General features: G+C 36.6%; 1 protein-coding gene and 1 pseudogene across 7 annotated transcripts; both read right to left on the reverse strand.

The window, feature by feature from the left end:
* Positions 1 to 9885: 9885 nt before the first annotated feature.
* LOC308414719 (spermine synthase-like) lies at positions 9886 to 11008 on the reverse strand (annotated as a pseudogene). The gene has a single exon. The product of its transcript is annotated as a spermine synthase-like (transcript).
* Positions 11009 to 19593: 8585 nt separating this feature from the next.
* Positions 19594 to 105486, reverse strand: LRCH2 (leucine rich repeats and calponin homology domain containing 2; the record flags this gene model as incomplete). Of its 6 annotated transcripts, XM_080909926.1 has the most annotated exons (22): positions 19594 to 19713; positions 24908 to 24985; positions 25142 to 25279; positions 25453 to 25565; positions 26302 to 26359; positions 28749 to 28799; positions 32447 to 32491; positions 36563 to 36679; positions 36761 to 36809; positions 41173 to 41238; positions 42672 to 42749; positions 49904 to 50008; positions 52211 to 52269; positions 52372 to 52469; positions 52656 to 52767; positions 53069 to 53156; positions 61993 to 62126; positions 67501 to 67637; positions 67722 to 67827; positions 72070 to 72196; positions 74988 to 75132; positions 105099 to 105486. In XM_080909926.1, the coding sequence occupies 22 exons, from the start codon at positions 105469 to 105471 to the stop codon at positions 19594 to 19596; spliced, it is 2397 nt and encodes a 798-aa protein (XP_080766052.1). The 6 variants fall into 6 exon arrangements, with proteins under 6 accessions (XP_080766052.1, XP_080766054.1, XP_080766053.1 ...); XM_080909928.1 differs by lacking the exon at positions 42672 to 42749 and having other exon boundaries at positions 105099 to 105471; XM_080909927.1 differs by lacking the exon at positions 28749 to 28799 and having other exon boundaries at positions 105099 to 105471.
* Between the last annotated feature and the right edge of the window lie 38693 nt (positions 105487 to 144179).

The raw sequence follows: 144179 nt of genomic DNA on the forward strand, positions 1-144179 counted from the left end.
TATATGTTAAACATACACCTTCCTGGATATATCCAACACTCTTTTCTTGGCTGTCATGGTGAAAACTAGCATCATCTGCAAAGTGATCACCAAAAACCAAGGCCCGATTAACCCGGGTAGCCTTGGGCAGAATAACTTGTGAGAGGGTAGCAGCAATGAAAGAAGTTAGGGAGAGAGACACAGTGATCACCCTTATGAACTTTATGAAGTACATTCCATGAAACCATTAAGAATTCATTTGTCAGTTAAAAATTAGTCCAGGCAGTAAGAGACTTTCAGAAGATTTCAAATGCCCTTTGGAGAGGGCAAAAAGGTTAGATGAGTTCTCTAGTCTGTCAGAGACAATAAGACTACAAAGCAGAACATCACTTAAGGGGTGGGGTTGGCGGAAAGCTCAGCATGAAGCTAAGAAAGGTTCTTGTGGGATGGTACAGGTTGAAGAACAAAAGGTCAAAAACTAAGATCTTGAGCAGGCTGTACTAGCACAAGCGTTTCTTCCTAAGTCTTGGGAAGACTTCTCAAAAGGATTGCAAATTAAATACTAGTTTCTCGACAAGTTGGCAAGATTCTGTTTGGGTTGTTTTTGCATGTTTGTTCGATTTTAAGAGGTTATGATTGGTATCACCTTGAACTTGATGAACTCAACATCCAGATTTGGATTTGTACCTTTGTTTCTTTCTTTCTTTTTGTTTCTTTGTTTCTCTTCCTCCCTTTCTTCCTTTATAATTTTTTGTTTACTTGCTTACTTTTTCTCTTTTTCAGCTTCTTTATAATATGCTTGCTACACATATTATAGATTCTTTGACTTCCATCTAGATCCAATGCTGACCCTTCAAATAAAAAGCTGCTAGCTGACTCTAAAATATAGAATCAGAATGACATATCTGGACATAAATATAAGACCTATGTAAGTGTAGAAAGACAAATTGTAAGCAAGGAATGTACAGGTAAAGATCTGTTATGTCTTTTCATGGTTTATACTTGTTTTATAACTAAAATACAGGTTCCAAATCTAAATTAGATTAGAGGCACTGTAGAACAGGAGGAAACAAGGAGGTAGTCTAAACGAGAACACACAAATGATAGCATCTAAGAAGTTTGGCTAGCAGCTCTGGCCTCTCCATCTTCTACACAATGGAAACAGACCATGTATTCTCTAAAGGAAAGAATTTATTTGTATTAAAAGGAAGCAGGACTTGAAACATGTGAACATTATAGAATATATATGAAGTTTTAAAGTATCATGAACCTAACAACTAGAAAAATTCAAATTCATCAACACGTTGTAGCTAAAACTTTGTCAACTTTCCTAGTAATAGGCAAGACGGACAGCTTTATGTGCTGTGACATGAATAGCCCTGGTTAAAAAATACAGATCTTCTTACTGATGTCTTCTCTAGGCTTGTTAAAATTCAACACAGATTGTATTATTCTTGGAAGGCACAGATTGTGACCATAATTAAGGAAATGTTCCTCAGAACCCAGAGTTTCCTTGGGTGTTGTTTATTAGAGTGTAGCCAGCTGTACATGCTGGTCTGTGTCATAGTGTTGGCTACTTTCTTTCTTTGTTCCTGATTATGTTTTTTTCTGCTACAGGATTTATTTTTAGAATCTATTGAAATTAGAGAGTTCAGTGGAATTGGCTATAATAAATATAAACAGCTTTGACATGGAAACAAAGAAATTTTTTAAAAAGAAAATTCTTGATTTGTTGTTATTGGAACTACTATAATAAATGTTAGTTTCTACAGAAAGACAAACGTCCTACCTAATTAGCCCTTGTAAATCTTTACAATTGTGAAAGTAACCAGGGGGTAAATTGTATTTATTTGATTGAGAAATTAAGTAGGCCAACTTGGCACCTAACATGTAAGAAGAATGCATAGAAAAGTTGAATTAGAACAGATCTTCCATCTAAGTTCTACAAAATTTTGATCAGAGATTTCAAAAACATACTGTCAAACTATTGTTCTGGAAATGACTGGTTATGGCTGACAGTTAGATTACAATATTTTTCTGTCACCCTCATCTGGAGTTTGTGGGTTGCTCATAGCACTCTACTTTACTACCTTTGATTCAAGAAAAGCTATATAAAAAATAGTACATGAGACTTTTTCTTCAGTTACTAATCAGCATCATCTTAATGCAGTTAAAACAAAATACTTTCCCTTCTATTGAAAATTGATTTTTTTCTCATATAATATATGAGTCTCTTCTCCTCTTCTTTTCATTTTCTCCACATATCCTCTCTTACCTAGATTCAACTAAACACTTTCTGTCTTTCATTAAATCACAAATAGCCTTTTAAGGCATAATAATAAAATGAAATAAAATATACTATGACAGGAACCACCACATCAGAACAAGGGAATGGAAAAGTAGCCAAGGAAAATGCAGAAGATACCAATATAGTTACAGAGACCCACTCATTCATATGCTTATTAATTCCATAAAACACAGATCTGGAAGTCATCATATATATACACATTACCTGTGTGATAAAAGAGAAAGATGGATGTGTGTGTGTGTGTGTGTGTGTATGTGAAATATCTATATTTAAATGAGTAAAACAAAAACACTGATACAACTTTATGAGAGAAGAAACCTCCAAGTTGAGTTTATCTTCTGTTGCCCATCTATGCCTAGGCATGAAGCCAACACTTAAAGTAGTTTCCTGAGACTCCCTCAGAGATAGCTTCTGGGTTAGAGATGAGGGCAACAGCTTGGGTTGTTTGGGGATTCCCATGGGACTCCTCTGGCCAACAACTCAATTAGATTTAGCCTAATCCCAGTAGTGAAAGCATCATGTGTGACAAGAAGTTTTAATTATTTGGCAATTTCACTTAGATCTCATCCATATATGTATATATTATAGGAAGCTTCTATTGTGTGGATTTATGACTAGGAATTCAATTTGATTCCATTGGTCAACATGTCTGTTTTCTGTGCCAATACCATGCTATTTTATTACTGCATAGTTCTATGGTACCATTTGAAGTCAGGGATGGTGATATCTTCAGCAGTTCTTTTGATATTCAAGATTATTTTAACTATTCTGTTCTCTCTCTCTCTCCCTCCTTCTCTCCCTCCCTCCCTCCCTCCCTCCCCCACTCCCTCTCCCTATGTCTCTCTCTCTCTCTCTCTCTCTCTCTCTCTCTCTCTCTCTCTCTCTCTCTCTCTCTCTCTCTCATTTTATATGTATGTATTTCTATATGATGCTCAAAATTTTTCTTTCAAGATCTGTGAAGAATTGGGGTGGATGTTTAATGAGGGTTGCATTAAAAATGTAGATTGCTTTTGTTAGGATTACCATTTAACTCTGTTAATCCTTCCTATCCATGAGCATGGACACTCTTTCTATCTTCTTACATATTCTTCAAATATTTTTCAATGCCCTAAAATTTTAATCATATAAGTATTCTATTAGCTTCATTAGAATTATTCCAAGAAATTTTATACTATTTAAGATTATTATAGAAAATGTTTCCCTGATTTCTTTCTGTCATTTGTATATAGAAGAGTTATCCAGTTTGTGAGTTTATCTCCAGCTGCTGTGCTGAAACTGTTTATTAGCTAAAGGAGATGCATGGTGAAATGCTTATAATCAATTATGTATACTATCATTGTCATCTGCAATGAAAGAAACATTGAAGTCTTCCTTTCCAATTGGTATCCCCTTGATTACCTTTGGTTTCCTTCTTGCTCTAGCTTAAATTTCAATTACTACATTGATTAGGCATAGAGAGAGTAGCAATCTTCTCTTGTTCTTTATTTGAGCAGAATTGTTTTGGGTTTCTTTTCATTGAAGACAATATTGGCTATAGGTTTGCTGTAAACAGCCTTTAATATGTTGAGATATGTGCATTCTCTCACTAATAACTCTAAGAATTTTTTATGAAGAGGTGTTATATTTTGTAAAAGGTATTTTCAGCATGGAATGAAGGATAATGTATGGGTTTTATTTTTCAGTTTGTTTACGTGCTGGATTATGTATAGATTGATGTATGTTACACCATCCCAGCATCTCTGGGATAAATCATGCTTGATTATTATGAATGATATTTTTTTGTTCTTGTTGTTGTTGTTGCCTTTTTTGAGGTTGTCTTAGATTTGGTTTCGGAGGATTTTATTAAAAATTTTAACCATAAGTAAAATTGTTCTGAAATTCTCTTTCATTTTTTTAATTGAACAACTTTATTTTAAAAAAAAAAAAACGGAGATAAATTTACAGATTTTAAAAGCATTTTGCATGAAAGTATATGAATACATTTTGTAAGTACTTGTTTTTTAAAGGTTTGATAGTGTGCATTAAAATCTTACTGGTTACAATGAGCATAAAGTACACGTAAAACAAGATGTAACCTGGAAATAGTCAAAGTTTTTTTGGTGTATAAAAATTAAGCATAATGATTTTTCTTTTCTTTTTTTTGGCCTAAGTTTCTCTTGAACTTAATATAGTCTGTGAGTTGTTTCTGGGGAGTTCAGAGATTTCTGAGGTTTGTATCAAATTATCAGCCACTGCATATTCTATTGTGACTGGGTTACTGCACTCAGGATGACATTCTCTAGATGCATCCATTTTCTTAAAAATTTCATAAAGTCATTGTTTCTGATAGCTGAGCAGTACACTATTGTGTAAATATACCACAATTTTTGTATCCATTCATCTACTGAAGAACATCTAGGTTCTTTCCAGCTTCTGGCTATTATAAATAGGTCTGTTATGAACGTTGTGGTGCACATGTCTTTGTTGTATGTTGGAGCTTCTCTGGGATAAATGACCAGAACTGAAATAACTGGGTATTCAGGTAGTACTATGTCCAATATTCTGAGGAATCACCAGACTGATTTCTAGAGTGGTTGTACAAGTTTACAACCCCACCAACAGTGGAGAAGTGTTCTTCTTTCTCCACATACAAGCCAGCATCTGCTGTCATCTGAATTTTTTATTCTTAGCCATTCTGACTGGTGTGAGGTAGAATCTCATGATTGTTTTGATTTGCATTTCATTGATGACTAATGATGTTGAGCACTTCCTTAGGTGCTTCTCAGCAATTCAATATTCCTCAATTAAGAACATTTTGTTTAGCTCTGTACACCATTTTTTAATAAGATTGTTTGATTCTCTGGTGTCTAACTTCTTGAGTTCTTTGTATAACATGAATATTAGACCTCTATCAGATGTGGGGTTGATAAAGATCTTTCCCAGTCTGTTGGCTGCCATTTTGTTTTCTTGGCAGTGTCCTTAGCATTAAAGAAAATTTGCAATCTCATTAAGTCCCATTTGTCAATATTTGACCTTAGAGCATGAGCCCTTGGTGTTCTGTTCAGGAAATTTCCCCCCATGCCTATGTGTTCTAAGGTTTTCCCTACTTTCTCTTCTAATAGTTTCAGTGTATCTGGTTTAATAGGGATATTTTGGATCAACTTGCACTTGAGCTTTGTACAAGGAGATAAGAAAGGGTCTATTTTCATTCTTCTTCATGCTGAGTGCAAGTTGGACCAACGCCATTTGTTGAATAGGCTGTCCTTTTCCCATTGAATATTTACAGATCCTTTGTCAAAAATCAGGTGACCATATATGTGAGAGCTCATTTCTGGATCTTCTATTCTATTCCATTGACCCACAAGCCTATTTCTGTACCAGTATCATGCAGTTTTTAGCACAATTACCTTGTAATATAGCTTGAGGTCAGGGACAGTGATTCCCTTAGATATTTTCTTGTTGTTAAGAATGGATTTCACTATTCTAGGTCTATTGTCATTCCTAATAAAATTGCACATTGCTCTTTCCAACTATGTGAAGAATTGGGTTGGAATTTTCATGGGGATTGCATTGATTCTGTAGATTGCTTTTGGTAAGATGACTATTTTACAATGTTAATCCTTCCAATCTGTGAGCATGGGATATATTTACATTTTCTGAGATCCTCCTCGATTTCCTTCTTTAGAGATTTGAAGTTCTTGTCATACAGGTCCTTCACTTGCTTAGTTAGTCACACCAAGGTATTTCATATTGTTTGTGAATATTGTGAAGGGTATTTTTTCCCTAATTTCTTTCTCCACATGTTTGTTCTTTGAGTAGAGGAAGGCTACTGATTTGTTTGAGTTAATTTTATATCAAGCAACTTTGCCGAACTTGTTTATCAGATGTAGAAGTTCTCTGGTGGAAGTTTTGGGGTCACTTACATGCACTATCATGTCATATGCAAACAGTGATGTTTTTACTTCTTCCAACTGGTATCCATTTCATTTCCTATTGCTGTCTAAATGCTCCAGCCAGGACTTCCAGTAATGTGTTGAATAGGTAGGCGAGAGTGGGCACCCTTGTCTAGTCCCTGATTTTAGTGGGATTGCTTCAAGTTTCTCATCATTAAATTTGATGTTGGCTATAGGATTGATGTATATTGCTTTTATGATGTTTAGGTATGGACTTTGGATTCCTGTATATTCCAAGACTTTTAACATGAAGGGGTTGAATTTTGTCAAATTCTTTCTCAGCATCTAGTGAGATGACCAAGTGTTTTCTTTTTTTCCTTTGAGTTTGTTTATATGGTGGATTATGATGATGGATTTCCATACATCAAACCATCCTGCATCCCAAGGATGTAGTCTACTTGATCATGGTGAATGATCATTTTGATGTGTTCTTGGATTCAGTTTGCAAGGATTTTTTTGAGTATTTTTGCATCAGTGTTCATAAGTGAGATTGGTTTGAAGTTCTCTTTCCTTGTAGGGTCTTTGTGTGGTTTAGGAACAAGGATTATTGTGGCTTCGAAAAGTCAGTTAGGTAGTGTTCCATCTGACTCTATTTTGTGGAATAGTTTGGAGAGTATTGGTATTAGGTCATCAATAAATATCTGATAAAGTTATGCACTGAACCCATCTGAACCTGGGCTTTTTTTTTTGGTTGGGAGGCTTTGGATGACTGCTTCTATTTCTTTAGGTGTTTTGAGATTATTTAGATGGTTTACCTGGTCCTGGTTTAACTTTAGTATCTGGTATCTGTCTAGAAATTCCTCCATTTTCTCCAGATTTTCCAGCTTTGTTGAGTATAGGCTTTTATAGTAGGATCTGATGATTTCTTGCATTTTCTCAGTTTCAGTCGTTATTTCTCCACCTTTCTTTCTGATTTTTGTTAATTTGGATACTCTCTCTTTGCCCTCTAGTTAGTCTGGCTAAGGGTTTATCAATCTTGTTAATTTTATCAAAGAACCAGCTCTTGGTTTTGTTGATTCTTTGAATGGTTCTTTTTGTTTCTATTTGGTCTATTTCTGCTGAGTTTGATTATTTCTTTCTGTCTACTCCTCTTGGGTGTATCTGCTTCCTTTTGTTCTAGAGCTTTCAACTGTGCTGTCAAGTTGCTGATGTAAGCTCTCTTCAGTTTCTTTTTGGCAGCACTCAGAGCTATGAGTTTTCCTCCTAGTGCTGCTTTCATTGCATCCCATAGGTTTGGGTATGTTGTGTTTTTGTTTTTATTAAATTCTAGAAAATCCTTAATTTTTTCTTTATTTCTTCTTTGACCCTGCTATTGTTTAGTATAGCATTGTTCAGCTTCCAAGTGTATATGGGATTTTTTTTGTCTTTGTTGTTTTTAAAGACCAGCCTTAGTCCATGGTGATCTGATGGGATGCATGGGAGTATTCCAATCTTCTTATATCTATTGAGGCTTGTTTTGTGACAGATTATATGGTCAATTTTGGAGAAGGTGCCATGAGGTGCTGAGAAGAAGGATTCTTTTGATTTAGGATGCAATGTTCTGTAGGTGTCTATTAATTCCAATTGGTTCATAACCTCTGTTAGTTTCACTGTGTCCTTGTTTAGTTTTTGTTTCCAGGATCTGTCCATTGATGAGAGTGGGGTGTTGAGGTCTCCCACTATTATTGTGTAGAGTGCAATGTATTTTTTGAGCTTTAGTAGTGTATCATTTATAAATATGTGTGCTCTTGAATTTGATGCATATATGTTAAGGATTGAGAGTTCCTCCTAACAGATTTCCCCTGTAATGTGTAAAAAGTGTCCTTCCTTATCTTTTTTGAAAACTTTTGGTTGAAAATCTACTTTATTCAATATTAGAATGACTACTCCAGGTTGTTTCCTGGGGCTGCTTGCTTGGAAGCTTTTATCCAAACCTTTTACTCTGAGATAGTGTCTGTCTTTGTCTCTGAGATGAGTTTCCTGTATGCAGCAAAATGCTGGATTCCGTTTATGTATCCAGTTTCATAAACTATATCTTTTTATTGGGGAATTGAGTCCAGTTATGTTAACAGATATTAAGGAAAAGTGGTTGCTGTTTCCTGCTATTTTTGCTTTTAGAGGTAGAATTGTGCCTGAGGGTCTTGCTTCTTTTAGTTTTCTTGCTTAGTTATTTTCTTGTTTTTACTAGGATGTAGTTTTCCTCCTTGTATTGGGTTTTCCACCTATAATTCGTTGTAGTGCTGGGTTTGAGTTCAGATATTGTATAAATTTAGTTTTTTCCTGGAATATCTTGGTCTCTCCATCTATGGTGATTGAGAGTTTTGCTGTGTATAGCAGCTTGGGCTGACACTGGTATTGTCTTAGGGTCTGCATGATGTCTGTCCTGGATCTTCTAGCTTTCATAGTCTCTTTTGAGAAGTCAGGTGTGATTCTGATTGTTCTACCTTTATATGTTACATGACCTATTTCCCTTACTGCTTTAAGTATTCTTACTTTGCTTTGAGCACTTGGCTTTTTGACTATTATGTGTCGGGAGGTATTTCTTTTCTGGTCCAACCTATTTGGAGTTCTGGAGGCTTCTTTTATGCTCGTGGTCATCTCATTCTTAAGGGTAGGGAAGTTTTCTTCTATGATTTTGTTGAAAATATTTACTTTGCCTCTTAGTTGATATTCTTTGCCTTCTTCTATTCCTATTATCCTTAGGTTTGGTCTTCTCATTGTGTGCCAGATCTCCTGGACATTTTGGTTTAGTAGCTTTTGGGCTTTTGCATCTTCTCTGACTGTTTTCTCTATGTTTTCAGTGTTGTCTTTAGCCCCTGAGATTCTCTCTTCCATATCTTGTAGTCTGTTGGAGTTGCTTGCATCTGTGACTCCTAATTACTCTTTTAGGTTTTCTACCACCAGGGTTGTCTCTTTTAGTGTTTTCTTTATTGTTTCGATTTCCATTTTCAATTCCTTCTTCTATTCCTTCATCTCTTTGGTTCTGTTTTCCTCTAGTTTTTCTATTTCTTGGAGTGTTTTTCATGTTTTCTCTTTAAAAGCTTCTATTTCTCTATGCTTTTCCTCCTGTTCTTGTTTAAAGATCTCCATCATCATCTTGAGGTATGATTTCAGGTCTGAGTCTTCTTTTTCTGGAGTGTTTGGTGTGATGGGAGTGCTGAGTTCTGATATTGCCAGGTTGTCTTGGTTTCTTTTTTTTTTTTTTTTTTTTGCCTTTGTCATTTTAATTGGAGCACTGCTAATCACTCTAACACTTTCAACGGACTAGATTTTAAAAACTAAGTCAATTTGGGGGTGAGAGGGAGAAACACTATTGGGAACTTCTCTCCAGAACAAAACAATGATGTTTGTTCCTCCACATGTCCAAATTAAAGGTCTACAGAAACCAAAAACCCAAACACCATACAGAGAAAAAGGATAGTGAAATCACATTCTAGGGAGTCAGTGCATTCCACAGTCTTTGCTGGGCTGTCTAACTGTCCTTCGGCTGACTTTTAAAAATTAACACCCTAACTCATCAAAATATACATTTTTACCTTTGGTTTCTTTAAATTAATAATAATAATTAAAAATGAAAACCACTTGAAGGATTTCCTGGACAGTTGCCTGACTCATGTGATGGCATATGCGGAATATGGAGGTCAGGAAGGTGGCTTGTAGGACACGTCATTCAGGGGATGCTCATCTTTAAGGCTTAGCTTTCTTCCACACAGTCTAAAATGCCCACAATTCCAAGTATGAAGGAACACAGACAATCTCTTTTGAGAATTCCACAGAACAATACAGGCGCCCCAGCTGCTCTTCATAGAGCGACAGGGCTTCAGTCAAGTTGACGCAGCTTCCCTGCGTGAAATGTTTTCCATCCTGTTTCAGACCTTCATTGACAGGTCGAGAATCAGTTTGAGAAACTTCCATGTAGAATCTTCTTCTGGAGATGTAGAGATAGGGACAGCTGTCAAATCATTAATCACATAATCAAACTCTCTCCCTTCTTTGGTGTACCCCTTCAGTACTGGGATACAGTCTTCTATAAGAACCTGATAGCAGTCTCCTTTAAGATTGTCTAAGACATCTCCACAAGTTTTCCTGATGTATTTCTTACATCCATCAATTACCATTTGGTCAATCTCTACCATAGTGACCATCTTTGGTTTCAGTTTTCCAATTTCACATAATATCCCTCCATCACTGCCTCCCAGAATCAGTACATCTTTGCCAGTGTCGTCTTCTTTACCATTGCCCATGATGGTCCAGGTATATGCTAAATCACTCTGCCAGATTAACATCCCCACTGAGAATGGGAATATTCCCAAACTGTTTTGAGTGTAGGATTTTAATGTTCTGATAAGGTGAATCTTCATCATACACCACTTCATCTATGTCCTACTTAGCCAGGGGCCCATCAGCAGTCGGCCAGTTTCTGTCAACAGCCCCTCCTCGAACTATGGGTGGTAATCGCTTCACCTGCCCTGTACCGTCTTGATTCAATTCTTTCATTTTTTTCTTCTATTTTGTTCAAAAGGCTGTCAGTTTCCTGTTTGCCTTGCACATCACTTTCATAACTCTGAAGGTCCAGCAACACCAGTCCATGTAGGTAAATTCTCATATTGGCAAAGCTGCCATTCTTGTTCGTGTAAGTTGCCAAATATCGATGGTCCTGCCAGGTGTGCACTAATTCTGTCATCCCCTCCTCCTGAAAAATTCACTGAAGGCCTTTCAGAATGGCCTCGCCATCAGCTTTGGTGCAGAGCGTGAAGTTCATCGTGCTGTGCCTTGCTGCTGCCATAGTGTGGCGAGGCCTTGTGCCATGCCTGGGGAGGCGACCGCGGGAGACTGGGGGACTGCGAGGCGTGTCAGGCTGCAGGCAGGCCAGGAGTGCGCTGGGGGGGGGGGCAGTTCGTTGTCTTGGTTTCCATTGGGTAAGTTATTTCACTTTCCTCTTGCCATCTTGTTGTCTGTGACTATACATGGACTTGTTATCAGTGATTGGTTACCGTCTCTCCCATGTACCTGGCCTGTGTCCCTGTTTTAGGTGGCAAATGGCTTGAGCATTTGGTCTGAACACAAGGGCCTTCCGGGTGGAAACTGAGTCCAAATGGCAGAGTTCCTGCTCCCCTGAACCAAGCAGGGGTGGGGGGGCGCTTTCCACCCGCCAGGCCTAGCCCTCTTTGTGCACTGGCTACTCCCACCACTGTCTCACCAGGCCTGTGTTTCTGGATCTCTGCTGTTCCCGGTGGCCTCTTTTTTTTTTTTTAAAGTCCTATTGTGGTTTGGGTATCAGGGTAACTTTGGCTTCAAAAAATTGATTCAGCAATGTTCTTTGTTTTTGGGTGAGTGTTGGCATTAACTCTTTTTTTTTAATTAGTTAGAATTCTGCACTAAAATCATTGGTCCAGGGTTTTTTTGGTGGTAGCCTTTTAATGACTGTTTTTATTTGACTTGGAGCTATAGGTCTGTTTAAATTGCTTATTTGGTATTAATTTCACCGTGGTAAATGTATGTATTGAGAACATCATTCATTTCTTTTAGATTTTCCAATTTGTTGAATTGCAGGTTTTAAAAGTATGTCCTTATGATTCTCTGGGTTTTCTCAGTGTTTGCTTTTATGTTCCTATTTTCATCTCCAGTTTTTAAAATTTGAATCTTCTCTTTTGCCTTTTATTCAATTTGGATGTGATTGTATCAATACTATCATTTTTCTCAAATAATCTAGTTTTTGTTTTACTTATTGTTTATGCTGGCTTGTTTCAATTATATTGATTTCAGCCTTGAGTTTATTTCTTGCCATTCACTTGTTTAGATATGATTGCTTTATTTGGTTCTAGAGTTTTCATTTATCAATATGAGATCTCCCCAGTTTGTTTTTCATATAGACACTTGTGCTATGAAGTTCCCTCTTAGAATTGCCCTTATCATGTCCGTAAGTTTGTATATGCTATGTTTGTATTCCTTCAATTTTACAGTTTTTAATTCTTAATTTGTTTCTTGACCCACTCTTGATTCAGAAAGAGTTGATCAGTTTCCATGAGTTGGTAACTTTTCTGTTGTTTCTGTTATTGTTGATTTTGAGTCTCCCACTAACATTGTATGTCAATATATAATAGTGTTTCTTTTATGAACTGAAATGCACTTTGTATTTCGTACATAAATGTTAGGAATTGTAATGCCCTCTTGGACTTTTCTTTTGATGAGTATATAGTGTCTTTTCCTGTTTCTTCTGATTAGTTTTGTTTTAATGTTTACATATGCTAGATATTAAAATGTGTGCACGATCTTGTTTCTTAGGTCCATTTGCTTGGAATATCTTTTTATCCTGAGATGATGTCTTCCCTTGATGTTAAGGTGTGTTTCTTGGATGTGTGAGCAGAATGCATCTTGTTTTTACATTATTCTATTAGTCTGTATCTGTATTTAGGAAAAATGAGGACATTGATTTTGAGATTTTTCAGTTAGCAATGTTTGTTGTTCCTATTTATTTTGTTGTTGCTTTGGGTTTCTCTGTCTCTCTGTCTCTCTCTGCACTGTGTGTGTGTGGATTTCCTTCTTTTCATTTCTTTGTGTTTTCTTGGGTGTGGTTAATCTCTTCTGTAAAACATGAGTAAGAGGACATTTTTTATGTCTCTTCTAAATCCTATCTATAAAGATCTTTGATTATTACTTTCAAAAGTTTCCCACTCTAATGTTTCACCTCATAATTCATTGCCAAAATCTCTGAGTTAGTCACTCAGATTTTCTTTGCTTTTCCTATTTAAACCTGTCTACCACACTACTATCTACTTATCTACATGAAAGAAAGCACAATCTACATTGATCACCACTTTGAATCGTCCATTGCCATTTATTATGCACAAAATTATAGCTAAACTTATTAGTGTGTCATTCAAAGTTTTATAACCTAAATCTAGCCTATATTTCCTACCTCATCTTTAGCCACCTACTTTCACTTCTAGCTTAGTATCAAAGCTTTGCATGGCTGAAGACTACTGATTGTCTGCTTGATTGCTTGCTTGTTTTCTCCTCATGCTTTTCCTTTAACTCAGGCTTAAGATACAACACATGTCACCTTTGACCCTCAGTTTTCTCTGACCACCTCCAACTTTACACCAGGTACACTGAAATAACAGTTGCTTCATGTTATAAATAACAGTATCAGAGGCCCTTTGCATCCTTGATTTATTCCAAGGTATCTTTTGAGGCTATTGTGAAGGAGATTGTTGGTATGATTTCTTTCTTATTAAAAATATATTTTATTTTTTTATTATTAAGTCTTAGATATTTAATGAAACACAATGTGAGAACAACTGATACAAAAAATAACTGTAAGTATGTTTAAAGCAAAGAATAAAGGCAAAGATAGAGAACATATTTTTTTTACTCTACAATCTGTAAGTTATTTTTGTGGTTCTATTATTTATTTTTTATTTAAACAACTTTATTTTTTAAAAGAGATAAATGTACGGATTTTAAAAAGCAGTTTTGCATAAAACTATAAGAATATATTTTTGTCAGTTTCTTTTAAAGTATGGTTTTCATCAGTGTATTGGGAGGCCATTGGTTTTATGCAAGTGTTTTAGCCTGCCAAGTTGCACAAGTTGTCTACAGAATGAGATACTTTGAATACTTCCTTTCCCATTTAGTTTTCATTTCTCTTTCATTTTTCTTCTCTTACTGCCCTTGATGTAATATATTAAATGTAGAAAGTATCAACTTCATCTTTTTCCTTTTTGAAGTGAAAAGACTTCAACTTCTTCTCCATTTAATATCTATCATATTGGCCATAGGTTTGTTTGCCGTATATAACCTTTATGGTGAGACAAGTTTCTTCTATTTTGAGTTCAATGACTTAATGAAATCCTTAAGAAAATGGATGCATCTAGAGAATATCATCCTGAGTGAGATAACCCAGTCACAAAAGAACAGACATAATATGCAGTCACTGATAATTGGATACTGACCCCAGAAAGCTCTGAGCACTCTAGAAACAACTCACAGACTATATGAAGTTCAAGAAAAGGAAAGAAAAAAGAAAAGAAAAAACCATTATGCTTAATCCTTACACACCAAGAAAACTTTGACTAATTCCAGGTTACATCCTGTTTTACATGTACTTTATGCTTATTGTAACTAGAGCATACTATCAAACCTTTAAAAAAAAAACAAGCATTGACAAAAATGGATTTGTATACTTTTATGCAAAAAATGCTTAAAATTTGTACATTTATCCTTGTTTTTTTAAATAAAGTTGTTTAAAATAGACTGTTAAATATTTATTTGTTAAATTGCATATAGCAGTGTTTGTGTTGTGGAGGTACATGTAATTAGAGAAGCCTTCAGAAGTTAAGAGATGTCAGATCCTCCTGAAAATGGAGTTAGAGACAATTGGGAGCTGCGTAATGTGAGTGCCAGGAATTGAACCTGGGTCCTTTGGAAAGGCAGTATGTGCACTTAATTGGATTGTTTCCTGATATTCAGGGATTTGAGTCTGTTGTTGTTGTTCTTTGTATGGTCTACAAAACAAAAGTATCCGATGCCTGTTTCCCATTCTGTGTGCATGTTCTTTGGTTGGTGGCTTAGTCTCTGGGAGCTCCCAGGGTGGCTGCACTGGTGGTATCCTGTTTAGACAGTCCTTTCCTGTTTCAGTGAACTCTAGTTTGTTCTCTACTTTCTCCTTGATAAGTTCCAGAGTGTTGGGTCTTATATAAATATGCTTCATCCATTTGGAGTTCTGCTTTGTGCACCGTGAGTGATGAAAATTTGGTTACATTGTTCTTATATATAGTTTCCAGCTTAGCTAGCACCACTCATTGAAGATAATTGTCCAATAGGTACTGCTTGCATCTTTGTCAATAATCATTGGCTGGCTGTTAATGTGTTGGCTTAATTACAATATTGAAGCTAAATGGATAGAGGAATCATTGTGAGTGAAGAAACCCTGACTCAGACACACAATTGTCACATGATTTCTCATTTGTTGTAAATGTTTGCTGTTAATCCTTAGATATGCTTCATTTAGATACTCATAGAGGTCAACTGGTTAGTAAAGTACCACATGGGGCACTTAAAATTGATTGTGATAGAACATAATGGTAAAAGTTTAAATCGAAATAATGGATCAGAAAGGGAATGAATTGGAGTAGAGTATACTCAGCAGGGTAGAAGGGAAAGTGGAGAGGCCAGTAACAGTAAGGCCTTAAAAAACACTCATATGGAAAGCTAATACTGCAAAAGCTTCCTAAAATATATGCATCCACATGTATGAAAAAAGAATTTAAACAGAATTACCCTATAACAGGGTGGCATTGCCCCTACTAGAACACAAGCCAACAAATAAACACCCCAAACACACATTCATATGGAACACTGTTGTAAGGTATAACTTTAATTATTTTATCATAAATTATAATGAATTAGTTTGCATTGTTTACATAAGAAATTTATGAGTGGTCTGAGTAAAGACTTTAACCAAATTCCCTTTAAGATTGAAAAAAAATGCTCATTTATTTGCATATTTAAAATCATATTTACTAACTACTTTTGTAGACATATAACTAATGCGTATCATTAGAACACAATGAAAATAAATGAATGTTCCTACCATCCAGTGGCAGAGTAATCAGATTTATATGAAGGACAAATATTATGGATCAACTTAATATTTGAAAAATAATCACTTTTTAATGAATCCATTTTCATTTTAGTAATTTTCAAATTTCTATACTTACTTACTTTTGTTAGACTACCCATAACTTATAAACTGTTCATATTGAAATTCTCATTCTAAACTCTAGACTTTTTTTCCAAAACAGCAAGACTTTATTATGCTACAAAACTTTGACCCTGGGCCTTACATTAAACACCTAGGTATACACTCTATTGTTCAAAAAGCTAAGCTATCTAAAATCATAAGTAAAATAGTGACTTTTCTGTTTAAAATACAGAAAAAGAAGATTATACCTTAAAACACATGGCTCTGATATTTTTCATTTTATCAATTATAGCAGCTATCTGGGCATTTACACATCAAACTTAAGTAGAATAACCTTCTAAACAATAACATGTGTCCATGGGAGTTTTCCAAACACTGACATAGATGCTTGAGTATTTATCCTAGGAAAACTCAATGTAGAATATATGAAGGCACTAAAAAGTACAGTAAAATTATCACATACTGGCCTACTCTAGATGTAGTTTTAAATGAAGTTTTCTCTTATATTTGTCATACAGAGAGCTTACTTACATCATACATTGATAACCTGTTTGTAATGGTAACTTAGTTTAACAACATTTAAACAAAATTTAATACTTACAAAACAAAATTAAAAATATATTATAAAGAGAATCAGGACTCCGACCAATCTACTTGAGCATTTGTTGAGTTTGATTCTGTTGTCATTTAGTTGTTCTGATGTAATCTCATTGTCTGTCAGGCGATCCTTAAACTGACAAGTTCAAGAGCTGCTCTCACTTCTGACTCCCTAAGAGGCTAGGTTCTAGTTATGCCACCATGCACAACTAAAACAGTTACTATGAATATCTTACCACATTTTTTCTCTCTTTTTTTAACTCATTTATTTTGTGTGTGGTGATAGTGTGCCAGCATGCACTTGTGGAGCAGAACTACTAAAGTATCCACAAATCTCAGGACCATTTGCAGAAATCAGTTCTCTTCTGCCACCATGTGGGTCTTGGGAATGGTTGCTAGGCTCTAAGACAAGCACCTTTCCTCACTAAGCATCACTGCCAGCACCCAAGGTTTAACTATTCTTCCACAGTGGGACAACAGAAGTAAACAATCAAGGAGTAACGGCAATAGTGAGAGAGGTGATAGAATGAAGAAAATAAAATCCAGACTTAGATTTTTTTTCATTCAATTTTATCCACAGTTTGCATCGGTAATATACATTTAGTGTTCCATTTATTTTTAAACGCATCAGAAAATCAATTATGATAAATCTGTGACTAATACAAACATTTCTGAATTCTTCAAAAAATTCAGTTAGAAAAGTCATTAAACTAGCATTCTATAAAGATAATTATTAAGCAAATGGTTATGCATTTTTACTCATTTCAATTCAAACATATCCAACATCATTTCTTTCTTGTGCCATATGGTCATAAAGTTTAACAGAAGTAGCTATCTAATGGTATTTTGGGCCCAATAAAATATTCTTTGATTATCCAATCCTCAAAGCACCAAACCATCCAAATAATAATGATGCTTAAATCAATAATATTTAGCATAAATTTACACTTAAAAACTACTAACAGAAATATGTCAGGGTCTTGGTATAAGTTTGTCATAGTGGACTATGCTGAAAATCTGCCTTAGAAGTGATATTGTTATTGCCTTTCAGCACAATGGTAGTTGAACTGCTGTGTTACGGACCTCAAGGGGACCCATTTTGAAAACAATTTGTATTCACTATAAAGAAGGAGCACCGAAATTCTGGTGTGCTTTCTCTTTAAGGTAATAGTTTACTGATAAGTGAAATGTAGTAAAAGAATTGTCTAAAAAAATCACAACTATTTCAATAATAACAAAGCACAAAACTACTTGGAAAATAATACAGGATTAAGTAATAAGAGCAATTCTATAGCACAATAACCATGAGAGAAGTATGAATGATTGTTTTGGTTGTTAAAATTTTTAAATTTGTAATGCTCTCAAATGTCAAGGTTAAAAATTCATTGACTAAGGTACTTACTAAGTTACCTATATTATCCAAATTTTCACTAAGGATATTCATTATGTTATTGGGGATATTTTCAGATCCAACTATTTAGTCATAACTAATTTAATCGAATACTTAAATAATAAATTATTAATAATTTAATTCTTAAAATTTACAGTATAAAAAGCTTGACTCTTTAATAGTTCAAATTTGACTTCTTGGGAATGTAACAACATATCTGTATTCGGAAGCCAAGACTGAAACGTCTGGCTTCATAATGACTGACCAAAAAAAGTAGATTTATCCCTAAAACCAATTCTTACCATAGTATTTGGCACATGACATTTTACATTTTATAAATGCCCTTTGAAATATCCTAGACCAACGTTTTTACTAAGTTGCATCCATATTAAGAGGTAATAAGTGCAAATAACCACACAGGTAAGAAATGATACTTGCTTGGTAACTACAAAATTGAATATAAAGGCTCCTCTCTAGGAAGCTGAGTTGGTCGTCACAGTAATGTTTTGGAAAAATTCCTGCACTAGTATCACCATAAGTTTATCCTTCTCCAAATCAGGCAAGGACAGTATTGAACATACTATTCCAAGAACCAGACTGTGTTTAATTCAACATCAAGTTACTTGAAGATCATAAGGTCTACATGCTCCAGAAAGGGCCAGATTTTGAATCAAAACCTGTTTCTTAACAGCCGCTTTCAAAGTATGCAAGGCAGCACTGATTTACTGCATATTCCAGTAAACTGAGGTGCAAAGCCCATCGTAAGAGTTGTATCCAAATGTCCTTGACAATTAGTACTTCCCTAGCTTTCCAAAGCCTTACTGCTTTGTGTAACGTGCTCAAAGCAGAAATAAAACAATCTTCAGATAAAATGATTTAAACGATGATTACGGTTTTGCAAAATTAAATAGCATAAATTAGCATATTAACACTTTTGACAACATGAAATAACCAATTTAAGGGAAACTGCAACGAATTAACTAACAAACCACCAATGTGAGGCACGTTTAAATCCTCACATATTACTGACCGTACAAAACCTAGCAAAATATTTAAAAATTCCATTGATTCTATTAATACATAAAAAGAAATTGCAAAAATGCTTAAGACTATTTAAGATTCATCGATTCCACAGGCACTTCACATGTAAACAACCTACAGCATAACTGAAAATATTTTGGCACCAACTGATTATACTAAAAGAATTGAATAATGCCAGGGTTCTGATTTTCTATTCATTTCTGCTAGGAAACAAAGACAAAATATTGAAGAGATTGTGTATAAGCTAGAAGTATATGAAATAACTCAAATATAGAATCGGTTTCCTAAAATATGATTACTTTACCCAGATGCTCACTAGTATACAGTGATGTAAACAATATTCAACTTAATGTGATTGTTAAATTGAAAGTATGTTTTCGACTTCGTATCAATTTGTATTCTGAAAATTCATCAAGGTTACTAAGTTACTAAAATAATAGGAGAATTATAATTTTATCAAAAACTCTTATCCAATTTCCCTCCAAAAACTGTTTTGACAACTCAGAGTTTATATCTGACATCTTACTGGAATTTAAAAAAAAAAAAGAAAAAAAGAAACCTAAGGCAAACTGTTTTTACTGGACATTCTTCCTGATTTTGAGATATCTGAAATCATTTCAAATACATAAAATTATACACGTAGAATGCTTTTAATGTCATATCAAGCCATAGAAAGCTGAGATGCCTTTGTAGTAGGTAATTCAAGGAGGGCCTGAACTGTGACACCAACTTTCACAAGACCGCGTTCTTCCAAAATATGGTGAGGCAAGCAGAGTCTCTCCTGGGCAAAGAGAAAACATATTGGAATGTTCATGTTTTTTAGCAGTTGAATAAAATGTTAAGTCAGAAACAAATTTTAAGATTATTTAATGTTTAAATTATTTCTTTCACTTTGAGATTACTGCACTTTCCCCATTCTCATTCCTCCTTTCAAACTCATTCATATACCCCCCCTCTTTACCCAAACACAAAGGATCTGGTTGATAAGAATTATTTATTTATTTATACATGAATTTTATGTATATAAATGTTTTTGTCTGTGTGTACACCTGCACAGTAAAAGATGGCATCAGATCCCAGGGAACTACAATTAGAAATGGTTGTGAGCTGCTGCCATGCGAATGCTGGAATTGAACCCAAGACCTCTGGAAAAGAAGCCAGTGTTATTAACTAAGCCGTCTCTGTAGCCCCAGGAACCAGATCTTTTCAATATGCTTTCTCTTCAAACTCAAGTAAATAACACATTGATTCTGCATTTTTCTTTTTAAATATTACAACATTAGATATGGTTAGAATCAAACCTTATGGTAAGAAAGTGATTATAGAGAATAGCTTGGTCATTAATTCCATCGATTTTCACACAAACATCTTTCTATACTCAGAGTTATTGGTCAGCATTATCCAGTCTACTGTCTTATGAGTGCCTCTCATGTATCCTCCCACTGAAGTTGGTCTGGTCAAATGGTGCACATACATATTTGACTACTATGCCCCATCAATCTTTAAACAGTGCTTTAATGGAAACCTTCTACGTGGTTTTTTTTTTTTTTTTTTTTTTTTGGATATTCTCTGTATTTACATTTTAGATGTTATCCCCTTTCCCCAATTCCATACCCCTCCCCCTCCCATAGCCTCCATGAAGATACTCCCTCTCCCAACCACCCTCTCCCACCTCAGCACATAGGCATTTCCCTACATTGGGAAAATGAGCCTTCACTGAACCAAAGTCCTCTCCTCTCTTTGATGCAAGACAATGCCATCCTCTGCTGCATATGCACCTGGGGCCGTGGGTCTCTCCATGAGAACTCACTGGTTGATGGTTTATTCCCAAGCAGCTGCGGTGGGTTTGGTTCATTGATGATGTTATTCTTCCCAAGGGGTTGCAGACCCTTTCAGCTCATTCATTCCTTTCTCAAGCTCCTTCATTGGGATCCCCATGTTCAGTTTGATGGTTAGTTGCAAGCATCGTCTTCTGTATCAGTATGGCTCTAGCAGAGCCTCTGAGGAGGCATCCATATCAGGTTGTTGGCAGTAAGCACTGTTTGGCATCAGCAATAGTGTGTGGGTTTAGTGTCTGCATATGAACTGGATCCCCAGGTGAGGCAGTCTCTGGATGGTCATTTCTCCAATCCCTGTTCCTTTATTTGTCCCATTATTTCCTCCCATGAGTGTTTTGTTCTCCCTTCAAAAAAAGGACTAAGGCATTATTCTCTTTGAGCTTCATAATTTCTGTGAATTGTTTCTTGGTTATTCCTATCATTTTGGGCTAGTATCTGCTTATCAGTGAGTATGTACTATGAGTGTTCTTTTGTGACTGGGTTACCTCACTCAGGATAAACGCTTCAAGTTCCATCCATTTGCCTAGGAATTTCATGAAGTCATTGTTTTCAATAGCTGTGTAATACTCTGTTGTGTAAATGTACCAAAATGTATATATCAATTCCTCTGCTGCAGGGCATCTGGGTTCTTTCAAATTTCTGGCTATTATAAATAAGGCTGCTATGAACAAGGCAGAACATGTGTCATTGTTACATGTTGGAACTTCTTTTGGGTATATGTCCAGGAGTGGTATAGAGGGGTCCTCAAGTAGTACTATGTCCAATTTTCTGAGGAACCACCAGACTGATTTCCAGAGTTGTTATACTAGCTTACAACCCCAGCAACAGGGGAGAAGTGTTCCTTTCTCTACATCCTTGCCAGCATCTTCTGTCACCTGGGTTTTTTATCTTAGCCATTCTGACTGGTGTGAGGTGGAATATCAGGGTTTCTTTGATTTGCATTTCCTTGATCACTGGGGATATTGAGCATTTCCTTAGGTGCTTCTCAGCTATTCAATATTCCTCAGTTGAGAATTCTTTGTTTATCCCCATTTTTAATAGGATTTTTTGATTCTCTGGAGTCTAACTTTTTGAGTTCTTTTAAATATTGGATACTAGCCCTCTATCTGATGTAGGATTGGTAAAGATCTTTTCCCATTCTGTTGGTTGCTGTTTTGTCTTTTTGACAGTGTCCTTGTCCTTACAGAAGCCTTGCAATTTCATGGGGTCCCGTTTTAGATTCTTGATGTTGGAACATAATCCATTGGTGTTCTGTTTAGGAAATTTTCTCCTGTGTCTATGTGTTCTAAGGTTTTCCCTACTTTCTCTTCTAATAGTTTCAGTGTACCTGGTTAAAAGTAAAGATCTTTGATCCACTTACACTTGAGCTTTGTACAAGGAGATAAGAAAGGGTCTATTTTTATTCTTCTGCATGCTGACTGCCAGTTGGACCAGCACCATTTGTTGAAGAGTCCTTTTTCCATTGAATGTTTTCTATGATACAAATCTGTTCAGTTCTTCAACCTAAGCTACAGCAAGTGGACTTTCAATTGCAGTAGACAGTATCAAACCTCTTCTAATATCTGAAATATTTCCAAGAATACTACTTATTTTTCTCTTTTTTTTTTAACTACAGTACTCCTCAGTATTGTCTGTGATCATTTTAACTCTCACTTTCACCCCCAATCCCAAGTCTTTATTTCCACTACGAGCCTATCAGGCAATTTCCAATGAGTTATGGCCAAACATAAGCACTACGGACACATCGAAATCAACATGTTCATGACAGAATGGCTTTTATAAGTAAACTTGAACTTTTGGATTTTGTACCTCAGTCATTTCTCAAACTACATTGATACAAAAATTGGAAAGTCCAATAGCCTTTGTCTTCTTTACTTCTGTAACCAAGTTAGTATTCACTGAATAATACTGAAGATACCTAAAAAGCATCCTTAAAATGACTTTTGCATCTCAGTATTCATTGCTACATTTGGTGCTCCTGAAGTATTTTACTCAAACATTTCACTAACTGATTAATTTGGTATAGTTTCAAAGTATGGACAACACTTCTCTCCTCAGAAACTACAAATATGATGCAGATAGATGTACAGCTTGGTCTTCATGTAGGTCGCCAACAACAGTAGTAGGTGTTCTCTCTGACTCTGATACATGCCTGTGGATCCTGTTCTCCTAAATGAGCTGCCTTCTCTGGGCTCGTTGGGAGAGCATGTGCCTAATCCTGCTATGACTTAATGTATCAGGGTGGAATGATGGGGGGGGGGGTAGGGACAGTCCCTCTTCTAGGAGGAGGTAGGGGAGGAGCTATGTATCTTAGTGGGAACTGGGATAAGAGGGAATGCTGTAATCGAGATGTTAATCAATGGAAGAAAATGGCCATACTAAGTGAGAACTGGGAATGAGAGGATATTGTCTCATGCCATTTACACGAATCCTTAGGGAATGTGAAGTAGACAATACTGATAGAAAGCATGGATTCTAGAAATACATGAGGACAGTTCGGGAATCTAAATTGTGCTGATGATTTCAATGTTGCATAGTTAGGGCTGGAGATGAAGGCCAGTGGGAAAGTATTTGGCTACCAGAAATGGAGCATTGAGTTAGAATTTTTAAAAAGGCATAAAAGTATCAAATTTCATGTTTTCACTTATACGTAGCTTATTATGTATTGATATTACCCCAATAAAGTTGTTGAAAAATCAGGAAACGTCCTAGAGCAAAGAAGTAGTAAAATAATTACATATTATATCTTCCAAGTTCAGGATAATAGTAAATGGAAACTAAATATAAAACTCTTAGATTCTTAAAACAAAAAAATTAAATCATGTAATATCATGTAATAATAACAGCTAGGGAAAATTTCAAAAGTAAACATTTTAGAAAATAAACTTTTAAGGAATTATTTATTTATTTATGTATGTGAGTACACTGTGGCTGTCTTCAGACACACCAGAAGAGGGCATCAGATCCCATTATAGATGGTTGTGAGCCACCATGTGGTGGCTCGCAATTGAACTCAGATCCTCTGCAAAAAGCAGTCACTTCCCCTAACCATGAGAAAGCATGCAATTAGCAAAGTATGCATAAATTAATTGTTTCTTTTTTAAAAAAATCGTGTCGATCTAGTTGAGGTAAAGTCTGATCTGATTACAAGCCAATGATATCACCATTTAAAAGAGAGCTGAACAAAAGTAATTGCGATCTTAGATTGTCACTTTCCTCATTAGTCATGTTAACATTAGGTTTATGAAGTCCTCAAGATGGACAACATTTTTGTCATACATTTTAATCTATTAACAATACTGATTTGATCGTGTAATATTGCAATTATCCTGGAAAATACAAGCCAATTCATACTCATTTCAAAGCTTCTCCATTACAGATATTATATATGCTATACATATATGTATATATACATATGTATATATATATATATATATATATATATATATATATATATATATATATATATATATAGTAAAGTTTTACAAGCAATGGTATTTTGCGTACATGCATGTCTGTGTGACAGTGTTGTGAGATCCCCCAGAACTATAGTTACAGACTGATGTGAGCTGGCATATGGGTGCTGAGAACTGAATTCAGGACTCCAGGAAGAGCAACTAGTGCTCTTGAGCACTGAGCCATTTCTCTAGCCCTGTACCAAAATTTTTAATTTGACAGTTTCATTTAAAACCGTTATACTAATGTATAATAGACAGAATTCAGAATTTCTTTATGAAGTTGAAGAGCTGCCGTGTATGTCAGTGGTAGAATGTGTGCTTTGCATGTAGGAGACCTTGGGTTCATTCTCCACCATAACACTAAAGAACAACAAGGGGTCTAACAGCAGAACAACACCAATTAAATAACAATAGCAGTGGTATAAGAATTAAACATCAGTTCTCACAACTACATTCTGTTTACTCAGTGATAGATGAGGGAGCATTTTACATATAGGTAGATGCTTTATAAAGGCCTTTAAATTTTTTTAAAACACTGTAATTACATATATGTGCATGATAGAGAGACAAAAAGATACTCAAATTTATGTTCAGAAAATGTTCTTCATCTCTCACTATGAATTTAATCCTACTTTCCTTGTAGCAGATTAACAGTTAAATGATAACATCCGAAAATTACCTGTGAAACACCCAACTTTTTGCAAGCATCCAGAAAATTTTCAACATTTCTTCGACATTTCGCCATGCTCAGCTTGGGCTGTGAAGCGGGAGAAGAAAGACACACACTGTAAGTACCCTTCTAAAAGAACTTGGTTGATGCCGAAAACTGTATTTGTTTAGGGCATTATTTAAAGATAGTTTTAAGAATTTGTATTTTTCTTTGGAAAACCAGCAATCTGTTGACATTACTCACCACTGCTGGTGATGGTACATGGATACTAGCTACAGAGCGTGGCCTTATGTGATTGGCCAAATGGCAAAGAACAACTCCATCCATCAGTGCAGCTCCTATGTCATCAGGCAAAATGACTTTTAATCTGGATTCAAGATTCTATAAAGAAACGAAGATAAACTGGAGATGTCCTATGTAAGCATGGCATGCATTTATTAATTATGCAATCAAAAATCAAAAGAGCATTGAGAATAAAATCCAAATATTTTATCAATTTGCTGAAGTAAAACCCACTTCTGTAAAAGGAGAGGTGCAAGCTCAATGTGACTCACATTGCGAAGCTGCCTTATCTGTTCACGCTCTTCCCGTAAATGTTCCATCTTTCTTCTCATTGTAAATCCTGGATCTGCTGCCCCATATTCTTGACGAGATGTACGACTAAAGGCTGTATACAAAGAGAAATTCCCTAACTTTTTATAAAGGTATTACAAAGGCCGGCCTTCCATGGAGAAAGAGGGTTGATCAACAGCACGAGTAGAGAATTACAAAAGATGTTACTAAGAGTGCAGTCAGATATTTTAATTATATGTAAATGATCTTTAGCTACATAGTACAAAATCAACAGGCAACAAAAGTGCAGTGACTTCTTACCACTTCCATAGGTTCTTATTTAATCACATATTATGAGAACCTTATAACCCAGGTTAAAAGGGATGATTCTACCTCGAAAAACAAACATAAAATTATTCTGGAAGGTCAACATGGTTATTTGGGAATAAAACCATAATTTAATACCTTGTCAAATAAAATGGATTGATTTTCTTTTGGGCATGACCAATGTAAAAGATCCCAGTGTTGAAGCACAATATAATAGAGTGCTATAATTTCAAAGAGTGTTTTGTCTGCTGGCAGAAGGCTCATTCTAATAGCAGTCACAGTAGAAGAGAAATACGACTGCAGTATGCCTAAGTCAGAAAGGAGGTTACAGGAGCCTGGAGAAAATGAGAAAGAAATGACGATGGGAATTGTAAAGGCAAAGAAGATCAAGAGAAAAGTGCTTTTTGAAGAGAGAAAAGAAGCTTTGAGTTCACAAAATTATGTACTGCAACGCATTTAGGCTGGGAATCTCTAGATTCAACATTGACAACAAATTTTATTTAAAGACTATACTACATATTTACCTGATCTAGGCTTCAAGCCAAAGGGACCATGTGAAAAGCCATCAGACCTGTCATATTCCTAAACAAAACAGAAAACAAAAAGAGAAAAACCTTTGTTTCAAGGCCATCAAGGTACTTATCCATATTTATCCATATTTCCAATCTTTACATGAATAATCTTGATTTCAATTCAAGCTGGTATGTCGACTTTTTAAAAAGTCAATAAATAGTGCTAATGTACTTGGGTACAGATTTTTAATTTTCCTTTAATTAAAAAAATAAGTTGTGTGTGGGGGTGTGTGTGTGAGTGCGATGGGGCAGGAGTTGGGAGAGAGGGACATAGGAGGTCAGAAGACAACTGGGGTAGTCACTTCTCTCCTGCATTCATCCATGTGTCCTTGTAACCAAACTGAGTTGGTCCAGTTTGGTGGCAAAAGCTGTTACCCCCTGAGGTAGCTCACCAGCCTAGAGTCTTATAGAAAGAAAAAAAGCAAAAAATAAAAAAAAGAAAAGAAAAAGAAAAGGAAGACCATTAACAGGGTGTGAAAGATTTTTTTGAAAGAAGAATCCAATTAGTCTCTAAAATGATAAAGCACACTTGGGTTAAAAGGACGTTATCAGCATGGACTCTGTGTCTACACTGACTTGACACTTAGCAGTGGAAATCGTGAGGCCAGTCCTCATATTTATAAGAGCAGGGTTTTCAGAATATATGGTCGTAAATTACTATGTCTTCCATCTGAAAGCACGTGATTTCAAAGTGCTTCTGCAAGCTGTGAGGGGCTATGGAAAGACCAATGTAAACAATTGGTAATTGGAGTGAAAAGCTTGAGGTGTTGCTGTGGAAACATTTCATTTTAATGTGGTTAATCCCATGCTATACAAGTGAGATTGTTGTAAAAATTAAATAAGATTGAAAGTGCTTTAGTCTTTTTATAATTTATAAAATAAAACAGAACACTGAGCAACAACTCTGGGAAGCAGGTAGGGCCAACTCTGTCATTTACTGACTACGATAACTGGGAAAGCCACTGATCACATGATAAAAGCACACAAAAAAGGGCCTATATTTATGTTCAAATGAAACATAGGAACTGTGTTAACGTGGTATACAAACAGACTTTACCATTTCCTTTTTATATGAAATGGAAGCAGTCAGAATTCTACAGGGTGTCTGAATCTTCTCTAAACGTGCTAGACAGCTCAGTGTGAGTATCAGCAGAGCTACAATACACATGGTCAGCATCCTATCCACCTACCGCCCTATGTGCTGTCCACATCCGCTTGGTGAAATATTAGAACCTTCTCAAGAAGAATCCCATTAAAGCAAGCACAAGCAAAAATTATAAAACCAACATAACTTATCTAGAAAATGATATTAATACACCACAAGGTAGAATTAGTCCATGATATCATAAATCAACTATGCGAACCCAGTGGCAGTCATGTATACCTCGACATTTGTCATAACTTACAACGAGGGGATCTACAAAAGCATGCAAGTATGACTAATTTTAGGATATCTTAATTTAAATTAATCCCTAATGACATGTGTATCATTTTACTTTCCATATCATTTAGAAATGTGTTTATTAAGTGCATGCTCATAGCTATATAAAGCTTTTAGAATACAAATCACGCAAACTAATACAGAATGAATCCCAGCTTTCTAAAACTGTAAACCCACTTACATATAGTGAGATAAAACATGCAGAATCAAATTTATACAATGAATTCAGATCAAACAGTTTAAGACCTAAACTCAACAAATTAATAGTCATTTTCTTGCTAATGGAGATGAACTGTAAAATGTTAAATACATTGAGATACTACCTAAAATGTCTTAAATTGGTTGTTGCAAAGCAATAGGTTAAACTAAATTAAAAGAACTCGTCATTCAAACCATCAGAGCATTTAAAGAAAATGTAATAAATTATGATTTTCATATACCAGCTCTCCCCATGTTCTTTAGATTTGATATGCCAGCAAAAGTGTAACCTCCTGTCGATAGGAACAACCCACCGCAGGATTGTTTCTCGTGGAAAAAGGACATTTCTCTTGCATTGTTTTCAGACCTAATTGGTTACAAGGAAAACCAAAGGCCATTGCACAATGCTTAAGGGAAATTTTCACATTAAAATTCTAAGGCCATTGTTAATATCTACCACTTATTTTAAAATGTAGAGGGATAAGAAAGCATATATCTCATAGAGTGACTTACATTCTGTGGTGTCGACTAATGTTCCACAGAAAGCTACAAATTAGTGCAATTTACTAGGACTATTCATACAAAGAAATGGTATTCAAAATTTTTTACAGACAAGACTTGTACAAAATAATCAAACAGATTTTTTAAAGTGAATAAATTACTTCATAAAAATTAAAAATAAGATTTTTTTGAGAAAGGGAGCAAGGAAGACCTCTTTGTAAAACACAAAAAAGTTAGAAATCATTAAAACAACGTGTACCTCAGATGATACCGGAGACTGTGGTGACATATGAGCATTGTCACTCTCTTGCTAAAATATAAAAATAAAAACATGAAAGATGGAATTAAAATACACAATGATGACTTTAACGTAGAAAATGACAATGGAAAATCGTTCCTATAAAATGTCCAAGGAGAAATTTTATAGGAATGCTCCTCTAAAATGTCCGAACAGTGTATAACCTAGAACCTTGCCACTTAAATGCACAAGTATTCTCTGGGAATTTGTTAGACATGAATAATCTCTGGCTCCAACTAACAATGAATCAGATTCTATATAAGAAACCCTAGTGATTTATAAGTATTTTATAGAATCAGAACTACAATCTAGACCCAGTAGATAAGATGTATAATCCTTTAAGACCCATCAATGAAAGCTGGCATGGGGTCATCATAATTAATAAGAAACTATCTGGATGATAATGTGTATTTGTGTAAGTAGAGAAATATTTACAAAGAATCTAACTGAAATAAAATAAGGGGTTCATGGTTTTTTGAATAAATATTCTCATGATAAACCAAAGCAAAAAAAAAAAAAAATCTTGACATTTGACCTGGAAGATGAATACCACATAAAACAAATACTCATTTGACAAGTGATAACTGGCCCCCCCACTCTGTCAGATAATATTCTACACACTAAGAATAAGGAAATTTGGTAAAATATCATCCTTAGAGAAAGTCTCAGTTTAGAGGGAAGAAAGATTCCTGTGAGCAATTATTAGAACATTCCAAGTCTATGCATGGAGTAAAGAAAGGGATGCTGAAAAAAAAAGTAATACATTTGAGAAAATAATAAGTCAGCAAAAGCTAGGTAACGCAAAGAGATAACAAAGACACAGAGCAATAGATTTTACAGAGATGATTGTAAAGGAACTCTGTGTTCCTGCAGGTGACAAAGCTGAAAGGAAGGCCGGCATTGAGCTTCTACTGCTATGGCTACCTGGGCCTTTATTTAAAAATGAGAAAAAATTACTTTTAAGGAGTGGGTGAAACTGGAGGTTTCTAAACAAAGGAATGGCCTTCTTGTATTTTTGTGTAGTTGCAATCTTAAGCCATGATGAGTGGGCTAAGGGAAGAAAGGTGCTGGGAGAAATGTTTGCAGTACAAGCACAGGGACATGAGTTGGGACACTCACTACCCACTTGCAGTGGTGAGACTGATGGCATGTCCCAGGAATGAGAGGGCAGAGAGAAGGGAATCTTTGGTCTCACAGACCAGCGAGCCTACCTGAGTCGGGGAGATTAAGATTTAGTAACATACACAGTCTCAAAAAAGGAGATTGAAAGGAACTAATGAATACAGTGGAAGTTGACAAAGCATACACACAACAGATGGGTGGGCGGGTAGGGGGATGGGTGATGGATAGATGGATGGACAGACGGACAGACAGATGGACAGATAGACAGAAAAGCAAGGAAGCTACTGTAGGAAAAAAGCAAAACTGACCAAAGATCTATGCCAAGGAAGCAAAATGGGAAAGAAGGTGGAGTGTGTAGACAAGATATTTCAGGTCCTAAAAATGAGAGAATTAGTAGGAGAAAAGTGACTGGGAGAAGGCAGAGAGGACAGCCAAGGTGAACCTTTACCTTGGACTTCACAGAATGTTTTTTGTGGAAAGCTAGATAGTAAACATTTTAGTAGATTTTGTGGTAACTGCCTAACTACCATTAGACTAGAAAAGCATCTATCGGCAAATGGTTGCAGATCTTCTGTATTTAAATTTCAATTACAAGTATAGCAAGTGGGCTTTTTTGACTCTAGGTCACCTTGCCAACTTCTGCTATGTCTTGAAAGGAGATACTGATTTCATAATGTAGTTATCAACTTTGCCTGAAGTGAACTCAAATGAAAAATTCTTGAACTTGTCAACATACACACACACACACACACACACACACACACCACACCCCCACACACACCACACACACACACCCCACACACACATACACACCCCACACACACACCCCACACACACCCCCACATACACACCACACACACACATACACACCCCCCACACACACCCCCCACACCCTCCAAATACACACCACACACATGCACATACCACAAACACACACACACACACACACTCACACACACACATACACACACACATACCACAACACCATACACACACACCCAACACACACCAAACACACCACACACACATGAATCCACCACACAAACATACACACAGGCACCACACACACACACTCACACACACACACACACACACACACATGTGCTCACCCACAGACACACATGCACACCCCAATTCAATCTGAACATCTGATAGTAAGATCCAGACATCAGTATTCTTTAAAAGCTTATCAGGGCTTCCATTGTGCAACCTAGGTTAAAAACGACTGCATCAATTTAAAAAGAAACTTGTTTGAAGCAAATGTGAGGGAGAAAGATGTATGTATTGAACCTTAGGTGAGAAACTTAGATTTTTAAGGAACTCTGTAGAAGAACACATTATTGCAAAAGCCTAAGGGCTCAGTGATAAAGTATGGACGAGATACAGAAAGTAGGTGTCATCAGGTACACTGGCGTTAGTCATCAAATCTCTGAGCACTGATCACAGAACTCTAGAGTGCACACAGTGCACTATGACATAGGGAGGAATAAGATGTTAGGGTCAAATAGATATTGTAAAGTTTAATGGAAAGCCAGCATTAGGTATATAGGAACTGACTGACATGAGCAGCAACATACTCAGAAACATACCTACACACACACACACACACAGACACACACACACACACACACACAAAACTGCCTTCAGAAAATCACAAATACTAACGCTGAGATAGATAGATAGATAATGGGAAGCTTGGGAAACAACTTTTTTCTGTCTCCATAAATACTATTTGCTAGGACATCAGGATAAATAGTTTTTGTGTTTTAATTAGGTAGACGTAATTCATATAAACCTTTTGCCCAGTGTAATTTTATTTCCGGAAAAATAAATTTTAGATGCCCTGCCAAGTACTAAGCATCAAATTGACTACCAATTTCCCCAACCAAATGTACTCAAAACTTGGGGATTTTGGTTATAAAATATTGTTTCAGCAGTGGTACGGCAGAAACTGTACACGAATGTGAAGTGTATAAAAACAATTTTAAAATTTAAAATATCTGAACAGAGTTTGCTTAAAAAGTTCTTTTAAAATATTAGACAGATCCAATCTGTCAAAGGGTAAAAGTGCCTTCTTCCAAAAACTGACAACATGACTTCAAGTTCAATATCTAGAATCCAAAGGGAAAGGAGAGAACAGACTCCTAAAAATTGTCCTCTGACATCCAGATACAAGCTCTGGAACAGACACAGCCACACTTGTACCTACACATCATACACACACATGCACATTTTTGAAACAGATGAAGTCTCTCAACTGACTAACATGCCATTTAGGAAAGGAGACCAGGAAAGACGACAAACAGAAACGGAAGGGTGACAGTGACCATAAAGCTCTAAAACTGGTTAAAAAATTGTTACACAAGTAACAAAATGATTAAACAAGGAACCATATGAAAGTGCTTAGAAATTATCATTATAGTAGGAAACGCACGATTTAAATCAATAGCAAAGCAGTTGACAGCTGGAATCCACTATCACTGAGCCAACTAAATATGAAAGGAAATCTTTCAAATCAATACCACCCTTTGTCTCACCTCCTCATTCTCATTGCCACTTGAATTCTTCCTTGTTGATTTGTACTGAAAAACAATTCAAATGCATGGTTTATTTTTCCTTGAACATGTAGAAATTTTGTTTATAATGATACTTAAGGCTTATTGTTACATTGGCGCTTTTATTAACTTATCTGTACTTAACCATATGGGCACAGTCGGTTTAAACAGTCTTTCTATTCGAACATAAAATGCTGAGAGTGACATTGTTCCAAGGCCTCAAAACGACATAAAGTAGGGTTTCCTTTCTAAGCCAAACCCATTTCCCATTTTTCAGGTTTGCAGTCTCCGGGCTATCTTAGAATAGCAGTTGTCAACCTGTGAATCCTGAAGGGCTTGGAGGTGACATAGACTATGTCCTGCATATCAGGTATTTATGTTACAATTGATAACAGCAGCAAAATTAGTTATGAAGTAGCAACAAAATAATGTTATGGTTGGTGTCACAGCAGCATGAAGAACTGTATTAAAGTGTCGCAGCATTAGGAAACTTGTAGAGTCTTACTTTTGCTAAGTTCCCTGTGTTCAACACGTCATCAAGTCAACTTTTTTACTAAGTTCTTAGAATCTCTGACGCGGTTTGTAATTTCTAAATTCACTAAAACATGAGCAATTGTTTTAACAATTTGGGCTAGAGATGTGGTTCCTACTATCTCTGAAACTCTGGGTTCAATCCTCGGCACAACAAAAGAAGTAATCTACTGATTTGAGGATTAAATGCATATGCCGACTTCCCGATGATGGTAATAGTGCTAAGATCTAACATTTAGAACAATTTCTTACTATACATAAGTAGTGACTGCATTATATGTATTAAGAAGTCTAATCTTTATAACAATTTCATACGGTATACATGCTATTGTGAAATATAGAGACAGATTGTTCAACATAAATTATCTATGTGACAGTGATGCTTAGAATCAAAATCAAAGTGTCTCAATCATTAGCTTCCTTATTTTCTGATTCATTACCAAAATGCATTGAATTCTGTAAGTCAGCAGTAGAATCAGAAGCTCATAGAAGTTCCAGCTTCCAAAGAACCCAGATGTCCTTCAGTAGATGAATGGATACAGAAATTGTGGTACATTTACACAATGGAGAACTGCTCAGCTATCAGAAACAATGGCTTAACGAGATTCTTAAGAAAATGGATGCATCTAGAGAATATCATCCTGAGTGAGGTCACAAAAGAACAGACATAATATGCAGTCACTGATAATTGGATACTAACCCCAGAAAGCCCTGAACACCCCAGAAACAACACACAGGTTATATGAAGCTAAAAAAAAACAAGGCCCAAAACTGAAAGCCTCAGTCCTTCGTGGTACACCTAGACCTTAAATCATTAATAATTCAAGAGCTAGGAATAGAGCCTTGTGGAAATTTTTGGTATTCAAAGATCATTATGCTTAATCTATACATTCCAAAAAAAAAAAAACTGTTTCCATGTTAGGTTTTGTTCTACATGTACTTTATGCTTATGATAACTAGCAAGATTTCAATGCATATTATCAAACCTTTAAAAGAATCAAGTACTGACAAAAATATATTCATATAGTGATAAACCAAAATGCTCTTAAACATCTGTACATGTGTCTCTTTTTATTAAAGTTGTAAGGGAAAAAAAGAAGTTCCAGCTTCACAATATTAACTCTCAGATCATGGTCCAAAGGTTTTTGCCTAATATTCAGGATTCTACTTAAAGTGCCTGTTATGTAACTCTGTCTTTAACATCCCTTGGAAAAAATATATGACTCACCTAATATTTCAGTCCCAACTAGGGTGTATTAGGAATTACAAATAGGAGATATGTTCCTCTAATGTATTACAGCTATGATCAATAATGGACCATAAGCTCTATGTTATATATTTCTTTTTGTCTTCATGCTGAAGGTTCCGCGTATAACCTTGAGCGAACTAAGCAAGTTATCAATGAGTTACGCTCAGAGCACTATGCAATTTTTTATTTTCCTGACAACAGAATAATTTGTTGACAGTTAATTTTTTATGCAATGTTCTAACACTGACATCTTCTGACAATTGAGAAGAACTACACATGCCCTTAAATCATTTCTCAGTGACTGAAGATTATGTTTACACTCACTTTATTGCATATGAAAGAAATGAACATTTACTTAGTGATGGTTCTATGGTGGTTATTTCAAATATTATCCTACTTTATCCCTTAGCAACATTAAAATATAATTGATACAGTGGAAGAAATGTGTCAGCCATAAAACTAAAATATTTAATGAACAAATGATGCCTCTAAAGCAAGAAACACTTAGCTGTGATAAAGACTTACCAACCTCTCTATTAACTTTCATTGTACAAAATATTTTTAAAACACTGAAGCAGTTTAAGTATTAGTGTTTGTTCATTTTATATCAAGTTCCCCACTACACAATAGCAGCAGCATTGTAATGGCTTTGAACTCTAATCTCAACTGTATGATCAACAAACTACTTGAATTTCTGGGCCGTAAAGTCCCTGTATGAAAAATAGAAATGAAAACTTCACTTATGTTACTGAAGTTTTCTAAAGGCCAAATTGGCAAATATGTGTAAATATTCATGACAGTGCTTGGCATGTGATAATTTTGATACAAGTGTTTGGATAAATATTATCAACATGGTTTTGTTATACGGGGATTAAAGAAATCAAAGAAATGTCAAGTATTGCTCAGAAGTAAAACATCAAAAATAATTCCTCAAGATTTACCTACAAACATTTTTATTCAGTGCTTTGGCTTTAGGTTTTATGAATTAAAAAGGGGATCTAAGATAAATACCAGGATGTAAACCCAACTGCAGAGCTTCAAATGGTTCTGATAAAAAATGTTCTCACTGGGATGACCTGACCATTACCCTCCTATGTCTTTTTCATGTGTGATTATCCCTCATATTGTCCACTGAACCAAAAAACAAGGCTTAGAAATAATCAATAATTATTTGTTCAAAGTTTAATGTACTTTAAGGTATTTGCTGAAGAATACATTTTTATTTTGATAATATGCTAATTTTATGCACATGTTGCTTTCGAACATATGGAAAGCCATTAAGATAATGGAAGTACCAAATTCTACCAAGCCTAATAATATAAAATAAATCCTATTTATTAGTGGTATGACCTTGAAATAATGTGTAACTTTGCTTAGTACTATATGTTTGGATAAAATGGTTGGTATTTGGTGAAAAGAGTGTTTAGGCAGGCACAGGACAACACAGTTTGCGATTTGGGTGCAGGACCAAGTTTGTACTGCAGATATGAGTCAATTCCAAGAGTAAATGTTCACTTAAATTAAAAATTATTTTAAATCCTCATGACTGACATTAACAAATATACCAGAGTTAAAATACAAATAAATACTTAAGCAATAGAAATCTGGGGTAATTCATGTGCCGTAGTATTTTCATTTATCTTTACTGAAAGATCATCTTAAGAAATCTACTGCATCAAATGTAGTGTGCTCCCAGCACTTGGGAGGCAGAAGCATGTGGATCTCGGAGAGTTTGAAGCCACCATGGTCTGCATAGAGAAGTCCAGGAAAATCAGGACCAGATGCCTCAAGTCCAAGACAGAGGGACCCTGTCTCAAAAAAAAATCTTCAACTACTTATTTATACAGACATGGTTAAAATCTAACTGAAAATACTTCTGAACCACTTATTGAAACAAATGCAGTGAAAGTCTTTTTTGTTAGCCAGGCTTAGTGGTTCACTTCTAGAATACCAAGATATAAGAAACAGATGTGGGAGAACACTGATTTGAGGCTACATTGTGAAAATCTACCACAAAAGAAAAAAAAAGAAAAAGAAACATAAAATTAATTGCCACAATTAGTAGTGTAACACACAAACATTCATCTTTTTTAAACTATTTGAAAATAATCCCAGTGTATATCAATATTTGGAATTACTAAAATTTCCTAGGTATATTTACATAGCATATGTCTATCCAATATACAAGGGGACTCAGCACAAACACAGTTGTGATATTTACCTGGAGAGTTAAGTATTATTAATCTAAAGCAACAGCGTCAAAAGTAAAAAGTAGTTAAGTATGAAACAAAAACAAAATTTTAAACTGATGAGTTTACCTTGAAATATTCTTTTCTGATCTGCTTGCTTCGTCTCCTCTCTTCATTTTGCCAGATTATAGGCTGAGATTCTGGCCACTGTTGATCAACTATTTGATCCTTCTGATTTTCTAATGGCTATAATGAGAAAGGTCCATTTTTTAATTCAACAAATGACAATGAAATAATCCATGTGATATTAATTTTATTTCCACTTACCTGCCATGCAAGAGGTGATAATGGTGAATTCCCATCATCTGCTGAGACACTAAAAAAATAAAGATGCTTTGATATTTCTTAAGGTATTTTTGAAATCATTTTACATACATACTTTATAAACAACAAATTTGTCTTCTCGTTGCTTTAAGGCAGCAACATAAACACTATCCATACCTATGTTTTATTTTGTTGTGTTGTGTTGTGTTGTGTTGTATTGTGTTGTGCTATGTTGAGATCAGATCTTGCTATATAGGTCTGGATGGCCTGGTACTCAATATTGTAGCCCGAGCTAGCCAAGCGGTTATGGTAATACTCCTGCTTCAGCCTTCCAAGGACTGGAATGAGGGGTAGTAACTTCCACATGGGTTAGAAATATGATATAAATTGAAGTTGATGAAACCAACCAATTGTAAACGCATAACTATTGTTCCAAGAGAAACATCAAAATGGGTTTATTGTATATTAACCTTATACATAGACCAACTTATTTTGTAGAGTAAAAATTGAGTATAATATATACAAACATACAGTAAGTACACAGAATATTACTAAAGACACATTACGTTTTTTAAATTCAAGTAATAGGATCAGTGAGGTGAGTGGGCAGACAACCTGAGTTAAGAGAACCCTGGGTTCCAGATAGTAGAAGAAGAGATGTAACGTCTTGAATCTTTGAAATCCTCTGACCTCCACACCTGTGCCATAACACACATACACATATATACACATGTACACACACGTATTAAATAAAGACATGAATAAATCCGTGCCTAAATGCCAAAGAATTAAGATTGACTGGCTACTAAATCACAGATGATGTGCTTCATCCATGACACAACAGGGGATATGGAGGACCTGTTTCAGCTTCAAGGGATCCAATATCCTCTTCTGGCCTCCAGGGGCACCCATACACATGTGGCATATATTCACACAGAGTCAGAGACATACAGATACAGACATAGATACACACAAACCCAAGCAAAAACTTTAAAATTCTAAAGGAAACATGGTAAAGCTGGGCATGGTGCTTCATAGTGGTCATCAGAGCATTCACATGGCTGAGGTATCACTATGAGTTGGAGACCATCCTACACCACAAAGTAAGCATTGGCTACATAGTAAGAACTTGTTTCAAACAGAAAGAGAATGAAGAGAAGAAGGAACAGATGAAGGAAGAATAAGAAGTGAGAAGATAATAAAAAATTTTTAATAAGAGTACAAGGGGCATCTCCATCCCTAGGGAGTGATAAAATATATACAAATATGAAAATACTATAATTCCATAATTTATAGATTTTTCCCAGTGAGAAATAAAGTACAAAATGTTAAATACAGTAACTTTAAGTAAAACTGAGATTCAAATTTATAGGAACCATACAATATGTACCAAAAATATGTAAGCAAATGGACGAGTATTTGTAAAATACCCTAGACTTCTTACCTCTTATCAAATACAGAAATCTATCAACTATACAAACTTATTTTAAATTATAAATAAAGAATCCTAGAAATGAATAACAAGGGATGAATATCATGCTTGGCCCAGGTTGCTACACAGAGAACATTTCCACTCCACGGAGCAGGGAGAAAGAAGCAAGGTAGAGAGAGTCCAGACAGTCCCCACATTTAAGAGTCAAAGAGAAAGGGGCGCATATAGCCCACAGGACTATATAATAATGAGGCAAGCAGGGACTTAGAATGGCACACACATAGACACAGACACAGACACAGACACACACACACACACACACACACACACACACACACACACACACACACACCACAGACATGCCTGGGACCTCTTTCACCTTCACATGTCATACAATGCACACATACCTGTGTGGACTATTTATCTAACAATCGATAACCCCATCCACACTGGTCAACACACACTCACACACACAAACAAACAATCAATCAAACAAACAAACACATCTGAACAATGGGATATTGTTCTACTCTACTAGTAATATCAAAATGAGAACAATGTCTCTTCAAATATGTTTCCATTTTTCTTTCAGGAATGAAGCTCTACAGATCTGATCTGACATGAAATGATTCTTGAATACCTGGACAGTAAAGCAAAAATGTATTCCCCAGGGAAGCATTTTAGGAAAATCCTTCATTTGCTAACTCATGACTGAGCACTACTGGAGGTATAAAGAGCAAGGCTGGCAGAAGTGGAGTTGATAAAATGTGATCAGATGCTAGAAATATTCCTGACAGTCAGCACGATTTGGTAATGGATTAACTATGCAGTGTGAGAGCAAATGACAAAGTGAATGAAGGGTATTTCAGCTGCTTCACAGTAAGAATGGAGTTAGCACTTTCTGAAGTGGGAAAAATCCAGAAGTATATTTAAGTGCACAAGAATAGTGTGTGTGATTAAGATATGGAGAGTCAGACATTTGTACTGTATGTCTAAGTGGCAATAGCAAAGAAACAACAAAATTCACCATGGCGTGGTGTCTGTCAATGCACAGTTTACCTACAAACACTATAATGTATATTGGTGGACATATGTATATAAACGCTGTGGTATATATCAATGAACATTCCTATATATAAACACTGTTGTATTTACTGATGCACACACACACATATATAAGCAGATGCAAATATGCAGATGCACATTTGAGGAAGGGTTTGCTGTGTCTTGAATGTAGTGTGTTCCCCACAAGGTTCACCTTTGCTGAGAACTTGAATGTCAGCATTGGAGTGTAAAATTGTTGAAATCTTTAGGAGTGAAACTTAGTACACTCTAACTGCTCAGTGGAGAGCCTGACTTTGGAAGGGATCAATGTAGTTTTATAGGAGCTACAGTTGCTTCCTATAAAAATAAGTTACATTACATCAAAAAAACCTCTAAGATAAACTTATTACTATATCTCTCTGGCTTTCTTACTGTGTGAACTCTTTTATACATTTTCCACCATGGTGAGGTTGGCTATTATGAAGCCCTCACCACAACCATGCAGAACTGACCTGACACCTAAGAGATCATGCAAAGACAGGAAGAAATGTAGGCAACATGAAAATCAGGCCAAGATATGGAATACAGAAATAAAAATGAGATTAATTAAAGAATTATTATCCTAAACTCAAAGACTGCAACTCGAGAGAGTGCAACAGAGGAGGCTCTGCTCTGAGGTTGAAGATAAGTAGATGGTCATTTAAAGTTTATGATTAACCTCAACATTTTAACCTTTATTAGGAAGAAGACATAATAGTGAAGTTTTTGCAAAGTTGCTGACTTGGGTGACCCCATAAGAAGCTTCACATTCACTAGGGTAGATGAACCATTCAAGAAAAGATGAAGTTGTAGATAGAAATCTACATGAAACTGCACTATCAATGGAAATATGTCAGTCAGATGCATAGATCTGAAGTAAACGTATTGTTGTCAGTACTGTTACTGCACATTAAGACTTTAGAGTCTGGGACTGAACCCAAGATGGCTCAGTGGTTAAGAACACTGCCGGTTCCAAAGGACCCGGGTTCAATTCTCAACACCCACATGTCTGCTCACAAATGTCTGTAATTCCAGTTCCAGCTCATTGGACACCTTCATATAGACATACATGTAGGTGGACAAAAACATTGATACACATAAAATATAAATAAATAAATACATAAATAAAGCAGGCACACAAGTAAGTAAATAAATAGACTTCAGGTTCTGCAATAAGACAAATCAGAGTCTGCATCATGATTCTCCCACTTACTATATGTTCTTGAGAAAGCTATGATAATCTCTGCATTTCAGTTTTCTCATGTGTCAAATGAAGACTTCAACAGTAACAATTGCCTAATTGTATTGTGATGATTGAATGAGACAATCCATTTAAGGATCCAAGAACAGTGCACATATAACCTAACATCTAACACTCAGCAACTCAGTATGTGCCACAGCATGTTTATCTTTGAAATTTTACACTATGCAATGGTTGAGCCAGGAATTAGATAAAACATAAATTTGATACCACAGAGAACAATAAATAGAAAATTTCGAATCTTCTAGTTCTCTTAAAATCATCTGTAAACCTATGTTACTAAACAAAATGAAGGCTTTAGTAAAATACAATGGGAAGAAATGAAAATTGAAACAGTAACAAAAACCCCACAACCAATAATGAAGAATTACACTGTACCTGGTGGTAACATCCATATGATAAATATTTGTGAATGAATGAAGACAAATGGCAAGTTTAAGTGAAAAGAATCTGAATTGAGGGCTTTGCTTATAGAAAGCTAAATTGAACTCATGTTGTGATAAGTTGGATCTCTAAGTTGTCTACTTATATTAAATCTACATCATATATCCTGTAAAAAGACCTTTGAAGGAAAATCACTGTCAGAGTAGCAAGTCTCATTTTAATATATTAAATATAAGGACTATGATATGTTTATACCTCTTTTCACATTCCACAGTTTGTTTCAGCTTATTTCTCATGACAGAAGTTGAATGATTAAGAATCCTAGAAGTAAATCAACACAGTGATTACAAACTATACTGAAGAGAACATTGCCCACATATGACATATTTGTCCCAAATAAACTGCATCTAGGTCATGAAGATCATTGCTAGAAAATAATACTTCAGTACTATTTAGATTCAGATCCCCATTAACTCATTGTTTAATGAAAGAATTAAGTTCATCAAAAGTGTCTTGTATCTCCTTTGTGAAACCCTTTCTCTAAGTTTGGATACTGTCGAGCCATTGCATGAACACTCTGTATATATCTAAGTCTGACTTCAACAGAATATAAAGAAATGCTTTAGGTACTTTTTGGAATCATTTCCTTTTTATTAGCATAGAAAATAACATGAGTTATGTTGGTAGTTCATAATTATTTTGACAAAAGCCAAATACAAAATATTACCTTTAAATGCAAAAATCAGTATTAAAGAACAATCTTTTTATTTAAAAAAAATCACAAAATACTTAAACCTTCTAAACTGTAGTGGGAAACAGTATTAGGACAAAGATAAAGAATAAGGAATCCTTATAAAAACAGAACTATTTGCCCATGGTTTTATGTAATTCTAAGTATTGATCTCAATGTCAAAAGTGGTACATTAGAAATTATCTTTAATTAAAAGAAATAAATGAGCATATTAATAATTTTATTATTACATATATAATAATTTAAAATTTTAAAATTAGTGCTGCAATAAAGTCTCTACTTCTTAAAAGAATTCTTTATACATCAACAATCTAAAGAATATTTTAAAATCTAAATATATTGCATATGAACCAAACACACACTGGTAATTATGGTTCTATGGTGGCCATAGAAAAAGCAGGTGGTGCTAAGCTCACATTTTCATTAGCATGGCTCTTACTACAGCCTCACTAAACGAATACAATGATGTGAAAAAGGTCAAGTATTAGACCCAAACAACTGTATATCTGAGCAAAACAATCACAGCATTAAGCACACTTTAAAATTATGTATATGTGCTAATAACAAAGATAATGGGATTTAAATAGAATTTTTTAAAACATAAAAAAAATGAGAATAAATACTACTCAAGAAGGAAAATCAAATTATTTTTAAGGGTAACTGGTCAAGCTATTATAATCTTCACCATCAAAAAAATGATGGCTCTCCACACACCACTAACTGGTATAATGGGATAGACAAAAAGTAACTGAAGCACATGTACATGTAAAAATGTATAATGTATTTACAAATTAATCTGGGTAGAACTATGGAATGTACACAAAAATTTTGTGTTCTACTGTGTACTAAAAACGAAATATCTATTTTACCTAAAAGTCTAACCCAGATTATTAAGAATCTTCTCTAACACAGTTCCCAGTTCTTATTTAATGCAAAATGTTAAGACAGTTCAGCCACATAAGTCTGACCCCTTAATGCTATGGCTTCCACCAGCTCTAGATACCTTGATTTCCGTCCTGCTGCTCTGGTCCTCTGGAAGAGTTTGTCACTGAATGATGTTCTATAACTTAAAGGCCTCCATCTATATTCACATTTCACATATAGCAACCAAACCAAAAGATGGGAGAAGGAAGATGGTTATGGAGAAGACAAGGAAGTCATTAGTAAAGGAAACAGAAAAGAAAAGAATGGCTAGGTTTCAAAGGTTAAAAGAAGTATCCAAGTAGTTATAACAAATTTAAAGTTAATATGATAGCTCCTCAAACTAAATTGTTGATATAATCATATTTTAAAAAAATCACAAGAAACATGTCATAATATGTTTCATAATTCTAAACAGAAGCAATAAACTTCTCAAAATCCAGTTTTAATGTCTTTGATCATGTTAGTATTACTTCAATTATATGACCTTTAACAATTGATTTTTTGTTATCTAGCTATGAAAGAAAATATTCAGAAGCACATCCTTCCACAATAAAGAAAAGCTCTCAGGACATACCCAAAAGTAAATAAAAATACTTATGACAATGTAGCACATATCAAAATAGTATAGAATAAGCTAGCAGAGTAATTTACAATGGGAATCTGTTTAATGAAGTAATTCTTAAGTCCACATATACAATCATCTTTACTTTAGGATAATAACCAAATATTGATAAACTGGCTAAACTCCACTAGAAAATCAGTATAAGGTAAAGCACAATAACCATTTTTCGAATGCTTACATAATAAATATGTAGGGCTGATTAAAATATAAGAAATAGACAAATACTTTATAGGGCATCATGACAGTGTTCTCATTCTCAAGTGAACATTAAGAATAGTCTTGCTTATCATAAATCACACATACACCCAAAAAAAGATACTCTGATATTAGCATTTTTGTTCTCAGCTCCCTTTTCACAATTTTCTTCCCAATTCTGAAAAGCTTGATATTTATATAGGTTTAATTAAATTGTGGTGAAAATGCTTAGTTATCTCATATGCATAAGGTCTGAGTTTGATCCCCAGTAACATAAAACATATTTTTACATTAACATGAGATCTATTGAGGAATCATTTTTAAGTGTGAAGTTTACTGTTAACTGTAAGCACAGTGTTATAAGCAGACATATACAATCTATTTATATCATAAAATTATTTTTAAGATACTAATTTTTGCCGGTTTGAACCTGTGCCCAGAGCAGGCCTGGGGCACCTGGCTTTGTATCCACTCCAACAAAACCCAGAGAAATCTTGACCCCCTGGTGCTCTAACACACCCAGAATCATAGGTGAGGTCACATTTGCCCCAACATCTGGAATAACTGAGACCCTCGGATCCAGGGACACAGGAACCCCGCCCAGCCAGTGGCATGGGTTCCTTCTGGCTTAAACCTGCTCCCAGAGCAGACCTGGAGCCCTGGTTCTGTACCCACTCCTATAATACCCAGAGGAAGCCTGACCCTGGGTGCTCTAACACACCCAGTATCACAGGATCTCAAAGGAAGCTCAACTCCCAGGAGATCAGACACAGCCAGGATCACTTGAGCTCTGACACACTCAAGATCACATCTGAGGCCACAACATCTTTGCCAACATCCAGTGTACCTGGAACCCCCACAGAAACCAGGGAAACACAAACCTCTTCCCAGCCAGCGGCCCAGATTTCTTCTAGTTTGCACCTGCCTCCAGTACAGACCCAGGAACCCAGCTCCCCACCCACTTCTGCAACACCCAGAGAAATCTTGATTCCCCAGAGCTTTGACACAACAGGATCTCAGGATCTTGGTCACACCAAGATTTCAGGATCCCAGAGGCAGTTTGATCCTCAGGAGCTGTGACACACCCAGGATCTCTGGATCCCAGTATCACAGGATCCCAGAGACAGCTGGACTGTCTGAGAAATTCTGACACATCCAGAATCATAGGAGGGACAGGCTCCAGTCAGAGACAGCAAGGGCAGGTAGCAAAAGAGATAACCAGATGGCAAGAGGCAAGCACAAAAACATAACCAACAGAAACCAAGGATACTTGGTATCATTAGAACCCAGTTCTCCAACTAGAGCAAGTCCCAGATACCCATCACACCAGAAAAAAAAAAAAAAAAAAAAAAACAAGATTCAGATTTAAAATCACATCTCATGATGATGATAGTGGAATTTAGGAAGGACATAAATAACTCACTTAGAGAACAGAGGTAAAAAACTAGAAGCCCTTAAAGAGTAAATAAATTTCTTAAAGAAATAGAGGAAAGCACAATCAAACAGGTAAAAGAATTGAGCAAAACCATCCAAGATCTAAAACATGGATATAGAACCATTAAATAAAACACAAAACAAAGAAGACAACCCTGGAAATTGAAAACATTGGAAAGAGATCAGGAGTCAAAAATGCAAGCATCACCAACGGAATACAAGAGACTGAAGAGAGAATTGCAGGGGCAGAAGAGACCATAGAAAACATTGGCACAATTGTCAAAAAAAAAAAAAATGCAAAAAGCTCCTAAACCGAAACATTCAGGAAATAGAAGAAAGCAAAGATTCCCAACCTAAAGAGCCAGTAAATATCTTCAACGAAAATATAGAAGAAAACTTCTCTAGCCAAAAGAAAGAGATGTCCATGAACATACAAGAAGCCTACAAAACACCAAACAGATGGGGCCAGAAGAGAAAATCCTCCCGTCACATAATAATTAAAACACCAAATGCACAGAACAAAGAAAGAATATTAAGAGCAGTAAGGGGGAAAGGTCAAGTAACATATAAAGTGAGATCCATCAGAATTACACAAGACTACTTAATAAAGACCATAAAAAGCAGAAAATCTTGGGCAGATGTCATACAGACCCTAAGAGAACAAAAAATCCCAGCCCACACTATGATATCCAGCAAAACTCTCAATTACCATAGATGGAGAAACCAAACTATCCCATGACAAAGCCAAACTTAAAAAATACCTATCCACCAATCCAGGCCTACAGAGGATAACAGAAGGTAAACTTCAACACAAGCAAGGAAACTATACTCAATAAAAAGCAAGAAATGAATCTCACAACAAACCCAAAAGAAGAGAACCACACAAACATAATTCTACCTCTAACAACAAAAGTAACAGGAAGCAACAACTATTGGTCCTTGATATCTCTCAACATCAATGGACTCAATTCTCCAATCAAAAGACAAAGACTAACAGGCTGGATATGAAAACAAGATACTAATTTTTAAAGCTATTTTTGTTTGATTATTTTGTTGGAGAATGACAGTTTTTAGACTTTATTTGAGCTATATGCTCTTTAGAAATACGTTCTACAATTTAAGTTCAATTCCTGGGTTCAAAAATCCTCTAATCTCAGCCCCTGGGTATTGAGGAAAGATACACACTACTATATCAGCTTCACGGAATCTTAATCTATAACCAGAGATATAAGAGGCTGTTTTATAATAATCTGAATCCTTGTGAGTCAGCTCCATGATGCTCTATTCACTGACCGCTTGCCCCAGAGTTTTGGGTTAATAATTTTCTCTCCTAGTATCTTCTGTTTATCTCCTAGAACATTAACATTAATGAAATAAAAGTACAAACTTTCTCAGCAAATGAAAGGTTTTAACTACGTAGTATAAGCTAAACAAGTGGCAAAGGAGCTATGGCAAAATTATCACTGAACTCAGTGTGGGCATTGTTCCAATCAAGCCTAGTTTGAGAATATAAATATGGCTCCATTTAGATTAGATCTAAAATTATGTTTAATTTCAAGCAATGATGGAAGAACAGTTCAGTATGTAGTCAAGGGAGGAGTCCTGGGTTGTTGGGGGTGTTATTTTCTGGTACACCTGATTAATCTTATACTATATAAATTATTTTTATTTATTTGAAATGATAATTATTATTTTATTTTTAAACTGGAATAGCAATAAACAAAAGAAAGACAAAAATCTATAATAATTGTATTAAAACCTAACACATAAATTGTACATATGCTCTGTAGACCTTTTAAAAAGTAGATTTATTTCTCCTTTGTCTAGCTGGTGAGAGTTACATTTAGCCTTATTGGAAAAGATCACCATTTTTTAAAGTCTCTACAATGATTGTTATTTTTCTCATAGTAAAAAAAATAGTAATGCTTAATAGTATGTTATCTTATTACCTGGTAACACTGGAAAAAAAGATAATGAAGAAGAAAATCAGATAAAGATGAAATTAGCTTTGTATACATCTTAAAGAATTAAAGTGTTTACAGAGAATAAAGAAAATTTAGAAAATTTAGCTAAACTAATAAATTCGATTAACTTTAAATTTTACACTGTTAAAGAATTCAGTTAACAAATATTATAACACCGTGTATTCTGTTACAAGGTAGAAGGCGCAATACTAGGTGCCATTTTCTACTAGTTACAAAGGTAACACCAAAGCAAGCCCTTCGAACGATGGCCTACTCAGATGACCCCCCAATATAAGCTGCAGGGAATAGTCAAGAAACATAGATAGAAAAAACTAAATGAAATAAGTAAAGATGAAAATGGAGAAACAACTATGAATTCAAAATGGAATCTAAAACAAAAGTCTCAAATGGAAAATGGATATTACTGTAGAGTCTTAAAATTATCACTTTTCTCTTTTCATGATGAAAAATAAATCTGCTAGCTAAAGGAAATAGGAACGCAAGTAATTTTTATGTCCCAAGAGCTGGTGGTAGTATGCTTCATTAAGTCAAACCAACCAGGTGATCCACAAAACCTTATTGTGACCAGTTTGTAAAAGGCAGATTAGAACACACTGATTGGTTATCCCAAACCAACTGATCCACCCTGAAAACATGCTTACAAGTTATACAGACTGAGCAGGCTGTATATATGTACATCATATACATATACATATACATATACATATACATATACATATACATATACATATACATATACATATACATATACATATACATATACATATACATATACATATACATCCATGAACATAGACATATCACAATAATTAAAGAAGAACTCCATGAATTTGAACTGGAGAGTTATGTGTGAATTTGAAGGGAAAAAAAACAGAAAGTAGAAAATAGGTAATTCTGTTATAATCTCAAATGTTATTTTGAGAGGGCATATGAGAAATGAATTGTTAGAAAAGATTAAACAGCATAGCACACAGAAACATTTACATAAAGCAGTGATGCAAGAAAAGTGTAAACTGAGAATGAGAATTCAGTATAGAAATGATAAAGACAGTTTTAAGAGAAAATGTAGTGGCAAAAAAGCCAAATGCCTACTTATCATATTATCAATTGTCCAGTTCCTCCCAAACGCAGATTCTGTACTTCACATTTGATGTTTGCTTATCTTGTCTTTCTAGTTTTACATAGATGTATTTATTTTGTTTGTGCATATCTGTTTTGCACACTTGCATGCCTAAGCATTTGTGGTAAATTCAGAAGGCAGGCAACCTGTGGGAGTTGGTTCTCTACTTCTACCATATAGGTTCCAGGGATCAAACTCAAGTTGTCATATTTGTCAACAAACACCTTTATGCACTGAGCCATCTCACCAGGACTAACGTGTTTGTTTGTTTTGTGGAACTGAAAATTCAAATTGGACCCTTACACATACTGGGCAATAGTTTCACCACTGAATTAAACACCAGTGAATTATACATTCTTTTCAGGGTTGTTTTTGTATTATGAGACATAGCTTAGTACAGCCCAGGCTGGTTATCAACTGTTCACCCTCAGTCTTATTAGGTCTGGGATTAGAGGTATGTATCACTATACCCAGATGCTAAGCATTCTTCTAAGTATGAATATATATATATATATGAGACTTTGTATCACATGTGTCTGGGTTCCTATGGAGGTCAGAAAATTAAGTCCCCTGAAGGTGAAGCCCACCCAAGTTGGGTGCTGGAAAAAAAAATCCAGCCTTCTAGAAAAGCAAAGAGTTCCCTTAGCCCCCAAAATATCCATCACTCCAGCTGTCAGATGCTAAGTTTTAGTGATATATTTAAAACAAATGCCAACATATTTAAACATTAAACTTGTGAAGACATGATCACCATGTTAACCAAAAACACATATTTTGAATAAGTAAAAAGAAATACTACTTATATCCTATATATAGCAAAATTATCTTATTAATTTCCTTATGAGAAAGAAACAGAAACTTAAGTCAAAACTATAAATTTAAGATTTTCAGTAATGTTATGATGTATGTACTATATAGCTAATAGTAGGAGTAGCAAATGTTCCATTTCTTATACTAAATCTGGGTTTTAACCTCAGTAGGTAAATTGTATGCTATATGCAAGCATAAGGACTTGCATTCAGATTTTCTGCACTCACATAAAAATCCAGGGACAGATGTCATGAATGTATAAACCTTAATCTGGTAAGGATGGTGGACCCTGGAGACTCAATGGTCAGTACCTCTAGCCAAACAGTGAGCATTAGGTGTAGTGGGAAACTGTGTCTCAAAATATAATGTACAGAGCAAGTGAAGACGTCTGATTTGAACCTCTGACCTCCATGTGCACGCACACACAGTCATGCACTACACACAAACACACACACACACACACACACACACACACACACACACATTTTAAATAAACTTAAGGTGATTGTATACTCGTGAATTCAATGCCTTGTTTGTTGACAAAGATATGTATTTGAAGAAAGCTGAACCAGAGGGGGATAAGGTTGTTCACCCAAGAAAGAGACAAGTATGAATTTGGGATACTCAAATTCTGAACTGATTTACTCAACAATTAAATAATTCACCTCTATTCTGGAGAAATGGTATATCAAATAATTAAGAATCTGATACTAAAATCTAATAAATAAACCTTACCAGTGTGGTACATACTCAGGAAGAAATGCTTATAGTGTAAATAATGTTACCGTGAGCTATGATGAATATAGGCAGACAAATCAGATACTAAGATTAACATAGAAGTAAACTGTGAGGTACATTAATTAAGGCTGTGGTGTAGCTACAGAGCAGAGGTCTTGCCCAGAACAGATAAAGCCTTGAGTTTTATCACCAGCACCCCCAAAATAAATAAATAAAGTGCCAAACCGAGGACACTCAGTTATGTATGGAATTTCATATTTCTCTCCTAAAGATTCCCTTCTGTCTTTTAACCACTTGCAAACAAAGACTTAAAGGCCCTTATTGTGTGCTTGATACTTCATTTCCTTAAGTTTATCATCTCTTACTGATAAGTCTGACTACTCAAATCTCATTACTGAAAAAAATACCTGTTCTTCTGTTCTTGCTTCAGTAACTGAGCAGCTATCTTCCTCAAATCAGTTACTTCTTTCAAATCTTCTTCTTCTTCGGGAAGTAACTGTTCTTTGTCAAGTCTGAAACAAACACAGTTAATCAAAAAATAAAGCCAACTCTACTTTGTCAACATATAGATATAAAAACTGTTGTTTTTAAATGCCACATGAAAGCTAATCCATTTGACTTTATATTTAAAATACTAAAATGAAATATAAAAACTTTTAGGAAAATACATCTGCATTCTCTACTCAATATTACTGTAGCTATCAAGTGATGCTAAGTTTGAGATGTATAGCGGTCACAATAATTTAACAATACACACTGCTCAGTATTGAGTATAAAAAAGACGGGAAAGATCCACATGGCCTGTTCTTAGAAATAAAGAAAATATTGGAAACTTTTTTCATTTTGCCACACTGTTTCTAGAAGTTTACTCATTTGGATTTTAAAAAGCTCTATGAGAAACAAAGAAATTAGTTCAAATGATATTTTCAAATTTTACATAAATTATGAAAATATATTCAAATATTAATAAAATGTAATTCATTAAATAATTTGCATTTATATTTTCAGCACCCACATAAAAATCCAGAGATGACTGCACCCTTATTGGTTAGAGGTACTGACCATTGAGCTCCAGAATCCACTGCCCTCACCAGATTAAGTTCTATGGATTTATTAAGAAATAATAAAAATATTCATATTTTCCGGGAATATCATTTTAACATAAAAAGCTAAATTAAAATTGAGTTGTTCTCCAAATTTTAATTATTTATGTTAAAAGCACTTCATTTTATAACAATAACCATAAATAACAATGATGTTAACAACAGTATTCTATGTTATGACACCTTACAGACTCTGGTGCCACTTAAAATTAAAAGACACTCTCTTCATTTGATGAGGAAAGAAATTAATAGAAGAATGAAATCTAAAGAATACAACAAAATGGTGCCACAGGCTTGTAATCTTGGGAGCCCAAGGCAGGAGGGTCACACTTTTAAGGCAGCTCAAGACTACAATATGAGGTCAAGTTTAGCCTTGCCAATATAGCAAAACCCTATCTAGAATGCAATTAAATAAAAAGAAGGCTGAAGCAATAAGGAAGGTTCTGAGAACATTATAGAAGATAGAAAGGAAAGTAAAAGCCAGAAGGCAGGGTGGAGGGCTGCAAACAGTTACTTCACAAAAACCACAGTTAGCTTCTTTTGGGCCCACAGACCTATCAACAATAGGTAAAGAAAGTGGGGAATCCATGGCATCCTACCATCCTCTCTGAACTACAGGCAACTGATAGTCTTGGAGAGGGTGAACCACTGTGTTTGGTTGCATATCCACTGAGTCACTGCGTTCCAAGAGATAGTTGGGAATCCATAATTGACACGGGCAATTAATCTCAGTGGGCCACAAAACAAAATGAGTAGACAGGAACAATATGTGAGAAAGGTTTGTGGAGAGTGGTGACACGGGGGATGAGAATGACTAGTATGCCTTATGTCCATCTGCAAAATTGTCCAGAAACTCATTAGTTAATAAAGTAGGACTGAGTGGTAGGAATTGTCTGGCATGCTGAAGGCTCCACAGTCAATCCTGGGTATTAGAAAAAAGGAGAAGTTTACAAAACAAAACTTCCCTACTGGGTAAGAGAGAGGATTAGTAACAAGTGCTTAGAAAATTAACAAATTTCTAGGTGTGTAGTTTAGAGAATATGTGTTTATCAGACAGGAGGCCTGGAGCTCAAACCCTAGCACTTAACAAGATTACCGATAAAGTTACTTGAAGAAAAAAAATGTGCAGAGAAAACTAGGAAAGCTGGAAGAAGATTCAGTTCTGACACTAGTGGGTACTAAAGAAGAGCTTTTAATAGACAGTATAAAGTATTTTTAGTAGATAATATAAAATGTTAAATCATGAAACTGAAAGTTCAAGTTTCAGAAATTCTGAACTCTAGGCCTTAGCTTCCTTACTGGTAAATTGATACTGATGGTATTCCTATGAGGAACTCAAATGAAGCAGTATTTGTGAAGATACAGTCCATCTAGGTAACAAAATAATACGAATGGTTATTATTCTACTTCAAGGAAAAAAGCAAATGTCTATTATAACTATTAATTTGATTAAAGAAATCAAAGTACTTGAAAGCTAACTACCTGAACATGACATGGGGAAAACCATGACATATGAAATGTTTCTCTTAAATGCTCTCAAGTAAGAATACATAATGAATAATCCAAGTATTCATAATTCACACTTTATTTTGAAAATGAGAGCATACTCACTTCTTTTCGTTTCCAAGTTCTTCATTTTTCTGAGCTTTTTCAGAGCACTTTTCTTTCCCCTTATTAAAAGGAAAATTATCATTTTTAAATCGCATGGTGTACTTTTGTATGGTCAGAGTGAAGTGAATATTAACAATGTTCCTTGAGTTTTTCTCACTTACCTTAAGCAAAGATACAAATGACCCAATATGTGTATCTCCTTGTTCAGGAACTGCTACATCTTCCGTGCTGGGATCAATAAAATCATACACCTCCTGGTCTAGGTACAGATTAATATTATAAAACATAATAGGTGTTTGGATTATTTTAGTGCTCAAGATAAAAGTTTCCCCTTTTAAATATATCTTTAAATCTTACAAATTTTAAAAGTCTATTTTAGATAAAAATCTCATTTTGATATGGGCTGTGTAAATGTGTTAAACCTAGGAGACAGCACGTAAATTACCTTTCTGACAATCAGGCTTGCTTCCTGCTACATGACTGTCGTTTCTTGATGTTTGCTCTCTATTCGATTCGGAGACTTGTGAGTGAAGGCTGATTGTGTCATCATCTGATGGCTGAAAGGAACAAGCACAGAGTATAAATGAGGCACATGGAATGCAGGAGGAAGCTTTTGCTTCGTTGATTAAATGGGAATTACAAAACATCTACTTAACATCTCCAGACGTCCAACCCAAATTCCATGTTACGATGAATGTTCTACTTTTAAAGATCAGTAGCTACTCCTTCTTTTGAAGTCATAAAATATAAAAAACTTACATTGGCTTGTAGAAGTAAAATCCAATGCACTCAAGTGCCTCTGCTTGAAAGCACTAAGAAATAGCAAAGCAACACAGGCCAGCAAGAGAAAAAACTCACTTCCGTTGTAGACAATCGCTTCTCTCCATTATCACTTCCAATTCCAGAGTCAGGGCCATGATTTTTATTTGGATAAAAGTCTTCCATGCTGCAGAAAGAGAAATCCTTGGTGCAGCTAGATATTTTTCTCAAATAAACAAGGCAAGTTACATTAAACTATCTCTAGATAATGCATAATATATATATATATTTGATGTCAAACATCCTTAAAGGAGGAAATACCAGAATTTTCCTATAAAATATTTTATTCATGTCATTTAAGCATGATTGCAGGCCTGGAAGCACCAGCCTATAATTTGAAAGGCATAGCTGGAGAACCTCAGAGTAACAGACCATACTGGCTTACATCCAGATCAGACAGTGAAACCTTGTCACAACAAAACAAAACACACTAAAAAAAAATCTTCAACTTCACTAGGAGGTGGTGGCATGTGACTTTAATCCCAGCCCTCCAGAGGCAGAGGGAGAAGAGTGTCTGTATTGGAGCCTGTTCTACAGAGGGAGTTCCAGCACAGCCAAAGGCTACACACATAAACCCTATCTCGGAGAGAACCAAATAATAAAAATAAATGAATGAATGAATGAATGAATAAATAAATAAATAAATAATATATTAATTAATGAATTGTTTATTATTATTCAATACCCCAAAGAGATATTCCTTGATGAAAGCCTTAAAATATGACTAGAAATATTTCTTTTTTTTAAACCATTGAGCTACGATTTTTTTAACAACTTTATTTTACAAAACAAAGATAAATGTACAGATTTTCAGCATTTTTTGCATACAATTATAAAATACAGTTTTGTCACTACATTTTTTTAAAGGTTTGATAGTGTGATAAAGATCCCACCAGTAACAATGAGCATAAAGTACATGTAAAACAAAACGCAACCTGGAAAAAGTCAAAGTTTTCTTGGTGTGTAAAGATTTTTTTTTTTTTTACAATGAGCAGACAGTACATGTAATATAGGGTACAACCCGGAATTTGTCAATCTGTCCTTGGTGGGTAAGGATTGAGCATGACTTTTTTTTTAAACAACTTTATTTTACAAAACAAAGATAAATGTACAGATTTTAAATATTTTTTGCATAAATTATACATTTTTGTCAGTACTTTTTTCAGATTTTAACATAATTTTTACATAAAACTATATGAATATATTTTTTAGTCAGTACTTGATTTTTTTTAAGGTTTGATAGTATGCCTTGAAAACTTAATAGTTACAATGAGCTAAAGTACATGTAAAACAAAATGTAACATGGAAATAGTTAAAGTTTTCTTGTTTTGTAAATATTTCTTTTGCTTTTGTTTTGTTTTCTTTATTTCTTGGACTTCATACAGTCTGTGAGTTGTTTCTGGGGGAGTGCAAGCCTCTGGGGTTAGCATCCCACTATCAGTGACTGCATATTATGTCTGTTCTTTTGTGACTGGGATATCTCACTCAGGATGATATTCTCTAGATGCAGCCATTTTCTTAAGAATTTGGTTAAGTCATTGTTTCTGGTGGCTGAGTAGTATTCCATTGTGTATATGTACCACAATTTTTATATCCATTCATCTTCTGAAGGACATCTGGGTTCCTTCCAGCTTCTGGCTATTATAAATAGAGCCGCTGTGAACATTGTGGTGCATATATCTTTGTTGTGTATTAAAGTGTCTCTGGGGTATATGCCCAGAAGTGGAATAGCTGGGTCTTCAGGTAGTACTATATCCAATTTTCTGAGGTATCGCCAGACAGATTTCCAGAGTGGTTGTATTAGCTTGCAACCCCACCAACAGTGGAGAAGTGTTCCTCTTTCTCCGCAGCCTCACCAGCATCTGCTGTCATCTGAGTTTTGGATCTTGGCCAATCTGACTGGTGTGAGATGGAATCTCAGGGTTGTTTTGATTTGCATTTCCCTGATGGCCAAGGATTTCAAGCCATTCGATATTCCTCAACTGAGAACGTTTGTTTAGCTCTGTACCCCATTTTTTAATAGGGTTATTTGTTTCTCTGGTGTCTAGCTTTTTGAGTTCTTTGTATACCTTGGATATTAGGCCACTATCAGATGTGGTGTTGGTAAAGATCTTTTCCCATTCTGTTGGCTGCCGTTTTGTTTTCTTGACAATGTCCTTTGCCTTACAGAAACTTTGTAATCTAATGAAGGCCCATTTGTTGATCTTTGACCTTAGAGCTTGAGCCATTGGGGTTTTGTTCAGGAAATTTTCTGCTGTGCCTATGTGTTCTAAGGTTTTTCCTACATTCTCCTCTAATAGTTTCAGTGTATCTGGTTTAATGTGGAGATCTTTGATCCACTTACACTTCAGCTTTGTACAAGGAGATAAGAAAGGGTCTATTTTCATTCTTTTGCATGCTGAATGCCAGTTGAACCAGCACCATTTGTTGAATAGGCTTTCCTATTTCCATATTATGTTTACAGCTCCTTTGTCAAGAATCAGGTGACCATATATGTGAGGGCTCATTTCTGGATCTTCTATTCTATTCCATTGATCCACGTGCCTATTTCTGTACCAGTAACATGCAGTACTAAGAACAATTGCCTTGTAATATAGCTTGATGTCCAGGATAGTGATTCCCGCAGATGTTTTCTTGTTGTTGAGGATGGATTTCACTATTCTAGGTCTTTTGTTATTCCAGATGTAATTGAGCATTGACCTTTCCAACTCAATGAAGAACTGAGTTGCAATTTTGATGGGAATTGCATTGAATCTGTAGATTGCTTTTGGTAGGATTGCCATTTTTAAAATGTGGATCCTTCCAATCCATGAGCATGGGAGATCAATTTTCTGAGATCTTCCTCAATTTCCTTCTTTAGAGGTTTGAAGTTCTTGTCCTACACGTCCATCACTTGCTTAGTTAGAGTCACACCAAGGTATTTCATAGATTCTGTGACTATTGTGAAGTCTTTTTGAAAATTTCTTTCTCCACATGTTTGTTCTTTGAATATAGGAAGGCTACTGATTTGTTTGAGTTAATTTTGTATCCAGGCACTTTGCTGAACTTGTTTATCAGCTATAGAAGTTCTCTGGTATTTTTTGTGGGGTCACTTAAGTACACTATCATGTCATTTGCAAAGAGTGATGTTTTTACTTCTTCCTTTCCTATTAGTATCCCCTTGATCTCCTTTTGCTGTCTAATTGCTCCAGCAAGGATTCCAGTACTATGTTGAATAGGTGCGAGAAAGGGGGCAGCCTTGTCGAGTCCCTGATTTTAGTGGGATTGCTTGAAGTTTCCCACCATTTAGTTTGATGTTGGCTGTTGGTTTGCTGTATATTGCTTTTATTATGTTTAAGTATGGACCTTGGATTCCTGTTCTTTCCAGGACTTTTAACATGAAGGGGTGTTGAATTTTGTCAAATGCTTTCTCAGCATCTAGTGAGATGACCATGTGATTTTGGTCTTTGAGTTTGTTTATATGGTGGATTACATTGATGGATTTCCTTATATTAAACCATCCCTGCATCCCAGGGATGAAGCCTACTTGGTCATGATGAATGATCTTTTTGATGTGTTCTTGGATTTGGTTTGCAAGGATTTTGTTGAGTATTTTTGCATCAATGTTCATAAGTGAGATTGGTCTGAAGTTCTCTTTCTTTGTAGGGTCTTTGTGTTTTAGGTACGAGGATTGTTGTAGCCTCAAAAACGGAGTTAGGTAGTAATCCATCTGATTCTATCTTTTGGAATAGTTTGGAGAGTATTGGTGTTATATCCGCAATAAATGTCTGATAAAATTCTGCATTGAACCCGTCTGGACCTGGGCTTTTTTTGGTTGGGAGGCTTTTGATGACTTTTTCTATTTCTTTAGGTGTTATGGGATTATTTAGATGGTTTACTTGGTCCTGGTTTAACTTTAGGATCTTGTATCTGTCTAGGAATTTGTCCATTTCCTCCATATTTTCCAATTTTGTGGAGTATAAGTTTTTGTAGTAGGATCTGATTTCTTGAATTTCCTCAGTTTAAGTTGTTATGACACCACTTTCCTTTCTGATTTTGTTAATTTGGATACTCTCTCTTTGCCCTCTAGTTAGTCTGGCTAGGAGTTTATCAATCTTGTTGATTTTCTCAAAGAACCAACTCTTGGTTTTGTTGATTTTTTCAATGGTTCTTTTTGTTTCTATTTGGTCTATTTCTGCCCTAATTTTGATTATTTCTTGCAGTCTACTCTTCTTGGGTATATCTGCTTCCTTTTGTTCTAGGGCTTTTAGCTGTGCTGTCAGGTTTCTGATATAACCTCTCTTCAGTTTCGTTTTGGAAGCACTTAGGGCTATGAGTTTTCCTCTCAGTACTGCTTTCATTGCATCCCATAGGTTTGGGTATGTTGTGTTTTCATTTTCGCTGATTTCTAGAAGATCCTTCATTTCTTTCTTTATTTTTTCTTTGACCCTGCAATTGTTTAACAGAGCGTTGTCAGGTTTCCATGTGTATGTGGGTTTTTTGTTGTCTTTGTTGTTGTTAAAGACCAGCCGTAGACTATGGTGATCTGAGAGGATGCATGGGAGTATTTCAATTTTCTTATATCGACTGAGGCTCATTCTGTATCCAATTATGTGGTCAATTTTCGAGAAGGTGCCATGGGGTGATGATAAGAAGGTGTATTCTTTTACTTTAGGATGATATGTTCTGTAGATATCTATTAATTATAATTAGTTCAAAGTCTCTGCTAGTTTTGCAGTGTCCTTGTTCAGTTTCTGTTTCCATGATCTGTCCATTGGTGAGAGTGGGGTATTAAAGTTTCCCACTATTATTGTGTGGGGTGCAATGTATTTTTTGAGCTTTAGTAGGGTTTCTTTTATGAATGTGGGTGATATTTTATTTGGAGCATATATGTTAAGGATTGAGAGTTCCTCCTGACAGATTTCCCCGGTAATGAGTAAAAAGTGTCCTTCCTTATCTTTTTTTATAACTTCTGGTTGGAAGTTTACTTTATTCGATATTATAATAGCCACTCCAGCTTGCTTCTTGGAGCTGTTTGCTTGGAAGTTTTGTTCCCACCCTTTTACTCTGAGATAGTGTCTGTCTCTGTCTCTGAGATGAGTTTCCTGTATGCAGCAAAAGGCTGAATTTTGTTTATGTACCCAGTCTGATAGCCTATGTCTCTTTATTGGGGAGTTGAGTCCATTTATGTTAATAGATATCAAGGAATAGTTGTTTCTGTTTCCTGCTATTATTGCTTTTGTGGGTTGAGTTGTGTCTGTGTCTTTTTATTCTTTTGGTTTTCTTGTTTAGGAGTTTTCTTGTTTTCACTAGGCTGTATTTTCCCTCATTGTATTAGGTGTTCCAACTATAATTCGTTGTAGTGCTGCGTTTGTGGTCACATATTGTGTAAATTTAGATTTGTCTTGAAATATCTTCATCTCTCCATCTATGGTGATTGATAGTTTTGCTGGGTATAGCAGCTTGGGCTGGCACTTGTGCTCTCTTAGGGTGTGCATGATATCTGTCCAGGCTCTTCTAGCTTTCATAGTCTCTGTTGAGAAATCGGGTGTGATTCTGATTGGTCTGCCTTTATATGTTACCTGACCTTTTTCCCTTGCTGCTTTCAGTATTCTTTCTTTGCTTTGGGCACTTGGTGTTTTGACTATTATGTGTTGGGAGGTATTTCTTTTCTAGTCCAACCTATTCAGTGTTCTGAAGGCTTCTTTTATGCTCGTGGTCATCTCATTCTTGAGGGTAGGAAAGTTTTCTTCTATGATTTTGCTGAAGATATTTACTGTGCCCCTTAGTTGATACTCTTCTCCCTCTTCTATTCCTATTATCCTTAGGTTCGGTCTTCTCATTGTGTCCTGGATTTCCTGGACATTTTGGGTTAGGAGCTTTTTGTTTTTTGCATCTTCTCTGGCTGTTTTGTCTATGTTTGCAATGTTGTCTTCTGCCCCTGAGATTCTCTCTTCCATCTCTTGTAATCTATTGGAAATGCTTTCTTCTGTGACTCCTGATTTCTTTTTTAGGTGTTCTACCTCTAGGGTTATCTCTTTTAGTGTTTTCTTTATTGTGTCAATTTCTGTTTTAAATTCCTTCTTCCATTCCTTCATCTCTTTGGTTCTGTTTTTCTCTAGTTCTTTGAGTTCTTTGAGTGTTTTTCTTGTTTCCTCTTTAAAAGCTTCTGAATCTTTTTGCTTTTCCTCTCGTTCTTGTTTAAGTATCTCTATCAGCATCTTGAGGTATGATTTCAGGTCTGTGTCTTCTTTTTCTGGAGTGTTTGGCATTCCAATGTTTGCTGTTATGGGAGAGCTGGGTTCTGGTGTTGCCAGGTTGTCTTGGTTTCCTGGGGATATACTCTTTCGCTTTCCTCTTGCCATTTTGTTATCAGTGATATGTTCTTGCCTTTCCCTTGTATCTGGTCTGTGTCCCTGGATCTCCACTGGTCCAGGTGGCAGATGGGCCGAGCCCTGTTCTGCGCCTCAGAGTCGCCAGGTGGGAACAGAAATTCCAATATTGTGTTCCTGGTCTCTGGATTGGGCAGGTCGGGGGCGTGCTTTCTGTGAGCACTCCGCAGAGATCTCTCTGCTCCCTGGCTGCCCAGATCTTCTACTCATCAATCTTTAAAACTTTAGGAACTGCTGGTCCGGGTGGCAGATGGACCGGGCTCTGTTCTGCGCCCTGAAGTTGCCGCCGGGTGGTAACAGAAGTTCCAAAGTTGTGTTCCTGTTCCCTGGATCAGGCAGGGCTGGGGGTACGCTTTCCGTGGGCACTCCACAGAGATCTCTCTGCTCCCTGGCTGCCTAGATCTCCTACTCACCAGTCTTTAAACCTTTAGGAACTGCAGTTCCGGGTGGCAGATCGAGATATTTCTTTCAAACTGTGTCACAATTTTAACTTTTGCATACATGTAAAGGGTTCCAATAAATTCATCATAAGTTGAAAAATATTTTAAATTAAAATGCATTCACCATGCATCTTAAACAACTTACATTATCAACACCCTGTCCACTGTAGAGCATTGCTTGCCTGCCCTTGTGACCCAGCAGCAGCTCACTGTCACTGCCCAGCCGCAAAGGGTATTGTCATACTACACACTGGCATCCCCAGAAAAGGTGAGAATACAGGATTCAAGAATGGTTTCTGCTGACTGCATGTAGCTTAAGTACCATGGAATACTTGAAAAAATGGTAACATGAACCATCACATGCCAAGAAACACTTGTGACTGTGTGTGTGAGAGAGGGAAGAAGGGGAGGAAGAGGGAGAGGGTGGAGAGAAACAGGGGGCTGAGGGAGTGAAAATAGGCATGCTATTGTACGAATGTGTTGTAAACTTAATTTCTGATGCAAAAGCATTGGCTTGTGTGGTCTGGTAGGGCTTTTGGCCGTAAGGGTACAGTCTTTGAAGGAGTTACTTTCTGGTCCTAGAAATAAATTTGCCACAGGAAGAAATTTGACAACATGTTTGTATCCCTCCAGTTGCTTCCCCTGTTACCTTTTGACGTGTCACCGAATATTCCTCCCCTATCTTGAATTTAATCAGTTTCCAAAACTATGAGCCACAAAAATGTCTACTTCTTAAAATTATAGCAGTATAAGATGAACTGAACTCTTATGTGTTCCTTGTTTTGTTTGTTCCCTGATTCTTCCACCTAGACTGTGAGTTCCATGAGATGCCAACACCAACATGTACAGCCTTCAACACAATACATCCTGAGTCTGACAGTAGGCATTCAATAGCGATGCATATCAGCGATGACTGGGAAAAATGAACACCATTAATAGTGAATCATGTCACTTGAAAAAATAATGAGCATATTATTAATACAGATTAGTATAGATATTAATCCTAACTTCAGTAGAATATTAATACTACTTTACTACTAATTTTAAACAAAATACAATTTAGGAATTAATATAATAACTAATATTTCATGGAGGCAAGAGAAAGATTCATGAGAAAATGATAGGTGGGGATTCAAGGCCTTTACTGTTCACAGCAGTACTTACTGCAATGCCATCCAAAACAATCAAATTTATCATAGAAACCTTTAAATAATTTTAGGTAACAGTCACCCTTTCTATAGTCTTAGCCCAGTCCAAGTTATTTTCTATATTTCTGGATGGAATTTTATTTTTAAAAAATCCCTCAGACCAATCTATATCTTGAAAGAATAAATGAAAAACAACAACATATCTACCATATTAAAATGTCATAAAGACAACAGCACAATCAAAGATCAATAATATATCATTTTTGACCAGGAGATAAAGAGGAATAGCTAAATGGTAGAGCATTTGTAGAGTTAAAAACAGGCTCTGCATTGAACTCCCAGTACTCCAGAAAAAGGAAACACAGACACACATACACACACACACATACACACACACATACACACACACACACACACAAACACACACACACATACACACACACACACACACACACACACACACACACACACAGAGCAATGGAGCACTTGCTTAAATTGAAGACTCGACATTGGGAAAAAAAAAAAAGAACATTAGTGTAAGGACCACAGGCATCTCCAAAATATCTTCTTCTTCCCCCAAAGTCAGATTCAACTAGCTATTTTAAGACAAGGTGATTATGAGGAAGTGTACCTTCCTGAAGACAAGTGGAGGGGGAGGGGGATGGGAGCAGGGTCAGAGAAGGGGATAACATTTCAAATGTAAATACAGAGAGTATCTAATAAAAACAAGTATTAATATGGTGATCAAAATAGGTTAGCAATTGTAACATAAAGGATGCCAGTGCTGTAACTTAAACTATAAAATATTTCTATTTTCTATGCTAAAATAACAACAACCTAAAGAAAAATCTTACATTTAGTTCAGTATCACAGAGGTTATTCAATGAAAAACTTCAATGGAGTTTTTAAACACAGGTTTAATTGGGCATTCATTATACTCACGAATGATAAATTCCTTTTACAACAAGAGGACAATCATTGTCTGAAGTTGTAAGGTTATTTACCTGTCTGTAAGAGGCTGAGAAGGCATTCTTTTACTCAGAGATGGAAGATCCAGGGAGTCTGGTTTCTTATCCATTCTACAACAAGCTTGTATATTTAAGTACTTAAATATGTGCACTTTACCCTTTAAACATATCTGTAAACAAAAAATGAAGTATTTAATAACAACTTTGAATTCAAATATTTATTTATTTTTATGTGAATGAGAGCTTTGCCTGTAAGTGCAAGCCATATAGCAGAGTCCAGAAGAGGACAAATGGTCCAAGGAATTAGAAATATAGATGGTTATGAGCCACCATGTGGGTGCTGGAAAACAAACTTCAGGTACTCTTCAAAAAGAGGAAGTACACTTAACTACTGAGCGGTCAATCTGTCCCATAATTGCAAACATAATGGAACACTATCTAGTGATTCGTATGTTGAAATAATCTCAAATTATGCTAAGATATCACAACCAGTATTTTAATAAATCATCTGTGACAATACTATAACAAGAAAAATCTATCATCTTATCAGAAAAGGGTTCTATAGTGGTTTTCTTCTTAGTTCATAGTAGGGTTATTTTTTCTATTCTTCTTCTAATTGAAAATAGATCTTTTCATATAATATATTCTCATTGTGGTTTCCCCTAACTCATCCCAGATCCTCTCCACTTCCAAACCCACCCAAATCTATACCCTTTCTACTCATCATCATCATCATCAAAAGAAAATTTATAAACTACATAGAACAAAGAAAATGCACAAAATCTATATGAAGATGCTAATACTTCATTCCCATAAAACCAATAAAACCAAAATTGAAAGCTATAATATATAAACAAAAGTTCTATAAAATTTAAAAAAATAGCTCAGACAACTCAATGTATGACAACAACAACAACAAAAATCTTTCAAAAATACAATTGAGTTCATTTTATTTTGTCCATCTGCTTCTGAGCATGACAACTGTCCTTGGCTGTGGTTTGCATAACCAGCGAGAATCCATTGGTAAAAGAATAGATCCTCCATTGCTATGATTGTCAGTTGGAAATAACTTCTGAGTTAGGGATGGGGCTTGTATCCTGTCTCCACAGGTCCCATCTTGCATCTGTGCAATCCCCGTGTATATTTCTTTTTAAAACAAACAGTTTTCTTTTATAAAGATTTATTTACTTTTACTTTATGTGTATCCATGTTTGCCTGCGTGTATGTAAATGTACCACATGCATAGCTGATGACCACGGAAACCAGAACAGGATGTGGGAAATGCTGGAACTGGAGTTCCATGTGCTGGAAACTGAATCTAGGTTCTCTGAACAAGCAAAATGGAATTTAACTGCTGATCTATATCTCCAGCCCATTTCTGTCTATATTTCACTCATATTTTCTTGTTAAAAGTAAAATTGACAAACTACTGAACACTAAATAATCTATATCATGAGCAATGCCTTTATTAGAAAAATTAGAAATATACTATTTACTAGATTATGGAAAAGGAAAATATACATATATAATCTCATCCACACTAAAAAATGATATAAAATGTGAAAAAATACTAATAAAGACTGCATAAGTAGAAAATAAATCATTTTTTAAAAAATATAGTGCAAGGCAGTGGTGGCATACACCTTTAATACCAATACTCAGTACAGAGCAAGTCCCAGGACACCCAGGGCTGGCTATACAACAAAGTCCTGTCTTGAAAACAAACAAACAAAAACAACATACAAACAAAAATTATAATAGTAATGCAGTTGGAATAAAGTTCAACTAGAAAAATGCTCAGAGAAAATATGCCTGTTGTTCATACAGAAAACCAAAGTTAAGAAAGAAAAACTACACAAAAGAAGGTATGCTGGCTGAAGATATGACTCACTCAGTAAAGCACTTGCCACAAAGGCATGATGACCTATGATTGATTCCTTAAATCCACATTATAAAACAACAACAATAAAAGTATAGTATACCCAAACTGGAATCCTAATACTCTTATGCCAAGATAAAATGTAGGAGAGAAACCTATCTTAAAACTGGCAATGAAAAAAATAGGGGAAAGGGGGAGTAGAGAGATGACTCAGCAGTTAAGAGCATTTCCATAGGTCCTGAGTTTCAATCCCAGAAACCACATGGTGGTTCACAATCATCTATAATAAGATCTGATGTCCTCTTCTGGTGTGTCTGAAGACAATGACAGTGCACTCATACAAGTAAAATAAATAAATCTTTAAAACTGGCAATGAGTTAGCCTTAAATTTCCAGAGACAAAACAAGAGATTCTTTTCAAACAAGTGGAAGATAAAAACCAATACCTGAGAACATGAGATTGTCCACTGACCACTATATTTGTACTATGGCATATGCGCTCGTGCGCACGCGAGCGCACACACACACACACACACACACACATAAATACAAACACAGAGTGAGAGGAGGAGGGGAGAGTGAGGGAGAGATTTAGAGGGGGATGTTAGTATTACTATATCTGATCTATTATAGTAATAAAACAGCATGATACTTGTATAGAAAGAGACATATTGATCAATAGAAAAGATGATCTGTAGAACTCAAGCTTGTATGAGAGTACACCTTAGCTGTCTTCAGACACACCAGAAGAAGGACATGGATCCCATTACAGATGGTTGTAAGCCACTATGTAGTTGCTGGGAATTGAACTCAGATCCTCTGGAAGAGTAGTCAGTGCTCTTAATCGCTGAACCATCTCTCCAGCCTCTTCATTTAACCCTTAGTCTATCATTTTTCTTCTCTGTCTCCTCCCACCTGTGTTCTCCCACCTGTCATCTATTTCCGATTCCTTGAAAATGTCTTCCTATGGCCGTTTACTAGTTCCTTAGTAGTCCTTATTTGTTTCTTGACTTCTATGTATACTCCAATTAGAACATACACATCTAAAGTGTCATGTGTGTGCATGTGAGAAAAAAAAAAAAAAAAAACACATGGCAATTCTTTGTCTGTGTCTGGACTACCTCAGCAGGGATAATTATTTCCAGAATTTTATTTTTCTTTATAAGTGAATTTTCATGGAGTAGATGTGAAATTTTTTCATTATCCATTCTTCAGTTGATGAATATCTAGCCTGTTTTCCTTTTCCAGTGAGCATAGGGGGCAAACTCTCTGTGTCAAAGGGTATAGAATCCTTTGGGAATATGCTCAGGAGTGGTACAACTGAGATGTGTAGCAGATTTATTTCTAGCTTTTTGAGGAATCAAGACACCAATTTCCATACTGGTTGCATCATTTTTTTACTCGTACTAAGATTATATATGTGCTTCCTTCATGCACATCTTTACAATCATTTGTTGGTCAATTGCTGTTGAGGGTTTTCGTTTGATTGATTTGATTTGATTTGATTTGTGTTAACAGCCATTCTAACAAGTAGGATGAAATATCAAACTAGCTTTAATTTTCATTCCCCTGATAGTTGAGGAAGGTTGAACATTCTTAAAATATTTCTTGGGTATTTGTATCTCTTCTTTTGAAACTTATGTGTTTCGTTTCATGCCCCAATTTTAACTGTTCATTTGTTTCCGTGATGTTCCGGTTCTTGTTTAAGTTATTTTCAATATTCTAGAGGCTGAGTTTTTCACAGAGATAAAGCTTACAAAAATGGTTTCCCATTCTATACGCTGGCTCTTTACTCAAATGATGGTGTCCTTTGCTACACAGAAAAAAAAAATTTATGTAGTCCCATTTATTAATGGTTAGCATTAAAGTCCCAAGATATCAGTGCCATTGTGGCTCCCTTAAAAATCCCTTGCAATGCTGGTCAATGTTATGGTTCTTTGATGTTCCATCTGGGTAGGGCTATTGTTTTCATCTATTGACATGTATGGTTCCTTCTGAAACTATGATAGCAAGTCCTCACTGAGGCTTCCAGGTCACTTTCAGATGGATTCCTCCAAATCCCTTAGATGATGCATGTGATGTCTTCAGCAACGGAATCTAACCTTCTTTTCCTGGAAGGCACTAAGGACATTGGCTACAGCATATATTGTTTTGGGGGTCCTTTTGGTGACCCTAACCAGAAACTTGAAAGGAGGTTTCTTATGCCTGATACTGGGGTATCTTAGATAATCTGTGGCTTTTGAGGGGTTAAAAACAGTCACATCACAGGATGTAAGACCCGCTCAATACAAGAAAGTTCTTGCTTGGCAGTGTAAATGTAGCCAATTATTCATGACGAAGAAGGCCATGGAATGTAAAGGAGAAAATACAACTTCAATTTACCTAAACCAGTATAAATTCTAAGAGCATTATGAATATGTATCCTTATAGTCACAAATAAGTTAAGCTCTCGGCATCATTACAGAGGGTTTTTTTTTTTTTTTTTTTTTTTTTTTTTTGCAATAGTCAGGGATGATTAAAGAAAGTCACAACTACAGGAACCCTGTGGAAGAAGAGGTAGAAAGATTGTAAGAGCCAGATGGGATGGTGGACACCAAGGAAACATGGCCTTCTAAACACACAGGGACCAATGCACATAAGAACTCAGACACTATGCTAGCATTCACAGGGCTGCAGGTTTCTGAGCCAGGCAAAGTTCCTGAGCTGATAATGGAAGTACAAAGAAGCTCCCATCTCTAACCCAGAAGTTATCTGCAATTGATAAATACTCACAGATGAAAACCTACGTTTCTTTAATGTAGTCTCATTGGGTACACAAACCACTCTGAAGGCCAGACCGCATGCCCAGCAGTAGACACCAACACAAAATAAATTCATAGTATTTTTGGAGGGGTTTTGTTTCATAATTCTTTGCCCTTCTGGGTGTATATATATTAGGTTATTCTTTATTGTTTTAGTGGATTCCTTGTGGCTTTAATACTCATTATATTAAAAGCTAAATTTAATTTTTCCATTTGTATTTTTCTATCTCTATGAATTCTATGCCAGTTACAAGAATATGCTGGAAGCCATATGTGACAAGTCTTTCTTATGAGAGATATCTTACTTCAGGCAAAGTACTAGCATGCAGCCCATCTTAACTCCCAGCATAGTATTGTCCTAGAGACACTCAAATTCTGACCCATATCTCAATACCCATTATAACATCACTCCAACAACAAAATAACAAGAAAATACCTGAGAGTATTCAGTCAGAATGTTTCTTCTTAAAATAACATTTACAATTAGAACTACAAAAGGTGATTTTAGCTTTTCTAAGTGCTTGTCTGCAACCTACACTAAAATTACTACCGAATTAAAATAAAAAGTCACATCTAGCAGGGCATAGTGGCACAGGCTTCCAAGTCGATCATTTGACAGGTAGAAGCAGGAGGGTCAAAATTCATACTCATCCACCATTTAGAGAATTTGAGACCAGACTAAAGATACACGAGATCTTGTCTTAAAATAAAATAGAACAAAATGTAAAATTTCAGTTCTTATAAAAACGATAGATAATGCTATATAAAAGACAAAATTGACTTATACGATATTACTTTAAATTTTAATAAATAGATAAAATCATAAACATCTGAGAAAAATAAGTATCATATACTTATTACAAACCTGTGCTGGTGGTACTTGCAATGGATTGTTATCCAAAATTATTACTTGTAAATGATGCAGCTTCCTATAGCAAACAGGAATTTCAGTCACTTTATTACAGGAGAAATCCAACTTGACTAATGGGAGATCTCCTAATTCTGTTCAGAAATGAAAAAAAAAATAAGTGAAATGTTGCACGGTTAGTCTATTATACAAATGAGTGAAAACAGTGAATATCTTACCATCTGGCAAAGCATGAAGATTATTTCTTCTTATATTTAGCTCTTTAAGTGAATGTAATTTTCCCATTTGTTGAGGAAGGACCTGAATCTCATTGCAGCTAATGTCCTAGGGAAAACGAGAAAATAAAGAGTAACGAAATTGTGAAGTACAAACACTCTTTCAATTTTAAACTTTAAGCACATGGCCAAATTGCTAGCAAAGTTACTTGTAATTTCCTTCTCTGGCAGATTTATATTTGTAATGGTTCATAAGTCAATAAGCCACAACAATAAAAAATGTTCTGTACAAAACAAGAGACTAAATTTAGTAAGTACACAAGTAAAACTCTTAGCTAAAGATCAAATCTCACCACTGAAATTACAATATGCCGAATGTTCAAGGTGAAATAAAACACTATGCATAACTATCAACCAACTAAAATAGTCTGTCAATTATTGCAGTTCGTTTTAGACTATTTAGAAAGATCAAAACCTCAAAAAGTCAAGCATTCAGAGATGTGAGCTAGAGAACCAGACACCATAGTCAAGGTAAGTTTAGATAAATTACTTTCTCCAAAAGACATATGAATATAGAAGTTACAAGCACATATATGAGTAGTCCAAATCTCACTCAAAGCAGAGTCTCTCAAGGTTATACAAATGCAACCCTGATTGAAAGGGCATTCATTGAAAGACCTTCAGGGGAAAATCATATGGAAATCTACAACTGTAAAAGCTTCTTTAAATAGAGATAGATAAACATAAATACACATGAATATATAAAAAGTTTAAAAATGGAGTCACCTAAATACCTGTGCAACAATGCCAATATTAGACAATATAGGTTATCAAATATAAAGCCCATGCCCAGCACGGGTGACTTCTTTTGAGAGAATTTGGTCAATGAGGCTCTGTAGAGCCCAAAATGTTAACTATTATACACTCTTGTTATTGCTATTGATTACCTTCCAAACACTGACAGTGAGACCCCCTTTTTTTTAAAGATACCACGTACTTGAGACATAGCACATAGAAAAATCAAGCTAGAACTCACCTTCAAGCTTCATTCCTACTGGATAACATTCATTTCTAAATGAGTACAGCCAGACAAGAAAAGTAAGCACCAATATCCAGATATGAATCCTGTGGCCTGGTGCCAGGCCCGTTGTTATAATAGTGGCATGAATAGGGTGAAGGTAAACAACGACTATCTGGTAGAATTTAACGTGTGATTCACAAGATAAAACCCATACCTGGCACCATTATCAGACCAATAACTTGTGGCTAGGCAGGTCAGAGGCCCTAGGATAAAACCTACTACTGCTATCCTGTGACTAGTAGTTCATAAACAATGTTGATGAAGAATGTATATGGCTATTTTGTAACACTGTTTATGAACTACTGGGTATTAATGTAATTCTGCATAATAATATCATTTTTGTGGTGTGCAACAAATGATAGAGAACTTATTACTAGGAACTACAAATGCCAACTGTTATTAGTTTACATTTTGTTGTAGAAAGAAACATTAAAACATTTAAATGTATACAGTTGTTTACTTATACAGGAAAGGTTTAAAGTTTAAAGTACCATTCATATAATCAATATTAAAGTTTTCCAAACTGTTACTGTGTATAAAATACCTTAAATATTTATAAGCCAATGTAATAAATTAAGAGAAACCATACTTCTGGCACAATAAAATCATGGAACTAAATCAGGGGTATACATTTCATGTAGAATGTTGTTGTTGAAATATATCCACACCATCTGTTAAACTTGAGAAATTTTTAGCATCTCATTTTTCCATTCTTTATGCAATATATTCTGTGTTATTCTTACACCAAGAAAAAAGACGGAAATGAATTTATATTAATGTTTAACATAGAGTTAGCTAATTGTGTTTCCTTGTATTTTATTTAGTTAGATTCCTGAAGTTTTCATTTCTATTACATTCAAACTTCCTTAATTGAGAAATTTTATTAATTGGTTATTTTAAAAATGTGGCCAACCATGCTTCAGTGTGAGGCCACTCATCCAAGAATGTACAGGCAGCACAAACTGAACTTGATGGGCTTTGAACACTGTAAAAAGGAAAACAAAAAGTTGAGTGTATAGGGAAACTTGGTGGATCTGGAAGGGAAGGATGTGGGTGTGAAAAATAGTGAATGTGAGCTGGAGAGATGGCACAATGGTTAGGAACACTGACTGCACTTCCAGAGGTCCTGAGTTCAATTCCCAGCAACCACATGGTGGCTCACAATCATCTGTAATAGGATCTGATGCCCTCTTCTGGTGTGTCTGAAGACAGTGACAGAGTGCTCTTCTATAAGCCTCCTCATCGGCTCCATAAAACCTTATGAGGGAAAAAGATATAGTATTTCCTTAAGAACTCTTAGCTTAACAGAACAGAACACCAGTGGTTCACGATATAAGACAAAGAATCTACAAAAGGGACTTCATAAGATCGCAAAGCTTCTGTAAGACAAAGGACACTGTCAAAAGGACAAAAAAAGAAGCCAACAGATTGGGGAAAGATCTTTACCAATCCTATATCTGATAGAGGGCTCATACTTAATATGTACAAAAAACTCTAGATGATAGACTCTAAGGAACCAAATAACCCTATTTAAATGGGATGCAGAGCTAAACAAAGAATTCTCAACTGAGGAATATCGAATGGCTGAGAAACACCTAAAGAAATGCTCAACATCCCCAGTCATTAGGAAAATGCAAATCAAAACAACCCTGAGATTCCACCTCACACCAGTCAAAATGGCTAAGATCAAAAACTCAGATGACAGCAGATATTGGTGAGGATCTGAAGAAAGGGGAACACTCCTCCACTGTTGCTGGGGTTGTAAGCTGGTACAACCACTCTGAAAATCAGTCTGGCAGTTCCTCAGAAAATTGGACATAGTACTGCCTGAGGACCCAGTCTATACCACTCCTTGGCATGTACCCAAAAGATGCTCCAACATATAACAAGGACACATGCTCTACTATGTTCATAGCACCCCTATTTATAATAGCTAGAAGCTGGAAAGAACCCAGATGTCCTTCAACAGAGGAATGGATAGAGAACATGGGGAACATTTACACATTTACTCAGCTATTAAAAACAATGACTTTATGAAAGTCTTAGGCAAATGTATGGAACTAGAAAATATCATCCTGAGTGAGGTAACCCAGTCACAAAAGGACACACATGGTATGCACTCACTGATAACTGGATATTAACCTAAAAGCTTGAAATACCCAAGATACAACTCACAAATCATATGAAGCTCAAGAAGAAGGATTAGCAAAGTGTGGATGCTTCATTAGAAAGAGGAACAAAATACTCAGGAGAGAAGATACAGAGACAAAGTGTGGAGCAGAGACTGACAGAACGGCCATCCAGAGACTGCCCCAATTGGGCATCCATCCCATATACAAACAACAAACTGGACACTATTGTGGATGCCAAGAAGTGCATGCTGACAGAAGCCTGATATAGCTGTCTCCTGAGAGACTCTGCTAGATCATGACAAATACAGAGGCTTGCAGCCAACTATTGAACTGAGAATGGGATACCCAATGAAGGAGTTAGAGAAAGGACTGAAGAAGCTAAGGGGTTAGCAACCCATAGAAACAACAACAATATCAACAAATCAGACACCCCAGAATTCCCAGGGACTAAACCACCAGCCAAAGAGTACATATGGAGGGACCCATGGCTCCAGCAACTTATTTAGCAGAGGATGGCATTGTCTGGCATCAATGGGAGGAAAGGCTCATGGTTCTGTGAAGATTTGATACCCCAATGTAGGAGAATGACAGGGCAAGGAGTAGGTGGGTGGGTGGAACACTCTCATAGAAGCAGGGGAGGGAGGATGAGATAGGAGGATTCCAGAGGGAAAATGGGAAACGGGATAACATTTGAAATGTTAGTAAAAACAAAATTCAATAAAAAAGAACTTCACTGTTCACAATGTGAATGAACAAGTAGTGATTCATTTGAAATATATGTCTAAAAACATGTAACCGAGCCCCTAAAGTCTCTAATACTGAAGAATCACTAAGCTTCTCTTACTGTTATTGTTGGCTGGGAACTAAAATCAGACCTAAATAAATGTAGCTAAGATAACAACTGAATTTAGGTGTATACCAATTTTTGTCCTTTTTTAAAAATCATAGTGAAATTCCGCAAAGGAATATATACAATTCCAAAAGAAAAGGTATATATTATATGTGATGTGCATATATATATATGTATATATATATATATATATATATATGTGTGTGTGTGTGTGTGTGTGTGTGTGTATATATATATCATATATAATATATATACATAATATATATTTTAATATAATATTTAACTCACCAACTCCATCAAGTCTTTTAATTTTCCAATTTCTTCTGGAATGGATACGAGTTTATTATTGCTGACAACCAAAACTTTAAGGGGAAGGTCAAATAAGTATTTTGGCAATGTTGATAGAAGATTTCGACTGAAAATAAAAGAAAGTGTCATTGTGAAAAATGTGTCTGATTCTCAATGTAATCTAACAAAATACAAATGCAATTTAATAGTAAATCCTAAGCTTTCAGTGACATATATTGAGTGTTTCCTTTAATACAAACACATGAAAATTCTTTCATGCTCTGTCTAGTGTGCACCTAAACTCAACAAATTAGGGAATATTAGCTTCAAGATACAAAAATGGAAACTGAACACAGAAGCACACTAACGAACTTGCCTAGTTATAGCAAGGATTCAAACAGAAGGTAGGGAATGCCAGAACCTTCTTCTGGAGCATAATTTTCAGCATACTCAATGCCTCTATAACCCTAACCACAGAAAGGCTCTACAGAAAATTTGCTTGAAATAAAGAAAGAAGTTCTCTTTTAAATGATTGGTAACTTGGAAAGTGGAGAGATGGGCCAACAGTTAGGAATGTGGACTATTCTTGAAGTATACCCAAATCTGGGTTCCAGCGCCTGCTGGGGGCAATTCACCATATTCTGTAACTCCAGTTCCAGGGAATCTGACACCATCTTCTGCCCTTCACAGGCACTGTGCTCACACACACACACACACACACACACACACACATTGAAAAATAAATCTTTAAAATATACTAGTAGTTTTCATATAGTTATAGTGGAACAGCCTAATAAAACTATTATATCTGGGGCTGGAGAGATGGTTCAGAGGCTAGAGCACTGACTGCTCTTCCAGAGGTCGAGTTCAATTCCCAGCAACCACATGGTGGCTCACAGCCATTCATTATGAGATCTGGTGCCCTCTTCTGACCTGCAGGCATACATGCAGGCAGAACACTAAGTACATCTTGTTTTACGTGTACTTTATGCTCATTGTAACTACTAAGATTTTAATGCACACTATCAAATTTTAAAAAAATCAAGTACTGACAAAAATGTATTCATATACTTTTATGAAAAAAATGCTTAAAATCTACACATTTACCTTTGTTTCTTTAAAAAATAAAGTTGCTCAATTTATAAAAAAAAGGAAAAAAACTATTATATCAGCTTATCATAAATGAAAATTTTCTCAAGAGTACATTTAAATACAATAACAACTAACTCTTGGGGGGGGTGTCTAGACAGGATTTCTCTGTATTGCTTTATCTGTCCTGGAACTTACTCTGTAGTTTGCCATGTCCCTAGCATCACATCATATCACAAAGATCTGGCTTCCTCTGCCTCCTGAGTGCTTGGAATGTGCTGCCACCATCATCCAGCTAACAGCACTTTATTATACTGACAAAAGCTCCATGCTATTAAAGCAGGAATGAGGAGAAAGAGAAGGCCCTACCTACACCTTACCTCTGCAGAGTATATATAGAAATACTAAACGGGCTTTAAAATAGTGGTAGTTTGTGTGCCTGCATGCATGCGTGTGTGCGTCTGTCTGTCTGTCTGTCTGTCTGTCTCTGTCTGTAACAAAAGGGAAGTATAATGTTCTTTACTTAGTAATCCTGGAAAGACTTTGGAACTGTGTAATGTCCTTGGTCCAGCTCATAATCCTTCATACACTGTGACATGTTGGGTAAGAAAACCGAATATTGATTGACTTTAACAGTAATTGCAGTGAATGTCATTGTCTCACACACACACACACACACACACACACACACACACACACACACACAAAACTACTGTATGAATATATAGCTTTCTGTAAATATCAAGTGTTTTATTGTGTAATATAGGAATAATACAAGACATATCAGCATGATATTGGAGGATTAAATGAACTAATATGAGTCAAATACTTGAAATATTGCCTGGGACACGGTATATACATATGAAGCATGAAGTCACAGAATTTTCACTCAGTGGGAAAATGCTTGCCTAGCATCCACAACACCTGGGGTGGATCCCCATCACTGAAGGATAAAACATGTCAATCATAAAGGTGCTCTGTCATCTCATTTTCCAACCACACAATCCCCATCTACCTATTCTTGAATTGGTAACATCACAAGAAATATAACTTTACCTAAAAAGTTTCTCACTACACTGTAACTAGAGTGCTATATAAGTCAATTCAGATGACTGAACAACAAATTTTAAAAATATTCATATTCTAAAGCCTTTCTCTCAAAGTGAGACTTAATTACAAACACACATGCTAGCAAAAGAATTAGCAAGGGACATTTTTGAAAATGCAGTTCCCATAGCAGGTCTAACAGGTCAGACTCTTTTAACAAGATCCCCAGAGAATTCCTGTGTGTGAACCTTTGAGAAACATTGCCTTAAAGAACAACACTAAACGCCTACAAAATAATATAAGCATAAACAAAAATGATAACATAATATTCCAAAATTTGTTTTATATAATTATTAAATAATTGTTATACATAAATAAATTATATTTACATAATATATATTTTAGTATGTCATATATAATGTTACTATATATTATATAATATTTTACTATAGAATAATATATTTTGTACTATAGGTAATATGATATGTAATTATATTGTTAATTATATTCTTAGTTAAATATAATAAAATGCATCATATTTATTTTATTGTTATTTTTCTTGTTGTTGTTGATGATATAAGTATTTTCCCTGCATGCATGTATGCACATCATGTGTATTTTTAGTGCCTGACGAAGTCATTGTATTCTCTGAAACTGGACTTAAAGATGGTTATAAGCCAACATAAAGTTTCTGGGAATTACACCCTGGTCCTCTGAAACAAGGCTATTCCATTACTTAACTGCTGAGCACCTACAAGATTTATTTTTAAAAGTTTGCTTACCTAATATTAAGGTATGTTAACATCTGCAAATTCTTAATGGCTTCAGGAATGGTTTTGATGCAGTTATGATATAGGTTTAATGTTTCAAGTGGTGCGAATAACCACACATCTGATGGAATTTCTGTAAAACGATTTCTGGAAAGATCTGAAAAGTAAAAACATTGTTTGAGTAACAAGTAAACACCTAGACATATAATAACAATAAGAAAGCCTCTCTAACCATCCCCTGAGTCCTCATTACTTTCAGTCTCTCTCCTCCTCCTTCATGACCAAATTTATACTAATTTACTATATAACAATATTTACTATGGATTTTACAGTGTACACCTAGGTTTCTATTCATTCTCACATTCTACAATATCATGAACAACCTCTGCATCATTAACTTCTCCATCTGCCTGGAAACATATTCATTCCTTGGCCTAGAAGAATACCTTTCTGAATGTCTACTAATCTCAACCACTCTCCATTTCTTTGACTCTATTTCTTCTACCTGAGTAATGAATGTTGGTTTTCTTGGGGACTCTCAAATGAAGCAGTCTTGCCTTTTTAAGATGAGAATTTTCCTGGAAGAATTAAGCCTGCTCCATGATCAAATTGCATTTATATACTGATAAATTACAAATTAAGAATGTCTTAATAGCCTGGGGTTTTGTTGTTGTTGTTGTTGTTGTTGTTGTTGTGCTGTGTTTTTAAAGATGAGGTCTTGTCACAGAAATCTGTCTGACCTGGGCCTCACTATGGAGTTCACCCTATCCTAGAACTTATAACCATCTTCATATTTCCCCCTGGATTATAGGTATGGACCATCAGGTTTGATTTGAAATAACTGTGTTTTCATGTTGAGGATTCCCTTTTGATATCTCCCAAGCACCTTTAATTCTCCAACTGCAAAAATCTAAAGCGAAGATGGTTTTCTATAAACGCCTAATACTTTACTCTCTGACACTGTCACCAACACCATTTCGGTAAATAATTCATTCAAGAACACTCATCCTCATACTTTATTCCTTCTTGCCCTAAATTTCAATAAGCATATCCATATGTTTTTAATCGAGTTTTTACAAAAATAAAATTATAGTAGTACCACATAATCATTATTCTTTTATTAGATTTTATTTGTTAGATAAAAATTTAAATAAAATCAGGACAATACAAAATGAACTTAAAAATTTAACCCAACAATTTTGTTTCTTCTAATCAAAAACTCTATAACAGCACCAATCTATTCTATAACCTTGGCTACCAAAGAAACAAGCAAAAATCCCATGAAATACAAATTTCAAATATCTAAATGATTATCAAGTTAATTACCTTATCATGAAAATATCATTGTTTGCACTAGTTTATTATACTGAATTGGCCTAAAATACATGAGTCATTAGAAAAAAATACCTTCATCAGGGAGAAAATGTACAGTCCAGCCTAGCCTAGCATCTGTTCTGTCCTCAGGAGGAAAACAATTTCCTATCAGTGCTTTCCAAAACCCTCACTAAAAGGGAAAAAACTATTTATTTATTAATGGAGCCAATTCCTTCTTCATAACATTAATATGTATGCATTACTACATATGGACACTGAAATTTTAGGCACAGAAATAGAGCTGACTGCCATTCCTATCTAATGTAAAATTTTATGATTGGCTAAAAAGCCTTGAACAATCATTTTGAAACCATATAATATAAAAATTAATTTAGATTAACCTCACTGTAAGATTTAAAGTAAAATAAAGTGACAAGAACTTCAAATCTCTAAAGAAGGAAATCAAGGAATGGAAAGATCTCCCATGCTCATGGATTGGAAAGATCAATATTGTAAAAATGGCCACCTTACCAAAAGCAATCTACATATTCAATGCAATCCCCATCAAATTCCAACTCAATTCTTCATTGAGTTGGAAAGAGCTATGTGCAATTGCATCTGTAACAATAAAAGACCTTGAATAAAGAAATTCATCCTCAACAACAAGAAAACATCTGAGGGAATCACCATCCCTGACCTCAAGCTATATTACAAGGCAATTTTGTTAAAAATTGCATGCTACTGGTACAGAGATAGGTATGTGGATCAATGGAATAGAATAGAAGATCCAGAAATGAGTCCTCACATATATGATCACTTGATTTTTAACAAAGGAGCTGTATACACTCAATGGAAAAAGGACAGCCTATTCAACAAATGGTGCTGGTCCAACTGGCACTCAGCATGGAGAAAAAAATGAAAATAGACCTTTTCTTATCTCCTTGTACAAAGCTCAAGTGCAAGTGGATCAAAGATCTCAACATTAAACCAGGTACACTGAAACTATTAGAAGAGAACATAGGGAAAACCTTAAAACGCATAGGAACAGGAGAAAATTTCCTGAACAGAACACCAGTGGCTTGTGCTCTAAGGTCAAATATTAACAAATGGGACTTAATGAGATCTCAAAGTTTCTGTAAGGCTAAGGACACTGTCAAAAAAACAAAATGGCAGCCAACAGAGTGGAAAAAGATCTTTGCCAACCCCACATCAGATAGAGGCCTAATATCCAAGGTATACAATGAACTCCAGAAGCTAGACACCAGAGAATCAAACCATCCTATTAAAAAATGGGGTACAGAGCTAAACAAAACGTTCTCAATTGAGGAATACCGAATGGCTGAGATGCATCTAAGGAAGTGCTTGGCATCCTTAGCCATCAGGGAAATACAAATCAAAACATTCCTGAGATTCTACCTCACACCAGTCAGAATGGCTAAGATCCAAAACACAGATGACAACAGATGCTAGCTAGGTTGTGGGGAAAGAGGAACACTTCTCCACTGTTGGTGGGGTTGTAAACTGGCACAACCACTCTGGAAATCAGTCTGGCGATTCCTCAGAAAATTGGACATAGTACTACCTGAAGACCCAGCTATTCCACTTCTGGGCATATACCCCAGAGACACCTTAGTACACAACAAAGATACATGCACCACAATGTTCATAGCAGCTCTATTTATAATTGCCAGAAGCTGGAAAGAACGCAGATGTCCTTCAGTAGATGAATGGATACAAAAATTGTGGTTCATTTACACAATGGAGTACTACTCAGCTATCAGAAACAATGACTTTATGAAATTCTTAAGAAAATGGATGGATCTAGAGAATATCATCCGGAGTGAGATAACCCAGTCACAAAAGAACAGATATAATATGCAGTCACTGATAATTGGATACTAACCCCAGAAAGCTCTGAACACCCCAGAAACAACTGACAGACTGTGTGAAGCTCAAGAAGAAAAAAAAGAAAAGAAAATGAAAGACCATTATGCTTAATCTTTACACACCAAGAAAACTTTGACTAATTCCAGGTTACATCTTGTTTTACATGTACTTTATGCTGATTGTAACTAGTAAGATCTTAATGCACACTATCAAACCTTTAAAATACCAAGTACTTACAAAAATGTATTCGTATACTTTTAGGCAAAAATGCTTAAAATCTGTACATTTATCTTTGTTTTTTAAAATAAAGTTGTTCAATTAAAAATAAAATAATATAATATAAAGTGATAGAAAAGATATTTTTAAAAATTTATTTATGTATGAGTACACTGTAGCTTTCTTCAGACACTCCAGAAGAGGGCGCTGGATCCCATTACAGATGGTTGTGAGCCACCATGTGGTTGCTGAGATGGGAATTGAAGTCAAGATCTCAGAAAGAGTCAGTGCTTTTAACCACTGAGCCATCTCTCCAGCTCCTCACCATAAATAACTTACTGAAATTATAGAATTATTACAAACCAAAATGTGAACACAGAATCCCAAAGTGGGAAGCAAAAGGGGAAAACTGAAATAATTTTTCTTCTACATTTATACTTGTCCCTCTTATTCTTGTAACTTCACAATCTTTGGAATCAAAGTTATTCTTTATAATTAATTTGAAATTCTAATGATAGATTTATGTCTGCTACAGTCTTCTTTCTAAACAGCATCTTATATGAATTATTAATAAATATTTCAATGATCACATAGAGAGGTGATGGTATGTTTAAATAAGGTAGAAAAACAGTAGATAAGAGAAAATGGATGAACTTTGAAATGTATTTAGCATTGGCACAAAACAGGGAAGGGGGGAGCTATGAGGAATAAGTTAGAATTAAGAAACAAAGACTGCCAGAGGATTCTAGCCTGGCATTTGTTTGATGCTACCAAATAAAGGATTGGAACTGGTACCAGATTTCTGGTGCTGTGCTGTTATAGGTGACATTTTTTTTCTTTTTGAAGAAAATATGTACTTTACTTTGCCAGATAATTATCAATCTCAAGTATAATGTATCATATGGATAAACAAAATTAGAAATAATTTAAATAATATTAACGCAACAAGCCACAGAAATGAAAAATGTCATTTAACCTCTGAATCCTAAGAGAGCAAGGATGGTCATCAGCTGGGTTGTGGCACATGCACATAATTCCAGGTAAATCTCTCTCTATCATGCTATCCTAGTCTACAGAGCAAGTTTTAGGACAACCAGGACTAGACAGAGAAACTTTTCTCAAAAAATAAAAAAAAATGAATGAATAAATAAATGAATGGAGAAATAAATGAATAAATAAACACCAAAAAGAAGAGAATACTGGACAAACATTCTTATGAGAAAGATCTTAGATGTAACAAGGACAAGAATTATTAATAAAATGATTTTGTTAAGATAATTTAAATGATATAACACATTATTTTATTTTCTATATCTAAGTAACATTTTACATAATGTATTTTGCTTGTGTTCTTTCAAAAGATGATAAACTACAAAGTAATAGATAAGCCTCTCTGTATTTAAATTACATTTATATTCATGAATTATGATTTGAATGAATTCCTATTTACTAAAAAACGGTTAAATTACAGGATTATTCTAGCTGAATGGAATTATAACAAAGCATAACAGTGTCAAAATTAAAATCCCACCGATGGCATAGTTCCTAATTAAGAAAATGTAGTTCTAGGGTGTTTCCTATTGGAAATTATTATAAACATCCTTTCTAAGCACTGGGTGAGAAAATAACACTGCCAAAACAATATGAAACCAGTAAAGAAACACAGAAGTAACATAAAATAATTTAGGTCTTAATTTTGTGGACGATTTCACACTTAATCATATTCATCTTTACCCTAAAGAGTAGTGGTCGACTTACAGAGATATAATACATAAAACTAAACTGATTTAAAATTTTTATCTTGTGATGTATACCTAATAAAAGAGCTTTCCAACAATAAAAACTATTTAGTCACCATTTATACTCAGGAAACTGGAATAACACAATAATGCACATATGATTTTCAAGAAATATCCATGAAGTTGTTGTTTCAATATAGCTCTGGTAAAAAATGAATACTTAAACAGAAGAATAATTTTTCACCAAGACCAGGAATATAAACTGTTAATACACTCCTTGTTGGGATTCATTTCAAAACCGTTTCAAAACGTATCTCCTCAGGGAGCAGTAAGGACTTGGGAAAAGACAATTATGAAGATGTTCATCTTTTCATGATTAAAACTCATCTTTCTAGTATGGACTGAATAGTGGCCTTCACACCTAATATGGTCTAATTACTAGAACCTGCATTACCTTAGAAAGTAAGTATTTTGCAAATATAATGAAGAATCTTGCCATATTGACAAACCTTGGATCATCTAGGTAAGCCCTATACCTGATTACATGTGTCTTTGTAAAAGAAAAAAAAAAAGCAGACAAAGCAGAGACCAATTGTAGACATTTGAGACCAGCCTAAACTACATAGTGACACTACTTCTCACAGAAATGGAAAAGTGGGAAACCAGAAGAAAAACAGAGAGATACGTGGAGGGGAAAGGCACATAAAAAAAGAAGTCAACATTGGAGTAATGTATGCAGATAGCTTCAGAAGCCACTTGAAGTTACAACACAAGACATGGAATTTCTCCTCCAGCCTCCTAGAAGGTCTTGCTAAAATCTTGATTTTCATCTCATAAAACTCACTTTAGAATTTTGATCTCCATAACTAAAGAAGACTCGGGTTCTACTACTGTGAGCCACTAAGTTTATGATAATTCTTATAGAAACCACAGGAAACCAACAGATCTCACACTAGTCATTTAATATAATTATTGGGTAAACGCCTTTAAAAATTTTAATAGCTATGTACTGTGTATTTGGCAGCACATATAACAAAAAAAAAACATAGCTATGCATTTTATCTTGTGCCTCAAGGTGACAGTTCATTAAATTAATATCCTTAGGCATAATCACATTATAACAACTACACAATTTTTCCTTTGTCTCATTTCTAAACATAAATCATATCAACCATTACTGGCTGTAAGTCAGCAGCAGATTGTAGTTTACTGTTTCCTGCCTTCCTACAAGACACCCTTTACAAAACGCTGACAGCCTTTTAGAGATGCTAATCGAGCCTCTGAAAGAATCTAATCGAAATGGTGTTCTGTATCACTCTTAGCTTGAAAGACAAGGAAAATTGAGGAAAGGAGGAGGAAGTCAGATGGAATGGAAGTCTGTTAGCCTTCTTAGAAGCTGCAACCATAAGCATCACAGATGGGTCCATCTGCTGCCCAATGTTATGCCTGGCCCAGCAGCGGCAGTTTTGCCAAAGTACAAAATAAGATTTTCAGAAATCGTCCCAATATCATGCTAATTATGCTACTTATAGTCTGATATTTTTAGTGGAAATGTAAAAATTGTCAAACTGTAAACTAAGAGAAATGAGTAATCATAGTACCTTATTAATATATGAAGCCCAGATCATGTTTCTCTCTAGGAATTATGTAAATTGTTGGAACATATATTCGTCCTTATCAGATACCATCATATCATCATAGATTTTCAGCTCTTAAGGTTTAGAGACAAACCCAAATAACACATTGACATGAGACAGGCAGAAAGGTAGGTGGAAGAAAGAAAGAAGGAAAGAATTTTCTGCTTAAAGGAATACAGATTAATGTATCAATTATTTGAAGTCAGAATTCAAAATTCATATCAGTAGGACTGAGCCACACACACACCATACATTACATCAGAATCCATGCACTCGCCATAGATTATCTCTAATCCTTATGCTAATTTTATTCAGTAGCTACCATTCCTTATTATACATATGAAGCAAAGACAGATTGAATGACATGTCCAATACAGGAGGGAAAAAAAGAACCTGACAGCACAAGGCTCCTGAACTCAAATTGACTTCAAAGCCCAAGCTCTCTGTAATTTTCCTCTTCTCCACTAATAGGACCTCCTGTCTCACATTGCAAATATTCTGATTCCAACCATAAACCAGGGTCAGAGAAACAATAACTCTCCTAAACAGATACACACCAAAGACTGATTCCTGTAACAGGAATCCGAACACAAATATTAGTTAAGTCCCAAATTCAGGCCCATAAATTAATCAACAATATTATAAAGCCCTCAGCTGTTCCTAATTTTATCAATACACAATTGTTTGCTCTGAGATAAGATAAAGCTTTTGTTAGCCCCTTAAAATGAATGGGCCCTTATTAGTGTTTCAATATTTTTAATTAATTCATTAAATAAGGATTAAAGAAAACCAAGTAAACCACATAGTTTGAAGGTTATAGTACAATAGACAAAAACCACTGAGTTTATTGAAGGGACTACAAAGTGTCTGAAATTTGAAGCTACTTGTAAAAGTACATGTTAGCTTAAAGCTGTGGATAGATGCTAGAATAAGGCATGAGATTCCCGCATGGAAAAATCGAAGACTTTAGAACACACGGCCAATAACATGGAATAAACAGAATATTCATCTTTGTTTGACTCACTCTTAAAATCCTACTGAGCCAATGTTGGTGTGTGCATTCTGGTCCATCTTATAAGAGGAATGTGACTGGAGAATACCCACACCATCTATAGCAGTGAGCATATCTGCCCTGTGTCTTAAGGAATATATCCTTATTTGACAGGACAATGTGGCTGTTCATTGCCCTAGAGACACAACAGAATTCTTCTTCAAAGGATGTAGCCAATCTGACCTTTGCCACTGAGGGAAACAGTCATGCTCATCAGGCTGCCGACCATACAAACATCCTTGAAAAGAGAGACTGGCACACAAAGCACTTAGTGCCTCATGTGGAAGATGTATAGAAACATAAAAGCCCAATGAGAACTGTCTCCAGTCTCTTTCCACATCCAGCAAGACTTATAAGTTGCAGCTTATAAACTGGTAATGTAGGTCAAGCGCAGAATGGTTGTCTAGCAGGCATGAACTTCGGGGTTTCCATCCCCGGTATCCAAGGGGGAAAATGGTCACAAGCTTAACTACAGTTATGCAAATAAATATCTAGATGCTTTAAGTATCAAATACTCTTAGCCACTTAAGATTCTGATAATCATCTTCCAAAACTTATTTCCCTATTTTCCAATAAAATTAGCACCTTTTAATTGACTCACTGTCATTCCTTTAATCGAGTACATTAAACATTAACTAGGGGTGAAGAATTAAGCATTAATGTAAGCTCAGACTCCAATTTGTTTCCAACTCTAGTATCAAATGATATCAGATTAGCTAACATTAGTAAACTTTCAATGACTGAAGAAATACAAAAGAAGTGCCTTCAGTTATTTCACCTAAAAGTGTTACTTCTCTAAAGGTCTTCAGACTCAACCATGTGCAATCATTCTCAGGGCGTGTTTCTTGAACTTGTACTTTAAATATCACAGAAGCTCTTCAAACTAAAATGGAACTGTAAACTACTTAAAAGAAAACACTAGACTATGTTAGAACACACTTCTGGTTTTATAAGAGACTCCCAACGTCGTTTAATCCATTATTATTAGTTTGCTGAAAATGAGTAGATATTCTCTAACAACCCCAAATCTCTCAAAGATGTAAACAAGAGAAATAAAAGACAATTCAGCAAATTGTGCCTTACCAATAAAAAATAAGGTTCATATAGATACAAACAAAAATAATAGAAGTTAGACCATTATGTTTGTTTGTATACATGGACTATATATAACAAAATTATGCTATTAGAGAATACATAAAAATGAACAAGTTGTTTTATTTTCTAACTTGAAAATTAAAAATACATTTTACATCGTTTCAGAAGCTGACAATTACTCAATTCAAATTGCATTAAATAAATCCGGTTAATATGCTCTCACATTTTAATACTTCCTTATTTATTTTTCATCCAAAAGAAGGCTCAGAACTAGAAACAAAATCCAATGAAAAAACAGGAGGCAGCACCGCTGTCTATGGATGTAAGAATGGAAAACGCCAACCTATTAGAGATTCTGATGCGGGAACCTAATGGGAAATGACAACCCCATAGCTCTGGCGTCTGTGTTTCAACACATGCCATCTCCAAAAACAGGTGATTTCTTCATTCAGTATTCTCAAGAAGAGTGTCGAGCAGCCATTTGAGAGGACATAACTGTTTATATGGTCTAAGCCTTGATGAAACAGAAGGATGCATGAGTCAGAGAATGGGAGGATATTTTCATTACTTACATTACAAATGTTTATCCCCTTTCCTGGTTTCCCCTCTGGAATCCCCTTATCCCATCCCCTCTCCCCCTGCCTCTATGAGAGTGTCCCCCACCCACTCCCTCCTATCTCTATACCCTGGCATTCCCAAACACTGAGGCATTGAGCCTTTACAGGGCCAAGGAACTCTCCTCTATTTGATGCCTGGTAAGGTCATCCTCTGCTTCATATGTTGCTGGAACCATGGATCCCTCCATGCGTACTCTTTGGTTGATGGTTTAGCCCCTGGGAGCTCTGGTGGATTGGGTTGGTTGATATTGTTGTTCTTCCTGTGGGGTTTCAAACCCCTTCAGCGTCTTCAGTCCTTTCTCTAACTCCTCCACTGGAGACCCCATTCTCAATCTGATGGCTGGTTGAGAGAATAGGATTCTGTATTTCTCAGGCTCTTGGCAGAGCCTCTCAGAGATCTTCTAATCTATTCTGTGATTAAATAAAAATGTGAACCATAGTATAGTGGAGGGAATGGAGTAACTCCTAGATATTTGAAAAAAAAAATGAAGAAAAATTCCTTTAAAGTCAACATGTAGTAAAATCAATATGAAGCATCTAGATTTCAGTGGCCAACAAGAAACAGAGATGGAAGGCTTATGCTACCACAGGCACGTTGAAAAGCAAGGGTGCCAACAAAGGCAGATGCCGCAAGAAGAAACCACAGCTGCTAACCAGAGTAGCAGATTACATCTGTGCTCTATGAGAAAAAGACTGTGAGTCATGAATCAGTTAAGTCACATGGAAGGGCAAGACTTTATTAAAAGTGGGGAGATGGGCTACAGGCAGAGCTGTCTCTAAGAATTTCAGCAACATTCTTCAGTTTCACAAAGAATTAATACCTAATGAATGAGAGTAATGGCATCAACATCAAAGTGATTATTAAGAAGGGCACTACCCTTCAAGCCATCCATATAAATTGTAGACTGTGAATTTGGCATTTTGAACAAGTGTTGTGTTATTTATGAAGTGACTGTTGACTTAATTTTTTATTTTTAAAAACAAACCATAGAACTTTATCACAAACTTCTAAAGTAAAACATAAAAAAAGAAGATGAACATGAAAAACACTGTGGAATTTTAGAATGGGGGGGAGATTTTTAAAGTATCACATGAAGAAATAAATCACTAATAAATGGTTTTCTGGCTTCGACCCATCTGAAGAAAAGTATGAGTCTATTAAGAAACAATAATCAATGTACACTAATAAAAATAGCACCACAACCCCATTGGTTATATCACGAATTTTTAAAAAGTATCAATAATCAGCATTCATATAACATATTGAAACAAATTTTTAAAGAATTTAAACTGAGGTACCAGAAATCATAAGTTATTACATAAAAACCAAGTTCCAGGTATGGGATGCCTTCCTTAAGAGTTGTTGAACAAAGAAACCCCAAAAGTTGCTATTTCTCCTAAAAAAACAACACAGACTGTTCCAATTGCTCTTTGATAACTTACCAGAACTATATGATAAGACCCTGTTACTGAAGATACTATACAGTGTTTCTGCAGAACATAGAGAAATTAGGCTAGATATGAGCTGGAACTTCCCTCCTTGTGAGTTAGATTTCACAGCACTGGAAGATTCTGTGTAGGCTGCTGTAGGAGGAAAATTCACTAATGGTCTTAGTCGCCTGAAAGCCCTACAAGCCACAATACCAACATGTCACGCAAAATATAATCATTTGTACAATGACAACAGTTTGTTTTTGGGTGGCCAATTGCTTTCTGTTTGGATTTGAGGACAAATCCACAAGAGGGAGATCCGTACCTGGTACTGTAAACCTGTTCAAAAGCCCATAGAGGACAAATGTCATAGGCTCTAGAGGGGAACTTTCTATTGTGGTTTAGCTGAATGGACACTGTGTGAAGGTGCCATGGGAATAGCTATGCTGGTATCATTAGATTAGTGCTACTCTCAATATTGGTCAGAAAATCTTGTATTTTCAGTGGTCAACGGTTAATGCAGAGATTCATAAATAGTGTATTGAGAATAAATGGTGGGATGATAACTCAGACACTTTTGGCAAGAAAGAAAAGATTTCATACTCTCTCGGATGGGAACTTCCCTTTTGTTTCTCATTTAGCAAAAGCCCTAGCACTAGTTTTGCCCAAGCTTTCAATGAATTGATTAACTACCGGGGACATTGGGTTAATGTTCTTAGAAGGAATCTTTCACCCCCTTACATGGACTCTGGAAGACTATGTATGCCATTCTAGAGTCTCCAAGAATCTAGGGCCTGGGTGTTCTCTTGTAGTATAACTGGGCCTTTATTCAACCTGGATGCCAAGGAAGTCTGGCCTGAAAATGGTTCTCTCAATCACAGTGTCCTCTTCCAAATCCATCTTTACTACCGCTTGGATTGAAATTGGTCTTGTGCTCTCTTATTCATAACTTCTAACTTGCTCACTTATGTTAGTAAGTGCCCTAAATGCAAGCATTCCACCTTCCTTCTCCTCAATTCATCTCCTTTCCCCTTCAACTCCTACTGACCCCTTTTCTCACTATGACTATGTTGACCCCTCGCTAAAGACCATTCCACTCTCCTAGATCCATACCCAATCTGGCCACTGCTTTCAGGCTACTAGTTTTGGAACCATCTTGCTGCTCTAAGAAGTGCCTGGAGGCAAAGGTGTTGTTCACACCTGTGTGTCTTTGTGTTCTTTCCCAAAGAGAAAGAAAATTAAGTGTCAAGTTCTACAATTCCTTCACAAGTTACAAAAGAATTTGAGCTCTTAATATCTTATGCTATAACGAAGATGAATGATAGAATATATTATATCATGCATATATATGTCTATATATATGTATATGTATGTATGTATGTATATATATATATATATATATATATATATATATATATATATATATATTATGTACAACCTGTGTCACTGCGAAAGAGTAATATCACATTTGGGCTGAAGCATCAGAATATGCTAAAAATGTAAGTGTCAGAGAGCTAGGCCACTGTGTCATTAGACACTCTGCAATTGAAAAGTGTGATCTGACATGGAACAACTAGCCCACTTCCCCAAATAATGCTAAAGGGGACTATTATGCCACCTTGCCTGATAGAAGACAGAATTCATCCTGATCAGTTAATAATGAACAAATTAGTAAAGTTCTGCATCAGCCAAATGAAAAGCTAGCCCTTTCTCTTACCATATACTTCAGAAACTATTCAAAAGCACCCGGCCTTCATCCACTTTCCAGAAGGGATACTAATCCTGGTGATGCACTCCATCCCTCAGCCAGCATGGGGTATTAGAAATATATTAGATGATACTAGAAAGGTCTGCACAGAATGAAATCTTAGACAGACTTTTGGGGATTTATCAATCATCAAGCACATGTGAGAGAAGGCAAAAGTTTAAGTCTCTAAGATCCAAGATAAAAAAACAAGCCTGTCAAACCCATGCTATTAGTAGGGGTGTTTGAGGGGTGTCCCTTAGTTTCTGTTTTAAGTATAGTCAGTCTGGCCATTGTGGTAAAATTGGCCTCCCCAAAAAGAGGCTCCCACCTAGTCTATCTAAATCAACTTGTAAACAGGTCAGAAGCAGGAAGAACACACATACACATACACACACACACACACACACACACACACACACACACGAGAGGAGGATGTCAAACTTTCCAAAGTCTGACCTAAGGCTCAAGGGGCCTGATGTTTCTACAATGAAGGATCTTCTAGGCTTCGGGCAACAGACTGAAAAAAAGTCAGGGTCAAAACAGATCCTATCTTAGATTACCAAATTGCCTAAGCCCAGTGTAGTGTTCACTATCCAAATAAGGGTATAATTTTCTTTTAGATGCAGACCTTGTATTTTCAAGCTATGTCATTCTGGTTTCTATCTTGATAGTTGAAGTCAATGGCATTTTTCAACCAGTGGCTACTCCTCTATTGTCCTGTTTTGGGTTTTGTTCTGGTTTTGGCTTTGGTTGTTTGGTTTTTTGTTTGTTTGTTTATTTATTTATTTATTTAGCTCAGTACTTTAGCCTTGACTTCCTAATATGACCCTCTTGACAAATTCTTTTATAAGGAAGAAATGTTATATACAAACTGGGAACTAAACTACATATGCACCCTATTTAAACTCAAACATGGTTCCCTAAACAATGAAAGTTCACCAGGACCATCCATCGTTTCTGCTCTCCAATATCTCCCATTTCATAACTAGTCAGTCATTCCTCTCCACTTGGAACACATCAAACTCAGGCAGAGTCTCACATATTCCTTCTATTTTCGTGACCTTTAAAGATCTATTCTATTCCCTATACAAGTTTTGAAGCCTTGAAAACACTCCGTAACACATTTATACAAATTCCTAAATGTTATTTTCTTTAGCCCCAACTGAATTTCCATATAAAATTCCCCTTATCCCTGTCTTAAGGCTATATGGTTCTTAAGATAAATTTAAGCTCTTAGGGTTATTGATGAGTTTTCTGTTCCCCTACATACTATCGTCTACCCACACACTCTCCTCAATAGTATTATTCATAATACTCAATCAACATCTCACTATTTTACATATTAACAATGTTTTATTCAACAGCCCACTGCCACCTGTATCTCAAAAATGTTTTCCTTTCACTTAGACTAAACCTGACAGCCATTATTATCAACAACTCACGTGTTATTTCTTCTCCGTGGATTCTAAAACACCCTAAACTTGTTTGGGCAAGCTCTTGCTTAAGATCTTTCTTCTTTTCTTATGTTAATATCTAGGATATATTAGGATCACTTATCCGTATCTAATATAAGGATAACCAATTAGTTTGGAGTCTTTCCCACCAAACAACACTCTATGGCACCATCTCCCTCCTAAATTTTCTAGACAAAAGGGGCTGCAGATGAACCTCAGCTGAGGCAAAACTCAGTCAGTAATATGTTACTTAGTTAATTCAAAAGGGTAAAAGCTGATAGGAGCGGGCAAGTTATCTGGATGATTGAAAACAGACTTGACAGGACAGCACTGGTTACACTCCAGATGCCCTGCTCATGCTGCTGTTATTCTCACTCGGAACCTACCAGAAATGCCTATCCAATGAATCAGCAAAAGGCTTCCCATCACTTCCTCTATAAGGCTTCTGATTGGCCTTTATGTGAGTCTAAGAACTGTGACTGGGAAACCATGCAGTGGCTTATAGAATTACAGTTGGACCACAAGTACACCACATCCATGTCCTAGCTATATAAGCAAGCAGTTTTTCAATCTTGTGGGGTTAGATTCAAGGTTTTTCTTATGATATACCCCATTAAAACCTCAGTTAAGATCATAAAAAAATGCTGGGTGTTTTCCATAAATGGTCCTTATCATGGGCAAATCAGTCTGAGCTGGATGCTTCAAAGTTCAGAGACATAGCACTAGGCGACAGTTGAAGAGTTCCAGAGAGAAACCAAGGGCTGAACTTGCTAGAAGCTACACCATACTCATAAAATAAAAAATAATTGAATTTCTTAAAAGAATATTCATATTAAAAATATTCTATACTTTATTATCTTCAATACCATCCTTACTATTTAACAAAATATCATGCATAATGAAAATACCATGACAAAATATTTTAACAGTTTAGAAATAAGCTATTGTTTAAACATTTTGGGGGGGTTAGAAATTTTTATGTTGTGCAATAGGGTGTTTTTAAAGGGAGTCCAACAATTTAAATAGTTAGGTTAATGTACTCTAACTGTCTGTTCTTGCTTTGGATTCAGTCTGCTCTTGCCGTGAGTTCAGTTAAGACCTCTAATATATAGTCTAAATCAATTATACTGAATAATTAGCCTAAATATTTTAATTTATCTAACTCCTTTTAAATAGCATCCCATTGTTCAATGTAGAAAATGAAGAAAACAAAAATAGAGCCTGAATAAACAATAACATTATCTCTAAACTTTTAAAATTGATATTTATGCTTATGTGTAATAATATGCTACCTTTTTCTTTCTAAAACATTTTTGTTTTTATTTTGAAAGTTTGTGTGTGAGTGTGTGTGTGTGTGTGTGTGTGTGTGTGTGTGTGTGTGTGTGTGTGTGTGTACATTTCCATGTGAGTTGAGGCACACATGTGTCACAGTGCATGTGTGAGCAGGTCACTGGCAATCTCAGGTGTTGTGGCACACTTTTCCCTTTATCTGAGACACGATCACTTGTAGTCCCTGTGGCTCACCACAGGTTATCTGGCCTTCAAGCTATAGGGAATTCTCTTGTCTCTGCCTCCCATCTCACCTAAGAGTTTCAGAACTGCACACATGCAGTAGACTCCAGCCAGGTTCACATGAGTTCTGACGATCCAAACTCAGAACCCCATCCTTCTACAGCAAGCACTTTACTATCTCCAGAGAAATATTCCTGTTACCTTTCTTTTCCAGTTAAAAAATGATATATTCCTGGAATCTTTGAGGGTACCTCAGTGAGGACTCCTATTAATAGAGGATACTGAGCCTTAACTGACCATTTTCTATAACCAGGCAAGGTTCCCAGTAGTGGGACTTGGACACCAACGTAGCCACCAAATCTTCAGGACCACACCTGTCCTGCCTGTAAGAAGTGCTGTGGCTCAGAATTTATGGGAGTGGCCAACCAATGACTGGTCTAAATTTAGGTCCAAGCCACAAGGAGGAGCCTATGCTTGACACTGCGTAGAGGGATGGGAACTGGAAACTGAATGGCTCAAAAGTCTAGGGTAGAACCAAACACAACTAACAGAGGAACTCAATGAAATGATTCCTGGTGATATTGTGCTATACGCATGAATTGCTGCCTATCCCAAGTACTTCCTCTGGCAGCGGATGGTAGGAAACATACAACCAAACACTGTGTGAAGCTCAGGGAATCCTGTCGAAAGGGGGGAGGGGCAGTATAGCAGCCAGAGGATAGGGAACATGACTTACATAATCAACTAAACATATCACATAGGGGCTCACAGGGACTGAAGTAGCAGTCACAGAGACTGAATTAGCCTGTCCTATGTCCTTAGCATACATGCTGTGCATGTTTAGCTTGTGCTGTTTGTGGGAGTGAGAGTGTCTCTGACTCTTTAACCATTCTTTAGGACCCTTTTCTTCCTACTGGGTTGCTGCATCCAGCCTTGGCATGTGGGTTTGTTCCTACGCTCATTGCAGCATGTTATATCATGTTATGTTGATATTACTGGGAGGCCTGCTCTTTTCTAAAGGGAAATAAAGGGAGCGATGGATCTAGGAGAATTGGGGGTGGGGCATTAGGAAGTGTGGAGGGAGGAGAGACAACACTCAGGATGTATTGTATGAGAGAAGATTAAATAAAAAGAAACAATTATATATAGCTCAGTGTGGTAGTACATCCTTGTAATTCTAGCCCTCATAAAGCAGAATCATTGGACGTTTAATGCCAACGTGGACTGCACAGTGAGTACTAGATCAGCCTGAGTTATACAGCAAAACAAGATAATAAAGTTATTAAATGGTACAACCGAGTAAAGCCACAAATTGCAACAATATCCCAACTTCTCTAAAAGGGTCTAAGGTGACCCTGCTGCAGGTGAAGGACAAAGTGAAAGGATCAGCAAAAGGCAATATGTCTGACAGAAGAGTTAGCAGGCAGTGACTACAGAACAGGAAACGTGCAAAGATGGTTGGCTGGATACTCTTGAAAAGCAAAACATAGTTTGGTACTCTGAGTCTCAATAAAAGCATGGGAGTTCAGTAAAACAAGATGAGTCCTTTAGTAAAATAAATCTGTATAATATCCCATATGAATGCAGTAAAGAACAAAAATATAATGATTAACTCAATGCATAGAAAATGCATTTTACAAAATCCATTGCCTTTTAAATTAATTTATTATAAAACTAGTAATAGAGAGGAATTTCATCAACCTGATATGGAGGTTTGAGTAAGAATGGCTCCCATAGGCTCATATATAAGAATGCTTATGTTATCAAGGAATAGAACTACTTAGAAGAATTAGGACAAATGGCCTTTGTAGAGTAGGTGCAGTCTTGTTGGAGGAATTGTGTCACTTGGTGTGACCTTTGAGATTTCAAGAGCCCAAGCCTGGGCCAGTGTAACTCTCTCTTCCTGTTGCCTGCAGATCTAGCTATAGAACTTTCAGCTCCTCCAGCACCACATCTGTCTGCAAGCCACCATGCCTCCCTGCCATGATGCTATAATAAACTGAGCCTCTGAACCTGTAAGCTAGCCCCAATTAAATGCTTTCTTTTATAAGACTTGCCTTGGTCACGGTGTCTCTTCACAGTGATGGAAAGCCTAACTAAGATTCCTAATAAGTGCTATGCTCAAATACCAAAGGTAACATCATATCAATTGGAAAATTACTAAAGGTGTGACTCTTCCAAATACAGCCAATAAAGACCCTTCCTCACTATGCCTATTACATTTTGTGCCATAATTTATATTCAGGACAACTACGTAAGAAACAGAAATGAAAGACATCATAATTCAAAATTAAGAGTGAGGGTTTTTTCTTTCAGTGATTCAGATGCTGATAGGGCACCCATGCTCCAGTAGATGGTCCTACACCCAAGTATATACAGACAGCATGAAATGGATTCTGGATTCAAACAAAAGAAGTACATTAATTTGGGAGATAAGTGGTAGGGGGAGATAAAAGATGACTTCAATGGGAAGGGACGAGGGATATGGATTTGATCAAAACATATTATATGCATTCATGATGTTCTAAAACAGTGTAATGCTGGGTGTGCACTGCTTGGCCTGCTCGCCATGGGCACTACTAAATGAGCAAGTCTGCAGTGGAGAGATGAGAGAGAAAGACAAGCAGAATGGTTTGAGCACAGTGAAGGGAGGTAGAACTGCAAAGTCAAGATTGTGAGGAAAAGCCTGATACTAGCAGCCAGCACTGCAACCTGAAGTGATGCTAAAGTCTCAGGCCATCCTGACACTAGGGGTCATGCCTGGGATGGTGGAAATGAGACAGCAAAGGTCTGTGTCTATATCCATTGCCCATGTTACCAGCAAACATCACGCTGATGTCCCTTTGAGGGCTGCTGCCTGGGACAAAATTGGTGTCCAAGGACTGTAATGAGCTGGCCCCATCCTTCACTGGTTGTGGCACTGGGGAGAGAGTGTCCTGCCCACACACACACTTCACCTAGGCAGTACAGAAGAGCTGGTGGGGGAGGGGTGAATAGGGTGGGCTGCCTGGAGAACATGAGCCCTCTTCTGCCATGAGGTGGTCTGAGCTCAAGAGACATGCCTTCCCTCACCCTCCAACTCAGTCTCCTGTAGCAGATGGTAGAGCTGGCTCCAAGGTCATGAAAGCTCCAATGGCTATGGCTTTCAGGATGGAGGACCCTGTACCACTAAGGACCACGTGGCAGGGGCTAGGGTGAGACAGCCACAAGAGCAGGATAGAAGGACAGCTGGCCCCACCCCATGGGTAAACTGAGGCAGTGCTGGAAAGCTGACCCTAGTGGTGTGTGGGTGCAGAACTGGTAGGCTACAACCCACGCCCAATGTTTTCCCATCTACCCCATCTATGAACAGCTGCAATGCATAAAGGTGCTGGTGCTAGACATTCAAAGCTGCAGAATCTCCACGACACAGGGCAAAAATAGGATATGTGAGAGAAGTCCTGGTGAGGATACAGTTTGACTAGTGTAGCAGAAGCCGGAGGCCTCGAACCAGACCACTGACTCCTTGCAGTGAGCATTTGCAAGTAAAGCTATCTGGGCAAAAGGGTTTAGTGTGTGATACACCATGGCACTAACACACTGCAGCTTCCATGGTGAGGAGTTTTTTATTTGTTTTCTTTTCTTTTGTGAGGAAGGTTGCAAGAATGGATATGAATGGATGGGGAGAAAGGTGAGATTGAGTAGATGATATGTCATTTACAAAAGATACATAGAAGTTTTTTTAAAAATATTTCCAAAAATACTATTTTAATTTAGAAAATATTAAAATATAGGGGGCTGGTGTTCATAACACTCTCAGAAATGTCTATGGAGGAGCAACAGGAGACATCTTGTCCAGCAATGACACACAAAACAAGCCTGATCTCTAGTCTGTGTAGAGGAAGCACATGCGAATACACATAAACACACACACACACACACACACACACACACACACACACACACACACAGGAGATTTCCATGAAAATATAAACTATAAACCAATTCTAAGATTGATATACAGCCTAGCAATTCTATTTCAAAGTATATAAAAGAAAAAGGTTTCCACATATATAAGAGATACTTAATGTTTACAGGGCGACTATCTGCGGGAGAGAATGAGAGCATAAAATGTCACAGAGAAAGTGAATAGCAGTGTAGCGACCCAAAAGAATGAATGACACTTCACAACAAAAACAAACAAACAAAAACCCAGATAAATCTCAGAAACATAATATTGGAAAAGAAAATAGAAAATAGAAAAGTTACTAGCTAAAAAAAAAGAAAAAAATAGTATGATACTGGGTTTTTTTTTTTTTTAAGCTTTGAGAAAAAGAATAAGAGAATGGGACTGTGAAATGTTTTGTTAGGACACAGCTAACTGACCTGAATGTGTTTTAGCAACCACCAACAATCACAGTTACACAGCACAAAGCGCAGTCAACCCAGTGTGGAGAAAATAACTGACGCTGAAGCAAAGATGAGGTAGACACATCAGAGACTGTGACACACTGGTGACAGGACCAGTGCGAGGCAAGGGAGAGAGGAGCCAGAATAACAGTGGCGGTGAGGACAGTCAGGAAGGAAAGTTATTTAAAAGCCTCCGGTGAATGGGCAACAATTTCTACTGAAGAAGAAGCAGAGAGAAAGAAAAGATGTTAGAACAAGCCCCATTCCTGATCTGAATGACAAGGCAGTCAAGAGTCAGAGACATGGGCTTGAGAAAATCTAGGGATGACTGTATTCAGTAAGGTTCTATGTGATCCTCTTTCTAAGCCAAACTACTCTTTCTAAAGCTCCCTGTGAAGTTCCTATATTCCAATCAAATGTCATCCCAACCTCTAAGCAGGCAATGCACACTGTTTTTACATACAACACTTAACTTTCTTGAAATATAAGGTTCTGAAATGATGGCTACCATTTATATTTTGGGAAAGAAACAAAACTTCATTTTTTTTTCTTCATTGAGGGGATTGTTCTTTTCACTTGGCACCATTCCTCATCTCTGCTTACTAAATGTCATTATCAGCACCGCCCCCACATGACTACAGTGAAAAGTGTTTCCAGTCCTTGTACAACCATGCTTTGCACCGTATAACTATGATTTTCAATGGTTGCTAAAACACCTCCCAACCAGTTAGCTATGTCTTAGCAAAACATTTGAGTCCCATTTTCTTACTCTTTGTTTCAAGGCTTTAAAAAGTGAAGCCCAATATTACAGTGCGCTATCTTTAACTATGGTAACTTTTATAATTTCTTGCCCAGTATTAAGTTTCTGAGATTCATCTGGTTCTTTGTTCATTTTTAGTATATACACACACACAGAGAGAGAGAGAGAGAGAGAGAGAGAGAGAGAGAGAGAGAGAGAGAGAGAGAGAGAAGGAAAAAATTCTTTTGAAATTCCCATATGAAAACTTTTCTTTCACATGACCTCAAATAACATGAGAAAACATGAAACTGTTATCTTTTATAGTCCATACACTGGTTTGATGTAAGTGAAATTATATAAATTAAAATTTCTTTGAAACCGGTTAAGCAAACAATGTTTGGGACTGAGGGTAAAAAATGATGGTACAAAGCCCTGAATTCAATCCACAGTACCCCAAACAAAAGCAGTTGAAGTTTGACCTTTACTGCATTTACTGAATGAGCTGAAGTTGACACTTAAAGTTGATTCTTTATTAAATGACCCCATAACAGTTTCTGTCAATAATGAAATGATACTCTGGAGCATAAGGTGTGGATTTTTGTCCTATAAAGGAGATGTAGGAAAATCTTTAAAATTTTCAGAGAACTGATTCTACAAGAGTGTTACAATGCTTTATTAGCCCAAGCATGGGGAGAAAGAGAAACGGTTATAATTTGACTCTCCGTGGCATTACTTGTTTTGCTTTGCTTGCTTGTTTCCAGTTTGAAACTGGCTCTCCTGTAACAGAGGCTGGCTTCCAATTACCTGTCTAGCCAGTTATGAAGTCTGAAATTCAGACCCTCCTGTTCCCTCTCTGAATGATGGGGTTACAAACATGCACTACAATAACTGGTCTGTGGGGTGCTGAGGAATGAACCTAGGGCTTTAGGAATGCAAGGCAGCTATTGTATCAAATGACTTATTTCCTAAGGCCAAGATTGTACCTCCTGTGCCATGCTGATAATGAATCTCCAAGGCACAGGGTTAGTTTTCACTCAGTTTAAGCATCATTCAAAGTGAGCTACTGGATTGAGCAAGGAGAATGTCCATTTTCACTGAATTCCACTAGAGTTTGAACACAATGTCCCAGAAAGTCAGTTTGCTATCTTTCTTCAATACTTGGTACTTGTGCAAAGTATCCCTAACATTACTTTTTTGGTCAGTGGTCTTGATCACCTATTTCTAATGCCATATAAAGGATGAAAAGTGTGATGATTATTCAGTTGACTACCTGTGGGATGAACCAAAGCCTGAGAGGCTGAGTGTATGTGTGAGTTTTCTTGATTTAATACTTTGATGTGGGAAGACCCAAACTACATCTGGATCTTTTGAGGAGGGATGGTCCAAATTGAATCTGGGCCACACTTTTGCATGGCTGTCTATATAAAAGACATAGAAGAAGAAAGTGCTTGCGCTTTGCCTGCTTGTTCTCACTCTCAATGGAAAGTTCCTCCTTTCACTGGCCTTAGAACCCACTTCTTTGGGATTCTAGTGTATACTGAAGATAGACTGAAACATCCAGCCTTGTGGACTACAAACTACTAGATTCTTGGACTTTCTGTTGCTAGGTGGCCATTGTTGGACTTGCAGGACCACACACGACCTGCAATACACGGAGATGGATGGATGGATGGATGGATGGATGGATGGATGGATGGATGGATGGAAGGATGGGTGTATATACAGATATAAAAATATATAGATATAGATAGATACATACAGTTATACTTATGTAGTTAGTTATATAGTTATAATATCTATATAATATTATATATAATCCATATAAATATATTCATTTATCCCATCAGTTCTATTCATCTAGAGAACCCTAAGTAATTATAACTAATCTTAATTGAAATGTGAAAATTTAAACCTTAATCAACATATTCCATCAAAATATAGGGCATCCCAACCATCCATTTCTTTGTGTATTTATGCTGTACTTCAAATATGTAGTCTACCTATGTTTTCTTACACCAGAATCAAAAACAGGTCTTCCTGTGTGCTATGTAAGGATTCTAATACTAAGCTACATATCTCTCTGGAGCCTTTTTTTCTTTTTGGTTTGTCACTGTTTCCTTATGTGCCATTAGTAAGCTTTAAGTTCAAAATATTGCTATCCAGTGGCTAGAAATATGAATCCATAGTTCAGAGTGATTACTGCCTTTGTAAAAAAGGACAAAGGTACTGTTTCCCAAAACCTGTGTTTGGTACTTCACAACTGCCAATATCTACAACCCAAGGGAGTTCAACACTTTCTTATGGGCCTTAGTACACCTTCACTCACACACACACATACCCACACATACATGCAACATTATATGGACCAAACAGGTTATATTTAGGAATATATGTATATTCATATATATGCATTCATAAAGTTATAACAATGAAAAGAGGCCGTGAATTTAAAGGAGAGTAGGGAGAGGTACATAGGAGGATTTGGAAGAATGACAGAAAGAGAGAGATTTAATTTATTATAATCGCCCCCAAAAGAAGACAGAATGCATTACTCTCTTAGCCATCAGATGGCTGTTATTACAGATTTACATCTACATACCTGCTAGGTTCCTTTCTTTTTAGTCTACTGAACATGTTTCCAAACTTAGACTTCTAAAAATAATTATTTTAATCTATTTCTCAAACATAGAGGCATGAAAGGCTATTCAAGTAAATAAAATATGGAAAATGATGGTGGGCATGAAGTTGAATAAGTATGTACTTTCAGAAGCAGTAACTTCTATATATTTGTATTAACAGTTCTATAATAAGTGGAAAACATTCCCAGTGGATACAGCACTGTGCTATTTCTAACCAATACTCTGCTATATTCTCCCCAGCAATCATAGAAACTTCCTCACACTAAGTACTATGTGTTCTAACAATAGGATGAAATAACATATATATGCATATATATGCATTATATATGAAGTTGTACAAATCGAATTTGTTTAACAATAACTATACCTTACAATTCAAACTAAAATTTTATTTTACTTTTCAAACTTGTGAAAAAGTAAAAGAAATTAGGGGACTGCTACAGGATTAGTTCCAGAGCAAATCTGTTCAAGGTTTAACAACTCCAATATATTCTACAACTATTAAAATATGAGTCAACTCTGAAAAATTTGTTTCTCATTCCATTTTTAGGAAGACACTCCATAAAGAAAGGCAGATACTTGATTCAGGTCAAAAACTTAAATCACAAATTTGTTCCAGTGAAGCCCTTCAACTATGACACCAAGTCAGATGTTGTTTTTATCTGGTTCCATTTTACAATTGAATACAATGTACCATATCCTACAGTTGAAAAGGTGAGCCAACACATGTAGGAAATCCTAGAGTCAATTCCTGGTTTACAGGAAAACATGTGGTTATCCCGGACACAGCACAGTCTGGCAAAATAATTCCTAAATCTGTTTTACAGACATAGTGCTCATGGACAGAAAGTTACTGTATAATGCATCAGAGGGAGTAGCTGCAAGTAGGCTTAAACACATCCACTTACTCGTAGCAAGAGGGAAGAGAAAGCTGTGAAAATGATCAGTATATTGGGTAACAACAAATTCTTTTTGGTTTGTTGTTGTTGTTGGTTTGGTTGGTTGCGTGGTTATTTGTTTGTTTTTTTGTTTGTTTTGTTGGTTGGTTGGTTGGTTGGTTGGTTGGTTGGTTGGTTGGTTGGTTGGCTTTTCAAAACAGGGTTTCTCTGTGCAACCTTTTTATATCCTTTTTGAGTAAGAGGTATTTATTATTATTATCATCATTATCATCATCATCATCATCATCATCATCATCATTATTTGATGAAGTGGATATAGTCAAAAGAATAATGAGGTCAAACCATCAACTGATTTCTCTAGGAAAGGTGCAAACACCTCTTAACTGTTAATCCTCTCAGGAGGCTGTCATAATCACGTAGTTCTGAGCTTCATCCCAGTAAAGGACAAAAGCAAGCCTGAAGCTGAAATGAGAACTGACAAGAGGGACAAAGGAGCTGGAATAACAGACACCATAAACACAGAGAAAAATGTAAAAGACACCAAAGATACACTCTGCCAACAGCTGTCTTGTCTCCATGTTCCATCTTAGCAAGCCTTTTCGAGGCAACAAAGCTTCATAGCTACATAATTTGAGGACACTATGTAAAGTTTGCACACACAATGACCTATAAGGCTGGGATATCCAAGAAAACTAAAGAAAACTATAGGTTTCACTGAGTATACAAATACAAAATAACACTGCACTAGAACTTGAACACTTCCTAGTTTGGGTTTTGAACCTCTGGACAAATACTAATATTAGGTTAACCACTAAATTCTGTCTGAATTTTCATTCTCTCAAACTGAAAGTGTTTACATTTATACAACCTTGACTGTACACTGAACTCACCTGGGAAAATTTTGTTTAAGTATCTTGGCCACAGAGACCCTAATTTAATTGGCCTAGGGTAAGGCTTTGGCATTACAAAAACATCCGTTATGATTTAAATGTCTAGTCAAAGCAGGAAACACTGGTATACTTTATTTTATGCATGTATGAGGGAGAGTAAAATAACACAGAAAGCTTTCCCTTCCTTCTTGGGAAACTTTTCTATTTCCCTTAAGTCAACATTGTTTTAGCTCATTTTCCAACAACCACTTAATTAGAAGAATAACATGCCTGCTATTTTTAACACATTTCCAGCCACAGTTTAATTAGAAAAATAGTATCTTAGCTATTTTCATTTCTTCAAGTCCTTTCTCCATCCAATAAACCACCTCATGCTTGTCTAAATAATCAGTTTGGTTCTGAAACATTAACCAAGAGTCGTTGTAAATACACAGTAACAATATCATCAAACAGTATTATCTTTAAGATAAGTATCTGTATGTATATGTTTGTGTACATATCCTTCACTTGTCTTCAATTCTGAGGTGCCTACTTTTATTTACATAAAATTAACCTACTATCTGTATTCACAAATATTCTTCTAAATACTGCATGGATTAGTTTTGTCAAAACCAATGACAAGTGTCTCACATACTGATATCTCATTTAAGTGAAAAAGAGAATACCACAAGATCTATTTTACTCTACCCGACTACAATATAGTCTCACAAAGAACATACACTTGAAAGACAAAAAAAAAATATTAAATGTCTGGCATTTCTTTCCTCTTTAATTTGTTGTTTTATTGATTTTTAAGTAAATTACACTGTTGATTTTTAAATAAAATAACTTTGTTCAAATTAACTTACAAATACAAACATTTATTATATATATATATACAGCTGGTTTAAGGAAGCCACTCAAACATTTGTCCAGGCTCAACCCTATGCCTCTCAGTGAACTGCTATACAATCAGAACAACCATTCTAAAGAGACAGAACCTCTCTTAGGGTTTTACACTTTCCTTTCAATTACATTTTTCTTCAGTTGTCCACTACAAAAAAAATTTCCAAAACTATGAAAGAGTTGAAACCAGGAGAGTAAAAAGTGTCTTTATGTCCTTTTTATAATCCACATGTCCTTTTACCTATATCCCATCCTTCCTCATCACCTAGTAGTATCCTTTCTGTTGCCTTCTAAATATTAAAACTAGACCCACACTAACAGATATATGTGTGTATATATATATATATATATATATATATATATATATATATATGTATGTATGTATGTATGTATATGAAATAGAAAATTGCTAATCAACAAATGGGCTAATTAAAGCTACAAACACTTTTCAAAAGAAGACTCACAAATAGTATGTATTTTTTAAAAATGCTTAACATCAGTAGTCATTGGATAAATGCATATTAAACTACCTTGAGACTTCACCATACCCGGGTCAGAATGGCTATCATCAAGAAATCAAACAGCAAATTTTGGAGAGGACAGGGTTGTGGGAGGAGGATGAGGAGAAGTAATTCTTAGTCACTGCTGGTAGAATTCACATTAATTCAGCAGGTAGAAAGTTTAATTTGGAATTTCCTCAAAAAACAAAACAGAAGAATCCAGACCATATGACCCAGCTATACTCCTCAAAAAACTCCATTCCAGACAGAGTTGCACATTGATATTTATTGCCCCTGTCTTTACAATAACAATGAAATGGAATGAACATTGGCATTCACTTACAAATGATTAGATAATGAAAATGCACTACACATACAAAATAGAATGTTATTCAACTGTTCATAAAAATGAAGTTAGCAGGCAAATGGGTGGGTTTAGAAAGTATAGTATTAAGCAAAGAGAACACAAAGTCAGAAAGAGAAAAATCTGCCAATTCTCCCTCATATGTGTATCATGGCTTATAATAATGCTGAGTTAGTTTGAAAAGTCCTATTGGGTGGTTGTTCATGCTTGTAATTAGGTGAGACTGAGTCAGGAGGATTATCTCAAATTCAAGACCAACCTGGGATACAAAGTGAATTCAGTGCTAGCCAGAAATACAGAGACTCTGTCTCAAAAGGGTGGGTATGGGGAGCTAGGAAAATGACAATGGGGAAAGTCCTGTCAACAGAATGACAACTGGGGTCCAAATCTCCAGAACCCATGTAAAGGACAGGCACAGTAGTTCAGGGTACTTAAAATCCCAGCACTCCTTTAGGAAGGTAAGAGGAAAGACAGCAGAATCCCTGGAAGATCATGGGCCAGCTAGCCTGGAATACTCAGAGTCCAGGAGACTCCTATCTTCAGGGAGAAGGTTAAAAGGGATACAAAAGGAACTCCTTTGATGACCACATGCTGGCCTTAGAACGCATATGCCTTCATCCATACGGAAATGTTTACACACAGGAGTATCACACACAAAGGAGGAAGCAGGAAGAGAAAGAAATAGAAAAGGAAGAAAACACACAAATAAAAAACAGCTTACTCAGCAGGTCAAGTGTTTTCAGGCAAGCATGAGTATCTAAATTTAATCCCCAGAATCTACATTAAAAAAAAAAAAAGCTGGGTACGTTTTTTGGTTTTGTTTTTGTTTTCAATTTGAAATCCCAGAGCTAGAGAAGGGAAGACAGATGGATCTCCAGTGTTCTCAAACCAGCCAGCCTAGCTTTCTTGCCAACTTCAGAGCAGAGAGTCCCTCTCAAGGAATATAAAATGTATTGCACCTTAGGTTGACCTCTGGCCTTCATGATAATGACCACATTTTCACATGCACCCTAGCTCCTGTTTGCACTTGCACAAACACAAATACACACACCAAAAGGTATACGTTAGAGACACTAGTAAAGATTAAAATGGAAGGGAACTGGGTATACACAGTGCTTGAATAGCATGTGCAAAATCCTGAGTGTTCAGCATCAGGACCAACAAAAAGATATGGGGAACAAACATGGTTCTCTGTTGTGCTGAAGTTTGCCTCAGACAACCAACCAAAGGCTTAAAAGCAACTGGTTATCACTGCATAAAATGATGCTCACGTTTGTGACAAATGTCACTACACAAAGAAGAGAAGGAGGAGGTTGAAACAATATAGAATGGGAACACTAAAGGAGTATATATCTTTCAAGTGGCTCTCCATATCCTCAGGGAGAACAGGGCACAAACATAAAGGGAAAATAAAGCCAGCACTTTATTTTCTATAAATAAGTAGTAAAGACAATAAGTACCCAGGAATTCAAAGAAACAGAAGACTGCTATGGAATATGGAACCAGCTTCTTGGAAAACCTCATGCATAGTGAGAACCTTGCAGTGAAAATGAGGCAAAATTGCACAAAATACATTTGAGGGGGCAAGAAGCTGACCTAGTTGGAACAGAAGACAGGGACATTTGTGGAGATAAGGTTGCAATAATTAACCTGGAACCAGACAGGGACAGCTCAGATGCTTAAACTACTTTGTCCTACAGGTAGAAGGAACCTTTCTGGGCTATAAAAATGGTAAAAAAAAAAAAAAAAATCCCTACAATAATGCATCGTGGAGCCATTTTTCTTGAGGCTTTTGAAAAAACACACCAAAGAGCTCATATCGCCAATACCAAGCCATGAGTATGTGAATAGAGTGGGCAATCTGTTCTTTGTAAAGGTGTAAACATTCAAATGTGCTTTCCAAAACACAAAATCAGGTCTTCATTCGACATTCTTTAGGCTATTGCCTAAGGGGAGTATTGAATAGGAAGCTTCAATTTGAGATTTTCTTCCTCTTCCGTCCCCTGTCTGCATGCATCTTGATTTGATATCTAGAAACTGAATGCACTCAAATTGTCTGGTTTGTAAATAAGGTTGTTTACCATTCCCACTATGCATAAATTTACTTACTATGTTGCTTCGAAATCACTACATCAGTTCAAATATTTTGGTGTATAATTTATTTCAGCAGACTATACGGGATACATAAATAAAGAATTAAAGGTTGTAAGAAGAAAAAAAGAAAACTTTCAGCAAACCTAAACAAAGCTAAGAATAAGCTGCACGGGTTTAGAAGGGGAGCGAATTTGGAACAACAGCAAAAATACCAGCCACAACAAAGACTAACACAGAGTATTAGGGTAATCTGTTAACCATCAACTCCATAAAAAATGGAATAATTTTTTTCACAAAAAAATGCCCAAACATATTTGTGTTTTGTTTTCTGCTATACAAATTAAAACTCGGCATCACTCAAATCTGGACTACCTTTCATCCAATAACCAAACACTTAAGTGATTGATGATTTAATTTACTAGTACAACAAATATTAATCTAACCACCGTCACCGCTCAACACCAAGAAAACTGAAAAAATAAGATAAAATACAACCCACTCTATTAGACATACGTGAGAAAAAAGAAGCCCAAGATATCCTAAGATGATTAAACAAATCCACCATAAGACCATAGACAAACAGCAAGCCTTATTCTGAAAAGGACTATGCCATTCGTGCAGGCATGGATGCCTTTAAGGAATATACAGGGCTTATGATATTCTGCATTGTCTCAACTCCCCTCATAGCCTCCCACCTACTCACAGTTGAGATGGGGAAAGACCAAGAGTTTAAAGTGAATTAAGGAAGGTGTCAGTAAGTCCCTTCTGTCTGTTTGCATGCAACTCTAACAATAATGCCCCTAACACCTAACATCACAGCCAGCTTCCCCATCATCCCTGGGCTACTGGCGCCCCTCTTCCCTGCTGCATGCATTGCCCCTTTGCAGTCACAGGAGGCTGCTAGGATTCCGGGACTCCCGCCTTCTCTGAGCGCCGGCCCAGCAGACTCCAACAAGGCAGCCACGCAGCCACCCACTCCCCATCCTCCTTCCAGGCCCCGTTTCCCCTCCCCCCAGCCTGTCACCTGCTTGGGTGGTGTCCGTCAGGTCGTAACCACTGCCCGGGAACTCTCGGAGTTTCCTGCCACTGAGGCTCAGGATGCCAGAGTTCCCCGCCTCCTCCAGGGCCCGGTCCAGGCTCCTCACCGTGTGCTGTGGCTGCAAGCTCCCCGAGTGCCACTGAGGCCCATTGGGGAACGGCTGACCGAAAAGAGTCGGTACCGGGATGGGCACCGCCACGGTCCCGCCACAGCCGCCACCTCCTCCCGCCCCGGCCCCGCCACCGCCTCCTCCTCCACCACCACCTCCTCCTCCAGCCGCGCCACTGCCACCACCACTTCCACCTCCACCGCAGCCGCCGCCCCCACTGTTCCCACCGCCTCCCTGACTCGCCGCCATGTTCCTGGGAGAGAGAATAGCCCCCGACAATACTCGGAGCCTGGGCCGCGAGTGGAGGGGGTTCTTAGGACGCATGCGCAGGCTGGGGGTGGGAGAGGGGGGGCGAGGGAGATGGTGGGAAGGAACCCCGGGCCAGTGGCTAGGAGGTGTCTTGCACACAGAACGTTGGAACGTGCTCAACGTTTGTTAAAAGAAAACCGAGGATCCAAGGAAGGATGCTGAATCCAGGGTCCGCTGCTTTGGGTACCAAAGTCTTAGGGAAGAGGTACCAGGTTAACAGGAGGTCGCTTGGGCTCTGTGCCTCCTCTCCCTGCCCCCAAATCTCTCAGATCACTTTGCCTTTTCGTTCTGCAAAACAAAAACAAAACAAAAAATATGAGGTGAGATAAAAAGCATTTCTTTCAAAATGTATAGAAATAGCTCTTGGGAGGATTAGGAGGCAACTGGCTGAGATGCTTACTACAAATACCTCAAGAATCCTCTTGCAGTGCAAGTATACTAAAAGAAGTGTTGGAGAGAAAAATGAAAACAGTATTGAGAATGAGACATAACTTACATTCTGCTAGCCTTTAGAAGCCCAAAGTAGGAAAAGACCTTAGATGTTTCTGAGGAAGCCTCTCCTTACAGTGAGTGTCAGCCAAACTGCTGCTTTCCAAACTTGGAAAAAGAGGTCTCCACATTCTGTTCTATTACTCTTTGAAGTTGTTCCAAGAACTCCAAAATATCTCCAGTTTCTTCCCATCACGTCAGCATTGGATGATAAAAGCGCTTTGATCATCAAACGACCTTAGAAAGCATTTTTGAAATACAGGTTTCGGTTTAAGTGGAATTCTAAAGATTCGATGCTGGGAATTTGAAGCCAATCAATCTTGGGATTTAGGAGTTCCTTCTTACAACTTAAAGAGATGTTTAATGTAGAGGCCAAAGAAAGTTGAAAGTCGTTTATAAGAAGACATCGTGGTGCCTCCTTAATCTGACCACAATCTTTTTAGGCAGATAGATAGTGAACACTTTCATCTGCTTCTCTGCTTTCTACTATCTCCTTCTCTCCCAAAGAGTCTTCAACTCCATTCCCTGCTACTCAATGAAGTTCTTGGGGAAAATAATCAGAATTCTTTGGCACCTTTCTATTTTGTTAATTCAAAAAAACATGTGCAAATTGTTCACCTCTTTGTGAATGTGAATTTGAACAATGTGGCACAGTCTCAGAGAAGACTACACCAAGAAAAATGATCTGCCATAGGTTCTATACTTTCAAAAACAATATATGGAAGAAAAGTATTTTGGCTGAGTGGCTTTGTGGCCATAGAGGTTAATTTAAATTCAGAGACACCAGAAGAGGACATCAGATCCCATTACAGATGGTTGTGAGCCACCATGTGGTTGCTGGGAATTGAACTCAGGAACTCTGGAAGAGCAGTCAGTTCACTTAACGGCTGAGCCATCGCTCCAGCCCAAGGATAAAAATTCTTAAGTGTAAAGCAAAATTTGCAAACAGATTTAAGAAGAATAATAATCTTCCAAAGAATATTAAAAAAACAGTCTAAGTAAGAAACATAGGAAACATACAATGTGCTGTAAATACATCAACACCTGTAAAGCTTTCTGACAAGAACTCCAAGTTCAAGTGGAGGTTAGATTTATAAAAGAGGTTATAAAATTCAGAAAACTGTTTCAATCCCTTAACTTTCTATATAATACTGGGGGGGGGGGAGAAAGAATTTTTTGTGCTTCCATGTCCCTACATAACATTGGATGATAAATAGTACTCAATAATGAGAATTAAATAGCATTTGCTACAGTTGTGAAATATTGATATACTAACCATTTCCATCTTAATTGAAGTAGCTGCCAATACCCACAAGAAGTTTCCAAGACCCCAGCCTGTTGATACAATTTTAGGAAGGGACAAGAAGGGCCATCAGATCCTCACACAAGGTTCCTATTGCTCTTTCTTGTGCCCCAGTTCTAGTTGTATGTAATTCTCCCCCAAATTGTACATGGTCTCCAGGTGGGGCTAGCCAACTATGTAAAGAAGGCTGAAGGAGGAACATCATCTGCACAGCTGTAGGAACAGTATCAATTATGCTGTGGTGAAATATGTAGTGATGTGTTTATTTGGGAGTGTGCACTGCAAGTAACTGCTCACTTATGCTGCGTGTCCAATAAACTCATTTGTTCACCAAGAGAAACGTGGATAGAAACTTTGGTTTGCCGTTGGTACCATCTCTAAGATAAGATGCTGGTTTAAATTCTTCCAAGGAAAAACTCAAGACAACAGCCAGGAATGGCTGAAACTATCATTTGATCTTCCTATCAATCCCATAAACTGGTAATAGCTCATATTTTATACTTTATAGAAAATAGTACATGCTGTGCTTGACTTTATCAGAATAAATAAGGACACATATGTAAAAGGTAGAAGGACAATACTAAACATTTACTCATTTGTGCAATAAGTATATTTGGAGAGATTATTTTGTGTAAAAACTATATTCCACAATACTATATATAGCAAAAGTTCCTGCATTGACTACATCCTGGACCCTCAAAAGAGCTTATATAACCAACAACATCCCAAATATAGGGATATAATAGTTATGTTAGTTACTTCATAGATAATTATGAGTAACGAAATGTCTAACACATTGCATGTTTTTACTTTAAGTCTGTAACAGGATATATTGTAATGTTTAACATTTGGATTTTATTCCTGAAATGACACACTGTGTAACAAAATAATTAAGACCAATATGCAAAATAACTCAAGCCAGATGTATAAAATGAATGCTAATAAATCACTAAGACTAAATGGCATCTTTTAAAGATCATACAAGGAAAACAATGAGGGGAATTTTGAACGACACATACACTATCTCTTTAGGCACTGGATGGATACAAATGCAATTTCTGTTCAAAAGACATCTGAATCACTAGACACTTTATAGTCACCCTTCTTCCACATTAGCGGTTACTCAACAGTTAATAAATAATGCTGAGTAGAAAAGGAACATTTTTTCCTTCCACAGCCACAAATTTTTCCATTAAATATCTGTTAAAGATGAAGATAAGTGAGCCAGAATACATAGTGTTCTTACTAATGTGTAAATAAAAACATAAGTTTTGATTTAGAATCTAGAACAAGGCAATAAAAAGTTCAAAACATAATATGAACTATTTTTGAAACACTAATTAGATGCGTGGAAAGGAACTGCTATTTCATTTCACAAAAATATCAACTCAAGAAGGAAGTCGAGGAAAATCTATGAAAATGGAAAGATCTCCCATGCTCATGGATTGGAAGGATCAACATTTTAAAAACGGCCATCCTACCAAAAGCAATCTACAGATTCAATGCAATCCCCATCAAAATTCCAACCCAGTTCCTCATTGAGTTGGAAAGAGCAATGTGCAATTTCATCTGGAATAACAAAAGACCTAGAATAGCAAAATCTATCCTCAACAACAAGAAAAAATCTGCGGGAATCACTATCCCTGACCTCAAGCTATATTACAAGGCAATTGTGCTGAAAACTGTATGGTACTGGTACAGAAATAGGCATGTGGATCAATGGAATAGAAGATCCAGAAATGAGCCCTCATGTATATGGTCACCTGATTTTTGACAAAGGAGCCTTAAACATTCAATGGAAAAAGGACAGCCTCTTCAACAAATGGTGTTGGTCCAACTGGCACTCAGCATGCAGAAGAATGAAAATAGACCCTTTCTTATCTCCTTGTACAAAGCTCAAGTGTAAGTGAATCAAAGATCTCCACATTAAACCACATACACTGAAACTATTAGATGAGATAGTAGGGAAAACCTTAGAACACATAGGAATAGAAGAAAATTTTCTGATCAAAACACTAATGGCTCATGCTCTAAGGTCAAATATTAACAAATGGGACTTAATGAGATTGCAACATTTCTGTAAGGCTAAGGACAATGTCAAAAAAACAAAACGGCAGCCAACAGAATGGGAAAAAATCTTTACCAACTTCACATCAGATAGAGGCCTAATATCCAAGGTATACAAAGAACTCAAAAAGCTAGACACCAGAGAATCAAACCATCTTATTAAAAAATGGGGTACAGAGCTAAACAAAACGTTCTCAATTGAGGAATATTGAATGGCTGAGAAACATCTAAGGAAGTGCTTGACATCCTTAGCCATCAGGGAAATGCAAATCAAAACAACCCTGAGATTCCACCTCACACCAGTCAGATTGACCAAGATCCAAAACACAGATGACAACAGATGCTAGCTAGGTTGCGGGGAAAGAGGAACACTTCCCCACTGTTGGTGGGGTTGTAAACTGATACACCCACTCTGGAAATCAGTCTGGCGATTCCTCAGAAAATTGGACATAGTACTACCTGAAGATCCAGCTATTCCACTTCTGGGCATATACCCCAGAGACACTCCAATATACAACAAAGATACATGCACCACAATGTTCATAGCAGCTCTATTTATAATAGCCAGAAGCTGGAAAGAACCCAGATGTCCTTCAGTAGATGAATGGATACAAAAATTGTGGTACATTTACACAATGGAGTACTACTCAGCTATCAGAAACAATGACTTAACCAAATTCTTAAGAAAATGGTTGCATCTAGAGAATATCATCCTGAGTGAGATAACCCAGTCACAAAAGAACAGACATAATATGCAGTCACTGATAGTGGGATGCTAACCCCAGAGGATGGCACTGCCCCGAACAACTCACAGACTGTGTGAAGTTCAAGAAAAAACAAAAACAAAAAAAACAAAAAAACATTATGCTCAATCCTTACACACCAAGAAAACTTTCACTAATTCTGGGTTACATCCTGTTTTACAGGTACTTTTTGCTCATTGTAACTAGTAAGACCTTAATGCAGAGTATCAAAGCTTAAAAACAAAAAGCCAAGCACTGACAAAAATGTATTCGTATACATTTATGCAAAAATGCTTAAAATTTGTTCTTTTATCTTTGTTTTTTAAAATAAAGTTAAAAAATATCAACTCAAATTGTAAATTCAGAGGAAAAGGGTAGGGGTGTGAGTCAGTGGTAGAACAAGTTGCAGACGTGTATGAGGCCCTGGATTTAAGCCAATGAGTTACATTAAGATGTATATCTGGAACCTAATATTAGTTAACCTATACTGAAATATTTTGCACTTGCAACTGAAACCTTATGAGCACCTGTGATCCCTCTAATCTCAGCAACAAGCCAGAATTCGAGAAATCTCTAAGTGGATGTCTAATGATTAGAGACGTGGGAAAGGAAGAAACTCATATGGTCAACCTCCATATGGTAATCCGAAGATCAGTCTCTTCCAAGAAGCCCTCTTCCTAAAGGGTGACCAAGAAGTTATAGAATACGTCAAAGGTGTTATGCAAAGATGACAAAGGAAGTTTCTGAGAGTATGCAACCATACTTGTGTACTTTAACATAATGGTATGAAACATAACATTCTGTCCTAGATATTTTAACTCATGGGATTTAGGCAGGTTTAGAAATTAAGACGATTAAGAAACTATGAACATTGGATTAGATATTATTAATTTTTCCTATGTGTTAATGATAGTATTGCATGTTTTAGGGGCTTGATTTGGCTTCGGTTTTGTCATTCTTGTTCTGTTTGTTTTATTTAAATTCACGAGCATGTGAGAGATTAGAGTAGGCATGTGTGATACAAAGTATGCATGTGGAGGTCAAGGGAAATTTTTGCGAAGTCTTTTCACCTTCACTAGAGCTCCAGAGATTGATGACTTGTCAGGTTTGCATAAGCAAGAGCCTTACTTCCTGTGCCATCTTGCCAGCCCCCCAGTTTCCTTTTGTTTGCAGAAAAGGGCCAGCTGAGGAAGAGTTACTCCCAGAGTCACAATACAACTTCCTCACTCTCTAAAATACTAAAATTACAAATATGAACAACAAGCTATATCTTATTACTGTTGCTACAGATCATACAGATTTAGGGTGAATGTTTTGTGTGTGTATGTGTGTGCGTGTGTGTTTGTGTGTGTGTGTGTAGGCACGCGCACGCACGCATGCTCCTTGGATTTGAGACAGGATCAAAATTTGTATCAGGAACTGACTGTAAACTTTTAATGGTGTCCCTGCTTCGGCCTTCTGAGCTCAATGACTACAGTCATGAGTCACTGGGTTGAAGTAAAGGATGAATTTGAAACTGGAATTGTTATTTCTTGCAATGCTGGTCTTGGAACCTGGGTCTTGCATAATGCTAAGCAGTCACTGGATTGCTGTACTATATTTCTGGCCCTCCTGAGTTCTTAGGTTAATAAATATGCATTAGCAAAGCATTTATAGATGAAAAATTAAAAGGTGGTGGGTGGTGGTAGCACACACCTTTGATCCCAGCACTCAGAAGGCAGAAGCAGGCACCACTTGTCTGCATAGTGAGTTCCAGGAAAGTCAGAGTTACAGGAAGAAACCCTGCCTTAAAAACACAAGAAGGAGGAGGAGAGGGAGAGGAATGGGGGTAGTTAGGGAGGGAGGGAGAGGGAGAGGGACAGGACAGGGAGAGGGACAGGGACAGTTAGAGGGACAGGGACAGGGAGAAGGACAGGGACAGTTAGAGGGACAGGGACTGGGACAGGTAGAGGGAGAAGGAGAGAGAAAAACCAGGCACCCTTTTTCTTCATGAGACTCTCACAGGTCTGTTTTAATAGATTTAATTTATTGATAGTACATTTCATATACATATATTTCTTATTCAATGATTGTCCTTCACGTCTTTGACTCTGTTCTTACAAAAAACATCCCTTTGCACTGCTTTAACAAGTCATTAATTCTGAAGTAAACATTGATGGACTCAAATGAGATTTGGAGAAATGAAATCAATTGTGATCACCAGAAGGAAGCTTTCACATGCCTCATCTTTATTGTTGCTATCACTCAGCATGATCGCATTCTATCAGGGGTAGCATCTGTCTTGTGCCACTTACCAAATTTAAGAATGGCCATGAATCTTTTTAAACTCTCAAAAAATGCTAGGCTCCTCACATATAAATTGGAGGTTATAATATTCATAGATATTGTAGGAGGATAATGAAATGAAACTATAAGTTAAATTTGTTACAATTCTTTATCTCAGTTGTACTAGGTTCACTTTGCCAAAAAGAACACTGAGCTAAGAGAATAGTGTGGCGAATAGACCTTAAGCTCTTTTGGATTGTTATGTTCCTGGTACTCATTGTACCCGATGCCATGTTGCTCTCAATGTCACAAGTTTATTGTCACACCCCATGGTTTTGTCTCTCAAATATCTGGTCTACCTCCAGTGCAAAGCCAAACGTTGATCTCTTCATTTCTAGTATGTCAATCTGATGTCAAGAAGCTATTTGAAAAGTCTGTTCCAAACTCACCTTTCGGGAAAGCAGCATGAATAAATGTGCGACACGTGTTAACTGGACTCTAGGTCTGTGTTTTCAAATAGTTCTTTATGCACTTATTTAAAAATAGTGATAAATTTTTCTTTAGAAAAAAAAAGACTATTACCATTCATTCCTTTCATAACACATCAAAAACTTGAAAATACAGCCATAAGTATATATATATATATATATGCGTATATTTGGGGGGGGGCATTGGATAGAGTTGAGTGCTAGAGCACATTTTTAGTGCTTGCTCTATACTCTAGGTGTGATTTTCAGTACACCTCTCACACACGTGTGTCTACATAACTATACACAGAATGACATACAAGATACTTAATAGTCTATACCTGATAAGTCTGTTTTTTCTGTAACATGAGTCTGCTACAGACTCTGAATAAATCTCTTAGCAAAGTAGCAAGTAAAGCATGTGCATTGCTGAACTGGGTACACTAATAATACTTGGCAGTAATCCTACTTCTCTGGAGGTAGAGACTGGAGGGTCGGGAAATCAAGGCAATGCTGTAGCCACCATGACTTTGAGGTCAACCTAGAATACATGATACCATGTCAAAAGAATGAGAGGGGGGAGAAAAGACACCTGCTGGAAGTTCACTTTATTGTCGTATGTATAAAGGAGCGGTGGCGATCTAAGCCATGGCTTTGAATATGCTGAGCCGTACCCACATTGCTCACACTGACTTTGTCAATTTAGCCTTGTTAAAACAAACAAAGAAACAAAAGCAGATAAGACCTAGTGGAGAAAAAAAAAACCCACACCTTTTAAACCTGCATGGTTGGATTAGGTCATGAAGACTAAGGAAGATTTTTAGTGTTCTCTAGGATTCGCTTAGAAAGTTTCATCTTTATGCAATGCCTTTTGGGACAAGCTGACTTTTACAATATCAGACTGAATGACCAAAACGTCTTTTTAAACAAAATCTTGATTTCTATGATGACCACGAAAACTATGTTACCTCTAAGTAAGTTGTATCTGTGAGACAGAAAGGAGACAGTAGTAGAATTTCAGTAAAATATATTAAAGTAATTATAATATCAAGCTACATAAAATCGTAGGAGAAACACATGTACAAAAATATATGAAATCTATATTTTATTACCTAAAACAAGATGAAAAGATTTGAACCAAAATCGGTGTATAAAATAAATGTTGAAGTTTCAGTTGACCACTAAAATCTACATCAATTTGACACACAATCAGATTTCCTTATGTCCAAATGAAAACAATAACTATATTATAATAACACATAACATGATATAACTATCCCTTGTACAACCACAACCACATTATAAATTTAGAATAGATGGCAATGTCCCTTGGGCAACAATCTTTTCATAATATGGAGGCTTAGGAGGGTGGGATCTTTCCTGAAGATCCATTTAATATCTTTAATATTTATACTGCCCCTTAACTCCATTTAGTATCTCTAATCTGTTTATTTCCTTGAACAAAGGGTTTAGTTCCATTCCACTCCCTTGTGCCTTTTTAATCCTAGAACCACACAGTTTGTATTTTTCCTTCTCAGTTTGCTATGTGTGATCAAAATGTTCTTCATGAGAGTAAACTACTAAAAAGGGACTATCCTAGTATGCTTTGAGACTTCCTTTGCCAATGCAATTAATCTAAACCAGCATGGCTATTGCTTGAGAGTCTCCACCAACATCTGACTGAAACTGATGCAGATACCCACAGACAAACAGTGGGTGGAGCTTGAGAACTCTTATGGAAGAATTAGAGGAAGGATCTAGGACCCTGAAGCTGATAGGTACCACATAAGAATATCTACAGAATCAACTAACCTGGACCCTTGGGGGCTCTCAGAGACTGAGCCACCAACCAAAGTACAGGAGCTGGACTTTGGCCTCCTCATACATATGTAAAAAAGGGTTGCTTTGTCTGGCCTCAGTGGGAAAAGACATACCAAATCCAATATACACTTGATATTACAGGGAGGAGGGATTCACGAGCGGGGTGGGGGGGGTGATGGACACCCTCTCAGAGGCAAAGGGGAGAGGATATGAGAGGAAGAATTCTGAGAGGAGTAATCAAGAGGGAGGTAGCATTTCAGATGTAAATTTTAAAAAATAATTAATAAGGAAGAAGAGGAGAAAGAAAAGAAGAAAAAGGAGGAGGAGGAGGAGGAAGCCGCACAGGAAAGTACAGTGAGTTGTGGGTTTGTTCTTATAAGCACCTGCAAAACATGTCTTGTCCTGGTCCAAGTCCATCTTTAATAAAGTCCAGTGCTTAATAAAGTTTACTTTGCATTGGCAAAAAAAACAGAATTATAGTAAATTTCCTTCTTTAGCCTCTCAAGAGCTGGGATTAGGGACACTCATAACCACTTCAAGCTTTTTTCATTCCACTATTTCAGATGCTGTCTTATCAAACATCTAGAGCTCCTAGTTAAATAAAATTTGGGTTAAAGTAAAACCAAATAAATAGAGCTGCTATGATAATGGGATACTAACCCCAGAAAGTTCGGTCTACCCCAGAAACAACTCACAGACTGTGTGAAGTTCAAGAAGAAAAAAAAAAAAAAAACAAACATTATACTCAATCCTTACACACCAAGAAAATGTTGACTAATTCTGGTTTGCATCCTGTTTTACATGTACCTTTTGCTCATTGTAACTAGTAGGACCTTAATGCAGAGTATTAAACCTTAAAAAAAAAAAAAAAGCCAAGCACTGACAAAAATGTATTCGTATACATTTATGCAACAATGCTTAAAATTTGTTCTTTTATCTTTGTTTTTTAAAAAATAAAGTTAAAAAATACCACAAAAAATTAAAAAAATAAAGTAAAACCAAATAAGTACAAAAAGGAACAATATTTGTCATTATTCTCAAATTCATTCACTGGTACAATCCTTTTATTTCCTTTGCTAAGAACTTTTAAATCTCTCTTGACTTATTAAAGAGCTTTTCACTAGTCTCCCATCTTCTGGCAGTTCCTGAGGTCATGCTGCTGCCAACTGACTTCCCACAAATGGTGACTTATTCCTCCTACTGCTTAGGAAATCTAACTACCTTAGGATGAGTACATGGGCCTTTCATGATGCTACTGAGGCTCCTTTTATCCATCCTCATCTACCATACATCTGCTTTGTTCCCTCTGCCAGGTAGCATCATACCACATTAATTATACATCCTACTGTTCTTCCAAATGACCTCCACAGAGTCTTTCCATTATGGAATGCCTCATTCTGCGGGGTCTTTCAGGATTCAAGTCATATGTCATTACCCCCAAAAAGCCTTTCATGAAATTCTCATTAGTTGGCCCCCTCAAAAATCACTGTGTTCTTTAAAAGAAAAAATACCCTGTGCTTATCTCTACTAGATTCGATCATTATCCTTTTTTTTGTTTTGTTTTGTTTTGTTGAAACATGGTCTCCTTGTGTAGCACAGCTGCGCATAAATTTGTGATTCTCTTGCTTTCTGCCTCCCACAAGCTGTTTCCAAGTGAGTGCCACCATACTCTCCTATTTCCACCTTCTCTTTCTTTTGTATGTTCTCCCTTGAATGGGAACCATGGAGGGCAGATACAGTGTCAACTTTCTTTCTATGCTCTGGTATACATAAGATACTGAAAATATAGTTTTCTTAAATAGAAATGGAATGGTAACTACTATCAAAGCTCCAGAGTTGCTTCCTTCCATACTTTGCTCCTAGACACCATGTTGGAGTCACCTATATATGTAAGAACCCAACTCATTTAATTGTAAAACACACTAAAGTATGATCACTTCCCTCAGCACCACATTTTAAACTCACTTCTGTTTACATCATAGCAGAAACCAGCCTTCTCTCCTGCGATTGAATATAAAACTGATATGTTTCCAAGTTTAATTTGCAACCTTGATTCTCTTCTCAGGACTGATACTTCTATTTAAAGATTCTAAGAACTAAACTCATCAACTGTATTTTCACTGAGCATGACTGCCTTATCCTCTACCCCCCGATTCCTAAGAGATTCATACTCCCATTCTATGAACAAATTAATTTCATTCTTTCCTTCCCTAAGGCAAAATCCAAGAAAGGTTTTCTGGCTCATAAATTTTTCCTGCTGTTTGTAGTCAAGGGTAGAGTCTGGGTGTTATAAGAGAAAGTGCTAATCGGTACACTGGCTGCACTGAAGCATGCAAAGCCAATTCATAACAGCCTGTGACACTTTTATGAGCTGAAATGCATCTTGCCAGACATATTCAAATTATATGCACATGGAAGGATTGCACTAGTAACAATTTTCAGAGTTTGAGATTATCCTCGATCATCTGTTGAAGAACAACAACAACAACAACAACAAAACATTCCAAGGGATGCTAAGGACCCCTGACAGCAGCTGAAGCAGAAAAGGGCTGATTACAGAATTCTGAGTGTTTTTTTTTTTTTTTAAATCTTGTGTGTACTGGTATTTTGTCCACATTCATGTCTGTTTGAAGGTGTCAAATTCCCTAGAACTAGTACTTATAGACAGTTCTGTGCTGCCATGTGTGTGCTGTGAACTGAACTCAAGTCCTAATAGGAAGAGTATCCAGGACTCCTACCACTGAGCCATCTCTCTAACCCCCAAATGCTGATTCTTATAGTGGGCTAAGGGATCAGGCAGCAAGTCCACCACATTCCTAATAAGTGGTGAAGTGGATTGTTTTTCTACTTCAGAGAGAAGATCAATAGGTGACAGTGAGCAGCAGCTCTCACAAATGAATGACAGTGAGATATTGAAAAGGATGCATGGTAGGCCTGGGACACACTGCTCTTCCTTTTGAGGATATGCCTTCAGGGAGTGTTATTTCATCCCATTTGTTCTTACTTGCTTATCTGAAAGCTCTGGGAGATGTCTTTTGAATCATATATTCTTGTTCTATCAGGCCTGGGGTTGCAGCTGTTTGTACCCTGGGTTCAATCCTGAATGTCAGCATACACACACACACACACACACACACAGAGAGAGAGAGAGAGAGAGAGAGAGAGAGAGAGAGAGGGAGGGAGGGAGGGAGGGAGGGAGGGAGAGAGAGAGAGAGAGAGAGAGAGAGAGAGAGAGAGAGAGAGAGAGAGAGAGAGAGGCTAACAAACAGAAAGAAAGACAGACAGGCAGAGGGAGATAGAGACAGAAAGTCGATAATGTTTGATGTCTCCTAAAAACTGGACAAACAGTTGTGCAAAATGTGAATGAAATGTAAAAAGACAAAATGGCATAACAATCTCACTTTATATTGTTGAAAATGACTAACATATATATGCATACACACACACACACACACACACACGAGCTTGAGATAAAACCCACTGGTTGAACACAGACTTAACTATCATAAGACCCAGTATTTAACCACAGCACAAACATGAATAAATAAATGATTACGTTGAGACAACAAAAAAAGATTTAAATGAACATGCCCTAGAATTTTTCATAAAGAAAACATAGATGTCTTCATGGGAAGGGATGCAGGAGGGATTCTAACATGATATAGGAGGTCAATCCATCTGGCTTCTTGAGTTACCTCTAACATTCATATCTGAAGATTTATCCCCTGAAATTCACATTGAGAAGTCATTCCACGATTTCCAACGCTTAATAATCCTCATTTCTTTGATCTTTCCTCTTTTTTTTTTTTTTTTTGGTCTTTCCTTTAATTAGCATACATTTGTAAAGAACTACAGTGCATGGCACTCTGCGAAAGTTGAGTGAAAAACAATTATGAGAACAATAGTGTTCCTGTCATCGGATTCATATTGTCGAGGGTAAAATAGGCTAAGCACCGCTGCAGAACGCTGGGATTGGTGAGCGAGTCTAAGGGAATACAGCAGACAGCACACCTAACTAGACGTGGAATCAGAGGAAGCTCTCTTGAGAAAGGAATTATCTACACTGAGAACTAAAGTATAAGCAGGTGCTAGCAAGGCAAAAAGAATAAGGTGCTTGAATAAAAGCTCCAGACAAAAACACTCATTCAGATAAATGAAAGAAACTCACAATAGCCAGAACACAATAGCCGGAGACTCAAAATGAGGTCAAAACAGTAAAAAGTATGAAAAAAAATCTCCCTTAGCCACAGTGACCAAAATAAACACTTTGGATTAGATATTAAGGAAAACGTTCACCCACGGTGGGTTGTGGGTTGTGCTTTATGTATTTAGTTATTTGTGTGAGCGAGACAGACAGAAAGACAGAGACAGAGCAGAGATTGTTTATGCCTGGCTGCCCTGGAACTGTCTTCCTGCCTTAATCTCCCAATTTTTGGTGTCACACATGTATGTCACTACATTTGGTTCTACCAAATGTTTTTGGGTGGGTTTTTTTTTTTTGGACAGGGTCTCACCCCATGCTGACTTCCAAATCACTATGTACAAAGAACAGTCTTAAACTCTTGATCTTTCTGCCTCAACCTCCAAAGTAATGGTATGGCATGCATGTGCAAACCATGCCTCACAGGGGTTTATAGGAAAAATGTATAACGATTAAATTTCCAAATTGTAAGAACTACACATGGAAGGACATTAAATATTGAAAGAAATAAATTATGTGAAAAATAATGAAAAACTCTCATCAATATGACTTAATAAGAAATTCAATATAACAAGCAGTGAGGTCAGAATCAAAACTGGCTTTCAAGATTGTGATTAGAGCAGAGCCTTGTTATCTGGCCGAGGATACCAGCTTAAGAAAAATAAATGGTTTCTTTCTGATAATTTCCTTGGTGTATAAAACAGTCAAATGCTTCCTGTTTACTCCCTTTATACAGTACTTCAAGCACATTGAGGGCCCACAAATAGTGGCCATTTTATAATTTTTATTTTGTGGTTTGGGGACATCACATGATCTCAAAATATGAAGAGCTTTCTGGTTCATATTCCTGCATAGATAATGCTGGCTCTGACCTTCCCCTCTGCATAAAGAAATTGCTCCTCCCTTAATGCGTGAAAAAAGTTTGAATACTGCTTGTGTTTTTAGAACTACTATGTTTTCTACCAAACCAATAATAGCAATAATAGTGATGCAGTTTTAACATAATGAATATAGATTTGTTATAGAAAAGTGAGAATGAATATGTAAAACTGGGAGGGGATTCAAGGGAGAGATATCCAGGATGGTCATTGCCAAAATTCCAAAACTACACTGAAATTAGGTACTGAAAACCAATGCTAGCAAACACAATGGTGTCTGAAAATGATGTCATTAAATTAAAAGTAAAAAGTCAAACCAATCAAATCTTAGTGGTTTTTCAGAGATCTCACCACAAAAACACGTGAGGTCACAAATATATTATTTGACCTGGTTCAAACACACCAAAATATAAACATACGTGAAAATACCATGACATTGTACTCCATAAACTCGACACTATTGCTAGTTAACAGTTTTTCCAATTTGACAAATTAAAAAGAATTCCTGTTACACAATTCAATAAAGGAAAACCTGCTAACTAATGCAAAACCTGATGAAGAGCAAGTTTGGCTTCATCTTTAACAATTAAGACATTCAAACAGTTTCAAAGCAAAGGCAGAAGATTTGCAGATTTTGATGTTAGGAAATGAAGGAAGGAAACATGGATTCCCGGGAACTACTCTCTAAGCCCTGAGGCAGACACTCAGTCTGCTTACCACCTGTCTACCTAGTTTCCTAATATATCTGTTGAGCATTTGCTCTACAGATGAAAATGAATAATAGTCTTGCTTATGTAGATGGAATTATAAACAAGTGGCTTCAACAGGCTTGAATAAAAGTAATTAATATAGCAAGACAGAGATAACATTATACAACATGTTGCTGCCTATGTATATTTAATGACAATATATAAAAGACATAGAGACAGTTCTGTGAGGGAAACTTAAATTTGTGTAGGCCGTCTAGTAGTAAAATTTTGATTTGTTAAGGATATATACAACTAGAATTAGGAAAATATATGTTTTCATGTTTTTTTTCCATTTTTTACATCTTGGTTGGTCAATGCCATAGAGTAACTGTAAAAGTCCTTTTAAATATGCAAATTTGTAACACATAAGGGTTTGTTTGAGAAATTTTTAAAAACATAAAATTGTTATAAAATTAATAAAGCACTCTCTGTAATTTTGCCCTCACCATAAACCTTGACCCACAATACCCCTTAATTAAAAGGATTTAGAGGATAAAATATGTGTTATAGCAAACACATAATCATGTGTCCCACACCCCCCCCAAATACATTAAAACTCTCATAAAAATGGCTCTCAAAGGACCATCAACAGGAGTATAATAAATCCCTATAAAAGAGGATCCTCCCAAGAACTGGATTTAAGTACATATAACAACAACCACAAAATGCAAGAAAAACACAAGCAAGATTATTACTTACCAAATGAAAGGGTGTGGACAGAAATAAATCTTTCTCCTCTAGACTTAATGGATCTTGCTGAGAGGGAGAGACTCTAAACAAATCTCTCCTTATCTGCCAGTTCAACCAGTCCAATACAGGCTTTACAGTCAGAGCTAACTAACATCTAGGAAATTATCATGTGCCTGCACTATAAGTCCTTTCACATAGATGAAATGCAGTGATCGAAAACAGAAAAGAACAAAACAAAACCGTGTAGCTGAAATGCTGTCAAAAAGATCTCTGATAAATTAAGACTAGATGCCTTTTATTCAATAGTGGAGGCAGTTCTGAAAGTCTGTGGATACCTGAAATCTATGAAAAGAACTATGTTTTTCTCTCCACCTGATTTGGATGTAGAGTGCCTCTTAGTGTCCATGGTAACTCCCATAGAGTGGCTAGGAGGTCCGTCATTAAAAGGCTTGCACGTTCAAATATAATGGGGGACCAGCTACAGTACTTAGGCAATGTTAGGTTTCTGAACTACCAAACAAGTTTAAACCAATTTACACCTTAGCAACATATTGCCAGAGAACTTTTATACATATAAACTTGTCAGAATAAGGTAATCTATGGTGTTATAATTGTTCAGGCACTACAAAGTAATCATAGCATAAAAGGAAGAACAGAAGCATTTGCAAAATGGTTTCAAATCTATCAGTATATCTCATACTGTAAAAATATGAAGAAAAACAAGCATGAGCAATACTGATATTTTCAAGTAACAGTATCACTGTATTTTCAAAATATATTTTTGCTTATCCTTTCAGCATTAAGAGAATGGCTAGACTGAAGTAGGACAAAATTGAATTTTGTGGATTGAAACCATGGGAATCTATCTTGGTTCCTGTTAATTATCCTTCTTGGACAGATTTAAGATTAACAATTTGAGAGATGGGTTAAATGTATGGAAAGACTTCATTGGCTGCCTGAAAGCCACTGGCCCTTATGCATTTGTTAATCAGTAAGTATAGTCAGTGAGATGAGACTAATCCCAGATGAACAGCCTCTGACTATTACCTCCTGTGGGTGTGACCTGGCAGAAATTCAGGATGCATTTAATTCACAATGAGAATGTGAACATCTTAATCCTTCACTGGTTTCAAATGAATTTTACAGAGATCATGCAAGAATAGATGTCTTCAAGTATATTGTGTTTAGTGAAAAGGACGAGAGAGCTCGAGCAGGAGAGGGAGCAAAGGGGGGGAGGGAGAGGGAGAGAGAGAGAGAGAGACAGAGACAGAGAGAGAGAGAGAGAGAGGGGGGGGGGGGAGGGAGAATATATCTTCAGAATGTTTAGATAAGGTCAAAACATAGCACAGTCTGAGTGGGAAAATGAATAGTCCCAAACAAAAATGGAGAGCTGGAAGGGTGCAATGGCTTATTTGGTAGACTACTTGCGTAGCATGCATGAAGCCTGCACTGGAGGGTAGAGGCAGGAGGATCTGAAATTCAAGGTCATTCTCAACTAGCTTCAAAGCAATTTTGAGGCAAGACTGGGATACATGATGCTATGTACTTAAAAAAAAAAAAAAAAAAAAAAAAAAAAACAGATGAAGAAAAATAGTCATCTGGCCAAATATTCCCAGGAATGTTGCCAATGTAAAGCATGATTTCCAAGTATGCTACCATTAAACTATGGATTCCTTAGGTCAGAAGCACAGTCGTAAAAAGAATATATCAGAAATATATCAAATTTAACTATAACAATGGTCTATAACCAACATAAATTATGGAGAATTAAACTGGAAAATGGTTTTGATGTCTAAGAGATGTTTTGAAGGGACTGAGAGCAACAACATTTCTATTTTCTCCAGTGACATACAGGAGAAAGAATTCTTCTGTTCCTGGCAGCTCCAAGAGAAGCAATAGGTACATGTAATTATAGTTGGATTGTAGCAGCCCATTGAGATCCTGTATTACACTGTCCTGTCTATATCCAGGGAGTGTTCTTTTTTTCCTGTCAGTAATATTTTTACTGTGAGCATTGATGTCAAAATCTCTGATAGCTATACCCTGTATGTTTTCTGACTAACTGCCCCTAAGTTATAACGCAAGCAGCCAGCCAGGCTCTTTGGATGCTATTTTACATAACATAGAAGTATAAGTGCTGTACTACCTCCAAATATAGACTTCTACAATTCCATTCTTGAAAATGCTCCAACCTTGGCACCTATAATCCCAACTACTGTAGAGCCTGAAGCAGGAGGATCATGGATTGAAGGCCAGTCTCAAACAGCTAACAACAGCGAGAGACTATCTCCTTAAAGAGTTTCTGCTTGATAAAAGTTAGTGCGGAAGTCAAGAGGATTTTATATAAAAGCAGACATTTTGCTTTGGAAAAAAAAACACAGAGAATACAGGAATTAGAAAGCCAATAGCTTGAGGCTGGAGCAATGGCTCAGTGGTTAAGAGCACTGACTGCTTTTCCAGAGGACCTGAGTTGAGTTCCCAGCAACCACATGGTGGCTCACAACTATCTCTTATGGGATCTGATGCCCTCTTCTGGTGTGTCTGAAAACAGTTACAGTGTATTTTTGTACATAGAATAAATAAATCTTAAAAGCAGTTAGCTTACTCTTAAAACCTTTGTGTGTATGGATTTACTGTGTATTTCTCTTAAATAACAAATTGCTTTGATACCCTTCAAGTGTGAACCAGTTAAAAGTACTTCCAAAAACAATTTCCAATTCTTGAAGAATAACCTTGCATTTTTAGCCTGCTGAGTTGGAGAGATGGTTGAGCAGTTAAGAGTGTGTATTTTTCTTCCAAAGGACCCAAGTTTAGCTTCCAGGTCCCACTCACTGAGAAACTTAATCACCTGTAACTACATCTCCAGAGAATCTGTTGCCCTCCTCTGACCTCCTAGGGCACCTATTTTCACACAACTACAAGCACATACACCTAAATAAAAATAAGCTATACCTATACATACAACATACATGAATATTAAATTTTTTGTTGAAGTTCTATAACCAATTGTGCTTCTTCAAAATATTCCAAATAGAACCACTTCTCACTGGTTCCAATTTACTCTTGTCTCTTGCCTGCATTATTGATAAGGTGTGTAACCGACCTACAATGCACGTCCATTCTTGCCTGCTTCACTTTTTTCTCAAGGCTTCAGTCGGAATGATTGACTGAAGACAATAAGGCACAGTATGTGGTTGAGTGTTAGAGGGCCCTGCTAGTATACACAAAGACCTAGATTCTATTCTCAAATTAAATAATACAATAAAACGTAAAGCCAAGGTAAGTGTGGCACCACGCATTTGTATTCCCAGCTCCACTGGAAGCCCGAGGCACATGGAGAGTTTGGGCTAGCCTAGGCAACATAGTAAGATCCCGCGTTGGAAAAATTAGGAACAAAATCAAAGTTAAATCATGTCACTCTTCTGTTTGTACGTCCGGATGGGGCTGGTATGATCATTCAGCACATAATGGTGCTGCTCTCAGGCCTGACAACTTCAGTTTGATCGCCGAGACTTACATGTCGGAAATGGAGACCAGATTCCCACGGGTGACCCTTCAGTCCCCACGGGCGTGCGCTGGTGCTCACTCACCACACTAAAGACATAGATACATAGATAAAGTTTTAACATTTTTTAATACTTTTAAAAGTCCCTCTATATTTCTCTTCCCACTTAAAATTCTGACTTCATACCCCTCTCTGCATCTTCCACTTGACTCGGGTTTCTTTATCCATCTAGCATACTGACTAGTTTCCCAATCCCAAGGATTGCATGTGCTTGTTATATAGCAGTTTCCTCTGAAATAAAAAAAAAATACAACAATGAGGGATGCTCATTAAGACACACAGTACTGTAAAGCGAGGTAGACCATTCCATCCCGCATGGAAGATCTTAATCTAAAGAAGTACCAATTCAAAAGACTCATAGAGTTCCTGAAACTGACCGGATTCACTGGGCCCCTCACTTCATATATATACACAGAGGCTCTCAGGACTGTTTATAGATACTATCTGACAATCGTTGTTACCCAGAAGACTCTCAGATATACTATCTGAGCTCCCTGATAGAGGCACCCCCTGCTGCCTGTGCCCTGGACTACTCAGGGTTGGAGGTGATAAGGCACAGAATCAATTACACAGACTCCAGGAGTAGGTGAAAAATGATGCACCAAGTTTGAACATCGCTGTAAGTTCCTCTGAGAAACTTCACCAAGCGCCCCATTGGTCCCAAGAAAGCACCTGTTCTAAACAGCAGTACCCGATTGGCTGGCATTGTATGCAGCAGCAATCCTTGGTCTCACACAGTCCTCAATTAGGTTCACCTGCAGGAGATGCTTCTGTGGCTTCGCAGCCCTTAGCATTCACACAGTGGCCTGGTTCGTGCTACAACTCCCTAGACTATTGAGCGGCTTGAATGCCTCCCAGGAAGCCATCACTCGTGCTGAAAAGTTTTTTGGTGGTGCAGCTATCTTGGAATCCTTTGTGCTCCTGACAGTAACTCTCACCAACTCTCCTGAAATAACCACTGTATAATTCATTGTGTTGCGACGTTGGACTTTGCTGGTGTTCTTACTTTGACCCGTTTTTATTACCTTTCCTGAATCACTAGATGCTTCTTCCTATCTTCTCAGAAGCTGTATCACACAGCAGTGACTATGTTCTCTTGGTGCTACTCTTCTATCAAATTTCTCCACAGCTGATATCCTTGCCTCCTTCAGCATTTAGAAAATGTACTCCTTATCAATTCTTCCCTGACCATCCTCTCTAAGTTTAAGACTACAACTTCTCTGCACCACAGATATCTTTCCCCCACTTCACAACTATTTTCTACACAATATTTGCTATCATTATACTATGTATTTTATCACTAATTTGTCTCCTCTACCTATAATGAAAGTCCAGGACAAATATTTTGTTTTGTTTTGTTTTCTGTTCATCGCATTATCCAAATGACCTAGAATCTGGCTTAGTATTACATGACTGAATGAATAAGGAATGATGATTCTAGCTGGGAACATAGTATTCTCCCTCCCCCTCCCTCTCTATCTCTCTCTCTCAGTTTCTCTCCCTCTCCTTCCTTCCCTCCCTTTCCTCTCCTCTCTCTCTTCCGTGTGTGTGTGTGTGTGTGTGTGTGTGTGTGTGTGTGTGTGTGTGTGTGTGCTGTGTAGTATGTGCACACAAGAATATGTGTGTTTGTGGCTAAATAATTTTCTACATATTAGGAAGCTAGCATTTTCTAGATTGTTCTTTCTGTTTACCACTCTGTATTACATCTTTCTACCACATTGATGCTATGGGTTGAACCCAGATTTCCCACATATTAAGCATGTACCCAGCTGATGAGGTGCATCAAACACTGTGCTTAAGCATAACCTTGAAAACGATCCAAACATTTGCAACAATTTAAGCACCACAATTCAGATTTCAATTAGACACTAAACACAGTGGTCACTCAATTCATGCATTTGCTCCTAGTGGACGATATGATGAGTTCCCCCCTTGGTTGATCTTCCTTAGAAACACCATCGTCTATATAACCAGAAGTGTAGTTTTAAGCCTCCTAATACTTTCACATTTTATACTTTTGTTGTAATAACAGATTAAATAAACTGTGCAATTATACATTTGCATATGAACTTTCCAGGGGAATGCTACTTTCTTATCTCTAAGCATTCACAACCTGAAAACCTCCTTCTGTTGTCTCTAGGAGATGGGGAAAATATGAAATTGATGAATCTCTGTGGTTTGATTGTCAATATGACTGTTTTGAGAAGTGGTTAGAGGCTAATAATGCACATTTTTGGTTGTGTGTATGAGGGTATTTCTAAGGGAGAAAAAACCAAAGTGGAGTTCTCACCATGAATGTGGGTAGCACTGTGTCATAAACAGAGTACCAAGATGTAGAAAAGGAGGGAATGGAAACGGTCCAGTGTTTATGCATAAAACTGTAATGATCATCCACTACATATTTCCAGCAACATGATATTTTGTCAAAGCCCATGGACCAATGTTGTGGTAAATATTTGCAAAGAGGTGAATGGTTCCATGATACCATATCACTCTACTCCAACTCTCTGTCCCCAGTGGTTTCTATGCCCCCATTGCTAGCTGCATGCTGTGGCCGCCCTCACTTCGCAGGCTCTGCTCATATTCCCTGCATCTACCTCCTGTGGTTATAGTCACAATTCCTACTAGCCTGACAAAATCAAAACTCTCGAAACTTGTAATTTATCAATCATATTTGTATCAATAAATTCCCACTCCATGACACATTCACACAATAACTCAGAGCCAATAAAAAATTAAAAAAATAACTCAGAGCCCATTGATATTGTTATAAACTGCCCACTTAGATAAGACAGATTGTCCTATAATAATCCATTCCTTATAAGATATTCATAGCTACCTGTAGCTATTTAAAGCCACACAGGTGTGGTTCATCCTCTTCCATCTTGGCGTCTATCTCTCCTTCCTTTCCAAAACTCTGTCCCTGCCTTGCTTTTCCACTGCCCAATTACACCTCGCCTTATCTTGTGGAGGCCCTCGCCTAAATATCAACCACAGACCAAGGGACAATGGATTCAATTCTCCAAAGTTCCTGACATTGGGTATTTTGACATTGTTACAAAAATCCTACCAATGAAAAGCCCAACTTCTTTTCAAGGGGTATGCAGATCTATCACTGATTTTATTTTTCACTAAAAGGCATGAAGCACATAGAGGTTGTGCATGTATATACATGACAGGTATTGTTTTGATTTAAATAACAAAGGAACGCTCAATTTCAAGTTGAGTATATGATTCATAGAGAGGTCAAATTCAAATAGAGTTAAATATACCCCCATCTTCAGCACAAAATCAACTGAGATAGCTATATAATCACTTTGTCAGTTTTTATGAGGGAAGGGCAGCTTGCATTAACATTCTAGGGGAAGTTTTCTGTGTCCAAGCAACATTCTTAAAGTTCATATAAAGAGAGAAATAACCATGGGACTATAGAGTTGGGGAGGGGTCAAGTATCAGTTCATTCAAAAGAAAAAAATAAAACCAAAGGACCTGAAAATAACATTCAAAGGCTAAAGGTCTTTACTATATTTTAAACTAGTTTTGTTCACTTACTTTTACTTCTTCTTGTAGGTCTGAAATACTATCATCACCAGATGCTGCATCTATTTGAAAATATCAGCTCAGTATAAGACTGTAATTATGACAAAATCCTCATACCAAAATCAGAACAAATGGTGACTGTTACTTAACAAAAGCACTTAAGTATGAATGGCCTTTCAGTGGGATGTTTAATTAAGGAAAGAAGATAATTGTTATTAGCATTATGGGTAATTTATATAATAGCAGGGAAACCACAAAGTGTTCCCTTTTGGATTTTTCAAAAGGGTCCTAATAAGGTTACAACTCTCACAATCTTAAGAAAATACTAAATATACAGATGTAAAGGCCTCTTTGAGGAAAAGTAGAGAATTTACCTTAATATTTGTCTATAAGAGAGCAATAGACAGAATTGAGCCCAGATAATGAAGTGGTCACGGTAAGGACTGTAACACTCCAACTGAATGTGTGCTTATTTTTAACCAACTAAACATAGGATGTTTGATATCACTATAAAAAATTTGATAGAACTAACCATTATATTACTATTAAAATGTTTGTTCAATTTAGCAGAAATGAGATCATTTAGATACCATGTCTAGTGGGAATTTAGGGATAAATAATATATTGCAAAATACTCAAGAAATAAGATGTCTTAACCTAATAGATTTTCTAATTAAATTCAGTCTGAGATAAATTTTGCTCAAGATTTTATCAAGTAAAAAAATTCAAATATTATTTTGCTTTTTTGGATTAATGTATACAACAAAACTTAAGCTTTCTTGACAGTTGAACATGTAGTACATCTTTGTATTATCATGTTGAACAAGTTATTGCCCCTCAGTAGCATATGTAGAGATGATGAGAGAATATGTAGGTGTTTGATAGTGTTGTTAACTGACTAAAAATAAATTTCTTCTGATAGTTTACATTCTCTTCCAAGTGGATCAATTGAGTTCATTAATTGATTAACAGAACAGCAGGTGGAGTTAGATGGATAATTAAACTGTAATATTTCCTATGAATAAGAGGGTAATCTAGAAAGGAAATCCTAAAATGGAACTAGGTTTTGTACTATTAAAGTATGTTTAGCTCTCTTCTCTCTCCTCATTGAAATGTATGACTCACAGCTACAACGAACATCATGGTGGCAGAATTGAGGACTAGTTATTATTGATGTCAACAAGGCTACAAGCTGAGGGCTAAACAATTCACCAGCAGCATATCAGAGGGTGTGTACACAGTGGAATTCAGCCACAAACTGTTTTTACTCATTCCATGGAAAAGATGAAGGACCACTCTTTAGAAAGGACCTCAATTATATCTCTTCTCTCTGCATAAGCTTTGGTAATGGAACCCATTGACCTGGAAACCCTAATGAGAAAAAAGTAAAAGAAATAGCCCAGGGTCAGAGACACTGGAGAATCAAAGTTCTATGTCCAATGTAGTAGAAACAGCAGAGACTCAAAGACAATCACTGGAACAGATATAAACTTATGCCAAGTCCTAGATATGCATATTTTAATGCTCAGAATCAACATCAGGGATAATAAAAATGAGCCTAAGTGGTTGCTTACTCATATAAACATAACATATATAGGCAGACCTATCAGAATTATACCAGACTTCTCAACAGAGACTATGAAAACTAGAAGATCATGGGCAGATGTCATACAACTTATAAACTAAATGTATATAACAGGTATCTATAGGACATCTTATCCTAAAACAAAAGAATATACATTCTTCTCACCATTTCATGGTACCGTCTCCAAAATTGACCATGTACTTTGTCACAAAACAGGCCTCAACAGATACAAGAAGATTGAAATAACCCATGCATCCTATCAGATCGTCATGGACTAATATTGGTCTTCAAAAACAAACAAACAACAACAAAAAACACAAAAAAACAACAAAAAAGAGGAAAGTCACATACACATTGAAGCTAAACAATGCTCTACTCAGTGGTAACTTGGTCAAGAAAGAAGTTAAGCAAGGAATTAAAGACTTTTGAGAATTTTATGAAAATGAAGGCAAAACATACCCAAATTTATGGAACACAATAAAAGCAGTGCTTTTTATGAGACAAGCTCATAGCTCTGAGTGCCTCAAAAAAGAAACTGAAGAGAGCATACACTAGCTTGACAGCACATTTAAAAGCTCTGGAACAAAAAGTAGTAGACACACCCAAGAGGAGTAGATAAAAGTAATCAAATTCAGGGCTGAAATCAACCAAGTAGAAACAAAAGAACTATACAAAGAATCAGCATAATCAGGAGCTGGTTCTTTGAGAATATCAACAAGATCGATAAACCCTTAGCCAGACTGCTAGAAAAGGGATGAAGAGAGTGGGGTGGGGGGAGGATATGGCCCATAGAGTTGCAGCAAGGCCTGGAGGCAAGGGAGATAACTCTGGGAAGCCCACGTTGGGAATCCCTTCCCCCTGACAGACCAGCCACAAGACAGTATAGTACAAGGTACAGTACAGAATAGAGTATATTCAAGTCATGGGAAAGTTAAGAGGGTAGTAGAGGCAGAGAGAGGAGGGGTGTGGGGAGAGAGGGAGGGAGAAAGAGAAGAGAGAAGAGAGGAGTAGAGGAGTAGAGGACAGCCATGAGCACATGGGGGGGGAATGGAAGGGGAAGAGGAGGGCTAGGGGCTGGAGAGCAAGAGAGCGCAACAGAACAAGAGAGAGAGGAGGGGGCAAGCAGCCCCTTTTATAGTATCAGGTCACTGGAGCAGAGCATACCTGGCTACTGACAGGTAATTGAGAGGTGAGTTATACATGGCTGTTGCTAGGTAACTGAGGGGTGGGGCTTAGAGAATCCCAACACAGACTAACCAGATTGTACAGATTGAGTATTCAAATTACCAAAACCAGAAAAGTCTCCCAACCAAAAAAAGCCCAGGAACAGAAGTGATTGGTGCAGAATTCTGTGAGACCTTCACAGAACACATAATCCCAACAGTCTTTAAATTATTCCACAAAATAGAAACAGTAGAAGCCCTACCTAATTACTTCTATGAAACCACAATTAAGCTTAATCCTAAAATACACAAAGACCCAACAAAAAAAAAAAAAAAAAAAGAAAACTTCAGAACAATTTCCATTAAGAATATTGATGCAAAGATACTCAATAAAATTCTCACAAAACAAATTCAAGAAAACATCAAAATATTCATCCATAATAATCAAGTAGGCTTCAACCCAGGAATGCAGTGGTGGTTCACTATACGGAAGTCCATCAATGTAATCCACTATATAAATGAACTCAAAGAAAGAACCACATGAATATCTCATTAGCTGCTAAGAAAGCATTTGACAAAATTCAACACCCCTTCATGTTAAAAGTCTTGGAAAGTGCAGGAATCCAAGGCCCATACCTGAATATATTGAAAGCAATATACATCAAACCAGTAGCCAACATCAAACTAAATAATGAGAAAATTGAAGCAATCCCTCTAAAATCAAGAACGAGACAAAGGTGCCCACTCTTTCCCTACCGATTCAGTATAATAATTGAAGTCCTAGCCAGAGCAATTAGACAAAAAGAGGTCAAAGGGATGGAAATTAGAAAGGAAGAAGTCAAAATATCAGTATTTCTGGATAATATGATAGTATATGGAGGTGACCCCAAATATTCCACAGAAGAACACCTACAGATAATAAACAACTTCAGCAAAGAGGCTGGATATAAAATTAACCCAAACAAATCTTGAATAGCCTTCCTCTAATCAAAAAAAATGCTGAGAAATAAATATAGGAAAAGGCACCATTCACAATAGTCACAAATAATATAAAATACCTTGGTGTGACTCTACCCAAGCAAGTGAAAGATTTGTATGACAAGAACTTGGAGTGTCTGAAGAAAGAAATTGAAGATCACAGAAAATGGAAAGATCTCCCACACTCATTGATTTGAAAGATTAATATAGTAAAAATGGCCATCTTACCAAAAGCAATCAACAGATACAATGCAATCCCCATCAAAATTCCAACTCAGTACTTCATAGAGGTAAAAAGAGCAATTTGCAAAATATTTGGTATAACAAAAATCCCAGGATAGATAAAACTCTTCTCAAAATAAAAGAACTTCTGGGGAATCACCATCCCTGACCTCAAGCTGTATTACAGAGCAATAGTGAGAAAAACCACATAGTATTGTTACAGAGATAGGTAGGTAGATCAATGGAATAGAACTGAAGATCCAGAAATGAACCCACACACCTATGGTCAAGTGATTTTTGACAAAGGAGCTAAAAACCATCCAGTGGAAAAAAAGACAGCATGTTCAACAAGTGGTGCTGGTCCAACTGGCAGACAGCATTTAGAAGAATGAAAATTGATTCATTCTTATTGCCCTGCACAAAGCTTATGTCCAAGGGGAACAAGCGCCTCCATATAAAATTAAGTATACTCAAACTAATGAAAGAGAAAGTGGGGAAAGAGCCTTGAAAACATGGGCACTGGGAAAATCTTCCTGAACATAACACCAATCACACATGCTCTAAGAATCAATAAATGAGACCTCATAAAATTGCAAAGTTTCTGTAAGGCCAAAAACACTGTCAATAAGACAAAATGGCAACCAACAGAATGGGAAAAGATCTTTACAAATTCTATATCTAATAGAGGGCTAATAACCAATATATACAAAGCTTAAGTGCAAGTGGATCAAAGATCTCCACATTTAACCAGGTACACTGAAACTATTAGAAGAGAAAGTAGAGAAAACCTTAGAACACATAGGCACAGGGGAAATTTTCCTGAACAGAACACCAATGGCTTGTTCTCTAAGGTCAAAGATTGAGAAATGGGACTTAATGAGATTGCAAAGTTTCTGACAGGCTAAGAACACTGTCAAGAAAAAAAAAATGACAGCCAACAGATTGGGAAAATATCTTTACTAACCCCACATCTGATAGAGGTCTAATATCCATGGTATACAAAGAACTCAAGAAGTTAGATGCCAAAGAATCAAAAAATCCTATTTAAAAATGGGGTAGAGAGCTAAACAAAAAATTCTTGATTGAGGAATATCGAATGGCTGAGAAGCATCTAAGGAAGTGCTCAACATCCCTAGCCATCAGGGAAATGCAAATCAAAACAACCCTGAGATTCCACCTTACACCAGTCAGAATGGCTAATATCAAAAACTCAGATGACAGCAGATGCTGGTGAGGATGTGGAGAAAGAGGAACACTTCTCCACTGTTGGTGGGGTTGTAAACTGGTACAACCACTCTGGAAATCAGTCTGGCGATACCTCAGAAAATTGGACATAGTGCTACCTGAAGACCCAGTTATTCCACTTCTGGGCATATACCCCAGAGACACTCCAATATACAACAAAGACACATGCACCACAATGTTCATAGCAGCCCTATTTATAATAGCCAGATGCTGGAAAGAACCCAGATGTCCTTCAGTAAATGAATGGATACAAAAATTGTGGTACATTTACACAATGGAGTACTACTCAGCTATCAGAAAAAATGACTTTATGAAATTCCTAGGAAAATGGATGCATCTAGAGAATAACATCCTGAGTGAGATAACCCAGTCACAAAAGAACAGACATAATAGGTAGTCACTGATAATTGAATAGTAGCCCCAGAAAGCTCTGAACACCCCAGAAACAACTCACAGACTATATGAAGTTCAAGAAAAACAAAGGCCAAAAAATGAAAGCCTCAGTCCTTTTTAGGAGAAAAAAATGTATAGTACCCTCTCAGACTGTGGTACACCTGGACCTTAAATCACTAATAATCTAAGAGCTAAGAATATAGCCTTGTGGCAATTTTTTGGTATTCAAAGATCATTATGCTTAATCTATACTCACCAAGAAATCTGTTTCCATGTTACGTTCTGTCCTACATGTACTTCATGCTTATGGTAACTAGTGGGATTTCAATGCATGCTATCAAACCTCTAAAAGAATTAAGTACTGACAAAAATATTCATATAGTGCTATGCCAAAATGCCTTTAAAAATCTTTATGTGTATTCCTCTTTTTTAAAAATAAAGTTGTAAGAGTGAAAAGTAATACATAAAAAAGGAAATGACAGGATGGATCCTGCTTTGGTGGAGGAGAAAGTACATCTTAGATAAACGAAAAAACACTGCCAGAGACAAAGGCATCTGGTAGAGGCCACAGTGGACCTATACCCTAAACCAAATGAAATGCAGGTTGGGTTAGCAGAGCCACACTAAAAAAGCCAGAGTGTACGTGGTAGAGGAAAAAGCCAGCTAACCAAAGTGTTTGGGTTTTATATATAAGAGTGCTTGGGGAAGCGCTTCAGTTTCTGGGCTGAAGAAGTTAAGAGTAAGGTACAGGGTATGCCAGCCATATCCTGTAACAAACAGACAGTGTCTGTGGGGGTGCTCCCAGACCCTGACAGCCAGGTCCACTTAGATCTGGTAAATAGGCACCTCTGCCCTTTGTCATCTTGAGTTAGAGACCTAACAACCATAGTGCCTATTAACATACCAAAGCAGAAGCAAGCCAGCCCTCAGGCTCCATTGAGTACCTGTGGCTACTCCCAGCACTTCTCACCTAGGCCCCTGGCCCAAATGTCTTTCCAAGAGGCTGGGCTTCCTCTTCCCTTCCCCAAGCCAGATCCCTGTATATTTCAGTCATTTTGTCTAAGCTGCTCTCTTGACCTCCTGGCCCAGGTGACCTTTGTTCCTGGCTCCTCTCTTGCTCTCCCTCTGCACCTCTCCTCTCGTGCTCCAGTTTAGTCAGTTGGCCGTGTTCAGCCTGGACTCTTCTCACTGCCTAATTTCTCCCTTGTATCTACAATTAAAAAGAACAAAACAAAATCGTCTCCAAACTCTAGGAATCGTCTATGACCTTCTTTTATTTGAATTTAAATTCAAATAGTAATTTAGAATCTAGCCTATTTGGGGTAACGAATCTCTATCCAGAAAATTAATATGAAGGGGAGGGGGAAGAAGGAGAGGGCTGGAAAGGAGGGGAGCAGAGCGGGGTGGGGGTTTGGGGTGGGGGATGGGGGAAGGACTGGTGGTTGGGTAGAGAGGAAGAAAACAGCTATCAAAACCAAGGAAATGCAGTGTTATCAACACATTTGAAGGTACTGTTCTCATTTAATTCTCTTTCCACATCCTCTCCCCTTCCACTTAGAGGTAATCACTATTACAAGGTGGCTATATTTCCTTCTTAGACATTTCTTGGGTGTAGTTAATTTGTCTCTCCTGTTGTTACAGTCCTGTCTGAAATAACCTGAAATAGATATATTCTGCTCAAAGTAAAACAAAACTGTGTAAGTTAATTTTTTTAATTCAATAGCTAAGGTACATAGAGCATTGTGCCTGCACAGACCCAGATGCCCTCCTGACCTTTCTACCTCTATGTACATAGGCCTCAGGCAAAAAAGATTCCAATTTAGATATGAAGCCACATTTTATATTCCTAAAATGGCAGTGTTGAACTGAACCATGTTTGGGCTTTTTTTTTTCATGATAAAATTTGAACCATTTTATGATTATTATTTTCAATTATAGTAAGGCTTACTTCACATACAACAATAAAGAACTGAACAAAAGCAAGCTTTGGAGAACAAAATTAATTTTAATGAACAATATCAATTTGTAGACTCGAATGATTCAAATACACATAAATTAAAAGACATCGTGGCTTAAGATTCATTCACATTGTTGTATATAATTATATCATTTTGCAATGTAATTAAAAACAACTTTCAGTACACCTCCATTTGGAGGAGATTTAAATTAAAATATTTTCCTAAGTCATCGTTTCTTTTAAAAGTACAAAATATCATTTAAATAATTTTAGGAAGTGGAGAAGTTACTTTAGGTAAAGCAGTTTGTAGTCAAGGGGCCCTCGGGCTCCCAAGCATGCAAAGAGAAGCACAGTCAAAGGTCCTTAGGACAAAGTGGATGTTAATGTGTAGCCTTATAATCCCTGCTTTAGATTTCTAGCACAAGGCCATTTTCAATGTCTCACAGACCTAGAGTTCAACGTAATGTAATTATGAAACTTATATCAAGCTACATATTTTCCAGAGTTTGAAGTGTTATATCCATGATGATATCTAAAGCCAAGTTGGTGATATCTTAAATTACCCAGCTTCACTGATGGGGTTATTTATAGTTCAGGTTTGTTCCTTTCGAGTTTGGTTTGTTTGTTTGCTCGAGGCAGTATAGGGATGAATGTGGCCTGGGATTTGCTTTATAAACTAAACTAACCTTCAAGCTACTGGTCCTCCTGCCATGGCATCCTGCATCCTGGGTTTACAGATGTGTACAACTTTGTCTAACATCTTCATTTTAGAAGTTAATTCTTCATTGCCAGGCTAGGGGTATATCTCAGTTGATAGAGTATCTGCATAGCATGTCTGAAACCCTGGGTTCTGTCCTCAGCACCAAATAAATAAGATAAAGTAGCTTACATGTCTACTGCCAACATTTGGAAGCTAGAGACAGGAAGGCCAGGAACTGAAAGTTAGATTTGCTGGTATAACAAATGTGGGGCCTCGATGGGCGACATGGGACGCTGTCAAAAATAAGAAAGAAAGGGAGGAGCAAGGAAAGAAGAGTAAGATAAAAGAAAGAAAACTAACACCTCATTTCAGCAATAGATACTACCTTGTCTCCAAGACTAATGAATTTCATGTGTGTGTGTGTGTGTGTGTTTGTGTCTGTGTGTGTCTGTGTAAGACTGTGTGTCTGTGTGTCAGTGTGTGTTTCAATAACAAAAAAAATATATTTTACACTCTAAGCGACTAGAAATTTTAGTGAGCCTCACAAAGTTAATAATATTGCTTTGAAGTTACTTAAGACAGATATCATCCCATGGATTCAGCCTGTTTATTTAACCTGCCTATAAGAGAGCATGGGAACAGCTGATCTTATTTGCCTTTGATTTCCCAAGTAATCAAATTTTACAGCTTAAGCTAAGGCATTACTGTAATCTTAAATTGTGTACCCTTTCAGGCCCTTGACTCAGAGTTATAATACATATTATTTGCTTAGAAAAGCAAATACAGAAGGTGAAAGCAATATGCAACATGAATATCTACTGTAAATGTTGAATACAACATTTTGATATTGCTTGCTAAATTTTATTTGTAATCCTGTTATCTGAGTCAGTTGGGGTCAGTGTGAGTTACTGACTTAATCCCTTGTGAAACTCTATGAAAGGTTTTTGTAAAGTGTCTCTCATTCTTTCCCCATGTGATGTGTTCTGTGTTGCTGAGTAAAAACAGAGCAAAGCCATTTTCCAGGAAGAGAAACAGACACAGAGACACAAAGACAGACACAGACATAGACTTAGACCAGATAAAAAACACAAGGAGAGATTCAAAACACAGCCATTCCTTTTCTTTACATTATTTTATATATCATTTTAAACAAAAATCCATTTTTACAACCGTCAAACTCAGACATATGTTTATATTTAACCATAAAAACAATAAGAGAAAATGCATGTATCTATATTCAAAACAAGTGTGAGAATACATGAAGTTGATAAGTAATAAATATTTAGAATGTGATAGTTGTTACATTTTTCATTTTATCTAAAACCTTCAGAAAGACTTTTACCCTTCTAACATTGCAGACTGTCAAAACTTCCGGAAACTGTCATTACTAGATGGTACAATGATGCTCGATGTGAGACCTGTGACAGGAACCATAGCGACGCTGGGCTGAGCAAAGGGCCATTGACTCAGTTAAACAGGAGAAAGCTGTGGTACTGCTCCTCTCAAGCATAAGTACTGCACTCCTCTAAGCACACATCTCTCAGGACAGAATGGTCAGGAACCTTCAGAAAGGTGGAAACAAAACCGTTACAAAAAGTCTTTACTTTTAGACTAAACGAAGAAAGAACCATTGAGTAAATGCAGCAGGAGGAAATGATGTCATGCAGAGGTTATAGATCCAGGAGGCAAACCTGGAAAAAGCCTGTCCACGTTTTCCTTGAGGCTTCTGTGTTATGTTTCGCATTCCACATCCTGAACTCTCTGAGTTACATTTCACAGTCCACCTTCTGAGTTCTTTGACATTTGGAACATCTGATGCCCTGCCTTACGTGAGCTGAATGTTAAGATCTCAGGAATGTGTCACCATACCCGAGAATCAGAGGGTTCACATAATTATAGCCTTATAACTTGTGTACTGTGTGTGTGTGTGTGTGTGTGTGTGTGTGTGTGTGTGTTGATCAACATTAAATTCCTTCTAGTAAATTTTTACTTTAAATGTTGGTGACTTCATGTGACTCAATACAAACTTTGACAATGTAACCATGAAAGGAATGTAAATGAGAATTTGGTGTGGGGACAATCTAGAGTCAGAGGCATAGAAGACTTTTTGAATGGATCATGTTACAGAAGATGGGAGACCTGATAATGAGAGAGGGTAGGCACAGGAGAATAGCAGTGGGGGTTAGCTGGTTCCCCCGTGTGTGTGTGTGTGTGTGTGTGTGTGTGTGTGTGTGTGTGTGTGTGTGTGTGTGTGTGTGTTAAATAGATTCCTTTATTGTATAACACATTCCAAGCACAGGTTGCCCTCCCCTAACTCCTCCCAGCTCTACCGCTACCTCCCATCTTTCCCAGGTCCACACACTCTTCATTGCCTTATCAGAAAAGAGAGGGTCTCCAAGAGATAACAGGCAAACAGGATAAAACAAGATACAGTGGGACTAAGAGAAAGTCTCATATCATGGGTGCTGGAATGGATTTTGAGATATTCATCAGATCTACAAAGAAACATGCTCAAATAGTTGAAACTATACTTTAAAAGTTCACAGGAAATAATTTTGTACTGCTGGAGTCGTGAAAATAATAAGCTTGTAAGATTTGTTCATAAAGGGGATGGTGAAGAGGCTGTTAGTAATAAATAATAGCAATAATAATGACAGTTGCTGTTTAATGAGCACCTGTAGTATACTAAGTTTTCTATATGTGTTGACTTTACTCTTAGCAATTTCTTAGGGTAGCCATTAATGCCAGTTATTGATGAGGAAATTGAAAACCAGAGGTAAAAAAATGTACCCAAGGCCTTACAAATAGACTGGGCTGGCACTAAAACCCAGCCAGTTCTATTGAATGGCTAATCCCTTCCAGAATACCATGCCCCTGCTGCAAATGAAGAACTTGATATCATCCTGACAAATACGTTTCCTTTTTGGTTTTGCATGTTGTTATGGTTTGTATATGCTCGGTCCAGGAGTGGCACTATTAAAAAGTGTGGCCCTGTTGGAGTATGTGTTGCTTTGTTAAAATAGGTGTGTCACTGTGGGTGTGGGCTTTAAGACCATCATGATAGCTGCTTGGAAGCCGTATTCTGCTAGCAGCCTTCAGATGAAGATGTATAACTCTCAGCTTCTCCTGTACCAGGCCTGCCTGGATGCTGCCATGTTCCTGTCTTTATGATGACAATAGATTGAACCTCTGAACCTTTAAGTCAGCCCCAATTAAATGTTGTTCTTATAAGTGTTGCATTGGTCATAGTGTCTGTTCAAAGAGGTAAAACACTAAGACACAAACTCGGTCATGGTATCTGTTTACAGCAGTAAAACTCTAAGATACATGTTTTGATATTTGTATACATTTTCAAATCTCGGTTGGTCCATCTATTGAGGCAAGTGATGTCTGTTAGATCACTTTCTAGACTCTTCCCTATTTTATTGATTAAAACAGTTTCTGATTGGCTTAAGGTAGCTAACCAGCTTGCCCTCTAATCTTTTCCTCTAAACAGCTGAGATAATAGATGGGCTCGCCTGGATATCCTGACTGTATGGAGGGGAAATTCACACTCTGGTCTTTCCATGTGGGTGGTAACCTTAATCCAATAAGCCATATCTCATAGGCCCTATTAAATTCTTAAATGCTTCTTGTTTAATTATATCACTTATATGAGAAATTAAGTGCTGAAAATGGAAGCTGTAAACATAACACAATGGGAAAACCTGAGATTAGCACTCCAGAAGTCTTGGGGTCAAGTAATAAATCTACAATAAATAATAATAAATTAAACAAAAAAGTCGAGCAATAAAATAACAGCCAAAATGGATACAAATGGAATAAATTATAATCCTGAGCATCAAGCAACTGTGGCCATTTGATACATTCATTTCAAAGAAAATTTGGATACTCAAAAATAATAATACATAGTTAAAGTAGGCTATTTCTTATGTGACTTTTGGTATTTAAAGTAAAAACAGGAATATTTTCACTATTATGATCCATCATAAAAGTCACTTTGGGTGGGGGAAGCTTGCAGATAGATCAACCTGTAAAGTGTTTGCCGTGCAAGCATGGGGACCTGAGTTTGATTCATTGCCAGGCTCAATGACATTATAATCCTCCCACTGAAGAGGCAGGGAGAATGGGGACAGGGCTTGGTGAATAACCAATGCAGCTGAATCTGCAATCTCCAGGTGCAGTGAGAGACCCTGTCTCAAAAACCTAAAGCGGAGAGCAAATGAGACATACACAGATGTTCACTTCTTGCCAACATCTCTACATACACAGATACACAGACACACACACACACAGACACACACACACAGAGAGAGAGAGAGAGAGAGAGAGAGAGAGAGAGAGAGAGAGAGAGGCATACTATTTTGTAGCAGTCTTAATGACTTAGCAACCTGTAATCCCAGCACTTGGAAAGGGTATGAAGGGAAGGTTGCTCCAAGTCGGAGGTCAGGCAGGGAGCTACAGAGTAGAAATTTGTCACTTATCTCTTTATCTGTTTAGAGCTGAAGGTAAAGTTAAATTGCTGGAATGCTTTCTTAGCAGACACAATGACCTGCTTTTGATCCCCAGCATAAAGCAGATATAGCAGTGCATGTTTCTATCCTTCACAAATGACGGGAAGATGCAAGAGAATCAGAAATTCCAAATTATATTCAACTCTATAGCAAGATAGAGCTCACCGTGGGCAACATGAGATCCTAACTCAAAAAAGAAGTCAAACAAGGAGGGAAACGACACCATGATATAAGCAAGGAAGTCATCTTCTTTCGACTAACCCCAAAAAAGACAGCCACACAAACATAACCCCACCTCTAACAACAAAAATTACAGGACACAACAATCACTGGTGCCTAATAACTCTCAACACTAATGTACTCAATCTGCCCCCCCAAAAAAACACATAGACTAAAAGACTGGATATGTAAGGAGGACCCGGCATTTTACTGCATACACGAAACACACCTCACACCTCAGTGACAAAGTGAGACACTAATTGAGAGGAATAGGTTGGAAAATTATTTTCAAGCAAATAGTCCCAAGAAACAAGCTGGAATAGCAATTCTAATTTCAACTAAAATCGACTTTCAACAAAAAGTTATTTTAAAAGATAAGGAAAGACACTTAATACTCATCAAAAGAAAAATCCACCAAGATTAAACCTCAATTCTGAATATCTATGCTCCAAATACAAAGGAATCTACATTCACAAAAGAAAACTCACTGAAGCTCAAAGCACACACTGTACTTCACACAATAATAGAGGGAGACTTCAACAACACACTTTCATCAATAGACAATCACAGAACAGAAACTAAACAGAGATACAGTAAAACTAACAGAAGTTATGAAACAAATGGATTTAACAAATATCTATAAAACACTTCATCCTAAAACAAAAATACACCTTCTTCTCAGCACCTCATGTTTCCTTCTCCAAAATTACCATATATTCAGTCACAAAACAGGCCTCATCAGATACAAAAACATTGAAATAATTCCATGCATCCTATCAGATCACATGGACTAAGGCTGGTCTTTAATAACAACAAAAACGACAGAAAATTCACATAAACATGGAAGCTGAACAATGCTCTACTCAATGATAACTTGGTCAAGGAAGAAATAAAGAAAGAAATTATAGATTTTTTTTTTAGAATTTAATGAAAATGAAAGCACAACATACCCAAACCTATGGGATGCAATGAAAGCAGTACTGAGAGAAAAACTCATAGCTCTGAGTGCTTCCAAAAAGAAACTGGAGAGAGCATACACTATCAGCCTGACAGCACACCTGAAAACTCTAGAACAAAAAGAAGCAGATACACCCAAGAAGAGTAGAGGGTGGGAAATAATCAATTTTGGAGCTGAAATCAACCAAATAGAAACAAAAAAGAACTATATAAAGAATCAACAAAACCAAGAGCTGGTTCTTTGAGAAAATCAACAAGATTGATAAACCCTTAGCCAGACTAATTAGAAGGCACAGAGAGAGTGTTTAAATTAACAAAATCAGAATAAAGGAAAACCTAACAATAGAAACTGAGGAAAATTTTAAAAATCATCAGACCCTACTATAAAATCCTATATACAACAAAACTGGAAAATCTCAATGAAGTGGAAGATTTTCTCAAAAGATACCACATACCAAAATTAAATTAGGATCAGATAAAGAATCTAAACAGACTTATAAGCACCCCTCCAAACAAAAGAAGCAGTCATCAAAAGTCTCCTAAGAAAAAGAGACAAGAACCACATGGGTTTAGTGCAGAATTCTATCAGACATTCATAGAAGACTTAATACCTATACTCTTCAAACTATTCCACAAAATAGAAACAGAGGAACACTACCCAACTCATTCTATGAAGCCACAATTATGCTTATACCTAAGTCACACAAAAACCCAATAAAGAAATAAAAGCTTCAGAATAATTTCCCTTATGAATATCAATGCAAAGATACTCAATAAAATTTTCACAAACTGAATCTGAGGACACATCAAAATGCTCATCCATCATGATCAAGTAGGCTTTATGCTAGGGATACAGCGATGGTTATTATATATAGAAATATATTATATACAGAAATCCATCAACATAACCCACTATATAAGCAAACTCAAGGAAAAAAAAAACACATGATCGTATCATTAAATGCTGAGAAAGCATTTGACAAAATTCAACACCCCTTCATATAAAAATTCTTAGAAAGCTCAGTAATTCGAGGCCCATACCTAAACATAGTGAAAGAAATATACAGCAAACCAGTAGCCAACATGAAACAAAAATGTGAGAAACTTGAAACTATCCGACTAAAATCAGAGACTAGGCAAGGAGGCCCTGTCTTTTCCTACCTATTGAATATGTTACTCAAATTCCTAGCCAGGGCAATTAGACAGCAAAAAGAGGTCAAAGAAATAGAAATTGGAAAGAATAAGTCAAAATATCACTATTTGAAGAACATATGATAGTATAATTAGGTGACCCCAAAAACTCCACCAAAGAACTCTTAACACTGATAACTTCAGCAAAGTGGTTGGATATAAAATTAACTCAAACAAATCAATAGCCTTTCTCAACTCAGAGGATAAACAGGCTGAGAAAGAAATTAGGAAAAAGGCACCTTTTATAATAGTCACAAATCATATCAAATACCTGGCTGTTGCTATTAAAAAAAAAAAAAAAAAAACAAGTGAAAAATCTCCAGCACAAGAACTTTATATCTCTGAAGAAAGAAATCAAAGAAGATCTCAGAAGGTGGAAAGATCTCCCATGCTCATGGATTGGAAGGATCAACATTGTAAAAATGGCCATCTTACCAAATGCAATCTAGAGATTCAATGTAAACCCCATCAAAATTCCAACTCAGTTCTTCATAGAGTTAGAAGCAGCAATTTGCTAATTCATTTGGAATAACATAAATCCCAGGATATTGAAAACTATTTTCAACAATAAGAGAACTTATGGGTGAATCACCATCCTGACCTCAAGCGATATTTTAGAGTAATAGTGAGAGAAACGAAATGGTGTTGGTACAGAGACAGGAAGGTAGATCGATGAAATAGAATTGAAGATCCCGAAATGAACCCACATAGTGACCCACTGTGGTCACTTGATTTTTGACAAAGGA

This window comes from Micromys minutus (genome assembly GCF_963924665.1).
Source record: "Micromys minutus genome assembly, chromosome: X".
Taxonomy (NCBI): Eukaryota; Metazoa; Chordata; class Mammalia; order Rodentia; family Muridae; genus Micromys; species Micromys minutus.